The sequence below is a fragment of the Vulpes vulpes genome, chromosome X (genome assembly GCF_048418805.1).
Source record: "Vulpes vulpes isolate BD-2025 chromosome X, VulVul3, whole genome shotgun sequence".
Classification (NCBI taxonomy): domain Eukaryota; kingdom Metazoa; phylum Chordata; class Mammalia; order Carnivora; family Canidae; genus Vulpes; species Vulpes vulpes.
The window spans coordinates 19639815-19770148 of record NC_132796.1 but is presented as its reverse complement, the minus strand read 5'-3'; the positions used below and the strand labels follow the sequence as shown (position 1 = coordinate 19770148).

Here is a 130334-nt window from a genome sequence, read left to right as displayed (position 1 = left end):
TATTTCCAGGGCAGATCAGCTGTATTATTTGTACCATGCATCCCACTGAAAACAACTAAAACTATGAATAAAATGTTTAAAATCTTAACAGCATTAAAAAAACTAATGAAAAAGTAAGGAACTACCAGGCCAAAATCCAAGAGAAAGCAGAAGCCTATAGAGAGAAATCAGAGTTTCAAAGCACAGAATCACTTTTACCCCAAGGGATTTGCTAATAAGTAACACTTGTGCTTTGATTTTAGCGGCTTAATGAGAAATTTTGGGCATAAAACAATGCCAGGGCCAGCCCAAGGTAGAGAAAGTAACAGGAGGCCTTTCCCACGTTCAGCTGAGACCCCATTGGCTTGGGGATATTTCGAGCAGCAGAAAAAGAAAAAAAAAAATCGTTCCCTGTGAAGTTGTGACCATGAACTTGCAGCTCAGGTTCACGCTGCCTGAGTAGTTCTGGGAAATTAGAGCTATGTACCTGATTTAAAGTGGTTCCAGATTGGGACTAATCCAAGAAGAAAAAGCAAATGCAGAACTTTTTGTAAAGAAAAGCAACTTCGTCCTGGGCTTCACTGAATCTCCAACAAGACAATTTTTCAAGTATATAGTAATCAGCATCAAGTAAAAAACCAAACATATAGAAGAACTAGTCACCACGAGTGGGAACCAGAGAAAACAACAGACTGCAGAATCAAACTTAGCAAAATGTCAGACAGATATCAAACAAAGAAAAATTCCTTACTGCATTTAAAGAAATAAAATACGTGATTGAAAATATCCGCAAGAAGAAAAAACTATAAAAAGTGATCCTTCTTGGTTTCTAATGTTATTGTCCAATAAAAAGAATCAGGGCTCCTTGGAGAAATGATTGTTTCTAGAACTGGGGCGGGAAAAATACATGATGAGCCCGGAGTGTCCTTGAAGTGCCAGGAAGTAAGGAAGTGCTCAAAAAACAAAATGATAGGAACATCTCAAAGGAGCACAGGACACATACAACCTGAAGGAGCTAAAAATGGCCAAAGCTGAAACAGTTTGAGCAAGAGAAACAAAATACATCAAGTATTGAACTATCACCTAAAGTTTTGTTTATAAAGTAAACTTCCATGAGTCCATAATGAAATAAACAATTGAGGAAAAACTAATGAGAGAGAATAGACAAATCTCCTCTACAGAATAATTCCAAATAATTTCCATACATACTCCCCTCGAGGAGGTGAAGCTTAACTCCCTACCCCTTACTTGTGGGCGGTGCTTTGAGTCTTGCTTCCAAAGAGGACACTATGGAAAGGAAGGAAAATCACATGACCATGGAAAATGCTAGTAAGCACTTCCTCAGCCAGGTGACCAAGGTCGACATGGCAGAGAAATTGCAGAAAGATCTATTGCCTGCAAAGAAGAAAGAGGCCAATGGTGGACTCTACTGCAAAGAGAACGGAGGCCAGAAGAAAATAGAGAATTTCAGTGAGTGAGCTGAAAGAGAATAACAGCCAACTCAACAAACCCCACTCCTTGAAAATAACCTTCAAGAATAAATGTGAAATAACAGAGAAAGAGAAGCAGAACTACAGCAATCCAGATAATGAAGTTTTTAGATTCTGATTCAAAAATAATTGGTTATGCAAAAGCTTCTTATCTTGATGAAGTCCCAATAGTTCATTTTTGCTTTTGGGACTTCATCAAGATAAGAAGCTTTTGCACAGCAAAAGATACAGTCAACAAAACTAAAAGACAACCTACACAATGGGAGAAGATATTTGCAAATGATGTATCAGATAAAGGGCTAGTTTCCAAGATCTATAAAGAACTCATTAAACTCAACACCAAAGAAACAATCCAATCATGAAATGGGCGAAAGACATGAAGAGAAATCTCACAGAGGAAGACATGGACATGGCCAACATGCACATGAGAAAATGCTCTGCATCACTTGCCATCAGGGAAATACAAATCAAAACCACAATGAGATACCACCTCACACCAGTGAGAATGGGGAAAATTAACAAGGCAGGAAACCACAAATGTTGGAGAGGATGCGGAGAAAAGGGAACCCTCTTACACTGTTGGTGGGAATGTGAACTGGTGCAGCCCCTCTGGAAAACTGTGTGGAGGTTCCTCAAAGAGTTAAAAATAGACCTGCCCTACGACCCAGCAATTGCACTGTTGGGGATTTACCCCAAAGATACAGATGCAATGAAACGCCGAGACACCTGCACCCCGATGTTTATAGCAGCAATGTCCACAATAGCCAAACTGTGGAAGGAGCCTCGGTGTCCACCGAAAGATGAATGGATAAAGAAGATGTGGTCTATGTATACAATGGAATATTCCTCAGCCATTAGAAACGACAAATACCCACCATTTGCTTCAACGTGGATGGAACTGGAGGGTATTATGCTGAGTGCAGTAAGTCAATCGGAGAAGGACAAACATTATATGGTTTCATTCATTTGGGGAATATAAATAATAGTGAAAGGGAATATAAGGGAAGGGAGAAGAAATGTGTGGGAAATATCAGAAAGGGAGACAGAACATAAAGACTCCTAACTCTGGGAAACGAACTAGGGGTGGTGGAAGGGGAGGAGGGTGGGGGGTGGGGGTGAATGGGTGATGGGGACTGAGGGGGGCACTTGACGGGATGAGCACTGGGTTTTATTCTGTATGTTGGCAAATTGAACACCAATAAAAAATAAATTTATCATAAAAAATAATAATAATAATTGGTTAATGGGGTGTCTGGGTGGCTCAGTTGGTTGAGCGTCTACCTTCGGTTCAGGTCATGATGTCAGAGTCCTGGGATCAAGCCCCAATCGGGCTCCCTGCTCAGTGGGAGCTTTTCCTTTGCCCTCTGCCCCTTCCCTGGCTCATGCTCACTTTCTATCTCTAATTAAATTAAATTAAATAACTATTTAATATGCTAAAAAAATTAAGAGAAGACTTAAAATTTTAGCAACAAAATTAGAAATGGTAAATAAAATCAAATGGGAATCCAGAACAAAAAAATACAGTAATTGAAATTAATAACTTGATCCATGAGCTTAACAGCATCATTATACACAACTAAAGAGATAATTGATAAACTAGAAGATAAGCAGGAGAAAAAATTTCCATGACAGGGCAGCCCGGGGGGCTCAGCGGTTTAGCGCTTCCTTCAGCCCAGGGCGTGATCCTGGAGACCTGGGATCCAGTCCCACGTCAGGCTCCCTGTGTGGAGCTTGCTTCTCCTTCTGCCTGTAGTCTCTGCCTCCCTCTCTCTGTGTCTCTCATGAATAAATAAATTATCTTTAAAAAAAAAAAAGCAAAATGAAGGAGAAAAAGAATAGTTTCAGACAGTAGGCTGATGGAATTCCTCACCAGCAGAATTTCCTTAAAGGAAATAGTAAGGAATGTCATTCAAAGCCAAAGGCAAATGATCCCAGATGGAAGTTTGGATTGGCAGGAAGGAAGGATGTATAAGCGAAAGGCTAAAGATGTGGGTAGGTCCAATATTGACTGCTCGACAGAGTAATAATACTTTGGGGAGGCCTAACATACACAACTACGATGACATACAGGTCAGGAGGGGGTACAAATGGAATGTTCTGAGGTCCTCGGTGGTCCTGGAGGTAGGCAAAAATACCATTTAACATTAGATCTTAATAAAGACGCCTATTTAATCTCTATTTACAACTACCACCCAGCAATTGTACTCTTGGGTTTAGGCCCAAGAGAAATGTGCAAACGTGTACACCAAAAGAGAAGGGCAAGAGTATTCACAGAAGCAGTATTTGAGGGCAGCCCCGGTGGGTGGCGCAGTGGTTTAGCGCCGCCTGCAGCCCGGGGTGTGATCCTGGACACCCGGGATCGAGTCCCACATCGGGCTTCCTGCATGGAGCCTGCTTCTCCCTCTGCCTGTGTCTCTGCCTCTCTCTCGCTCTCTCTGAATGAATAAATAAATAAATCTTTAAAAAAAAAAAAAAGCAGTATTTGAGATAGCCCGATATGTGGATGGAGAATGGATCAGTACAGTGAAGTATATTCATCCAGTAGAACAAACAGAACCAGGGAGTTCCAGAGAGTCTCTAACTGGAGTAGCTTGATGATCTTTCCCAGCACAGCCCCTGGAATGAATTAATTGATTTGCTTCACCCCCGTTTAGGATTAAAGGATTAAAAGTTCCAGGAGAATGAGTCACCCTCACATACTTTAGGCAACACGCTGACACTTTGGCTCGGCTGCAGACTTGAGAGGAAGAATCTGGCAGATGGAGCCTTCAGGGGCCTCTTTAGTTTCTGTAGCAGGACTTCAGCCAACATCTCAATTTATCATTCCACCAAGATTTTATACACCTAGAGTATTGCCCAGAAGTAATCGTGCTGCTGTTATAGGAAGGATGGGTCAATGTGCGGTGGTGCCCCTCTCCCCTCACAAATCAATCCATCCTTTTGGTCACTCATCAGTCACATAACCCATCTGCCCGTGTATACACTCCCCAAAATGTTGTCGTCTGAAATAATGTGATTTTATCCCTCACAACATAAGATGTGCTCACACTTCCCAAAGAGAGACGCACTGAAGTCTCCTCGGTTTCTGTATCCAGCTGCAAGATCAAGACCTTTGGGTCAAGTCTGTTCCTCTTCTAATTCCAGCGACATTCTGTAACCCACGGTCTAAAGAGCAGGTTTATCCGTCTTCATCTATGTTGAGAACGGGGTCAGTCAAAGATACAAGAAATTCTTTCAAATTCATAAATACACATATTTGGCAAGGAAGACAATTTGAGAATCAGAAACAGTCTTGTTTTTGCAACTAGATCTGAGGTTTCCCTCCTCCATCATAGAACCCTAATTCCTCCTGCCTTGCTGTCATGAGGTGTTCCAACCTCTAATTTCTGACAGTCTATGCCCTGGTCAATCCTGCCTGTTTAGGCTTCTAGTAGTCTTCCATTAACTTTCACCCAGGGGAGCCCCGTGTTGCATCCATCCCCTACCCTACCCCCATAGTGTGGCAGCAACCAATTTCGTCTTGATCAGAAGCAGTTAATCAAGCCAGTATCATAAGCCCCTTATTTTGCCTTCACACAGTAATATCAAGAAGAGACAAGCAGTTCGTGTACCAGATAAGCCCAGTGGCTCTCTAGATTAATGTCCCAGCTAAAACCAGTGGCTTTTCCTCCCCATAAAGGGAGAGGCTCCACGTGATCTCCGTTTCTCACAGGCTCTCCCAGTGCTATCAGCAATGGGCAGCTGATGTTCTCAGAACTGGAGTGCAACTCCCCTCCGTAGTTGGCAACAAAGTTCAAATCTACACCCTCCTCACCCCCCCCCACACACAACTGCTCTCATAGAAGCCCTATGAAAAAGGGGAAAAACTGCCAATAAATATATGAAAGGATTTTCAACCTCACTAATAACCAGGGGAATGCAACTGAAACAAGAAATCATTTTTCACCCACCAGACTGGAAAATATGACATTTTGGCAAAGTTTAGGACAAAGAGGCACTTTCATTACTGCAGGAAGTATAAATTGGCACAGCCATTTTGTCAAGCAATTTGGTGGAGTAGCTAAGACTAAATTTGTACATATTATATGATTCAGTATCTGCTCTAGAAAACACATTGGAATAGATAGGTGGGAGATGTTCGTCTTGGCATTGTGTGTAAGAGTGAAATTCTGGGTACAACCTAATGGTCATCAGTACAAGATAAGTAAAATGTGGTGTTTTCATCATTTCATGGCTAAGAATGAACTAGATGCATATGTACTCACAGGGAATTCAGAACCGGATGAGATGGTTGAATAAAAATAAACAAGGAGGATTGGAAACAGTGAATGATGCTGCAGGAGAATATTATTTTTGTAAAAACAGGCACATGCATGTTTATATACATATCTTTTAAGTTCTCAAAAGATTTACTTCAAAGTCATAATAAAGAGTGAGGAGGTAGGGAGGAGAGGAACCTAGACTAGGTTGCTGTCAAAGAGGACTTTATTTATAAGGTATTTATGTTCACCAGGAGGATGTTTTCCTCTTACAAATGAAAATTTATAATAAAAATAACACATAGTGCTCTGGAAAGTATACTTACCTTAAAATATTCACTCGCCTGGTGTATGATAAAGATTTGCCTTTGGTGACACCCTTTTTTGCAGGACCATAGACCAAGTGGCCCCAGAAGCTTCCGGGAGTACTCCCTTGGAAACGTAAGGTCTAAACGGCTAACCAAGTAGGCACAGCAGAACTTCTTTATGAGGCTTAGGCCAAATTTAAATAGAAAGCTTCTAAAGCTTTTGAAAATCTACCAAAATTAGTGAGCCAGCTTTGGCTCTTGAATGACTTATCTACCTAACAAATTATCCCAAAACTTAATGGCTCAAAATATTTATTTCCTCACAGTTTCTGTGGGTCAGGAACCAGGGTCTCCCACAGTGCTGCAAGCAAGGTGTTGACCAGGGCTGCAGTCTCATCTGAAGGCTCTATGGGAGAAGGCTCTGCTTCCAAGCTCACTCAGGGGGCTGTTGGCCGGACTGTGTTCCTCACAAGCTGTTAGACTAAGAATCTTGGTTCCAGTGAGGGCCTCAGTTTCTCACTGGCTGTTGGCCAGAGACTGCCCTCAGTTCCTTGCCATGTGGACCTCCCCATGGTGTAGATCACAACATGGCAGCTGGCTTCATCAGAACAAGCAAGCAAGAGGCACCAGACAGAACTGGGTCAACTGTGACCCAGACAGAAGTCATAGTCTTTTGTGACCCAATTTTAAAAGGGACAACCCATTGCTTTTGTCATATTATATTCATTAGAAGCAAGTGATGAGTGCGGCACACTCAAGGAGAGACAAGCATCATTAGGATCCAGATTAGAAGCTGCTATAATCGTCCCATGTGAATTTGGGGTTGTGTTTATGCTGTATTAGAATGGGGTCTGTAAGGGGAAGGGGCAAGCATGAAGGCAATACTAGTATCCCAGAGTCCTGAAAGACAATTCCTGGTGTTAGAATATTAGTAAATCCAGTAGATGGCAGCCTTCACTATGAGCTGGTACCGACTCCCCTGAGAATAGCATCTTCTGACACAGCCTACCCTGGGAATAAAGAGATTTAAGCAGCCAATTAAATAATCTTGTTAATAGGGATTTATGATATATAACTATTGATCAATTTTCAAAGAAAAATAATACAATTCTGCTATAATTCAAAGGGATTTCTGTGACTGTCTTTTTAAAATTTTGTTGTAGATTTTGACACATATGGTGACAAATTACATCATAAGAGCACGTAAAGTTTTTGCCTGTAAGCCAGGATCTGACTAGTACTAAGCAAGCAGTCATTTTAAACTAAAAGTACCTCAGTTCAGCATCACAACTGATAAATTCAGCAATATGTGGCCATTTGTGCCTAACAAAATATTGTACCCCCGGAAAAGTGGCCCTTTTTAAAATACTGATATGCACTCAAAGTCTCTCTCAATCTAGGGACTTGTGTTTAAGTTCAATTCTGGAAATTTCTTGACTATTATTACAATTTTTTTGAACGTTGCTTTATCTCCTTTTGGAAATAACTTTAAGAGGAACCTTGTAACTACTGAATCTTTCCTCCCTGTGCATTTACAATCCTCTGTTCTGTTCCTTTATCTTTTGGTGCCATGTTCTGGGAAAGTTTCTCAATGTAGCCTTCTTGCGCCCTCATTTCTCCTTCAGCTGTGTACTCTAAAAATCTCTGGGTAATTATAAATACTAAAAGTTATCCAGCAGTGTTTTTCAATCTATAGGACGTAACTTACTAGTGTATCAGAAGGGACATTCCCATGGGGGCTGAGCAGTCTTCTAGGTGGTTGATTTGAAGACTACATGGGGAGTTCTCACTTTCTCTCTCTGTCTCTGTCTTTGTCTCTGTTTCTCTCATCCTGTGTCCTCCAGGGGCTTGTGCTGAGCAGTGAACAGCTGCAACATGTACTCTCTGCCCAAAACTACCCCATGATGCCAGCAATCACCAACGGACACAGAGGCAGCAAAGCATCCCTCACTCCACTCCGGCCCTATAATCCTCAAAACAAACTCCATAATCAGAACAATTACCACCGCCATACAACAGGAATTCTCAAACACAAATATGAACACACAAAACTCAGAGAACATTTGAGGGAATCCACTGCCATGAAAGACAGGCACCAAGCTCAACCAACATAAGAAATATCAGAGTTGCTTCTGGTATTTATGGAGGGACGGTTTTGTGTATGTGTGTGTGTGTATGTGTGTGTCTTCTTTTCACTCCACCTGGAGGAGTCTGAAACATCTCAAAGCTGGGATAATAGGAGTAGACTTTTTAAAAAATGTAAATAAAAGCTAGGAAGGAGCCACGAGCTCTTTCAGCATAATTAGCACCAAAATATACACCAACAGGAAGTTATCCTCCACAGAAATGTCTGACTGCTTTGTAACTATTTCTCCTGAGGGTCACCTCACCACAATGAACTCTTCCACCATCCTCTTCCACCTGCAGGACCTAAAGCTCCTCCTCCTCCATCCAAGAGGAGAGCTAGATGGAGAGCAGTATAACCGACAGCTATTGGCAAAGGTAATAAAAAGATCAAGGGATATGGGGAAGAAACGATGTTGAAAATGGTTCAAGGATGTTGCTCTCTAGCAGTGCAACAAGTGGACACACATGCCCAGGATGGGTTGAATGGCTAACGACAACATGCCAAGTTCTTCTTTAGATTCCATATAGCTTGGATTATGAAGTAAAGAACCAATTTTGTGTGTCTGCTTGGCTGAGGTGTGGATATGCTACATCTTTTACCTCTCCAGTTACTCACAAAGGTTTGCTTTCTCTCAAATGGAAGATAAAGAGGAAAAGGTCATGTGTGGGGTAGTTATCAACCATCCCATCTCTTCCCTAATAAGGCAAAAGTCATTAATCCCAGACTGCTTTCTGAGGTACCATAAGCCATCTTTGTGTTTAAAGGTGTAATATTCAGCTGGACTTCAGATGATAACTTGTGTTAAACCTGAACATATTCACCATAAATGTCAGACTATCAGAACAACGATGTTAAAGAACAAGAGTTGGGGTGCCTGGGTGGCTCAGTCAGTTAAACATCCAACTCAGTTCATGATCTCATGGGTTGCGAGAGAGCCCCGGGGGCTTGGTGCTCAGAGGGGAGTCTGCTTGAGATTCTCTCCCTCTGTCCCTCCCCCCACTCTGTCTGTCTGTCTCTCAAATAAATAAATAAGTCGTTTTTTGTTTTTTTTTTTAAAAGGAGTTGCCCAGACACAAACATTAATAACTTTGACACTCACCCCAGGTAGCCCCCCAAAAAGGGACATTGTGAGGTATGAAGTCAAGGTGGAAAATTTTGGGGAGAATATGCTGTTGGAACTACATATATTAGAGCAAAACCAAACATATGCAGCATTATGTATGTCTACCAAATTGAGTAAGTCTGAAGTTAAAATCAGATGTCACTTAAAACATAACCTCTGCAGATATCTAGACTCTGAAGAAATTAAAGTTGTTCCTGGATGGAGACAGAGGTCTTGTGACCAACATGCTTGCATTCACTGAGGACCCTCCTAAACTCCACCGGTGCCACTAGCCCCCTGGCACTTAGCAGCCTCTGTGAGGCTGGTGAATGTGGGCTTTCAGAGTCATTGATATAGAATACTTGCTACCAAAAAAAAAAAAAAAAGAATACTTGCTACCAGAAACATGATCAATTTGTGGGAAGTATTTTTTTTTGATGAGTATATAATTTATTCTGGACCATAAAAGATCCTTCTATTCCAGTAATGAACAGAACTGCCCTATCACTGTTAGGCCACTGTTATCACAGATAATTTTATTGCTAAAACGTGGGAAGTATTTCTTGAGGTACCAGATAAAAGACTTTGATCTGTGACTAGAGATGCCAAAGAAATGGGACAAGAATTGAAGCCACAAGAACAGAGCAACTACAAGTGACTCCCATGTTAGGGCTGTTCATGGACTCTAGGTCACCGAAATGGTTTTTTGTTTGTCTTTGAGAGCCACCTCACAGCCCTTGAGAGAATAACAGAATGGACAATGGCTGCAATTCATAGGCCCAATTCATTAGCACATGTTGGTGAGAAAGGGGACAGAGCACTGCCTACTTCTCTAGACTGTTACAGCAGGCATCTCGTGGGGGAGAAGACAACAAGTCTGGAAGGGCCAGAAGCACCAGGAGCAGAGTTTTTCAACCTTGGCTACATATTCAGTCATCTAGGGAGCTTTTTAAAAATACCAATGTCTTGACTCCTCTCTCAGAGATTCACATTCTACTTGCCAGGGGTGAGTCCTGTGCAGAGGACTTTTTTCAAATGATCCCAGGTGAGTCTCATGTGCAACTAGAATTGAGAACCTCTGATCCAGATTAAAAGCCTGTCATCCTAATTTATAGTCAAGATTTATTGCACCATTTTAGACTTCAGCACAATCTTCAGAATTCTCACTGTTGGCGAAGCTAATCTGAGGACGAGAAAAAGGTCATCATATCTATTCTCCCAAAGCAAGAATCAATAATCAAGCTCAGTCTGAAGATTCTGGTGTAGATCTAGGGGAGAGAAGTGATCCAAAATACAAAATTGAACCCAAGATAAGCAAGATCCCAGTGGTTTAGATAAAGCAGGGTCTGAAACCTGAGTAGGGCCCCTCCCTCCCAAAAGTTCAGTTGGGAGACTATACACATTAATTTGCTTTCAGTTGAACAGGATGAATCATAACAGGGCTGGCAGTGAGTTTTCAGCCCCTCATACCCTAGCATTTTGGAAACACAGACAAATGTAGATAAATGAGACCTAAAATGCTACCTCCAAACACTGGGATCTTCTATATGGCCTGGGTTTATGTCAAGTTGTTAAGGAAGACTGCCATCCAGCAAGTGGCCTGCAAACAGAAAGATATCTACTTGGTGAACATCCTCATTTTCGCATTACATAGGGCAGAAACTGTGGAGTGTGCCTCTCTCTGGCTCTAAGGTATGTGAGAAGAAATCATGATGAACTCAGGCAGGCACAGTCTGGTCTGGCCTCCACAATGCCAAAAAAGTAGTTAAACTCGTGTCAACAGGAGAAGGATGGAGATTGAACTGGAGAAGTATTCTTTGGGTGCCACTATCAAACACTGGGACTCTCCTTACAGAAACTTTCAAATACTTCCTCAGGAAAGGTGTAACAGGGACAACAATTTTATAATATGAACATTCATAATCTTCCCTCACTATGTTCAGTTTCTAAGGGGGAAAGAGTCTTTTTCATGTTGCAGCTCTTGGATTTTCCTTCATTGTGGAGAATCCACAGGTAATGCACAAAGAGATAAGAAAAAGAAAATAAAGAACATAGAGATTCCAAGTTGGAAGAAGAAGAGCTGAGTGGGGAAAAATAAGAAGCTATAAGGGCTAGATATTTGAGGGGATTTGAGGAGGTTGGAAAGTGATAGTGGAAGAGATTTTCAGAGATCTGAAACCAGCAGGGTAAATTTTATTGGAGAAGCAGCAGGGAGAAGGAATATTTAAGATGTTAGATAGGCATTAAAAATACATTTTCTCTTTGGTTTTTCTCAGGGGACCAAGTAAAGCTGTAAATTACTCATCATGAATGAATGTTGGCTGCTGACCTAGATTTCTTTGGATAGATGCCTTGCAATAAATGGATCACATGAAGTCCTGACAAATTAAAATTATTAAGAGTAGATATAGCACACAGAAAATGACTTAGAATTCAATCGGAGAAGGACAAACATTATATGGTCTCATTCATACGGGGAATATAAAAAGCAGTGAAAGGGATTAAAGGGGAAAGGAGAGAAAATGAGTGGGAAATATCAGTGAGGGAGACAGAACATGAGAGACTCCTAACTCTGGGAAACGAACAAGGAGTAGTGGAAGGGGAGGCGGGCAGGGGGGATGGGGTGACTGGGTGATGGGCACTGAAGGGGGCACTTGACAGGATGAGCACTGGGTGTTATGCTATATGTTGGCAAATCGAACTCCAATAAAAAGTATACCAAAAAAAAGAAAGAAAATGACTTAGAATTAATTATTAATATCAGGAGAAAGATTAGAGAGGCTATCACACTCATAAAACAAGAATTGGCTGTTAAGAAATAAACCAATTAAAATTGGAAAATAAAAATTTGAATATCAAAAAACGCTCTAGCTGAAGAGCAAGTTTTTCTTTTCTTTTTTAAAGATTTTATTTATTTATTTGACAGAGAGAGAAAGAGAGCACAAGCAGGGGGAGTGGCCTGCAGAAGAAGAGGGAGAAGCAGGCTCAGTCCCAGGACCCCGGGATCATGACCTGAGCTGAAGGCAGATGCTTAACTGACTGAGCCACCCAGGTGCCCCAAGAACAAGTTTTTCTGAGTGATCTGCTCAAGACACAGTGCAAAAAGGGGAACAAAAGAGGTAAAAATGTGAAAGAAAAGTTAAGAGACCAAGGACAAATTTAGAAGTAGCAGCACTGATCTAATGAAAATTCCAAAGTAGCTACAGGGAAGAGAGGGAGAATATAATAAAAGAAATGAGATGAAAATTCCCCAGCTGTGAAAAAGAGACACTAGCTCTCATATTTCAAAAGTCAATCAAATGCCAAGGAGGATAATTTTTAAAATATTTATCTGGATCATCTATTATGATGAAGTATCAGAACACCGAGAATAAAGAAAAAGAGTCCTTTAAATTCCCAAAGAGGAAAAACATATTGCCTTCAAAAGAACTAGAATAACATTATTGTCAGATTCTCATCACAGCCTCTAAATACTTTAAAAAGGAAATAATATAGCTTCAACTATCAAGAGTGAGAACAGAATAGACATATCCAGACATGCAAGGACTAAAAGTTTATCTTCCCAAACCCTTTTCAGGAATTTAGAGGATGTGTTCCAATATGTGATTGTGTAAGCCTAGAAAGAGAAAGACAGAATATTAAAGAAACGGTAAATATAACCAGGAAAATAAGTAGAAATAATTCAAGGGTAGCAGCTACACAAATAGACCTGGAGAGAAATCAAGCCAGTTGAAACAGGGGAAGGAGGATCCCAGAGAAAAAAATTGTGAATAAACGCAACCACCCAAATGCTGAATCAAAATAAAGAGCCCAAAGATGGCATTGCAGTGGTAAAATGATGGGTGAGGAGTATTAACTGTAAATTTAGAATTAACACTAAACTAGAAATTATGTTTATAGAATAGAATGCAAATGTCAAACACCTTGATGAAGTGGAAGAAAAAAGTAACCCATAAAAAATGGAATATATATTTTCTATTTTGGGCAATAGTAATTAACTTGTATATAAATTCTTTCACAAAGTACAACAAGAAACAGCAAGTAAGACATTTTTCTTTTCTTTTCTTTTTTTTTTTTTTTTTTGACATTTTTCAAAATCAGTTTGAAGGTATCAGGGCCAATGCTACGAAGACCAAGATAAAACAGAGATGAGAAACATACAAAGATGAGACCAGCATTCACTGCTGACTTCTTTTCCCTCGGAGGCATTTACTGATTCTAAAAAAGCAGCTGAAAGGCTGAGAAGCTCAGCAAAAGCGATGACTCATAAGCTGTGGAACTGAGCAGTGCTTCCAAAGGTCTCAAAGGGATAGGGGGGAAGTTAAAGAGTTTAGGGTCCACTAAGGAAAAGGGACACTGATAAACACTGCATGTTTTCAGCTGAAATCTCTGTAGGGCCATATATTAGGGATAAGAATGAATCAGAAACGAATAAGCCCTCAAAAAGACTGAACTCTCAGCTTCAAATCAGTTTAATCCCTGATTATATTAAGGAGAATTGCTTCTCTTTCAGCTTCTAGCCTGAAGCTAAAAAAAAAAAAAAAAAAAAAAACTATTCTCTAAGAAAATAACAATTCACAGTGAATTGAGTTATCTCTATAATTTTTCATACACAATGTCAAACATACCATCCAAAATTATTTGAAGGATTCTGGCCAAGATGGAGTAAGAGGACCGAATTTACCTTCTCATCTGAAACAACCAAAAGATAGTGGGGTGGGAGTGGGAGGGAAAAACTAGGTTACACAACACAGATCTTTAAGCAACAAATGACAGTGATGAGGAGAACTGAGAATCAAACAAGGTGATCCCTGGGACTGCCCCACGTTACTACCTTGAGTTTTGAGCTCATTGTGCAGGAAAGAATTCAGGAATAGCCTGGCAACCTCCCCAAATTGAAGAGAAAAAGCCGAAAATCTAGGGAGATCAAAATGGCGAGAATCTGCAGGAATGAGTTCCAGAGAGGAAAAAACTGCAAAGACACAGAGAGAACTCCAACTATCTACAGAGGGCCCCCCTGAGTATTCAGCAGAGTGCTAATCAGCACAAGCATGTTAGCAAGCTGTCCAAGGCCAAGGGAAAAACTAAATGAAGAGGGAACAGTACTCAAGCTTACACAAGGCCAACAATACTGCCTGTTCCCACTAACCAGACTGGACAACTTCAAAATTCACAGGCAATTTGGCAGAGTACTCAGAAGAATCTTGGGTCAGTTGGGGAGATAATTAACCCTAGACTAAACAGTGTTCTGGTCCTGTCTAACAAATCTTAAAAGCAAGACCTGAAAGAATAAAATTGTTTCCAAGTGACTTAACTGTATCACAGAATAAAACTCAAGAGTGTTTATAGGAACACAAAATTATCCAGTACTCAACAAGGTAAAATTCACAATGTCTGGTGTCCAATTAAAAAATTACTAGGCATGCAAAGAAGCAGGAAAATACAGCCTAAAATGAGGTGGGGAGGGGGGTGATAAATCAACCAAACCAACCTAAAATGACACAGATGTGAGAATTAGTAGACAAGAACATTAGAAGAGTTCTAACAGTATTTCATACGCTCAAAAAGTTAAGACGTGGAAGATGTATTTTTTAAAAGACCCAATCAAGCTTCGAGAGATAAAAATTACAATGTCTGACATGAAATTACACTGGATAAGATTAATAACAGATTAATAATAGACAAACTTTTCCCGAATATGATAAAAACTATAAATTCACAGATCCAGGAAACTCAGTGACTCCTAGGCACAAAAAACATGAAGGAAACCATTACAAGGCACATCATAATCATATTGCTCAAAACCAAGGATAAAGGGAAAATCTAAAAGCAGCCAGATAATACAGCATATTTTTCTTTGGAACAACACAAGCAAAAGAGCAGTGAAGAAACATCTTCAGTGTATTAAAAGAATAAAGGTCTATCTAGAATTCTATGCCAAGTGAAAATCTTTAAAAAATGAAGGGAAATAAAGACTTTTTCAAACTCACAAAAGCTAAAAGAAGTCATCACACAATGGGGAAAGGACAGTCTCTTCATAAATGATGTTGAGAAAACTGGATCTCAAAGACATACCTGTATTCCCACTTTCACTACAGCATTAGTCACAACAGTCAAGATACGGAAGCATCTAATGTGCCTGTAATGAATTAATGACTAAAGAAAATGTAGCACATACATGTACACGCAGACATACACACACACGCACACAATGGAACATTATTCAACCTTTAAAAAAAAAGGAATCTTGCTATTTGCAACAACACAGATGAACCTGGAGGACATTATGCTAAGTGAAATAAGCCAGACACAGAAAAACAGATACTGCATGATCTCACTTATGTGTGTAATCTAAAAAAGTTGAACTCATTAAAGCAGAGAGTAAATGGTGATTTTCAGGGACTGAGAGGTAGAGGAAATAGGAAGATTTTGGTCATAGGGTACAAAGTGTCAGTTACATAGGGTGAATAAGTTCTGAAGATTTAATGTACAACATAGTGACTACAGTTAATAATACTGCATCGAGGGCAGCCCTGGTGGCGCAGCGGTTTGGCACCGCCCGCAGCCTGGGGTTTGATCCTGGAGACCCGGGATCAAGTCCCACATCGGGCTCCCTGCGTGGAGCCTGCTTCTCCCTCTCCCTGTGTCTCTGCCTCTCTCTCTGTGTCTATGAATAAATAAATAAATAAATAATTTTAAAAAATAATAATAATACTGCATCGAATACTTGAAATTTGCTAAGATAGTATAGATCTTAAGTGTTTTCACCACACACAAATAAAAAGGTTAACTATGTGAGGCAATGAATATGTAAATTAGCCTGATTGTGGTAACACAATGTACATGTAAATCAAAACAATACATGTACAATTTTTATTTGTCAGCTACACCTCAATAAAACTGGGGGTAGAGAACGAAGGGAACAAAGAACAGATGGGACAGACAGAAAACTAGCAAAAGATGATAGACTTAAACCTAATAACATCAATACTCACGTTAAATGTAAATGGTCTAAACACCTCATTAAAAAGGAAGAGATTGTCAGTTTAAATTACCAACAAGGAAGACTTAACTATATGTTGCCTATAAGAAAGGAACTTTAAATATAAAGATACCTGGTTAAAAATAAAAGGATGGAAAAGATACCATTCTAATACTAATAAGAAAGCTGGAGTGGCTACATTAATTTCAGACAAAGCCTATTTCACAGCAAAGGCTATTATGAGGAATAAAGAAGAGCATTTCATAATGATAAAGGGATGAGCTAATCAAGTGGCAGAAAGATCCTAAACATTTATGCATCTAATAATAGGACTCCAAAATACGTAAAGCAAAAACTAATAGAACTGAAAGGAGAAAAAGACAAATCCACACTGTGATCAGAGACTTCAATATCCCCCTCAATAATATATAGAATAGGCAGAAAATCAGGACAGTTATAAAAAATTTGTGGTTTTTTTTTTTTTAAAGGTTTTATTTATTTATTCATGAGAGATACAGGCTGAGGGAGAAACAGGGTCCATGCAGGGAGCCTGACGTGGGACTTGATCCCAGGTCTCCAGGATCATGCCCTGGGCTAAAGGCGGCGCTAAACTGCTGAGCCACCAGGGCTGCCCTGGGAGCAGGGGCAAATATAAAATTTGAAAAGCTTTATATTTTTCAAATAAAAAATTTGAATAAAACTACCAACCACCTAGACCTAATTAATTGACATTTACAGAACACTCCCCCAACTAGGGCAGAGTACATTTTCTTTTCAAATATTTGGTAACTAAATAACACACTTCTATATAACTCATGGGTCAAAAAGGAAATTAGAAAGCAAACTGAACTAAATGAAAAAGAAAACACAGCATCTCAAAATTTGTAAGATGACAATAAAGTAGTACCGAGAGGGGAAATACTTAGGACCAAATAACTAAATTAGAAAATAAGAAGGACTCAAATCAATTACTTCAGCTTCCATCTTTAAAAAAACTAGAAAAAGGGGCAGCCCGGATGGCTCAGCAGTCTAGCACCTGCCTTCTGCCCAGGGTGTGATCCTGGAGACCGGGGATCGAGTCCCACGTCGGGCTCCCTGCATGGAGCCTGCTTCTCCCTCTGCCTCTCTCTCTCTCTCTCTCTCTCTCTCTCTCATGAATGAATAAATGAAATCTTAAAAAAAAAAAAAACTAGAAAAAGAAGATTAAGTCCAAATTGATCAGAAGAAAGATAATGCAAAGATCAGAGCAGAAATCAATGAAACAACAACAACAACAAAAAAAAAACACCCAAGAAAACAAATGAAACCAAATACTGCCCCTTGGAGAATTTTAATAAATCTGATGAACCTCTAGCCAGACTGATTAGGGAAAAAGAGAAAGAAAAGAAATCATCACAAGATATGAAAACCACAAACCAACATCTGTCATGAACATAGATACAAAAGTTCTCACCATCGCTCAGACCAGCTTCTCTTTCCCGTATCTCTGCCAATGTTCACGCATCACCATTCGAGTCATCCTCAAAATCCATTTTCTACTTCTCTTTTTCTCTTCTCCCACATGCAATCAATCAACTTGTCTTCAGCTTTCCTTCCCCACAGACTGGTTTCAAGGCTGCTCCTGCTTTCCCTCCCTCTCATCCCTGCTGTAGCTCAGGTCCTTCCTAACCCACAGCTAGGCGCTTGCAGTAGCCCTTGAATGGCATCCCCATCTGGGTCCAGTCCATCCAGAACACCTGTACACTGGTACAAACCAGTTCGACCTTCCAACAGCACCATTTTTGGTACCACCTTAAACGAAGTGCCTTGTGTCAACAAGCACTAACCACAGTGTATTATACATAATCAGCACTCAACCATTATTTACTGAATGGAATGAGCAGTAGGTCCTCAGGGCAGGGATCATGCTGTTGTTTACCACTGGATACTCACGATCCAGCACAGTGTACATGGTAGCACTCAATAAATGTTTGAGTGACTGAATAAATAAAAGGATGCCCCTTGTCTGTTCAAAAATTTCCAAGGGTTCCCTCTCCCTAGTGAATATTGATGTACACTGCTTAGTCTGGCATTCAATACACTTGATATAATATTTCTGTATTAGGGCTCTTTATGTTCTTGAGAAATTAGAAGTCCAATTCTAAAGAATTTATGCATAAAAAGGGAATTTATTGGCTTGTGTAACTAGAAGGGCTAAATATCAAGAACATGATCAATTGAGCCAGTGGGTTCACAGTGGGCCTTGGCATCCCAAGGTGTCTGAGGCCAGATCTCAGGGGGAAATATGCACAAAGTTAAGTTAAGCTGAAGAATCAGAGATGATGGGGAGCGGTGGGGGAGTAATTGATAGGTGCTTGAGGCAAATCCTGGAGTCTGCAATCCCGGGGCCGGGGCCTGGTGTGTGTGAAGAGAGCAGCTCTATCTAAAGCAGCTTCAATGGCTAATCCCCTGGTGCATGATAAGGACTAAAGGGCAGAACTGCTCAACCTGAGGTGCAGGTGGAGGGAGGTGCTCAATAATGCCACACAGCAATTTCTACCCAGTAAGAAAGACATTTTTACCTGACAATACCTCCCTTCCCACGCAAGTGAAAATTATTTCCTTCCTGTCAAAGAAGAACATCAGAGTTGCTGATGGCCAGAGATAACTTGCGCATTCGTGTGCTGAATATCAGGGACCTGCACCAGAGGACTGCTTCCTGAGCCTTTCACTGCTATGACTTCCTCTTTGTTTCCCTTTGTCATTAACATAGGATTTCCCCAAATTGCAGAGAAAGGTAGTAATCCAGGGTTGATGCAAGTCATATTTTTTGGAAATGTTTGTGTCCCCAGGACCCAAAGCTAGACTCTGGCGTTAGAAAGCCAAGGCAACAGAAGCGCCACAAGATTGATGTTAACTGTAAATACTCCAGGAGTTTTTTTATGCATATGAAGGGGTACCGTAGTTCAAAAGAATATTCAGGAGTTTGGGTGGCTCAGTCAGTAAAGCTCCCGTCAGGATCCCAGGGTCTGGGGATGGAGCTTTGCATTGGGCTCCCTGCTCAGTGGGGAGTCTGCTTCTCTTTCTGCCCTTCCCCATGCTCATGCTTTCTTGCTCTCCCTCAAAATAATAAATAAAATCTTTAAAAAAATTCTAAACAAAAATTTGGTAAATTGAATCCAACAATATGTAAAAAGGAAAGGGCATCTACAAAAAAACTCCATAGCTAAAATAATACTTATTACTGAAAGACTGAATGCTTTATTTCAAAGAGCAGAAAAAGGCAAAAATTTCCAATAAGGCCAGGAAAAGAAATTTCCTAAGATGAGAATGTAACAAGTAAAAACATATCACAATGACATGATTGTCTATGTAGAAAATCCCAATGAATCAACAACCAAAACTCATAGAACTAATAAGCAAATTTATAAAGGTAGCAAGTTTCAAGGCTAATATACAAAAATTAACTCAAAATTGATCATAAATCTAAATCTAAATTGCAAAACTATAAATAAAGTAGGTGAAAAATCTTCTTGACCTAGGGTTAGACAGGTATGATATGATATCAAAAGCATAATCTATAAAAAGAAGAAAGTTGAAATACTGGACTCTAAAAAAAAGTTATTTATTTATTTATAAAAAATTATTTATTTATTCACGAGAGACACAGAGAGAAGGCAGAGACATAGGCAGAGGGAGAAGCAGACTCCTCGCAGGAGCTTGATGTGGGACTCGATCCCAGAACTCCAGGATCACACCCTGGGCCAAAGGCAGATGCTCAACCACTGAGCCACTCAGGCATCCCAAAATTTAAAACTTCTGATCTGCAGAACATGATGTTAATATGTCAACTAAAAAGGTAAGTTACAGACCAGAAGAAAATATTTGAAACTTATATGCCCAACAAAGGTCTTGTGTCCAGAGAATATATAAAGAAACTCAGAACTCGACAGTAAGTAAACAACAATTCCATTAAAAATGGACAAAATGCATTAACTGACACTAAAACCAAGAAGATATAGGGATAGAAGACATATGGTAAAATTCCATTTCTTTGAAATGACCAGAATAGCAAACTTATGGAGATTGAAAAGAGATTACTGGTTGCCAGAGGCTGGAAGGAGGGCAGAGACTCTGAAGTGACTACTAATGGGTATGAGATTTCTTTTGAAGTGATGAAATATTCTAAATTTAGATCTTGGTGATGGTTGCACAACTCTGATGATACTGAAAGTATTGAATTGTATTCTTTAAATGGTAGATTTTATGGCATGTGAATTATATCCCAATAAAGATGTTTTTTAAAACAAACAAACAAACAGTGTGGTATGTTTACATAAAAAGACAAGTGACAAATGGAACAAAACAGAGAAAAAGACTCACATATGTAGAAATATACATATTACAGAGCTGACTCAGCTGACTCTGCAAATCAGTGGGGAGCGTATTGGTTTTTTGATGAAGTTCAAATTGTACCAGTTTGAAATTGAAAAAACCTAAATTGGATGCCTAACTCATATATTTCCTAAAAACCAAATGTGAATTAAGGAATTCAGTAAGGAAAGTCAAACTATAGAGCTTTTAGAAGATGATATTAGAGGGTATCTTCTTTATTATAGGGAAGGGAAGCCTTTCCTAAGACACATAAAGCACTAATCATAATGAAAATATCTCAATTTTACTACTTTATTTTTTAAATATTTTATTTTTAAGTAATCTCTATACCCAACGTGGGGCTCAAATTCAACCCGGAGATCAAGAGTCATGTGCCTCACTGACTGAGCCAGCCAGGTGCCCTTCAATTTTACTATTTTTTTTTTAAATTATTTATTTATTTATTCATGAGAGACACACAGAGAGAGGCAGAGACACAGGCAGAGGGAGAAGCAGGCTCCTCGCAGGAAGCCCGATGCGGGACTCCATCCCAGGACCGGGATCACGTCCTGAGCCAAAGGCAGACCCTCAATTGCTGTGCTACCCAGGTGTCCCAATTTTACTACTTTAAATAAAGAACTGTTGGGCAGCCCTGGTGGCGCAGCGGTTTAGCGCCGCCTGCAGCCCAGGGCGTGATCCTAGAGACCTGGGATCGAATCCCACGTCGGGCTCCCTGCATGGAGTCTGCTTCTCCCTCTGCCTGAGTCTCTGCCTCTCTCTCTCTCTGAATAAATAAATAAATCTTTTAAAAAAATAAATAAAATAAAGAACTGTTCATCAAGAAACACAATAGAAGAGTGGCAAGCTACAGATCCCAGAGAAAATATTTGCTGGGATTGTTAAATATCAAGGACTAATAATAAAAAAAAAAAGATCAATACTAAAAATATACAAAGGATGTTTATAAATCAACAAGAAAAAGGCAAACAATCTAACAGCAAATGGACGAACAAACCCCTCTACAGGCATGTCACAAAAGAGGAAAGAGATAATCAATAAACATGTGAGAAGATACTCAATGTTATTCATTGTTGGGATATGCTAATTAAAGCCTCAATGAAATTTTTTTAACATGCACAAAATTGGCAAACCTAAATAGTCTGAAAATATCATTCTTTGGTGAGAGTGCATAGCAATGAGAATTCTCAAACAATGCTGCACATCTTCACCAAAACCATGTTTTCAGATTTTGCTGGTGGGAGTGTAAATTGGTCTGTTTTGAAACAAAGCCTGGTGTTCGTTCAGCCTGGCATGTTCAATTTGAGTAAGGTGAGATAAAATAACCAGAGACGATGGTGCTGCCTGCTATCATAATGCTCTCATTCTTGCCAGCTTAACAAGACTTAGAGCATTCCGGGAGAGAAAGATGTGGGGAACTCTGATCCAGTACTAACTATATGCTAAGCATTAAGTTAAGTCTTTTTCACATGCCTCTTTAAAGTTGAGGCTCAAGGGGTGCCCAGGAAGCTGTTATTCTACAACAGGAAGCTTCCGGCTGAAATTCCTTCTCCTAAAGAAAAATATCTCAGGAGCACTCTTACTCCACCAGGACAAGCTACACATTTACAAATATTACCGTTCTCTGGCGTCTTCCTTCAAGAGATGTTGATTTCAAACATTTCAATTTTTCGGTACAATAACGATCACACACTGGGATGTGGGAATAAAGGGATTTTTCTCGTCGGTGCCATTTTATGATGATGAGACAAATCCCAGGGATCTTATACGTGAATTATAGGAAGGCCCAAAGAAGCAAGTACCAATCAGAGAATAAATACAAACATAAGCAAATTTCCCTCAGCTGAGTAGGGACTTGACTCATCAGGAAGAAAGGGTTCGACAAATAAATCCCAGACATGATTAGAACACACACACACACACACACACACACACACACACAGGATAGATCCTGGTGAACTTTCTGAATTCCAAAGATAAGGAAAAAAATCATATAACCTTCAGGCAACAAAGGAACAGGCAATACATTAAAAAAAAAAAAAAAACCCAAACCATCACACTAGCATCTAATCTCTCAGAATACTGACGTTTGGGAAACAGTGAGACATCTATGAACTGTAAAAGAAAAGGGTCTATGACCTGAAGTGGTGACCTCCCCACTAAGATACTGTTTGTCAAGGCAAAGGAGATATTTTGGGGCAGTCAGGGCCTCAGGAATATACGCCCACACAGCAGAGATGAGGGAACAAACATGAAGTATACATCAGTCAAATGACAATTTCTTCAGCGCACAGATGTCAAATGGGGAAAGAGATAAAATGACTAAGAAACAGCAGTAACAATAAATCCTGTGGTGTACACTTACATCTAACTAGATCATGATAACATGACTGAGATTTGTAATACAGGAGATAAGAAAAGATTGTTGAAATAGAAAACATATCAAACAAAGCAGAATTCAAGATCAAATATGTTGAAGAGGACAAAAATGATGCTCTGGAAAAGACACAATCATGAAGATGTCACACATCTATATAACAAAAATCTATATAGACACCAAATATATAAAGCAAAACTTGAAATACAAGAAAATCACATAAAACATCCTTATGGGGAGAGATTTTTTTTTTAAGATTTTATTTATTCATTCATGATAGTCACAGAGAGAGAGAGAGAGAGGCAGAGACATAGGCAGAGGGAGAAGCAGGCTCCATGCAGGGAGCTCGACATGGGATTCAATTCTGGGTCTCCAGGATCGCGCCCTGGGCCAAAGGCAGGCGCTAAACCGCTGCGCCACCCAGGGATCCCTGGGGAGAGATTTTTATATATATTTAAAAATTCAAAAAGTAGTAAAAAATTAACAAGGATATAAAGGATTTGAAAATATAAACAAGCTCAATTTTATTTATAAATTTATAGCAGATATGGAAGAGTTAACATTATACTAATATGTCTGTTATATTTCCAAAACATTCTGTGCTTCTCCCAAAAGTAAAACTTCAAACATTCCTCAAAAATGTAGAAGTTATACAGGCCGTACTTTGAGCTCAAACCAATAAAACTAGAGATCAACACTGGAGAAATTAATAAAAGCTTTCACTATTTAGAAGTTAAACACTATCTACTGTAAAGAGGAAATAAAAACTGATGTGTAGAACTATTTAGAAAACTACAAAAAAGAACAATTACTATTCAGTGGGGCACAACTAAAGTTGTATACCAAATAAAATGCACAGCTTTCAAGGAGTTCATTTAATAAGAAATGAAAATAAATGAAATATGAAACATAAGACATTTCAACTAGATAACAAAATAAACCAGAATAGGAAAACTAATAAAGATGCAAGAGGAAATTAAATAGAAAACCAAAACATACAAGGAATAAACAAAATTAAGAAATTACAAGTTCTTTGATAATATCTACAAATAGCTAAACCTCTGAAAGCCTGCTTAAAGAAAATCAGAGAGGGGGAGCCAGGCTGGCTCAGTCAGTGGAGCATGCGACTCCTGATCTTGGGGTTGTGGGTTTGAACCCCACATTGGGTGTAGACATTACTTAAAATCTTTTTAAAAATAGAGAAAACAAAATATACAATATTCAGGATGCAAAAGGAGATAAAACCCTTAATGAAAGAGAATAAAATCATTATCAGAATACTGTGTACGTCTTTTGGGCAATAAATTGAAAATCTAGAAGACTAGCTTCCAACCTTAGCTATGCATTATAATCACCTGATGAGCTTGCAAAGTTACTGATGCCTGAGCCCCACTCCCAGAGGTTCTAATTTAATTGGTCTGGGTATGAGGAAGACAAAGGGTAGGTCACATGAGTCTGATGTCCAACCAAAATCTAGAAGCACTAAATCCTTACAGGGCTTCAGCCATGTGGTCCATGAACCAGCAGCATCAACATCTCCACGGAGCTTGTAAGAAATGCAGAATCTTGGGCCCCAGACCTACAGAATCAGGATGAGCATTTGCATGGCAACCTCCAGGTTGATGTGTATGCACATTAACATATGAGCTGTACTGATCTAGAGAAAATGGACAATTTCCAAGGGAAATATAGACACTAAAATGTATTTAAGAAGAAAACCTGATGGATTAATTAACACAGAAGATATCAGAAAAGTAAAGACCTACCATTTATAAAGAGGCATTAGACCCAGGGCACCTGGGTGGCTCAGTTGAGTGTCCAACTCTTCATTTTAGCTCAGGTTATGATCTCAGGGTCATGAAATGGAGTCCAGTTTCAGGCACCATGCTCAGTGGGGATTCTGCTTCAGACTCTCTCTCCCTCTCCCTCCCCTTCTCCCCCTCCACCTGCTTGCTCACTGTCATAAATAAATAAATAAATAAATAAATAAATAAGATCTTTTTAAAAAATGGTGAACACTAAAATAAAAAAAGAGGCATCAGATCCAAATGCTTTCACAATTGATTTTTTTCACAATTGATTTCTACCTAATCCTTAAAAATCAGATAATGCCTCCAGTTTTTTAAATTTTTTTTTATTTATTATTTATGATGGTCACACAGAGAGAGAGAGAGAGGCAGAGACATAGGCAGAGGGAGAAGCAGGCTCCATGCACCGGGAGCCTGATGTGGGATTCGATCCCGGGTCTCCAGGATCGCGCCCTGGGCCAAAGACAGGCGCCAAATCGCTGCGCCACCCAGGGATCCCATGCCTCCAGTTTTTAAACCATTCTCGACTATAGAAAAGTTTCCATGTTTATCTTTTTTTTTTTTCAGTTTCCATGTTTATCTTATGCAGCTAGTGCTACATTAACATTCAAACCTGATGACAATAGTATAAAACAAGAAAATGCCACAATTACGAACACAGATACAAAAACTCTAAATACTAGCCAATGTAAGCAAAGAACAATAAATATTGCCTACGTAGGGTACTTTCACTCTAGAAATTCGAGAATGGTTTAACTTTAAAAAATCTATCAGTGTAATTCAGTATCCTTCATGACATTAACAAATACAAAGAGAAAAATCAAGTAATTATATCAATAGGTGGCTAAAAGGTATGTGATATTATTAGACATTCCTAATAAAATCTCTAAGTCAAATAATAATGGAGAGAAACTATCTAACCTTGGTAAATACTACTTTCCAAAACCAACATTATATTAAGTAGTTAACTACTGAAGTATTGCCATCCACTGAGCCACCCAGGCATCCCCCCCACCTTTTTTTTTTTTTTTTAAAGATTTTTATTTATTTATTCCTGAGAGACACAGAGAGAGGCAGAGACATAGGCAGAGGAAGAAGCAGGCTCCTTGCATGGAGGAGGGACTCGATCCCAGGACCCTGGGATCACGACCTAAGCCAAAGGCAGATGCTCAACCACTGAGCTACCCAGGCGTCCCTGAAGTATTGCCATCCAAAGGAGTAACACAGAAATGCCTGCTATAATATATATTATTCAGCATCGTTTTAGAAGTTCTAGCTAAGACGCAAAAGGGAAATAATTGACATCTTTTTGTGCTGACCACACACACAGAAATTCAAGAGACTACAAAAGCACAATTGGAATTGGGAAGACAATCTGGTAAATTAGCTGGGTATGTAAAAAATATATATAAACCAATAGCTTTTCTCTATACTCTAGCAGCATCTAGGTAGCTAAATAATTATAATGTACTTATGACAAATATGACCTATATGAAGGAAGCAGTAATATTTTATTAAAGAATGTAAAACAAAACCAGAATAAAGGAGGAACATGGATGTGAAGACAGTATGATACAAGTATCAGGCTCAATTTAATATTAAAAATTCATGCAATTTGGAATAAAAAAGTCCCAATGGCTTTTTAAGGGAAACCAGGTTAAAATGCTCTTACTGTTCCTATGGAAGAATAAATGTCGAGAAAACAGTGAAAAAGGAAAAGACTTGTCTTTTGATATTCAAGTTCAGCATAAAGTACTGTGAGTAAAACAATATGCCATTGGCACAAGAATAACAAGTAGAGCAGTAAAACAGAATGCACTTCATATATAAATCCAAGGTTAAGTTATGAAATTAGTATTTATTTATTTGAATGAGAGAGAGAGAGTGTGAGCAAGCAAGCAAGCGTGCGCACACAGAGTCAGAGGGAGAAGGAGACTCTCTGCTGAGTAGGGGGCCCAGTGCAGGGCTCAATCCCTGGACTCCGGGATCATGACCTGAGCTGAAGAAGGCAGATGCCTAACCGACTGAGCCATCCAGGTGCTCCAAATTATAATCCTAGTACATAAAGTGTAATTTCAGTTCATCAGGGTCAAGGATGGCTTACTATAACTGGCTCTCTATCCAAGAGAAAAGGGAAATTAGAGCCCCTGCCAAATAACATACACCAAAACAACTTGAACTGTATATAAATCCAAACAAAATCAAAACATCATTAGAAAATCTATGTGTGTATTTGTAGAACCTTGGGGGGGAGAAAAGACCTTTTTAAGTAGGACAAGACACCCTAGGAATCATAAAGGGGAAAATAAATATAACTGATTATACCAATATGAGATTTTTATGTATGCAAAGATAACGTAAGCAATAACAAGGTAAACCATAGACTGAAAAACTGTGCAGCAAGTGTATTAAAAAGCTAATCGGCCAGATGTTCAAAGGACTAAATAGGAAATGGGGCACAGCATTTGTACAGGTGATTCATAAGAGAAAACTCAAATGGCTATTAGCCACGTTAAAGTATTACTTAACTCCACCAGCAGTCAGGTCAAGGCAGATTGAAACAATGATGGATATATATATATATATATATATATATATATATATATATATATATATATTATCTGTGATACTGGCCTAAACCGTCACTATTTATAAGACTGAGGGGAGTGGCTATAACCCAGAAAACCTCAACATCCAACAAGTGTTTCTTTAGTATCTGCTATACACCATGTTGTTACAGGTGAACTGCAATGAATAAAACAGACAAAAATCCCTGCCCTCCTGGAATTTACATTCTAACAAAAAATAATTTGCTAACATCTAGTGACATTTAAAAAATAGCACATACCCTCTCATTTAGCAATCATGTCATAAGGGAATCCATCCTACAGAAATCGAAGCCCAAGTATGTAAGGATTATATGCACAAGGACACTGATTTCAACATTCTTATAGTGGCAGAAAACCAGAAACCTAAATGTCCACTAAAGGGGGAATGGTTGGGGATCCCTGGGTGGCTCAGTGGTTTGGTGCCTGCCTTCGGTCCGGGGCCTGATCCTGGGGTCCTGGGATTGAGTCCCACGTCGGGCTCCTTGCGTGAAGCCTGCTTCTCCCTCTGCCTGTGTCTCTGCCTCTCTCTCTCTCTCTCTCTCTCTCCTCTCTCTCTCTCTCTCCTCTCTCTCTCTCTCTCATGAATAAATAAAATAAAAATCTTAAAAAAATAAAAGGGGAATGGTTGATCAAATTATGGTGGGTTCAATCTCTGGAAAGTTATTCGGCTATTAAAGAGAATAAATGTGATAGAGCTCGGTCTCCTGTCCCAGAGAGATGGACATAATATATTAAGTGACTTGCAAAGATACGTAATCGGACTTTGGTCAAAAACTGTGAAATCTCTGCCTCCTCTACTCCCCCAACTTCCTCATACTCTTTTTATTATCTATCTTTGTACAGGTCTGTATGAGGATAGAGGGAAAACACAGTCTGTTAAATATGGTGACCACAAGAAAATGGCTTGCAGGAAGCATGAGGGTGAGCTCAAGCTTGTCTTTATACTTATTTGTACAACACTTGTTACAAAAACACATATTTTGCAACTAAAAAATCTAAAAAAATTAAAACTCAGTAAAGATTCTTAAAAGGATAGTATATTCATTAGATAGGTCTCCTGAGGGAAGGGAAACAAAGCAAAAATAAACTACTTGGACTTCATCATAATAAAAAGCACAGCGAAGGAAATAATCAACAAAAATAAAAGGCAATCTATGGAATGGGGGAAGATATTTGCAAATAACATATCTGATAAATGGTTAGTCCAAAATCTATAAAGAACTTACCAAATTCAACACACAGAAATCAAATAATCCAATAAAAAATGGGCAGATGGGGCACCGAAGTGGTTCAGTCAGTTAAGTGTCTACCTTCAGCTCAGGTCATGATCCCAGGGTCCCGGGATGGAGCCCAGTCGGCTCCCTGCTCAGCGGGGAGTCTGCTTCTCCCTCTTCCCTCTGACCCTCCCCACTCCACTCGTGTGCACTCTCTGAAATAAATTTTTAAAGTTAAAAAAAAAATAAAAATGGGCAGAAGATATAAACATTTTTCCAAAGAAGACATGCAGATGGCCAAAAGATACATGAAAAGATGCTTGCTATCAATTACCATCAGGGAAATGCAAATCAAAACCACAATGAGATACCACCTCACACCTGTTACAATGGCCAAAATCAACAATACAAGAAACAATAGGTGTTGGTGAGGATGAGGAGAAAGGGGAACCCTCACACACCTATTGGTGGGAATGCAAGCTGGGGCAGCCACTGTGGAAAACAGTATGGAGGTTCCTCAAAAAGTTAAAAACAAAACTACCCTATGATCCAGCAATTGCACTACTAGGTATTTACTCAAAGAATACAAAAAATACTAATTCAAAGGGATAACGCACCCTAATGTTTATAGCAGCATTATTTACAATAGCCAAGATATGGAAGCAACCCAAGTGTCCATCAATTGATAATGAATAGAAAAGATGGTGTGTGTGTGTGTGTGTGTGTGTGTGTGTGTACACACAATGGAAAATTACTCAGCCATAAAAAGGATGAAATCTTGCCATTTGCAACGACTGGATAGAGCTAGAGAGTATTATGCTAAGGGAAATAGAGAAAGATAAATACCATATGATTTCACCCATATGTTGAATTTAAGAAACAAACGAGCAAACGGGGGAAAAAAAAGACAAACCAAGAAACAGATTCTGAACTCTAGAAAACACACTGTTGGTTACCAGAGAGGAGGTGGCTTGAGGAATGGGCTTAAATAGTTGATGGGGATTGGGGAGGCACTTCTTATGATGAGCACTGAGTATTGTATGGAAGTGTTGAATCACTATGTTGTACACCTGAAGCTAATATAATACTGTATGTTAACTGGAATTTAAGTAAAAACTAGAAGAAAAAAAGAAAAAAGATAGTATGTTCTAGGTAATGGGATTGAAAACAGAAAGCATTTTACTTTCTTCTCAGTACCATTCTGAATTTTCTATATTCTCTCCAAAAAAAATGTGCATTAAAACAGTTTAAAGACAACCAATCGATATGGAAATAGTTGATGTTTGAAATGAAAACTCCTGAACACAGAATTGATGCTGTGGTAACAAGACAGATAAAAGATTTATGTGTATGGGCTAAGACTGGAAGATGAACAAAGATGAATCCCTTGAATAAAGCAACTGGCATTGTGGGTGACAATTTTTCTAAATATTGTTACAAAAATATGTAATAAAAATAACTTGCAAAGTTATCAGCTTTGGATAGTAAGTTAATTTCCCTTGAAAAGTTACTTTTCTGAAGAAAAACTAAAGCATACCGCCCTAAAAGAAACAGGAACTAAATAAACCTTTATTTTTTTTAAATCATTTTTTAAAGATTTATCCAAGAGAGGGGAAGAGCACAGGGAGGGGGAGATAGTCTTAAGCTGACTCTGCACTTAATGCAGAGCCTGATGCCAGGCTCAATCCCACGACCTCGAGATCACGACCTGAGCCGAAACCAAGAGTCAGCCGCTTAACTGACTGCACCACCCCGGTGCCCCAGGAACTGAACCTTTAAGTCAGCCACACAACAACCACTCCAAGAGGGGAGAAACAGAAGTCAGCTAGGGGGAAACCTCCAGTATTGAAAGCTGAAAGTAAGAACCTCACAGTTTGCTAGCGGGCGAATGCCAGAGGGCAGCCCAGAAGTGGACTAATCCTTACTATTTTACGAACCTGGCACGAGGAACTCTTCTCTGCCTTCCGGGAGTCCGGGCCTGGGAGGGCTGGTGAGGATGCTGCAGCCATTCTCTCCCACTGGCTCCACTCCTCTGGTGGAGGACACAGCGGTCTCGGCTCCAAGTGCCTTCGGGCGCCTGGCCACACAGGTCAAGGCCTCGACTGAGGGGAGAGAGATTTGGCTTCTTGCTTTCCCAATTCAGCTTTATTAGAAGTTCACACGTTCAACTGGTGGCTTATGTCTATTTCCAATGTGGTTAGAACCCAAAGAGGAGAATGGATGTAACAGAACCTCCCAAACCACCAAAGATGGCTCTCTGCAATCTCTCTCCTTATTTTGAAGTTGCTTGGGCAAAAGGAAATGGCTGCTGAATTTAAAGCCAAATACAATCATTAAGGAAAAGCAGAAACTTGCCTCTCTTGGAAAGCAAAATAACATGGGTCTCGTTAACTATCCTATTTTCATCAATGGGTTTAGCTATTTGTGTGGTAATTCACATCACGGAAGAATAAACACGGAAGAATAAAAACCTCAGCAGGGTTTCTGTAGCAAAGTACCACAGTGGCTTTACAGCAGCAGGTCACAGCGCCAGAGCCTTTGTGTTCACCAGTACCAGCAATACAAGTAACACGAGACCAAAAGATCAGGAAAAACCAAGTAAAAGAAAATGATTCTTTTTTTTTTTTTAAGATTTTATTTATCTATTCATGAGAGAGAGAGGCAGAGACACAGGCAGAGGGAGCAGGCTCCATGCAGGGAGCCCGATGTGGGACTCGATCCCGGGACTCCAGGATCATGCCCTGCCCTGAAGGCAGGCGCTAAACCGCTGTGCCGCCCAGGGATCCCCCAAGAAAATAATTCTTGATGTTGACCTCAAACTTGGCAAACTTAAGAATTTCCCTCAGAAGTCATGAAAATGATTTTAAAATCAGTTAGGTGCAGTTGCTACAGTGATATTTTCACTGATGCTAGAAGTGCTGAAGGGGAGGGGGTCATATCACTTCCAGTTTATATGATGTTGGAGATTTATTAATTTTGTGATTTCAGTCTCATCGTAACCGTGTGTGTGTATGCCTTGTCTATAGCCAACACTCCACTAGAATAACTTAAAACAAAATAGGAATTTATTTACAATAGCAAAGATGTCAAAAATAACAGCAACAATATATAACAAACCCAAGAATTATTTTATGAAAAAGGCAAACAATATATACACGATAAAACAAAATCCAAAAGGGCAAAACTTAATTTTGACTTGCTCTAAAACAGCTGCAGAATGTGGCAAAATCACTTTTCATATATGAATTATTTAAGTAATGTTGGGCCAATTAAACACACACTTCTCAGCTTTTCTCTTCTATTTGCTGAATCTTCCTCGGATTAACCTTCCTTGGAATCTCAGAAGGAATCTTCCTTCTATTAACCTTTGAGAAAATGGAACTTAAGGGAGACTATACAAGATTTATGAAGTATAGGCTACTTAGGTGTGTACTGAAAAGGATACATACACACTGTCTGGTGGACTCACACTTCAAAAAGGTAAACCAAAGGTGTCAACTAAGTCCCCTTTAAACCTCACTGCTAAAAAAAAGAAAAAAAATAAATAAACCTCACTGCTTATTTCTTGGATTGTGTGTGTCTGTGTGTTTTCTCATCTACCACACAAAATTTGCACCAGTGATTTTTTTCATTCCTTGGGTGCTCTAAAAGTTTCCCAAACTTGAGCATGCATCAGAATCACTTGGAGGATGTTAGGACACAGATCACTGGGTCTCATGCCCAGTTTTCTGATTCAGTGGGTGGGACATGCAGCCAAGAATTTTTATCTTTAACAAAGTCCCAGGTGATTATGATGCTGTCACTGTTGCCAGACCACACTTTGAAAACCATTGCTCTAAAATATCACCCCTTTAAGATTTTGGCCAGTCCAGGCTTTTCCTTCATGGAGCCTAGAATTTGTGGGCAACAAAATTGTTAACACTGAGATTCCCAGAGAATAGAGCAATACATTATGTGACTGCCTGGGATCAGACCGGTAAAATGCTGTCTACCAGGCACTGTACTACAACTAAATTTTTCACATGCTATGGTTTTACGTGATTCATGGCTCTGGGCAGTGACACCATGTTCTCTTGACCAATGACCCCAAGTTTTAATTATTTACTATTTCAGGCCAACACCTGTTCCTACATAAAGATCTGAAGGATCTCATCTTTAAAAATGAAAGATGTCTCAAACCCATCTGTTACTCTCTTTGGACTCCTGGTAACTTTTATCTAACTTCTCATTTTTGTAACGATGCCCATTCTCTATCTAGCATGTTATTGTCTACAAATCAAAGCCCTCCAAACGTGATACAAAGGTGTCACACTAAGGCAAGGCTTCTGCTGTGGAGGTGGGGACAACACCCAGTGATTAAGTATGCTGTGGACTGATACTGAAATGAACATTAAGTGCTCTCAAAAACCACTTTATGCGTGGCAGATTCATCTCAGGGGAACTGGAGATGCTAATAAAACAAATCCCTTATGAAGATAAAAGAAAAAAATGAACTTCAAGGACACGCTCATCAAAGGACTCACCAATCATCTCTTAAGTTCTCTGATATATTACTTGCAAATTCGCACGGCTCAACTATTATGAGTATTTGCATCGAGTCACAAAATTCAAAGCAATCAAGCATTTTGCAATCCAATGCTGCATAAAAGGAATTAAGAAATGGGGAAATGAAAATAATCCACTGCTTTTGATGTTTATTAGGTTTACAAAAACTGTACATTTTTTTCCTTAAGAAAAAGCATTAACTTAGTACTGGTATCAAATAGACTAAACATCCATTAACAGGAAAATATTCTGATTTTTATTTTTGCACGTTATTCTCAAGTACACAATTACAATAATGTCACACATCCCTATATGATTTTCTTTTTATGTATTTTACTTTTTTTACAAAGTGTACAGAGGGAGGGACATACAATATTTAATAGGATATTTCTACAGAACAATAACTTATATTATGTCCTTGTAAAAATCTGTACCTCTTTAAAACATTTAACTGAAACATCCATTTTTTTTAGCTTTGCTAATCAAAATCGTTTTAAGAATTAAAACTAGGTTGTAACTAATGTCAGTACATAACAGTGACTACAATTTCATTTTCTCTTTATACAGACACATTTTATCATATTCACTTGACCAAACCCTTAAATACCTTTTAAAGGTTTCAATATTGTGCTTTAAAAAGAAAATAACTGTGTATGATTCCAGACTATGTAAGAGAAATATAAAGTGTGTAGAGTGTTGTGTTCTTTATCTTTCAGTTTATTTAAAAAAATATAGTTAAATGACCAATTATTTATATTTTCTGTACTAATTTTACAGCATGTTTTAAAGTCAATAAATTTCCGCTTTCATTTAAGTGTCTTTTACGTGATTTCTGGGGAAAAAAAAAATTAAGGGAGATTTTAAAGGTTCTCACAAAAAAACAGACAGAGCTTTCAAGGATAGTACTGCAGGGCAATGAATCACACAACTGTAAGTTACTTTAAAAAAAAAAAAAAAAAAAAAGCATGTTATGAGAGCCAAGAGGGCACAGAAGCTCCCACTGGGACAGGCCCATGCCTTGGCTTTAACTGGCATTCAGGTTGGAGTCCATACCAGCCTAAAGCACTTGATTTACAACTGGACAAAATCAATCTAGCACTTCAGAGGCTTGCCAACCACCAAATATTTAGATTTCTAACCCTATAAATATAATTCTTGAATACAAATATCAATGGCACAGAGAAAGAGGAGAGGAAAAAACCTAACAGCACGAAAGGGATGGAGCACCATAATGAAGTGGCAAGGCAGCTATCAAGTGGGAAGAAAGTTCCTAAATCTCCTATAATGTGCCAGATACTCATATGCTGACAGCCAATTCAAAGGACCCCAAAAACTGTTTTCCCATTTCCCAAAATCCATCTTAACATAACCAAATTCTAATTAACCAAGTATATTTTATCCATCTCTGACTCTGATTCCAAACTGTTTGTTTAAAAAATGTCAGCTCTCAAAGAAAAACAAGACTGTAAAAGACTTGGTGACGTTCCAAATAAGGCCTCAGATTTTCCTCATGCACTTAAACACACCTTTATCTTCTAACCGAAGCCAATTTAAGCGTTCAGTTTTTTTAAAGTTTGCTAACTGCAGCTAAGAAAGAACAGAGCAGGCTGGACCTGCCAGGTGTAGTCATAATTAGCACCCAATCCCTGGTACATGGCGCTGTGGCTTCCTTGATCCCCCTCGCTGGGTGACGCACAGCTCCCTCGTGGGCTTCTCAGAGAGAACTGAGGGAGTTAAGTCCAGATATTCATTAGCTTTTCAGAAAAATATAAAGGCATGGAGCTGAAGTTGTATGAAAACATTCTATCTAGAAACATCTTAATGTCTATTTTTCAATTACCAAAGATATTTAAAAGAAAATACCTTTACTCTTTAAAAATACTAGTGTCCTTATTTTCCTTCTAATTCTTCACCTGAGTAGTCTCTCTGAAGAGCATGATTTATAAAATGCTCTCTCATGCATCCCTGCATCTTTCATGTTATTGTAAATTTAATACTTTTCATTATAGATCTTAACTACTACTGGGGTTGTGTGTATAAATATGTAAAATAAGCAATACACACAGATACATGTTCTCTATATATGTGCATATATATAATTCAGGGTACATTTACATATATAAAGTCGCAAAAGATCCTACGAGCCACGAATTACCTCTAGGAGATTCCAAAATGCAGTCCTCAATAATCTCATTTGTAGCACACAACCATTCCAAGACAAAGCAGCACAGACGGAATAATCAAAATACAACAGCATCAAGCAAAATTTGTCAAGAAAGTTTTCTAAGTTTGCTATGCTGACAAAAGATGTAAATACATCAAAGAAAGCCCCCAAAGAAGTACAGTTTGTCTGCTAAACAAAATGAAAAGTAAACACGAACCCAGCCACTGTTCTTTCCTCAGCGATGCCAGGGACGCAAAAGCTCAAATGGAAACTTTCATTGTCAATATGGTCTGAAAATAGTAAGCAAGACAAGTAAATGACTCCCATATTAGGATAATTAGATCTGACTGTAAAATCTCCCATTTATGTTAGTCGATGTCTCTGACAATTTTATTGTGAGAAATTTATGGGAAAAAAAAATGAGTCAACATGAATACTTTCCAAGTTACCAATCTAAAGTTACCTTAACTTTAAGTTAAATGGTCTTAGAAGAGTACCATCAAGGTAAGCAAGGTAAATATTTAAATAAATATAAAACTTCTAAGATAGAAAAATTCAGTATAGAATCAGGGATTACTTTATTAAAAGCAACTTGTTGCTGCTTTCCCCCATTTATTAAACAAACTGAATAGAATTCAGAACACACTATTCAACAAAATGTAAAAAAAAAAAACCAACCAACTCAACTAGAAGCAATAATTCTATTTGTACACAGCATAAATCAATATACAGTATTGTATGTGAACGAGACTGATTGGCTTCAAATGAAATTTCTGTTTCAAGGCCAACATCTCTACAAATGTCTATAGAAGTACTGTTAGGGCAGGCCAACTTCTTTATGATGTCGCATTATGTGCTGGTTCTTTTCTGAAGGTCTACGGAACCCTTTCTTGCAGTACTCACAACGGTGAGGATAGTCTTTTGTATGAATGGAGATAACGTGCCGTTTAAAGCCTGAGGCATCTGTAGTGCTATACTCACAGTACTCACACTGATACACTTTCCTGCCACTGTGTGTCTTCATATGCTTTTTAAGCTCATTCTGTTGCCTAAATCCCTTTCTACATCTCTTACACCTAAATGGAAGATCTTTTGTGTGAACTGAGAGAATATGGCGACTTAGAACAAATGGATCTGCAATCTTAAAGTCACAATGTCTACACTGGTGCATTTTTTTACCCTTGTGGGCAGCCACGTGTTTCTTGAGTTCAGAAGGCCTGTGAAAGCCTTTATCACACATGTCACACTTATGGGGGTAGTCCTTCGTGTGAACCGAAATTATGTGTCGTTTCAAATCACTTGAGTTCGAACTCTTGTGGTCGCAGTGCAAACACTGGTGTGTTTTGCTTTCTTGGTGGATAAGAGCATGTTGCTGCACCTCTTTGGTATCTGAGAAAGTCAGAAGACAGATGTCACACTTGAATGGCATCTCTTTACTATGCTTAGTTTTTACATGTGTTTTCAAGTTAGAAGAGTCTGCAGACCTATATTCGCAGTACTGGCACTGGTACGGCTTCTCCCCAGTGTGGATTCGCATGTGCTTTTTGAGCTCTGATGGGTGACGAAAACCTTTGCCGCACTCCACACAAATATGAGGAAAGTTCTTGCTGTGGACCGCCAAAAGGTGGCGATTCAATAACCCTTGTTCAGCTGTCTCGTATTCACAGAATTTACACTTGTGCATTTTGTTGGCTCCTTTCTCCTTATGCACCATTTTGTGCGTAAACAAAGCCCCAGCATGAGAGAAATGCTTCCCACACTCGTCGCATTCAATGGCCTTCTCTGCTTTGCTGGTCAGCTTGTGGCTCTCCAGGTGGTTGTGTAAACTTATCTTCTTGTTGGTAGTGTAATCACAGTCAGTACAGCGGTACTTCTTCTTGGTAAGGTGTTCAGGATGGTTTTTCATGTGCCTTTTCAAAAAACCTCTTGACTTAAATTTTTTCCCACAAATCATGCAAGGATAGACAGTCAAGGGATGTCCATCAGGGCCAATAATTATTGCTAAGAAAGGAAAAAAAAAGGAGCATGAGTGATCAAACCAAGTTCCACTTTGGTTTCTTCAAGCAGTTAAAGTGTGTGTTCTGAACGTTATTAGGGAAGTATGCCTATGTTAAGCTATTTGCTACTTAACATTCCTTTTGCCATTTTTTGGTATAAGAGATATAGCAACCCTGTCATAAAAAGAACCCTGGTCTGAAAACTTCATTCAGTATGACTGTACCAACCTCAGTCCCTCCAGTTTAAAAACTAAATCAATAAATATGTAACTTCTACCAACTAGTGATCAAAGCTATGTCAATTTAGAAAATCACTCATAAAAATAGTTTTATAATCACAATTCCTGCTTTGGTTATTCCAAAAAACATAATTTTGTGTCAATTTACAGTAAAGCTTAAATCCACCTATGGAAATTTTAATATGCAAATTGCCATCCATGAATAGACAGGGTCACACGAACTGAAGTACTTGTCCTGCTGCTCTGTAAATTATGCCTGCCTTAAGGGAACATAATCAGATTCTTTGTATTAATTTTGTTTTTAAAACAGTTAATGCTTACAATAATTTGAGGGATTTCTTTTTATTTCCACATAAAAACCACCCGAGTTTTGAATTTTTTTTCCTCATCCACAATGGATCCGTTCCCTGTTTCTTTTTATCCCAGGAAATCATTCATGAATATCACTGAATTCTTAAAATTATATTTTCAAATTCAATACACAAAAGCTACATGTGGTCTAGCAGCTAAAATGCCATTACAACACCTCCGTGGATACATACTAGAGTTTCATCTGAGAGCTCGCAAAGCACGCTGCGCTGTGGAACTCTTGTGCCCTCACCTGTTTGGTACTGCCTGGAATCAGGTCTTCTCCTTTTCTTTGGTTTTTGTTTAGCCAGTCTGCCGAGCCCAGCAGACTCATCTATGTGCAAGAGGGCACTTGCAGTGCCATTCCGGGTTTCAATTCCATCAGAATTATTACCTAACAATGCGTATTAAAAAACAAAATTATACAGTATTATAAATTATAAAAAATTAGGGATTCTTTATTTACTACAACAACAAAAAGTAAGCCATGATACTCATGAATGACAGAGCCCCCATTCTAGGTAATGGGCTTTATGACCACATTTATTATAGTGAGACAGTAGGAAATGCCTAGCTTCCAAATCTAAAAAACACGTCATCATTGTGCCCCATGAACTCCCTTGTCTCCCAAAATTGTAAAGTCATGGGCCAGATACAATCAAGATGAAAAGTTTCAGCTTGAGAGCCTGTGTACTTCTTGCAGTACTTCCTGCTACGTAATATACACATGAAGGAAATTCCTGTTAAAAATAAAGACAAAAGGTAGACTTTATAATCTTCCTCTACTCTTGTTCATATCAAGTAACCCATACAGGGTAGTGGTGTTTCCTATTTTGGAAACCTAAGACCATAGACACCGCTCTCAATCATGAATTCATGTTCGCAAGCCAACTCCATCCAAAGAGCTGTCAAGTGACTTACCGTAAGCTGCCGCCCAAGCGATTGGCATGAAGGTTTTTATTTCATTGTCATCAATCTGTTGCTCGTGTGCTGCAGCGGCCGCTGCAGCCGCTGCAGCATCCTCCTCCCCTACGATCACCTCCATATAAACTTCGTCGGCGATTTCCGCAACATCTAAGTAGGAAATTATATCAACTTTTGTGACCAGGTTTACAGAGATCACAAGAAAGACGTTTTTATTTGAATTCAGTTAACAGACAAGTAGAAAGAAGGTTCATTATACATCTAGAACACAGCTTTCACATAGTCCTAAGCAGGTAATGCATATTTGTTGAACGAATCATTGATTTCTTGGCTTTCACCTTAAACTTTTTTTTAAGATTATTTATTTATTTATTTATTTATGAGAGAGAGAGAGAGAGAGAGAGAGAGAGAGAGAGAGAGGCAGAGGCACAGGAGGAGGGAGAAGCAGGCTCCATGCTGGGAGCCCTACGTGGGACTCGATCCCGAGACTCCAGGATCGCGCCCTGGGCCAAAGGCAGGCATTAAACCGCTGAGCCACCCAGGGATCCCCTTAAACTCGTTTTGTTTTTTTTTTTTTTTTAAACTCGTTTTTGAAGCAACATTTTACACATCCGTCAAAAGTCACTGAGACTTCCCTTGGGATATGGCAGCAATATAATCTCTACAATAATGCTAGTTGTTTTCCTTTAAACACTGACCATATTTAAAAACATAGAGCTACAAAAACATAAAATTTTCTCCCACAAAAAGGCCACCTACTTACTTAAATCTTCATCTTCTTGCTGAGAGTCGTTGACAGTCATATAAACCATCTTTTCCCTTGGCACACGAATACTGCTACTCTGATCAAGTAATTCAACTCCGTGATCATTCTCAGGCTCACTTTCCACAATGTCTACGGTGCCACCTATCAGGGGAGAGGACAGCTCCGAGAATTTATCTGAAAACTCCATTTCTCCCCATCTGACTTATACATTCCATATACTTTTCTACTGCTACATGGAAATCCTTGTTTAAAAGTTATCTTCAGAAAAGATTTCAAATGTTCTCAATCTAAACCACCCAAAAGAAATCAGGGTGAAGGGTCAGATCAGGATGTATAATATGCAGAAGTTTTCCTCTTACCTAAGTCATCCTCTCCAGGGTCAGCTTTAAAAATGTACACCTTGATGACTTCTGGGCAAGTGCCATCCACCTTACAAGGGTCAATTTCCGACTCTGCATCCATGGTCATTCCAGAGGAACCATCGTGTTCTATTTTGCCAGCATCATCCACTGAAAAGGCAGGAAATACATTACAAATAACAATAGCAGACCCTTAAATAAAATGTTAGTTTCTAAAAGTCCTTTTTACAAATATAATCTCTAACAGGCTTCATATAAAATCGGAGGATTTTTCCCTAGACATGTAGACACGTGGGGCACAGTGGGAAATGTGGCTGACTGCTACGTCAAAGCAGGGGTCATGGAGGGCCTTGTGCAACCCGGCAGAGGGGTTCAGATTTGACAATGGTAGGTCAGAGGTTTCTCAATCTGGTCAGGTGTCATTATCTCTTAGGGAATGTAAGAACACAGTTTCCAGCCCAGCAGCACTAACAGAGTCAGAATCTGTAGGGGGAAGCCAGCTGTGTGGAGAGATTTAGAGATTCTGCGCAGAGACTATTCAGCAGAGCAGCGGTAACAGCAGATCACCGTTTCCCGAACACCATACTGGCCTTTAGGAAAGTGGATGCAAAGGGATCGAGGCATAAAGTAAGGATAGCACTTGTGAGTCTACTGCAAAAATGTGGGCAGCAGATGCCAAGGCCTCACATCAAGACAGAAGTAGGATGGATGGGGAAGGACGCTAGACTGGAGCCCTGTCTTAGGACTGAAATGGCAGGACCTAAGAATGAAAACTGAACAGGCAGGACAAAGGAGCCAAGGATAACTTTGGTGTTTCTGATTTAGGTGACTGAGTATCTAGGGGAAGAAATGCTAAGAAGAGAAATGAGGAAAAGGATCTCTTCCTGCATGGTGAATAAACTTAAGGTCTGGGAGGTAACATCCCTGAAAGCTCTCACACTGGTGCCTGTCCCTATCCTTTTATTTATATATTTACTTATTTATTTAATTTTATTTATTCATGAAAGACACACACAGAGAGGCAGAGACATAGGCAGAGAGAGAAGCGGGCTCCATGCAGGGAGCCCAAAGTGGGACTCGATCCCTGGACTCCAGGATCACGCCCTGGGCTGAAGGCAGACGCTTAACTGCTGAGCTACCCAGGTGTCCCTGTCCTTATCCTTTTATATTCACAGCACCCTCTGCTTGTTTCTGTCCGAGTGTACTAGTCACTGTATTGTCACTATCAGGGATTTCCCTCCATCTTTCTCATTGATAGAGGAGAGAGAACCTGTCATTTTATAAGTCATTCTCTTAGGGCAAGCGTCCGGTGATGGCAGACGCTTGGAATACTGATGAGCCAATGATTCAGTGAATGAGATGTGAAGTCAGTGGCTGGATATTTGAGTCTGAAAGCTGAAGGCTGACACACAGATCTGGGAGCCATCAGATCTGTGTTAACTAGCCCTGAGATCACAGTGAGGACCTACAGCATGAGGAAAGAGTGGGGTAAGGCTATCCTGCGGACTGTCACAGTTTAAGGGAGGGACAAAAAGAATTCACAAAGGAACCCAAGAGAGGAAAGCCAGAGAGGCTGGTGGGAGATCCGGAAGGAGGCTAGCTAGGGAGTTATAAATCCCAAGAAGCCCATTAAGGCCCACGGCAATAATGCAGTGCACATCCAAGTCAAGGAGGAATGTCTGTACTGACTGTAATGTCTCTACTGGAAGTTGCTGATGCTCCTGGTGAAAAGCAGCATAGTGAAGGCTACACAGGGTCAGATTAAAATGGGGTGAGGATTCACTGGAAGGTGTGTGTTTCTTCAAGAAGTCTAACTTTAAACTGGACAACAAAGGGGCAGTAACTAGAATGAGGTGCAGAGTCAAGGACTTTTCTGTTTAGCTGATAAGAATACTCAAGCATATTCAGTCTGTGGGAGCAAATACAACAGACGGGAAGAAGCTGAAGCCAGAGGACATGGTGGACACTTCTGGATTGAGATGTCAGAGGAAAAGAGGAAGATGACATGAGAGGCAAAGATGAAGAAATTTTCCTTAGACAGGGGAAGCAATATGCTATCCTTCTGAGACCTGAGGTGGTAAACCTGGATGCGAACAAAGCTACAGTGTGTAAAGGGGGAAGACTGTAATGCTAGAAGCTGGAGAAGTTTGTGGCTGGTGGCTTCAACATCCAGCCTGACGTATATTTACCCCCTTCTCAAAGCTCAATATTTTTATGACATAGCCGGCTGACTGAGCCAAGGCCATTTTGTTAAAAGCAGCCCTGGAATTTCAAAGTGAGGTAGCAGTTACAAGGATGAAGATCTCACCAAATGAGTCAGAGAGTTCTGAATAAATCTGTTACATCTTCAGAAAACTCATCTCTGAACAGTTTGATATTATTGATGAAGCTTGCCCTTTTTTGGGCAAGGCTTGTCAAACTGATTGTAACAGATACTAGAAAATCAAGTGTCCTTGTGTGCACAAAGAACAGGGTCAGGCTAGCTGTTTTAGCATATGTTAGTTTGTTGGTACCCATAAGATAAAACCTTTGATGACTGAAAAACCTCATCATTTTGGAGCTTGCCAAATGTCATGTATTTATCTATAATTCGGAGTAAAAGACCTTTTTCTCTTTGCTTTCATTATTGTCTAGGAAAACACATTTCAAGTATACAGGTTCACCAGAGCCAAGCAAAGCCATTCTATTGTTAGACAAAAGTAGAATTCACCTTCAGGTTTTTGCCTTGAAAATTTGCCCCACTAACTCAACTTATGAAATTATTCTGAATATGAAGTATTACAGAAGTGATTTTTTTAAAACCACTTTGATGGTCCTGTTAAGTACTCAAAATTTCTCTGATTTTAAAGCTACCATTAAAAATGAATTTCTAAAAATAGACAAAGAAATCTTGCATAAAACTGAGTCATCATATGTATGATTTCCATCTAAGTGCCTTCTTCTAATGTAGTGATGAAGAACTAGAGGTCTGGAACAAGGCCTCTCCAAAATAGAAGAGCATAATTTCTGTAAATTAAGACTACTTCTAATAATAACTACCATTTGCATGGCATTTTGCTATTTCCTTATCATTTCTATGTACTTTTATTTGATCCTTACCTTTTCCAGATAAAGAAACAAAGGCTCTGAGACGGTATGTGATTTGCCCAAAGTCAATGAACTAATAAATAAGAGATGGGAGAGAAAAGAGGTGCCTGTCTTTAGAACCCAGATCTTAGGGCACCTGGGTGGCTCAGTGGTTGAGCATCTGCCTTTGGCTCAGGTCATAATCCCAGTATCCTGGGATCGAGTCCCACATCAGGCTCCCCACAGGGAGCCTGCTTCTCCCTCTGCCTATGTCTCTGCCTCTCTCTCTGGGTCTCTCATGAATAAATAAAATCTTAAAAAAAAAAAAAAAAACTTAAAAAAATAGAACCAAGATCTTTATTTTCATCTTCTGATTTTTTAATTTACTGTATAAGACTTATTATTTAAAAAAACACCAATAGTCCCACCAACCAGAGACTCCATCATGTTAGTAAATTTTCTTCCCAGTTTTTCTATTTTTGTTAAATCGGCATCAGTGTCCTCAAGCCTTATATAATAACCTTTACAACTCAGCCAGCATTTTAAACTTCAAAACTGAGAAACACTGGACTTATCAATGATCTCATTAGTAAGAGCAAAACTATAGCAAAATATAGGCAATACTTTATACTGCTTGAAGGAAGCTTCAGTAAACTCTCCTAAAGACCAAAAATTGAGGGATACTTATTTGCAATGGTAATAGATACCACTGTGCCTAAAAAACATAGCTCATTAAGATCTCAAAAAATCCAGTAGTTTCTGGAAAAGAAAAATTACTGGAGTGGAGGCAGGAAATAAACCACTTCAAGTAAATTGTTTTTCTTTTTGGTTTTGGGGTTAGAGAGAAAAAGAGCACTTATGGGGGGGAGGGGCAGAAGGAGGGGGGAGGGAAAGAGGGAGAGAGAGAGAATATAAATCTTAAGCAGGTTCCAGGTCCAGCGCAGAGCCCAACACAAGGCTCAATCTCATGATCCTGAGAGCAGGACCTGAACCCAAAACACAAGTCAGTCACTTAACTGTCTGAGCCACACAGCGCTCGTTTTGTTTTTTTTTTTTCTTCTTCTTCTTTATGAAGTCTCCACATGCCAGGCTTGAATCATGACCCTGACATCAAGACCTGAGCTGAAATCCAGAGTTGAATGATTAACCAACTGAGCCCCCCCAGGTGCCCCTCAAGTAAACTGTTAAATGCTGATCTAATTAGAAGATCAGTGAAACTAAGCTGATGGAGAATCTATGTAACAAGGAAGGACGGTGGTCATGATGGATAATGTAACATTTACTGACCACATACCTTGCACCAAGCATGATGATAAGCCCTTAAAATGTAACCATTTACTCCTCATAAAAACCTTATGGGGGATCCCTGGGTGGCGCAGCGGTTTAGCGCCTGCCTTTGGCCCAGGGCGCGATCCTGGAGACCCGGGATCGAATCCCACGTCAGGCTCCCGGTGCATGGAGCCTGCTTCTTCCTCTGCCTGTGTCTCTGCCTCTCTCTCTCTCTGTGACTATCATAAATAAATAAAAATTAAAAAAAAAAAAAAAAAAAACCTTATGAAATAGGTAATACACTACTGGGTACTTACCCCCAAGGTACAAATGTAGTGACCCAAAGGGGCACCTGCACCTCCATGTTCACAGCAGCAATGTCCACAATAGCCAAACTATGGAAAGAACCCAGATGTCCCCTGACAGATGAATGGATATCTATACAATGGACTATTACTCAGCCGTGAAAAAAAATTAAATCTTGCCACTTGTAATGACATGGATGGAACTAAAGAATATTATGCTAAGCAAAATAAGTCAATCAGAGAAAGATAATATAATCTCACTCATGTGGAATTTAAGAAGCAAAACAGGATCAAGGGGAAGAGAGGAAAGAAAAAAAAAGATGAAATCAGAGAGATTGACAAGCTATAAGAGACTCTTAATCATAGGAAGTAAACTGAAGGTTGCTGAAGGGGGGGTGTGGGTAGGGGGATGGGGTAACTGGGTGATGAACAGTACTGAGGGCACATGATGGAATGAGCATTGGGTGTTTTTTTTGTTTTTTGTTTTTTTTTTTTATTTATGATAGTCACACAGAGAGAGAGAGAGAGAGAGAGGCAGAGACACAGGCAGAGGGAGAAGCAGACTCCATGCACCAGGAGCCCAACATGGGATTCAATCCCGGGTCTCCAGGATCGCACCCTGGGCCAAAGGCAGGCGCCAAACCGCTGCGCCACCTAGGGATCCCGAGCATTGGGTGTTATATAAGACTGGTGAATCACTGACCTCTACCTCTGAAACCAATAATACATTTTATGTTTATTTTATTTTATTTTATTTTATTTTATTTTATTTATTCATAAGAGACAGAGACAGAGAGAGAGAGAGAGAGAGAGAGGCAGAGACACAGGCAGAGGGAGAAGCAGGCTCCATGCAGGGAGCCTGACGTGGGACTTGATCCCGGGTCCCCAGGATCAGGCCCTGGGCCGAAGGCGGTGCTAAACCGCTGAGCCACAAACCCAGAAGGCTTAAAAAAAAAAAAAAAAAAAAAAAAGAATAGGTAATACTGTTTTGTTATTCTCACTTAATCTCACTTAAATTTCTAGACAAATTTCTTGCAACTTTTACCAAGATAGAAAAATACATATTGGATTGCAGTGGAATTGTATTGTGAACAAATTAACATCATAAAAAGAAAGAAGAGATCTTTACCATTTGATCTCTTTCTTCCTAGGTCTCCTACCAAATACTCCTAGACACAGCCCTCAGTCAGCTTTCCTAAAACAAAGACCCAGTTGCATTACTCTCTGGCCCAGAATGGTACCCTATTTCCTACCAAATAAAATACAAACTGCATAGTCTAGCATCCAACCTCTGACCAAGGTGCCTTGTGCCTTCGGCCTTGCCTCCCCCATCAGGCCCTAGACAACCCCATGTGCCCTGAGCTTAAACAATACATTTTTATTTCCATGCCTTTATGCTTATTGTACTTGTATATAATTCATTGTAGGAATTGTACATCTTACTGTTTGAAAAAAAGTATTTTTAAAGTATAAAAGTAAATTAAAATGTGATCAAAATCCTACCACCCAGAACTACCAATTTACAGATTATTCAGACATTTGCCTATGCATATTTATAAATTAAAGAGTGAACAGATATTTTAATGAAAACTAGATACTGTAATATGTCATTTTTAAACAAAAATTATTACATTATAATTTACTTGAACTCAACTTTAATTCCACAGTCAATCTCATTCCCTTGCTCTCCAATCCCCTGCCCTCCCCCGCCTCCTCTCATTCCATCATACTGGCTTGGTAGAACCATAAACTTGCCTAATTTCAACTTTCCTCTCTGCCTCTGTACCAGCATCTATGTCACTAATCTGATAGGAAACACACATGCACACTGATGGCTTCACTTTAAATTCATGACCCTGAACCTGAAGCAAAGCTTTTCTGCTACTTTCCCTCTCTCTTATTTACTAGTATCCTCTCTCCTCAAATCTCTAATTTCACCTCCCCATCCTCATTCTCAGTTGATGATCTTATTTCACGGAGAACAAGTGAAATGATTGGAAGATTCACTGACAGCCAGATCTACACACCTACCAGCAACCAAACCCAGCCTGTTACCAAAGACAAATCACCTGCATTCCTAGCTAAAGCCTGCCCCCTCTTTATTGCTCCAACATTCTCTCCCCGCTACTGGATTGCTTTTATCAGTATATAAACAAACTATTCTCTTTCCCCCTTTAAAACAAAAACTCTTGACCTCATTTCTCCAATTCTTGTCATTTCATATCCTCTAAACTCACTTCAATCGAGCCCATGACCTCACCAAAACTGCTCATCACTTGACTCTAATTCACTTTCCTCACTTGGCTTCCAGGATGCAAGTTCTTGCTTTCCTCCTCTCTCACTGGCCATGCCTCCTCAGTCCTTTGCAGGAGCTGCCTCTTACTTAGCCTCTTAAGGTTGCAAACCTCAGGGCTTAGTCTTTGGTCTTGGTTTATTTACAATCACTCCTTTGACAATGTCATTCTGTTTTATAGCTTAAATTTTATCTGTATGCCAACAACTCCCAATTTTGCATCTCCGTTCTAGTCCTATTTCCCCAACTCAGATTTGTACATGTCTTTGATGTCCATCAGGTATCTCAAAATTAAATCTGTGCTCAAATGTCATCTCAGCAAACCCTGACCACATCTGTAACCCAAAATTCTCCTTATACTCTTGTCTTCTACCCAAGAAGGTATCACTCATACTACATCACTTATTTGTCTGTGTAACTCTTTAGAACATAACATAAGGGAGGGAAAAGCACTGGCATGTATGTTCCATTGTATGTATCATTGTTCACTGATGTATCCCAAATGTCTACAATACACTGACATAAAGATACAACATTCATTTCTTAAATGCTGATCTTCAAGTAAATGTCTAGTCATTATCTTACTAGTTCTTAACCCTCTAAAGTAAATATATTACAAAAACATTTAGTCATAGTTTGCTCATAACACATGAATTAATCTTTTTTTTTAAAGAGAACATCTGTGCAAGAGAGGGACACAAAGAATCTTGACCAGGCTCCATGCCCAGGTGCAAAGCCTGATGCAGGGCTCAATCTCATGACCCTGAGATCATGACCTGAGCCAAATCCAAGAATCGGACACTTAACCGACTGAGCCACCCAGGTGCCCCATGAATCAATTTTAAACCCAATATCTGGGGCACCTGGGTGGCTCAGTGGTTGAGCGTCTGCCTTCGGCTTGGGTCCTGGGATCAGGCTTCCCATGAGGAGCCTGCTTCTCCCTCTGCCTATGTCTCTGCCTCTCAATCTGTATCTCTCATGAATAAATAAAATCTTAAAAAAAAAGTCTGTATCTACTGTCATCCTACTATGAAAGATACGGAAATGAACACATCAACAGACCTTCCCTTCCACCTTTCATTTTTTTTTTTTTTTTGAGAGTGCACACACATGGGGAATGGGGGTCAGCAGAGGGAGAGGGAGAATCTTAAATAGGCTTCACGATTAGCCCAGAGCCCAATGATGGGTTCAATCTCAAGACCCTGAGACCATGACCTGAGCCAAAATCAACAGTAGGGCCCTCAACCCACTGACAACCCAGGTGCCCCTCCCTGTCCCAAATATTTTATAGTTACTTTGATATTAAATGAATGCCAATGCTCACTACCAACCCTTTTACCATGGTTTCTCCAGTCTATACCTCTCTATACTGACTGATCCTTTGGTTTGCTAGATTCCTTACCAAATAGGGCTGTCAAGAGGGCAAATGGATGTTACAGTTCCTGAGTTCTTGAATATTTGAAAATGTCAGTCTGTGGCCTTCATTTCCAAAACAATTTGGCTGGGAATAAAATTTTTAAGTTACATTTTCTCAGAACTTTGAAGAGTTGTTCCACTATCTTCAAACACTGAGTATCTCTGTGTTGATGTCCTTATAACTCTTTACTAAGATTAAATTAAATTTCACTAAACATCACTAGGATTATGACTTGCTGTTTTTATCATCCTGTCAATTTCTTGAAACAAGAAAGATTTTATATTTCAGGAAAATTCCCTGAAAGATTCCAATTTTTATCTTAGGACAGGTTCTTCCATTATAAATATTTTTATAGTTCATTCATTGTTCCCTTCTTTTAGAATTCCCCTTATGTGTTTGTCTCCTTTATCTGTCTCCTGTATCTAGCCATCTCCTCCATAATTATTTTTGTACTTTTTTCCTTAATCATTTCATTTTTGTGATTTCCTAAAGCTGGATCCTCTGCCTGTGCTTATTTACTGAGGCATATTTATTCTTACCGTTGCTTCTAGGCTGGCTTTTATCTTGATAGTTTTATTTTTCTCTTCAATTTCTTTCTGAATTCTGTTTCTATCTGCTTCTATTGTCTTATATTCTTTGAACTTCTGCATCTCCTTTTTGACTTTTAAAAAAGAGAGCATGGGCAGCCCAGGTGGCTCAGCGATTTAGCGCCACCTTTGGCCCAGGGCATGATCCTGGAGACCCGGGATCAAGTTCCATGTCGGGCTTCCTGCGTGGAGTCTGCTTGTCTCTCTGCCTGTGTCTCTGCCTCTCTCTCTCTGTTTCTCTCATGAGTAAATAAAATCGTTAAAAATAATAAAAATAAAAAAGATGTTGGAAATGTTCTATATCTGCACTAGACATATGTGGTTATTGAGCACTTGAAATATGGTTGGTGCAATTCAGAAACTATAGATTTAATTTTATTTTTCATTTAACTAAATTTAATTAGCCACATGTAGCTAATAACTACCATATTGGAATACACAGGCTCAGACAATTGTTGGGATACACTTACTCTGTTTCTTTCAGAGATTCTTCTTGCAATTAATATATTGTATTAATAAATAAAAATATTTTAGAGAGCTGAAGAACATGAATCCTTAGATTCAAAGAGCTCATCATGCATGAAAATATAATGCATGACAAAGACCTACACCTAACTAAACACAATTGTATATTTCAGACCAGCAGGGTAAAGGAAGATCTTAAAAGCTTTCAGAAGAAAAAGAAACACCTACAAAGGAATGAAAGTCAAAATGACATCAGGCTCCTAAACTATAATATTAGATGCTAGGTGACAGTGAAACATGGCATCACAAGTTCTCAGGGAAAGTTCTCTTTAACCTAGAATTCTGTACCTCACCAAATTATCAATCATGCTTAAGGATAGAATAAAAATGTTTTTAGTATACAATCTATACTCCTTAGGAAGTTATGTCAATATGTGGTCCAGTACAATAAGAGTAAATCAAGAAAGAAGGTGGCATGGGAATCCAAAAAACAGTAGATAAATCTCAGGAAATGAGAAAAGGAAAATTTCAGAAAAAGGTCTGTATGACATTAAGCCTAGAAAGCAACTACTTCAGAATGGAGCAGAAACATAAAAAGCTTCAAGAGGGGAGTCACTGGGAAAAGGAGGATTCAAAGAAAAACCTAAGTGGACGGAGAAGTCAGTCAAACTTAAGGACAGATTTCTCAGAAAGCACAGACACTTAAGAAGGAAAATCCATGCTATGAGGATGGAATCAGTCTCAAAGACAAAGTTTAATTAAGCTTGAAGTCTATAAACTATGACCAGTACTCACAAGGAGGACATAGATTCAGTCACTAAATTCCAGCCTTCCAGAATCAGAAGCTAGTTATCTGAAAGATCTTAAAAAACAGGCTAATTTTGAAAGAAAAATAAAGATGATTTTACATCCTAAATAATTTATTTCAAGGACAGTCTAAATACACAAATCTTTTCTAAAGTTTAACAAGAGCCCCAGGTTTGAATGTTAGGATTGACATCAGGGAGGGAAATCAGGCCTTTCCAGAAGACCATAGTCAGTATAGCATTCAAGAAAGAATTTGGTTCCCTGAACCAAGAGCCTGTTCTAACTTACTCTGACAAGTCCAATAGTCTTACTACTTACTCACTTCACATTTTTTAAACTTCTAAACACAAAATCCAATCAAAAGAAAAACTACAGAGTAAAAACTTGGTATTATTCAATGTCTTAAGATTTCCTGTGTGGGCAGGTGGTTACTTAATAGTAAAATATACCATAGATGGGCAGTTCCCCTTAAAAGGATACCTGAGCTCATGAACAATTGTTATGTCCTAGACATTGTGGTAAGTGGTGTCCGTCTCTATTTTATCATGAAATCAATGACAACAGCTCCATGACCTAGGTGTTTTATCTCCACTTTACAGATGTGAAACCGGAGCACCTAAAAAACTAAGTAACTTACAAGAAGCATTCTGCTGAGTAAGCAGATGTTCCAGTAGATAAATACATTTTATAGTTCACTTCTGGACCTCCCTTTCTTAGCTTCCTCCTTAGGAATCCCCTTTCTTTTTTTTTTTTAATTTTTTTAAATTTTTTATTTATTTATGATAGTCACAGAGAGAGAGAGAGAGGCAGAGACACAGGCGGAGGGAGAAGCAGGCTCCATGCACCGGGAGCCTGATGTGGGATTCGATCCCGGGTCTCCAGGATCGCGCCCTGGGCCAAAGGCAGGCGCCAAACCGCTGCGCCACCCAGGGATCCCAGGAATCCCCTTTCTGTAGTTAAAATTCCATCTTATTTTTATTATATAGCCTATAAAAAAATCTCAGAGAATTAGTTATACTCTGATCTCCTTTACTTCTTGGAACTTTCCTGGAGAGCTTCAAAGATTTAATGAAAATAGCCTTATTTTGTACAAAGGGTCATTCAAGTGCCTAAGTTACAGTGATATCCAGCATAATGTTAAGAGAGAGAATATACAAAAAATATTTGCCAAATTGCACTGAATTGGTCTAAAACATAACTAAACCTAGTTAACCAACAAAGGATTTCTTAATACTATAAATTCAAGAGGAAAAGAAAGGAGTGACTATTACAATCCCAACTTGTGCCTGCCTTTACCCAAAAATTCTCCAGACAACAGCAAGGTCTTAAGTGAAGCCAGTCCAGAGCTAGTCCTACTGGTCCAGATGATGCCACCAGAGAAACTCTAGTGGACGACTAGCTAGCTGTTACTGACAGGCAGGCTCTGAGCTGGGCGCCTGCTGCATGTGATCTCTAATTATCCCAAACCAGCTCACAAGACAGGTAGTAGGCCTGCCATCTTACAAATAAAAAAACGAAAGCCAAAAAGAAGTCAATAATTTGCTCAAAATCATACAGCTAGTAGGCAGCTGGGCTGGCATCCAAATGGAACGCTGGCTGACTAAACCGCAGGCACTGTTTCCATACACCAAACAGCTTCTCAAAGATCCTGAAAGGAGACGTGTTTTCTCTCTCCCCATCTCTCCTCCTCTCAATTTTCCCTGCCCAACTCCCATTATCCCACAAAGTAATCATGGATCTGTTCAAAGGCCAAGCTGTTGGACAATTTTGTCTAGGTCACAAGCAGATAAACAGCAAATATGAGTCACAAGGCTAATGTGAAGCTCCAACTGCTTCTAAGGCTTTTGAGATACAGACTTTTTATCCAATCTTATTTTTGGTGGGGAGAGGGGAAGACAACAATAAATGTGCCTTGAGTGCTTTATTCTTGCTACAAATCTGACATACAGGCTAAACATTAAACCGAAAACTCTTAATTCACTGATTTTAGTGTTTTTTTTTTTTTAAAGATTTTATTTACTTATTTGAAAGAGAGAGAACACAGTGGGGAAGAGCAGAGGGAGAGGGAGAAGCAGGCTCCCTGCTGAGCAGGAAGCCCAACATGAACCTGGGATCATGACCTGAGCTGAAGGCAGAAGCTTAACCGACAGAACCGCTCAGGCGCCCCAATTTTAGAGTTGATTTCTAAATAAGTTTTGGAGTGCCCACAGTAAAGACAATAACTTCAGATGGATTAACAGGAAACTTTTTGAATTTTATCAAAACAAGCTCAAAGCTTCTTCAATGTCTTCTCTAAGACTTTTCTCACATTTCAGTAACATTCCCACGAGGATATATATTTTTAAAATTCTATAATTTTATTCTGTGGTTTACCAAATGGTTAAGAAACAAAACTGATAGAGTACATGTATAAAAATAATGGTAAGATGCATAAACATTCAACAATCTACCCACAGAACAAAATAAACAAATATTTTACCATGTCTCCTGTGCTAATAGCCCTGAGAATCAATAAACCATTAGATTGTATTAACCCTCAGAGTTTATGCATTAAACATAGAAGTTTGGATTTATTTATTCATTCATTCCCGGAACCACTTTTGAGTGGGAAGCAGAGGGCAGAGGGAGAGACTCTTAAGCCCTGACATGGTGCTTGATCTCACAACCCTGAGATCATAACCTGAGCAGAAATCTAGTAGGATGCTTAACTGACTGAGCCACCCAGGCCCACCCTTCTCCGCCCCACACCCCCTTACACCAAACCATTTTTTATTAGATGTCTACTATGACCAAACATTGTGCTAAACTAGGAACTAACATCAGACCAACTGGTCAGGATATCTCACCTAGGAGGCCAGGGGCATCATGTGGACAGCGGTAGGCAGCAACCCTGTGGACAGATCTTCAGCATGTCCAAATGTGCTCCTCATCTGGTAATGGTTTTGTCATCTGCCCAGCTCCACAAGCCATAAATCAGGAAGAGAGCTTTGAACTCTCCTTCTTCCTCAGGTCTAAATTTAATCCAAATCCTACTTCCTAAATATGTCATGAAGCCGTTTCTGCCAAACTCTACTGATAAAACCTTTTTTCAAACTGTCATCATCTGTTTCTTACCTGAACTACTAAAATCTCTCATAGTGTACTTTTTGTTTGATTTTACTCTTACCTTGTCTGCTCTCAACATTGCCATGAGGATGATCTTTCCAAACTACCAATCTGTGTTATTTTTTTTTTAAGATTTTATTTATTTATTCATGAGAAACACAGAGAAAGAGGCAGAGACACAACACAGGCAGAGGGAGAAGCAGGCTCCACGCAGGGAGCCCGATGTGGGACTTGATCCCGGGACCCCAGGATCATACCCCGAGCCAAAGACAGACGCTCAACCGCTAAGCCACCCAGGCGTCCCTAACTGTGTTATTATTAATCGGCTTACAACCCTTTAACAACTCCCCTACTTTACAAGGTAAAATAGGCTTCTTAGTGCATTCAAGGGCCTTTAAGATTTGGGCCCTGCCTATTTTGTCCTATTTCTCACCATTTCCTCCATTTTCTTCACCAAAGATGTTATTTGCAATCTGAACACTCCAAGATCTTTCACATCTCCTTGCCTTTAAACAGGCCCTTTTCCCTCCTCTCTGCCATTCCTCCTGCCTTAGCTGTGCACTCATCCTTCAAACTGAGTTCACCTCAAATTGTTTTTTTTTAAAGATGTGACCATGAGATTGTTTCACTTTTTAAAAAATCCTGGTCTTTCAGAGATATATATACTGAAATACCTATATATGAAGTATGTGTGGAATTTGCTTCAAAACAATATGGGAGGGAAGGAAATGGAGTAGAGATAAAATATAGAGATGAAATATAGAAATGAAATATAGGAGTAGAGATGAAATATTCAGTTTCCATTGAACTCTGGTTTGTAATGCTTTCACGGCATGTAGCTTACTCAAGTATACCAAAAATTCCCCCACCATTTCCTCCCTTAGTGCTTCCAAAATACTTTGTATTTCCAGTTATCTATCTTTTGCTTCCAAAATACTTTGTATTTCCAGTTATCTATCTTTTCATAATCAACTATAATGATCTGCTTGTCTTCCCTCCAGGACTGTGGACTCTAAAAAGCCAGAGACTTTCACTGTTTACCTTTAACAGCTACCAAGGTTCCTAACTTATCGTGGTGGCCAATAAATGTTTTTGAATGAATGAAGACACAAGGAAAGTAAATACAGGCAAAAGTAAAAATAATAGTTTATGTGTGATTTCTTCTTCTCATTTAACCATAAATTTGGGGAAAAAAACCTATTCCTTAGGTAGCAAAACAATGGAATAGGGTTTGGAAGCTGTCTGGGTAGCTTCTGCTATGAATTAACTATGAAAATGTTTAAGCCCTTAAATTATTTCCTAATACTGCTGAAATTGGGTATTCAGTAACATTGTAAATTTTTTTAAAAGTTTAAAATAATATTGTAAATTTTAATAATCACTGAATTCTATTTGCTTTCTTCATTCACCACTAAGCACTATTTAAGCCAAACTCTACTACTTTGTAGTATGAGTTTTATACACCTACGTATATAAATACACACACACACACACACACACGAAGAAAGACAGTATGAGAGAGGAAGATAAACACTTTGGAATAAAACACACTTGATTTCATATCCTCAACCTAATGCTAGCTGGATGTGTAACTTTGGTCATGTTATTACTTAAACTGGTCATGTTACCTAGTATGTAAAGAACAGTGATAACACCAACATTATAAGGTTGCATCAAGAAAATAATATATACAAAGTTCTGGCCCACAGATACTATTTATTGAAGGTTTACTATTACCTATTTTTATTGTTACCAACTTGCTACAAATCTCCAATAAAATAATCTTTCCTGGGATAACAAAGTTAAAAAAAAATGTTTTTTGACATTGTCCATATTGATTTAACAATCAAACTACAAATGTAGTCATAAACATTTTCCCCCTGAAAAATAAGCTTTACTAACAACAAAGTTCACCAAACTTAATTCCATCTTCTGATGGAAATGCAAACTGACTCATTAGAAAATAGGTCTGATGAGTGTGAAAGCATTTTGCATGCATTAGCACCTGAGCTCTTCCTTGAAATACTAATTCAAATGGACTTAAATTCTCTAAATGCCACCCGACCAAAAGAGCTTAAATAATCTTAGCTAAGAACCAATCTAATGATTTATTAACATTCAGCTTTTATACAAGCAGTTGCATATTACAGAAAATAGTATTTTGAAATCAACTTTATCTTAGTGAAAATATCCTTAGCCTTAGAATATAAAAACAACTAAATGGATAGAACATAGCTATATTATTACTCCACACTCACTGTCATAAAATACTTTTATTAAAGTTATGGTTCGCACAAAGTAAAATTTCCAATTTTATTTATTTATTTATTTATTTTTAAATTTCCAATTTTATAATCAATGTGTTAAAATCTGTCATACTTTTATTTAACCAAACTAGTTTAAAGAGTTCTAAGTTTAAATTCTTTGCTATAATTTTTCTTAATTCATGTATTTTAAAACTGCTTAACATAACTGACAGCACATATTTTATTCAAATGTATATTAGAAATGAAGCATCATATAGGTTTACATTAGAAAAGAGACTCTATGGCTAAGTGTTCAGTTTTTGACAGGAAGGATCCCATGTTCCAGAGGCATATTAGTTGTTTCCTTTGATGTTACTATAAAAGATAGACAAACATACCCAAGTATCCTTTTTTCCATAAGAACATTTTATGTTGCCATCACTTATTGTGTTATACCTTTTAAAACTGAATTATGCATTTTCGCCTAGGCTTAAAAATTTAGACTTTAATATTTAGGGTTGTAAATTTTGCAAATTCACTAAGTACTCTGATAGCACAGAACTAGTGTAAGGATAATCAATGAAACGGAGTTAAGAGTCCAAAAAAAATAAACTTCTCACATTTATAGTCAATTATTTTCAACAAGAGTGCCAAGAACATCCAATGGGTATAGTTTTTTTTCAACAAATGGTGCTGGGACAACTGAATATCCACATGCCAAAGAATGAAGCTCGCTCCTTATCTACCTCACACCCTATATAAAAATAAACTCAAAATGGATCAAAGGCCTAAATATAAGAACCAAAGCTTTATATAAAACTTTAAAAGGAAACACAGGTGTAAATCTTTGTAACCTTGCATGAAGCAACAGTTTCTTCAATAGGACACCAAAGCCACAGCAACAACAAAATATATAAACTGGACTCCAAGATTTAAAACTTTTGAGCATCAAAGGACACTCAGAGAAGTGGAGACTAACTGACAGAATGGGGGAAAATATCTGTAAATCATGTATCTGCTAAGGGATTTATATCTAGAATATATAAAGAATTCTTTCAACTCAATAATAAAAAGGTAAGTAACTCAATTTAAAAATGGGCAAGGCATCCGAAGAAACATTTCTCCAAAGATCATGTACAAATGGTCAGTAAGCACACGAAAAACCACTTCACATCATTAACCATCAGGGAAATGTAAATCAAAACCACAACAGGATATTGCTTCACATCCACTAGGATAGCTATGATTAAGAAAAAAAAAAAAAAAAAAAAAAAGACAGTATTAACAAGTACTACAAAAGGGTATGGAGACACTGGAACTCTCATACACTGCTGGTGGCAATGTAAAATGGTGCAGGCCCTCTAGAAAACAGTCTGGCATTCCTTAAAACATTAAACATAGGAGTTACCATATGACCCAGCAATGCCACATATAAAACATATGTCCACAAAAACTTGAACACAGCCATTAATATCATAGATATATAATAGCTAAAAAGTAGAAACAACTTACAAATGGACTAAAATATATGCCCTGAACACCCAGAAAATGGAATATTCTTCAGGAATAAAAAGGAATGAAGCAATGAAACATGTTGAAAACATTCTCTAAGTGAAAAAAGCCAGTCACAGAGATTATGTATTATAGGATTCCACTGATAGGAAATATCCCTAATAGGCAAAGCTATCTAGGCAGAAAGTAGATTAGGGGTTGCTTAGATCTGCAAGGGACAGGGATGGTTGATGGGGGTGATAGCTAAAGGGTATGAAGTTTCTCCTTGAGGTAACTAAAATTTTCTAAAACTTGATGGTTGCACAAGTTAGTCAATACACTAAAAACCTCTGGACTGCACACTTTAAATGAACAAACGGTATGACAAATGTCACATGCTGTTATGTTATGTTAAAGCTGTTACCAAAAAGACTAACACTTAAATTGAATCTAGGATTAGAGAGGAATACGTAGCTCCTGCTCATCTTCTAACTGTTCTAATTAAAAGACATGGAGATGTCAATAAGATCTAAAGAGTAACTTCTTGTTGACCATGTTAATATCAGAGGCACCCGGAGAGTATTTTGCTTCCTGCAGCTGTTGTAAGACAGTGCCTGACTCATCATCATCAGAGCTTCTCCAACTTTCCCTATTGTACAAACTGATGTTTGACAAAACAGCATCTTGACTCTACAGCTGCAAAGTGAAACTCCAGGAGGCTGAAGACCACTGCAAAGAAATTAGGGATGTCTGGCAGCTGTCTTGGATTAAAGGAGAACTAAAAAACAACTTAGTTAACAAATGGATGACTCAAACATTCCACTTCTCAGAGACTTAGAAAACTCAAGTGCCATAAAGCAGTACCACCATATCTAGCCTAATCAGAACCAAGTGAGAACCAATAGGTTTCGGTAGGGAATAAATGTATTATTAATACATTCGATGTGGCACAACATCAAAGACTTGTAGCTATAGCCTTCATATATCCAACAAATATTTACTTCACACTTAATAGGCATAAGGTTTGATGGAGAAGATACATCAATGGCTAAGATGTAGTGGATAGTTCCTATTCTCAAGAAACCAACCATCAAATTTAGAAGCAATCTTAACATCTAGACTGCAAAGATGAGATAAAGAGGTCATCCTGGCCTCAAAGGCAGCTCTACTGTGACAAAGAACATTTGTGTCTATATACATTATCAGAACACTATAAAGAATGAAGATTGCTACTTCATCATTTTATTTTATTTTATTTTATTTTATTTTTCCATCATCATTTTAAACAAAACCTTCAGAGGGAAGAAATCTGCCAAGACACTAAGACTTTATAAAAGCTGTTTATTAGGCTCTTAGTTCCAATGACTTACTAAAATTTTTGACAAGTATTTCGATGTGTGTTCACGTTCTTTGATGAGGTGATGAATAAATATCACAGGAATTCAGAGATACTACTACCATCTCTCATTATGCTATGTTAAAGTTAAGTGCTAATAATGGCATCTTTGCATTCTCAATCATGGAGAAAATCAGGCCATAGTTCCTCTATACACTTATCACAAAGTCTTTGTCAATTCTAAACTTCTGAAATCAATTCAGGTTTTAAGTTGAAATGTAGCACTGGGAGGCAGAAACAAGAGAAATGGTAATTAATTCTAAAGTATTCAACTGGTGTGATTCCAAACCAGAAGTAAAGTAAATTTTTTAACATGACCATACTTTGAAGGGAAAAGGGATGATGGTGTGGAAGGTAGGAAAATGAATGAAGCAGTACCTGCAAAAGGACAAAAGATACTACCAAAACTCACCATCCCTAAACCCAATTTAAAAGCAATCAGGGGCACCTAGGTACACAGTCGGTTAAACATTCTACTCTTGGTTTCGGCTCAGGTCTTGATCTCAAGATCGTGAGATTGAGCCCTGTGTTGTGCTCTGTGCTTGCCATGAAGTTGGCTTTGGGATTCTCTCTTCCTCTCCCTCTGGCCCTCCCATTATGCTCTCTCTCTCAAAAATAAATAAAGCTTTAAAATTTTTTTTTAAAAAGCAATCAAACCATTTCATCATAGTAAAATAGGGAGATTAGGTAACACGTCTGCGTTCTTTGTATTCTTTGAGCTTGGATGTGACATTCTATTTTAAAAGGAAAGGAATGACGCACCTGGGTGGCTCAGTCAGCTTAAGCATCTGCCTTTGGCTCGGGTCCTGATCCCAGGGTCCTGGGCCCTGAGGCCAGCTTCCTGCTCAGCAGGGAGTCTGCTTCTCCCTCTACCCCTACCCCTGCTCTTGTGTTCTCTCTCTCAAATAATAAATAAAATCTTAATTTAAAAAAAAATCTAGTATATTATGTCAACCGTTACTAAATCAACTTACAGTGTTTTTTTAATGACATTCTTGGAGGGCTAGACTTCCTAAGAGAGTAATAAAGGCAAGAGACAGTATGCAGCTAAAGGTCAAACCAAAGCTATGTATGCATTTTACTCCTCAGCAAACAAGTTTAAGTGAAAAGAGAAGTCAAGGAGAACCAACAGTGCTTTCTCCTAAATATTTCTCCAGATCCTCTTGCTCTCATAAAGCATGATGAACACAACTTCTTGCTTTCTCCAGCCTTGCCTCTAGGTTGCCTGGTTTTGCAAGAGAAAATCTGGCAGTCTTATTTTAAAATGGTATTTTCATACTGAATGGTGCATCTTACATATAAACTTCAGACTCCAAATCTCAACCAGCCCCTCAATGCAGCTAAATAATCTATCCTGTAAGTTCTTAAGCTTCCTGCCCTGGTTCCTCCCTTTAAGAATAAGGCTTTTCACCTTTTCACCTGTATTCTTCAGCTTTCCACCCAACCTCTGCAGTTCCTTCTATATTGGCAGGTGAATTTGCTGCACAAAGAAAATCACTCTCAACATTTAAAAAAAATTTAAGATTTTATTTTTAAGTAATCTCTATACCCAATGTGGGGCTCGAATTCACAACCCCACGATCAAGAGTCGCATGTTCTATCAACTGACTACACACCAGGCACCCTGCTCCCATCATTCTAAAGCTCCTTTTACTGCCTGTCTTGGACAGGGTACTCACTCTTCCTCTCTAGGCCTCATTGGACAGTCCCCCTCTGCTGCCCTGGACCTCATTCTCTGCCCCCTTCTCTGGAACTGCTCCATCTGGTAACCTTTCCCTTGTCTTTAGTCTCCATCCAACGGTTTGTGCCTGCACCAATAAGACTATAAATATGCTCAACACACTTTCACTATCCAACCAAACATCAAAAGCTGTACTCTTGCCTCTTTTGTCCCTTCACTGACCAAAATGGCCACTTATAAAAACTGCTTCACCTACTTCACTTGCACGAAACTTCTCAATCCATTATGGTTCATCTCTTCTATTTCTTCTCCATTGGCCCATGCTTTTTTTTTCTTTTTCTTTTTTTTTTTTTTTTTTTTGGCCCATGCTTTATTCAAACTATTTTAATTAAGATACCAATGATCTCCTAATTGCTCAATTAAACAGTTCCACTCTCTCTACTCAGTGATGACACTTCCAGGAATTCTTTTCATCTTTAGCAGTGTTAAAAACACTTCTTTAAAGATCTTTCTCAGGGGCGCCTGGGTGGTTCAGTGGTTGAGCATTTGCCTTTGGCTCAGGGCACGATCCCGGGGTCCTGGGATGGAGTCCTGCATCTGGCTCCCTGCAGGGAGCCTGCTTTTCCCTCTGCCTATGTCTCTGCCTCTCTGTGTCTCTCATGAATAAATAAAATCTTTTAAAAAATAAAGATCTTTCTCCTCCTTCTCTTCCTCAACCCCCCTGATTTTCATGGGCTCTTCTACTCCACATACTTATTAAATACCCAAAGGATGCATACTTGACACTCTTATTCTACAAGCACTCTCTGAGGAACCACCACCCACTTCCACATAGGATACTATCTATATTCTGTTGTCCCAAATTTCTTCCTCGAGCCACAACTCTTTCAAAAGCACTGAATTTGTATTATCAACTGCCGAGAAAAAATATCCATCAACTGTCCCCAGCAAGCAACTCAAACTTCTAACAGGTTCTAAATTATATTCTTTCCACCAAATCTCCTCCACTTCTTAGGTAATAGCATGACCAGGCACCCAATCCTCCAGGTAGAAAGATTAGGGTTGGTCCTCCATGAATTCTTTCTCCCTCAGATCCCCACTCCTATTCTGTTATGAAATCTCATCCATTTTACTTCCTAAAAACTCTCTTGAATCTAGTTCCCCGTTTCTGTCCCCATTCCCATGAAAGTAGGATCTTCTTTATCTCATAAATGAACCATTTCAACTACTCTCTACTACTAGTCTCTTCTTTATCTCATAAATGAACCATTTCAACTACTCTCTACTACTAGTCCTCTCCATCTCTTCTTATTCTGTATTACTACCGAAATTATCTTGCTAAAATAAATTCAAACTTCAAATGGCTACCCTATTTTTCCCTGTCAGATTGGCAAAAACCAAAAAGGAAAGTTAATATCCTGTGTTGGGGGACTCCTGGGTGGCACAGCGGTTTGAGCGTCTGCCTTTGGCTCAGGGATTGATCCCGGGGTTTAGAGATCGAGTCCTGCATCGGGCTCCCTGCATGGAGACTGCTTCTCCCTCTGCCTGTGTCTCTGCCTCTCTATGTCTCTTATGAATAAATAAATAAAATCTTAAAAAAAAAAAAACAACCCTGTGTTGGTCAGTTGTGGACGGAAATGGATCTTCTCATAAACTTGGTGGGGGAGTTATCATTAGGCAAAATATTGAGGCAATATCACCGGAGTTATAAATGTGTATACCCTTTGATCCAGCAATTCTATTTCAAGAAATTTGTTCTAATCAATTAACCAGAAAGTACACAAAGATATACAAGTACATCCTAAAGTTCCCATCATTCCCAGCAAAGGCCAGGACTTTTTTTAACATACTAATACAATTTGCCTGGAATGCTCCCTCCCAACTCATGCCCCTCTTCACCTGGTAAAACTAGTACTCATTCTTCAGTACAAAGGTCAGCAACTCCATCTTGTCTCCACAGCAACTTGATCACACCTCGGTATTTCAGTGCAACCTATCTTTATCTCCTGCAGTGAACTGTAAGCTCTCTACAGACAATGGGTTTTCTGTATTCTGTATCTTTTTATCACTTATCCATATCTGCACTACTTAGAACAATGTCTAACAAAGAGTAGGGAGCCCAAACACATGCGTTGAACGAAGGCGTTTTCTTCCTCTTCACATAAAGAATTCTTGGATTTCCAAAATCTGGAACTTTTAAAAGGTATTTCCTAAAATGCTGGTGGACTCCAATATATGCTATGTGAAATTCCTGTTTTATAATAGATATTCAAGCAAACCAAATAGTCTTGTGGTTTTAGGTAAGCAAATAGTCTGAGTCTTTGTTTGAAGTTTAGTTCTTAAAGGCACAAGAATCCCCATACTGGGTCAGCACTGTGGTCTATCCAATTGAGGATTTTATCTCTGAAAGTGGCATCAAGAAATATGTTGTAAGAAGACACAGCTATCCTTCCAGACGTTAAGTTAAAAATGTACAAGTGTGTTCCAAAACATCTTACTTTTCTTCCATACCCTACTATGAGTCCATCATACTTGAAATCATGTTTTGGAATCAATCATTCAATGTTTCAACACTATGCCAGAGCTCTTTTCCATGCTATCTGATATATAAATGGCATTTTACATGTAAGTAGAGTACACAGGTAGTAAATAAGTTAGCATTGTACATCCATTTACGAGAACATAAGTAGTTTGGTTATACATTTTTTTCTAGGTTGAACTCCTTTTTAAGAGGATTCCTAATTCTAATAGAGGCTCGTAACAGCCTAATCACATCCTTTATGATTTCAGAAAGTTCAGTTCTACTCTTTTACATCTTTGTCTTTCTAGACTGAAGAAATCTCATCTTTCTATTGTGTCCTTATAGAGAAACGACTCTTTACTCTGCACCATTTCACTTCTCTTAATTTTGAGTAATCTTACAGGCTCCAAACTGAAACAACAATGCAGGTAGGTATATGAAATTTAGTTTAATTTTATAGAAGTCAAGAAAATTTCACCCCTGATGTAAGTTAGGAAATACAGCCTTCAAAAATACCTTTGACAATCACTGTACCCCAAGACTTACAGGAAATCATAAGGTAGTCCTCACAGTTGCTTTTGTCATCATCTTGCTGGTCCACAGGGATTCCATTGGCATCTATGACTGCTTCAGAGGCACAATCTGCTACCAATACTTCTTCTGAAACGACATCTGTTGTGAGAGGATCGGTGACGATTTCTGCTTCTACTACACTGTCATGAACCACGTGTTCGACATGTCCAACATCAGACACATGTATAGATTCACTCGTCAAGACGTGTTCTGGCATAGACATTGAGGCTGAAGTAATGTCGGAAGCTAAAACATCATCTGGGACTGTGCAATGTGCTAAAGAAACTTCTTCGGTTACATCTGAGTCCAGCACTTGCTCAGGAATGATGACCGTTTCAGATACATCTGCTTCTTCCATGATATCGGGGCACTGAACATCTTCTATAACAACATCCTCAATTACATCCTGGATTACAACTGAGTCTGGGTCATCAGGAACAAAGTTATGCACAGTTATGTCTGAATCCACAACATCTGAAACAAAAACAGTTTCTTGTACTTCCACAACAATTTGATCACCGTCCATGTGTGTAGCATCAGCTCCTTAAAAGAAAAAAAAATTAAAATCACAAATTTCGGTTAGATGTGCATGACTACCTCGAATAATATAAATGTTATTTAATTCCTACCAGTAAAACAGGCTAGCTCCTCAGTTTTCTTAAACATTAAGACAGATTAAAGAAGAGGGAATCTATTTTTGAATCATATCAGAAACAAAAATTTTTACTACAAGAACTTTTATTCTCATTCCAAATCAAGTGATAGGTATGGAAATACAGAAAAACAAAGCAACTGAGCCAGTCTCTCTCTCTCTCTCTCACACACACACACACACACACACACACACACACACCATGAAAGTAAAATTTCAGGCTCACTAAAGTTAAACCTATATGCATAGGGATGATCAAAAAAATACGTAACTCAAGTTCAGGTGACAAATATGCCATTTTTCTTCATTATATGTGTTTTCATTTGTTTCCTTCTTGCTCCATCTCTTTCTCAACTCATACTTTTTCTTCTTTCCAGCTCTCACATTTATCTCTTTTACTTCCCTTCCATTTTTACCCCTTTTTTCCCCTTTGTTCTAGAACAGTATCTCACCAATATCCTCCATTTATGACTATGGAAATTTAGAAATTATCCTCTGAATGTAGGATATAAAACGATCGAGGCATAAATGAAAAGAGGGCCACAGTTACAGAGAAAAGACAACCGGCTAAGGAGTCTCTGTGGATAGATGAGATGCCTAAAGTGCAGCTGCTCCGGGGCGGTAGAGGCCAAGGTTAGCTGGAATGGGGCCTGCCCTGACTTCACCAGGGTATTCCATCTCCATCCAGCCTCCTCCTGTCCCCCCATATCCCAATTCCCCAGGCAGCTCTTCAGAATATAAGAAACCTTACTTTAGTGCACTCTGCAGTTAAGGAATAAAGGTAGAGGGTTGAATCAATTGAAGCCCCATTGAGATTAAATGACTTCACCAAGATCACACAATTTGCACAGATTATGGTGCTCTGTAAATATTAATCTGAATGAATGTCACAAATAGGAATCAAAATCAAATACCCTTGCCAAAAATAGAAGATAAAAGAAAACAAATCCAGTATCTTGGATCTTGATCTAGAAAAAAGAAAGTTTTATAGAAGTCTTAACCGAAAACGCTATTCGGTTGATTAGTGCTTCTGGACATAACTCAAATCAGGCTGAGTCCAAGCAGCTGCCTAACTCAATGACTGTGTCACTGGCCAGGTCCTCAGAGACATATGGCTTTGTTTAACAAACACAAATGACCAGCAAGGGCCAAAATATCATTTAAAGTACAGGAATTCTTATAGCCAGTTAATATCCATTTTAATTACATCTAGAAATAATAAAGAATATGTTTGCTTTAATTTCTAGGGAACTTCCACAAAATGCTTTATACTCCTTTGTTTTCCATATTCTCAATATTAACATCAGCAACAGATCATTATAATCTCCATTTTGTAGACATAAAGATGAAAGCATTTGGTGGCAAGAAGACTAGTTACAAAATCTAAGAGAGTACCATTCAGACACTTATTCGTTTTGTGACCTTGGGCAAGTCATTTAACCTCTGAGTTTCGGTTTCCTCATCAGTAAAATGAGGACAGTAGTATCTGCCATGCGTACCTCACAGGACTGTTGTGATGATCAAATGGGAATGTATGGGAAGTGTTCTGAAAAACTGTAATGAGAGGTTTCATTATTATTAGGACAAGAAAATGGAGGCCCTGACAGATTAAGTGACTTGCTCAAAGATAAACAAACACCATAAGTGTTAACAATCAGGGCTAAAATCCAGTAAACCTTCAATCCACCACTTAGTCCATAACCCAGGCTCACTTGTGGAAAGATTAAGCTAGTAAATAGTGTGCGTTCTTCTCCAAAGAGCTTAGTCTTTCAATCACGTTAATTATACTCCATGTTGTAATGAAGAGAGAATTATACCTTTCTTTGCATTTATCACTATCAAACTGAAGTTACCAAATGTAAACTAAAAGACTATTCCAAGTTGTTAAGAAAAATACATATACCCCGCTGGATTTAGAGATTGAAGAAAAAGTTAAAATTTTAAATCATCAATATTTTATTTCCTGATAAAGCTAATCATTATTTCTTTAATATACTGCAAGATCATTTCAAGTCCAATGGAAAATAGTCAAAGTTTTATTTGTAAGGGTAGCTAGCTAATGTGACAAAAAAACATTTTACATTATTAAGCCTAGCATAATCACTTTATAATGTTAGACAACTGGAATCATAAATAATCTGAAATTATGAATACATTTTTTTCTATTTTTAGAATTTCATGAATTTAATAGTCTTGGTAGTTTGGAGAGTGAGGTCAGACTCCATCTTCCTGAAGCAGAGGGCTCCTTTTATCACCTTGTGAGAGACAGGGTTTTAAAAGTAGGATGGGGTCAGAATGTGGAGGGCCTGAGTTTATACTTTACCTGTTGGGTAATGGAAATCAGAGACATGACACGATCCACATGAGAGTTTACAATCAGTATTCTAACTGGCGGGCTGGACAAAAGAGACTAAGGGTAAGGAAAAGAATTTAAAAGTAACCACAGACTAAGAATGAGATGACAGAGCCTGTCTATGGGAGAGGCAGTAGAATGAAGTTATAAGCAAGAACATTTTCAAAGGGAGAAGTAACAGGACTTAGTGCTATAAGTGGGTAAGATGAGAAGAACTGGAGAACACTGGTGTTTTGATACTGCTGCTGTTAAGGAGAAAAATGTGAATGTTGGCTGTGAGGGTAACACATTTTTGAGGATGGGAATAATAATATGCCCCTTTAACAAATGTAGGCTTGACAGGATAAAAGATACCTAAGTGTGAGTATCAACATGAGAGTCTAGCAATTCGTCCACTTGATAGCCAACTCCAAGTTTGGTAGTTGGGAAGCAGAACGACCCAAGTTATACCTGTTGCATCAAAAAATGAGTTTGGCTCTTGTGGTTGTAATTCAAGTCCATCTTCATCCATGGCCTTTAATTCTCATCAGTCACAGCTCCTAAATCAGAAAAACACATAAACCAAACATTACTTTCATATCATGTACTAAAAATCTCATCATATTTACATTTCTGAAACACTCAAAATTATGTGACAGATGAACACCTATCAAAAATTTATCTAAAATGAAAGAGAACTTAACTGATGTCCAGTGATATATGGGCATCTGTATAACAAGGCAAGGCGGATAAATATGTCAGCTGTGCCTAGCTTTTTAATTAAGATACTGCTTTCACACACTAGGTATACACATATTGATGAATTTTTTAAAGATTTATTTATTTCAGAGAGAGAGAATGCAGATCAAGGGTGGGCAGAGAGAGAATCTCAAGCAGACTCCCCACTGAGCATGGAGCCCAAGGTCAATCTTACAACCTGAGATCATGACCTGAGCTGAAATCAGGAGTTGGACACTCCCATCAACTGTGTCACTTAGGTGCCCCACACCTTGAATTTTGACACAGGTATAAACCCATATAATCACTACACTACCCAGATCAGGATCTAGAACATTTCCAGCACCCTAGCACTCTTGTCTCCTTTCAGTCTGTGTAACACATATTCCCAGAAGGGTAGCCAGTTTTATTAAAGTTCAATTTAAACACACTCTATAGCTTACTAGGGGGAAATTTCTGCATGATTTTCCTATCACTTCTCTAAATTTAGATAGTCTGCTATCTTTCAACCAATACATTGAACAACTGTAAAAATTCAAAATGCATAACTGTAGTAAACACCCTTTGGGAATTCTGCCTAACTTATATTGACTTCCCTTAACTGACCCTCTAATCTAGAGAAGTCAGTTCCCTCCGTGTATGTATGCTCTCCTGGCCGCAGCTGACTGGCAGTAGGTATAAAGTAAAAATAAGTTCATCTGTGAGCATAACAAAATCAAAGTCCTATCCCTGAGAATCAGAAACCAGGAGCAAGGATCACTCTTCTCTCCACCACTACCGCCCTTGGTTTTAACACAGGAGATGAGGATGGCCATTTTCCAACTTCAGGTTAGACTAGGGAGATAAAGTTTACAAATAAAAAATAAAAAAGAATCCAGTGAATGTCCAGAGAAACAAAGTAGAGGGAACAGGGAGGGGAAGGTTTACTAATAGCTTTTTAGCTCCTGGCTCCAGACCTTTCTGAAGTCCAGCTCCAGAACCTTGTTGCCCTGGATTTTTTTCAAGACATCCCAATGACCTTAAAGTTCCCTTTTCTACTTAAGCCCAAACTTACGAAAACAAAAAAAAAAACCTTGGAGGCTAGGTTGCTCAGTGGGTTAGGCGGCTGACTGTTGGTTTCTGCTCAGGTCATGATCTTGGGGTCCTGGCATCGAGCCCCACATTGAACTCCTCTGCACTCAGCAGACAGTCTGCTTGAGGATTCTCTCTCTCTCTCTCCCTTTGTTCCTCCCCTTGCTTGCACGCATGAGCTCTCTCTAAAATAAATAAATCTTTAAAAAACAAACCAACAAAAAACTTAACCAACTAAATAATACACTAATACTAATCAGGGATTGTGGTTTACTTTTGTTCTAAATACTGCATAAGCCATTTCCCTCTTTGGTTTCCTTATCTCTCTCACTTTCTAATCCAGCCTAAATGGTACAATTAGATGCATCTCTCTTTAACTTTTATCATTTTTCATTGATGATGTAAGTGCTGAATGCTTACTAAAATTTCAAATAATAGAAAGCGTCACTTTTTTTTTTTAAGTGTATTATTTTAGTAATCTCTACCAACATGGAGCTCAAACTCAGTCCCAAGCTCCACTGACTGAGCCAGCCAGGTGCCCCAAGAGTCATTTTTCTAAAGCATCAGCTAGATGATATCATTCTTCTGTTAAAAAATATCTAATGGCTCCCTGCTGCTTCCAAATAAAGTTCACACTCCTGCCATCTTCTAAATTCCGGCCCCAAACTATCTTTCCATCATTCTCTCCCCTAACTTCCCTTCAAGAATCTTCCCCAACCACCACATGTACACACTTCAGCCAAACAAAAACATCCCATGTCCCCTGATAAGACCCCAGCTTTACACTGAGCTCAGGATTTCTTCTACCTGGAACACCTTTCCTTTATCATTTCTGCTTGGACCTTTTCCTCAAGTCCCCTTCCCTACAAAAAAAGAAAAAGCTGCAAATAGTTTCTCCTTCCTCTGAATTTCTACAGCACTTTTATCCTTTTTCTGATTTTACTTGTTTGCAATATTTATTTATATAGGTCTTATTTTTAGATACTAAACTTACATACAAATACTTCTTAGATACCCATGAAAAACTTGAACATTAATGTAATAAATAGATTTTCAACATGTCATCTCTGAGACATATTCTTTTCATGTTTCATGTTATTTATTCAAACTGCTTCAAATTAAAAGAAACAACAAAAAGATTTTCAGCTATGGAAAATGGAAAGCATACATGCTCTAACTTGTCAACTGTTCTCTCCCTATTAAAATCACCTCTGGCCAGGGGTACCTGGGTGGTTCAGTCAGTTAAGTGTCTGTCTTTGGCTCAGGTCATGATCCCAGGGTCCTGAGACTGGGGCTCCTTGATCCTCTCCCTCTGCCTGCAGTTCCCTCTGCCTGTGCTCTCTCTCAATGATTGATAGATAGATAGATAGATAGATAGATAGATAGATAGATAGATAGATAGATTCTTTTTAAAAATAAGTAAAATAAAATCACCTTTGGCCATGATTCTTTCTTGTCTCACCTCTTTAAAAGTGTAATTACAAAATGATAATAGTAAATGAAGTTTCTAAGCATAATGCCACAGCACTATTTGAAATCAAGCCAATTAAGAGGGCAATAAATAGGATTAGTTAATGTATCAAGGCTCTCTCTCTCCAATTTCCCTACATAACCCCAATCCCATCAGCTCTAAGAATTCTCAACCTGCACACTAAACTCCTTTGCTAGGTATTCTTCCTCCTTGGCTTTTCTACTAGAGTTTGACAATCAATCCCCTGGATCCTAAAACTCTCTCCTTCCCTCATTTCTCTTCTCACCTTCCCAACTGTGGGTTACTCTGTCTTCCCACTCCTACTGCAGCCCAGGGAGGTACACTCAGCCCTCTTCTCTTCTGCTTTTTATTCCATAGTTTCAACTACCATTTACACAAAGATGAGTCCCCAAATCCACATACTCAGGGGTAGCACCTAACGCTTCCATCAGACTGCCTGTGGAATATTTTCATCAGAATAGAACCCTGCTTTCTCCTGACATGACCACTATGGCCTTTTTCCTTCTTCCCTGCTTAAATTCACTCAGGTTGTCAGACCTTCTTCATTTCTTCTCCACAACCTCTCAGGAATCTGTCCCTCTCTTCATATTTCCACTGTCACCACTCACTCTCAGCTTCCTCTTTCCTGATCTCCCCCCTGCCGCCCAGGGGATGAAAACAGCCTCTCCACTGGCTCTTCTGCTCCTTGCTGCCATTCCCACAACAAATGACAAGGAAGCCTGTTACTAGTGAGGGCTGGGGCCAAGCACTGAGGAGGCATTCCTGTAATCTGCCACACACTGATCCCTTGAAGCACCACTTTGATCATGGCCCAACTCCCTTGCTCAGAAAGTTTGTAGTTCCCCAATATGCAAGGTGCTCTAAAATATTAACCCCAGCTACCACAACAGACTTATTTGCTGTTATTCCCACCATTTTACATCCTATCCATTTATTTTCTAACAGATATTCTGGCCCAAATGGAGAGTATCCACTCTTATTATTTTGACTTGGGTGAGCAGTAGTTATTAAACAGTTTTGACTGATTATTTTTAATTCTATCCTGTCCCCATAAAAACTTAAATCAGGAAAAAACATACATTGTACTTGCAAGCAGAGATGACCATCCTTCAACTTTGTAACCCTTGTGGGGTTAGAAGTAATTCTGACAAGCAGAATGAAACCAATGTTCTTAAAACAAAAGCTACTTAGAAGAGTTCTCTGGATTGCCATTAAGTAAGAGTGGGGAATGCACACTAATAACTAACTGCAATTGCCCCTGTCTTTGCTGCAAGAACCAAGCACAGAGATCAGCTGAATGTGGAGACAAATAAGCAGAATGGTTCAGAGAACCGAGACTCTAATAGTGTGGATGAACACATCCTAACGTTTTGTCCGATTACCAAATGTCCTCAAAAATACTTCTGGGACCCGACTCTCACCTCAAGGTCAGTAAAACAGTTCCTTCCCAGTTGCAGAAGTCATGATCTTAAACACAGTGTAGAAGAATTCACAAGAAGAACATACAGTTTTAAGGGAAATAATGGTTTGAGAGAAACTCAAAAAATTCACAAAAATTTTCTTCCATTCTTTGAAATGCAGCAATAAAAATACCACACGAAATTAATAGGTATATCAAGGGCATTTATCTATCTAAAATTAGGGCTAACGAATATATTTCCGTTTTGGATCTCTTGATACCTAGACATTTTGATGATCTTTCTTTTGAGCAAGTTAACAGGGTGCTTACACATTCACTTTGCTTTTTGCAGCTATTACGTATGCAAGAATTACTTCAAGAATTACTTTCTGATTTTGGTTTCCCAAAAACTCACTGCCTTTTGATTTTATGACTCAAGTCTAGTTCTTCTCCCTAAGTCAAACTCACAGAACTAAATTGTACTATTCACAGTAAATCGAATTGCTCAAGCTTCAGGAAAGGCAGATGTGTCTCTAACAGAATTCTTTTTTTGTTAGGTAAATTCTACCCTCAACGTGGGGCTTGAACTCACAACCCTGAGATCAAGAGTTGCATGCTCTACTGAGTCAGCCAAATGCCCCAATGAATCTTTCCTTCTTTTTAAGACTTAATTTATTTGAAAATGAGCGCACACACACAAGCAGGGCAGAGGGGCAGTGAGAGAGCGAGAAGTAGATGCCCCAATGAGCAGGGAGCCCGAAGCAGGACTGGATCCCAGGAGCCTGGGATCATGAGCTGAGCTGAAGGTAGATGTTTAACCAACTGAGCCACCCAGGTGCCCCAGAATTTTTCTTAGAGCAAAAGTGGAACAGGTGAAAATTTACATTTAAAGTGTAATTAACATCTTCCCTCCTAAGCTATATTTCTTTCCAATTTTTCCCCCATGTTCAATGTTGGCCATTATTTCTTCAGATACCCGATTTTCAAGTATGGAATTATGCTTCACTTCTCTTACCAATTCAGCCCTTAAATTAGTCTCTAAAGCTACCCACTCTAGAATTTATCAAGTCCTTTTTATTTTCACTGTTATTTCTAAAAAGCTATGGTTGTCTTACATCCAGAACCCAATGGGACCTTTCCAATTAAAAAACTTGAGCCCCTCTAGGGGGCACTGAGCTGGCTAAGTCCTAAGAGCATGCAACTCTTGATCTCAGGGTCATGAGTTCGAGCCCTATGTTGGGCATAAAGCTACAAATAAATAAATGAATAAAAGACCCAAGCCCTTCTTGACCTCAAGAAATTTTCTTCTATTGTTTCTATACTTCCATTTTCTCTGTTCATTCATATTAGAATTTCTATTAAATGATATAAAGACTCCTAAATCTAGCCTTCATGTTGCTTTAATTTTTCTTTCATATTTTCTTTCTACTCCATTTTCAAAACCCCTAAACATTTTTTTCTAAACTAGCTAATTTGATCTTCACTCCAGCTCCTGAATTTTTATCTAAAAGGTCATATTTTAATATCAAAATAAACTTAGTTTCTTTTTCACAGCCATCTTTTCTCCTTTTTTGGGTGGATACAGGATCTTCCCAACTATCTCTAAAGATATGAAGTTAACTCTGTATTCTAAATTAAACTGCCTCCTCTGTTGTCTCAATCAGTTGGATTTGGTGCCTCTTTCGGGCTGTTGATTTTCCTCACAAGCATGATTCTTCTAGATTGTCAATTCATATCTGTAGATGAAGGTCTAGACCAGAGTTACATTCTGATAGCTGGGCTGTCACCTCAGTTCAAGTGAGAATCCCTGTTTGCCTAGCAAAGAACCTAAATTATGACCACATTTAGAGGTCTAGAGTCTAGAAGAATGAAGTCAGGGAGAGAAAAGAACCATGTAACCAGCTAGGCTTTCTTTTAATGGTGGATAAGCATTCCATTCTCCAGGTACTGGGGTCCAATAACCCTCAGGTTAGCTACAAGCCACCTAAAGCACTGCCTCTTTCTCCACACAGTATACCCACTTTGGAATTTCCTACGGACAAATATGTAAATCAGAGAGCTGAATTTCTAGCATTATCTCAGGAGGAAAGTCACACTAGAAGATATCTATACTGACAAACAAATGACTTAGCTTTTCATACCTTAAATTGCTTGGCTATGCCCATGGCTTGCTCTCTCTCCTGGGACACCCCTGCTTTTGACATTAGGGATAATGCAAAATGAAATTTTGGATGGTCCTTCCAACTTTCTAAATAAGGCCACAGGTTCACTAAGCTTTCTAGGGTTCTGCCATTAAATAATTTCCAAGTACTTTATTCAACCAAAAATTCATCATATTCTGGTTTACAAGTGACATACCTCTCAGGGTTTTTTTTCTCTGGATTTATTTTTCTATTTCTTCCTCAATCTTGAAAATAAAAAAAAATGTAAATGTGTGTGTTCTCTAGTCTATCTTCAATTTGAAGTCATTATGAATTTGCATGTGTCAAAACATGGAAATATATAAAAACAAAACCTAGAAGACAGAAATAAAAGAAAATCAGTAGTAGTGACAAGTTATAATTCTTATCAACATTTAACAGATCAAATACTCAAAAACTAAGGAAAGAGGGGCATCTGGGTGGCTCAAACATCTGACTCCCGGTTTTGGCTCAGGTCATAATCTCAGGATCATGACATCTAGCCCCACCTCAGGCTCCACACTTAGCTTGGAGTCTGCTTGGGATTCTCTCTCTCCCTCTCCCTGCCTCTCACCCTGCTCTCATGCACACACTCTCTCTCTTAATAAATAACATCTTAAAAAGAAAGAAAGAAAGAAAGAAACCTAAGGAAAGAGATGCATATAATTAGCAATATTAATCTAATAGCTCTATTTCAAATTCCATTCCTATTGAATATTTTGTTCTCAAACAGCCTTGCCTTCTGTAACAATAAGAAGAGAAAATGCTTGCTGTTGTAAACGTCAGAGCCCTGTCCTTCCTTGCCCTGTTCTACTTGGAACTTCTGTACACTTGCTCAAAATTTCAATGCCAAGTTTTTGTTACAGATTAGTTTTTTCCATAAAAACCATCCTGAGCCAATCAAGAATTTAACAGTTTTGTTTGAAGTCTAAGAGTTTGAACTTTCAAAACCTGTTAAAATTTGGTCCTAATATGGTAAGTCTTCTCAAAGCCTTATTTTTCCAAAACCTGGAGATTAAACTACATTGTACATGGAATAGTTAAACAAAACTGTGTGTGGGGAGGCATTTTTAAAAGGTAAATTTCTGTCAAATACAGTACATGATGAAGAAAGATTGGTATTATCAGACACTGTTTCCTCCCCTTTTCCTTTTTCTTGCACTTGCCATCTTTCCCAAAACTGGGCTTTTAATTCATCTCTGAACTGATTATTCCTGTAGTTGTTAATTGACTGTTTTACCTATCAAATTCCTTCTTAATGAGTAATGTCTCCTTATATTAGAAAATCTTTCTGCTGGTGTATTATATTTTGTTTTTTTTTTCTTTTAGATTAAAGCATTCTGTCATGTTACTTCATTCAAGCTAGTAAGTTACTCTCCTTAGTTTTATAAATCTAGTTTTCTAAATCTGTAATACATGTTACAGCTTTAGAATTTTTAAACTATTTTAAATATTCTTAAACTATGAAACTTCTTAAAATTAGTCTTGTCAGATCACCAACACAATAACTTAACTAATACTGATCCTATTTTTCCCTTCATCTGCATTGAACACATGCTTATTATGGTTTTACCTAAATACATTACTTTGGGTCTGCAAGGTTCTGTAAACTCAGTGCTGACACTAACAATATTCTCTGTATGTGTTAAATACTGGCAAGAATATAACACTAGGCTTTTCAAAAACTACAACAAAATTTTTAAATTCACAGTTGCAGAATTATGGACTGTTTTTATTTGATTTTTTACTAATACAATTAGTAGTATGTTTTGCACCTATAACTTATTAAATTCTTTAATAATTAAAAAAAAGGCACTTGGGTGGCTCAGTGGTTGAGCGTCTGCCTTCAGCTCAGGCTGTGATCCCAGGGTCCTAGGATCAAGTCCCGCATAAAGTTCCTGGCAGGGAGCCTGCTTCTCCCTCTACCTATGTCTCTGCCCCCCCCCCCTCTCTCTCTCTCACTGTCGAGGGGAGGGGAGAAAAGGGGAGGGGAGGGGAGGGGAAAGATGTGATGAGGAACACCTGCTTCTTATATGAGTAATAATGGCATGCTCCACTGAGTATCAGCTCCAGGTTAAGTATCCATGATCATTATCTGGAGCAAAGTTAGGGAGCCAGCTAATTTATACCCCACCAAAAGAATCCAAACCTGGCTCTTTTCAGAAGTTTGGGGAGACAGTAAAATACTATTAGATAATAATCTGAAGGGGGGGTGGGGACTGAGAGAAAGCACAAACATACATAATTTGAAATGATAAAGAAAAAAATTAAAAATCTTGTAAGAAAATAGCCTATAATTCTATGCTAGCACATTGAGGGGAAATGTAAGTTACCATTATTAACTCAATAAAGGAAAACCCAATCACCATGAAATTGGGGGAAAAAATTCTTTAAATAAAGGAAAATTTTATCCTTTCAGAAAGCTCTAAGTTTTCCCCAAAGCTATCTGAACTATGCCAGAACAGAAAAGCTTTTTCTCTTACAAAATTTTGGCTTAAAAAAAAAAATGTAATCGAACAACAAACTTCATTAATTATGAATCCCAAGTGAAATGTTTGCAAATGTGATCCATCCATCATGTAAACACACACACACACACACACACACACACCCCTGGACAGACTATGGTCATTCTGGAATTCAAAGATGGAGTCAAATAATGGCCTAAATTAACAGGTCAAAAAAGAAAATCCCAATATTCTCAATAGATGCCAAAAAGTTGAAATTCAACATTAATTTCTGTTGTTGTTATTTTAGTTTTGGTAGTATTCTCTCCAGGTTTGGGCAGGGATATAATTTAATAATGAATTAGAATGTCTCCTTTTTTGTCCCATTTTGATTTCCCATACTCTGAGAATATCTACTTTATATTCAAAACAAACTACTCAGTTAAATTGTAATAGATATTTTTTTAAAGGTTGTAAGTAATCTCTACACCCAACATGGGGCTCAAATTCACAATCCCGAGATCAAGAAGAGTCACATGTTATTGACTGGGCCAGCCAGGCTCCCCAGAAAGATATTTTCTTAAGAGTTAAAAAACACAATAGGAATGGAGGGTGGCCTGTGTGGCTCAGTCAGTTAAGCAACCGACTCTTGATTTTGGCTCATATCATTATCTCAGGGTTGTGAGATTGAGCCCCGCATTGGGCTCCATTGTGGGTGTGGAGCCTGTGTAAGATTCTCTCCCTCTGCACTCCCCACTTGTTCTCACTCTCTCAAAAAAAAAAAAAAAAAAAAAAAGACAAGGACACCACACCCATTAACACTACTATTAAGATTACATGGAAATTTATAGCCAATGCAATTAGGTAAGATAATAAAATACAAGATATAATTATTATTTAAAATAAATTTTACTGATTTATATATGATCTACCTAGAAAATCTAAAAGAATCAACTGAAAAACTACAATCAGTATAACTTTATAAAGTGTGCTAGTGTAAAATAGACTTGAAGACAAAAGCTTTCTTATGTAATACATTTAAATTCCACTGATAAAAATACCTGAAAACTCTAAGTGTGATTAAAAAACACAAATGTATAGATAAATCAATTTTGCTCTTCAAACCCACAACTATATTTTTTGACAAATAGGGACAAAGCAGGAAAGAATATCTAATGGGAAAAAGATAGTCTCTTCAACAAATGGTGTTGGGAAAACTGGGCAGTTATATGTAAAAGAATGAAACCGGACCACTTTCTTACACCATACACAAAAATAAATTCAAAATCGATAAAAGACCTTAATGCGAGACCTGAAACCATAAAAATCCTAGAAGAGAACACAGGCAGTAACTGGTTGACATAGGCTATAGCAACTTCTTTCTAGATGTATCCTCAGAGCAGAGAAACAAAAGCAAAAATAAACTGTTGGGATATGATCATAATAAAAAGCTCCTGGACAGCAAAGGAAACAATCAACAAAGCTAAAAGGCAACCTACAGAATGGGAGAAGATATTTGCAAATAACGTATTTGATAAACGATTAATATCCAAAATATATAAAGAACTTACACATCTCAACACCTAAAATATAAATAATCCAATCAAAAATGGGCAGAAGACATGAAGAGACATTTTTCCAAAGAAAACATACAGATGGCCAATAGACACATGAAAAGATGTTTAACATCACTGATCATTATGGAAAATACAAATGAAAACTACAATGAAAGGGGTGCCTGGATGGTTCAGCCTGTTAAGTGTCTGCCTTTGGCTCAGGTCATGATTTCAGGATCCTGGGATCCAGCCCTGCATCTGGCTCCCTGCTTGGCAGGGAGTCTGCTTCTCTCTCTGCCCCTCCCCCACACTTGTGCTCTTGCTCTCTCTCAAATAAATACACAAAATCTTAGAAAAAAAAAAAAAAACTACAATGAGGTATCACCTGACAGCTGTCAGAATGGCTAAAATCAACAGAAGAAACACCAGGTATTGATGAGGATGTGGATAAAGGGGACCCCTCTTTGCACTGTTGGTGGGAATATAAACTGGTACAGTCATGGTGGAAAACACTATGGAGGTTCCCCAAAAAGTTCAAAATAGAACTACTCTATGACCCAGCAGTTGCACTACTAGGTATTTACCCAAATACAAAAATACTAATTCAAAGGATTACATGCATTCCAATGTTTACAGCAGCATTACCTACAATAGCCAAATTATGGAAATAGCCCAAGTGTCCATCAACTGATGAATAAAGACCATGTAGGGAATCCCTGGGTGGCTCAGTGGTTAGGTGCCTGCCTTCGGCCCAGGGCGTGATCCTGGAGACCCGGAATCAAGTCCCACGTCAGGCTCCCTGCATGGAGCCTGCTTCTCCCTCTGCCTGTGTCTCTGCCTCTCTCTCTCTCTCTCTCTCTCTCTCTCTCTCTTTGTAGGTCTCTCATGAATAAATAAATAAAACCTTTAAAAAAAAAAGATGTAGCATATATACACAATGGAATATTACTCAGCCATAAAAAAGTATGACATCTTGCCATTTGCAATGACATGGATGGAGCTAGAGTATTATGCTAAGCGAAATAAGTCAGAGAAAGACAAATGCCATATGATCTAACTCATATGTGGAATATAAGAAATAAACAAAGGAGGGGGTAAGAGAGGCAAACAAACAGACTCTAAAAAAAAATTTTTTTTTTTGAGAAGTGCAAATAAACATGAGCACAGAGGGTGGGGTAGGGTGCAGAGGGAGAAGGAGAGAATCTCAAGCAGACTCCCTGCTGAGTGTGGAACCCAATTCGGGGCTCAATCTAACAATCCTAAAATCATGACCTGAGCTGAAACCAAGAGTCAGACATCCAACCCACTGAGCCACTCAGGCACCCCAAGAAACAGACTCAACTACAGAGAACAAACTGATGGTTACCAGAGGGGAGGTAGGTGAGGGAATGGGTTAAATAGGTGTTTGGGAATAATACACTATATGTTAACTAACTGGAATTTAAATAAAAACCTTAAAAAAATTTTGTTCTTCAATGTTGAATAGTTTCAATTCTCCCTGAATTAGCCTCTACATTCAATTGAAATCCCAATACGCTTTTGTTGTAAATCAGTTGACCTTATATATGTAGGTCTGCTTTCAGACTATTCCATTGATCAATCTGGCTTTGTGTTCACTGTTTTAATCACTATAACTTTATAATAAGCTTTGATATATAGTAGTGTAAGTCTTCCAACTTTTTTTTCAAGATTGCCTTTGCTATTCCTGGCCCTTTGCATTTCCATATAAATTTGAGAATTGGTCTATCCAAAAAAAAAAAAAAAAGAAGTCCTGTTGGGGTTTTCTTTGGTATTGCATTGAATCTCTGTATATCATAACTGATGTCTCTATAATATTGAGACTTTTCATCCATGGACATTGTAACTCTCCCCACTAACTTAGTTGTTTTACTTCTTAGTAAAGCTTTTACTAAAGGTCTTAGTATGTTTGTATTTAAATTCCAGTTAACACATAGTGCAGTATTAGTTTCAGGTACACAATACAATGATTCAACACTGCCATACAACACCCAGTGCGCATCACAAGTGCACTCCTTAATCCCCATCACCTATTTAGCCCATCCCTCCATCCGCTTCTCCTCTGGTAACCACTAGTTCCTTTTCTATAGTTATCTGTTTCTTGGTTTGCTTCTCTCCTTTTCCCCCCTTTGCTTGTTTTGTTTCTTAAATTCCACATATGAGTGAAACCATATGGTATTTGTCTTTCTCTGACTTATTTCACTGAGCTTAATATTCTCTAACTCCAGGACACCTGGGTGGCTCAGCAGTTGAGCATCTGCCTTTGGCTCAGGGCATGATGCCAGAGTCCTGGGATCGAGTCCCGCGCTGGGCTTCCTGCATGGAGCCTGCTCCTCCTTGTCTGTGTCTCTGCCTCTTCTCTCTCTCTCTCTCTCTCTGTGCTCTCATGAACAAATAAAATCCTTAAAAAGAAAAATACTCTCTAACTCCATTCATATCATTGCAAATAACAAGATTTCATTCTTTTTTATGGCTGAGTAATGGGTACTGGTTTTGATTTTCAAATTATTTGTTGTTAGTATAGAGAAATACAATTAATTTTTACATATCAATGCTAACCAATTATAATACACTAATATTAGAAATAAATATCAGAGAAACCAAAAAAGTCCCATAAATTTGAAAATGAAGTTCTAAATAATTCAATGGGCAATAAGAAAATACTGAAAATCACAGTATATTTAGAAACAATAAAAATCAATTAATGTCAAAATCACAGCATCTAGAGATGCCTGGGTGGTTTAGTGGTTGAGCATCTGCCTTTGGCTCAGGGCGTGATCCCAGGGTCTGGGGATTGGGTCCCACAGGGAGCCTGCTTCTCCCTCTGCCTATGTCTCTGCCCCTCTGTCTTTCATGAGTAAATAAATAAAATCTTAAAAAAAAAAAATCACAGCATTATAGTTCAGAGAAAAAATTATAGTTTAAAAGGTATATGAAGGGGGATCCCTGGGTGGCGCAGCGGTTTGGCGCCTGCCTTTGGCCCAGGGCACAGTCCTGGAGACCTGGGATCGAGTCCCACGTCGGGCTCCCGGTGCATGGAGCCTGCTTCTCCCTCTGCCTGCATCTCTGCCTCTCTCTCTCTCTCTGTGTGACTATCATAAATAAAATTAAAATAAAATAAAAGGTATATGAAGAGCAGAGATTAAATATCAATGAGCTAAACTTTCCACTTAAATATTTTAAATATCAGAATAAATTCCAATAAATAGAAGAAAAGAAATATTAATCATATCAGCAGGTACAGAAAGGATCAATGAAAGAACTATTTGAAAAGCCTTAATAATACTGGCAAGTTACTGGTAGTACTGGTCAGAAAAAAAAGAAATTAATGAAATTAATATTTTAAAGTCATTATAAAAGCCTATAATTTATACCAGTATATTTGAAAATTTATAGTTTTCTAAAATATTGTTCCTTTTGTATAAATAACAAGAAAACCTTCAAGATAAGCCAAAAAGACTTATCACCATGATACTATTACTGTATCAAAAACCAAATCACAATAGATACCAGTTTCACAGATAAATTCTAACTTTCAAGAAACAGAGCATCCCTATTAAATATAACTTGTTTGAAAATATAACTCATCTTATGAAGTTACCATAAGCTTGTTATCAAAACAAAACAAAGACTACACCAAAAAAGGAAAAGTATATGGCAATAATGAAGGGATGCAAATATCCAGGGCATCCAAAAACAGTTTAAAATAGAAAATCTGGGATCCCTAGGTGGCGCAGCGGTTTGGCGCCTGCCTTTGGCCCAGGGCGCGATCCTGGAGACCCGGGATCGAATCCCACGTCGGGCTCCCGGTGCATGGAGCCTGCTTCTCCCTCTGCCTGTGTCTCTGCCTCTCTCTCTCTCTCTGTGTGACTATCATAAATAAAAAAAAATTAAAAAATTAAAAAAAAAATTTAAAAAAAAGATAAAAAAATAAAATAGAAAATCTAGGGATGCCTGGGTGGTTTAGTTGGTTAAGGGTCCAACTCTTGATCTCAGCTCAGGTCTTGATCTCCAGTGAGTTCAAGCTCCATGTTGGGCTCCATGCTGGAATGGAGTCTACATTACAAAAAAAAAAAAAAAGCAATCCATCACACCAACATGCAGTAAAAGCACTAGAAAAATCAACTATTTAAGACAAAAACTCTAAAATAATAAATAGAAAATAAACTAATAAATAATATCTACCCTCTCCAAAAAACCCCACTACAGTATTTTTAATAAAATATTAGAAGCACTCCGTTAAAGTACTTACAGAAGGATGCCTGATACCAATGCTTCCATTCAACACTGTTGAATAAAAATAATAAAATACTTTATTCCCACCAAAAATAATAAAAACACTCCAATAAAAATAATAAAAAAGAAACAGGAGGCAAAATCTAATGGAAAATAAAAAATAAAACCTTCATGATTCACACTCAACTACTTAGAAAATGCAAAAGAGGAACACCTGGGTGGCTCAGCAGTTGAGCGCATGTCTTCAAATCAGGGTGTGATCCCGCTGTCCTGGGATCAAGTCCCACATCAGTCTCCCTGCATGGAGCCTGCTTCTCCCTCTGCCTATGTCTCTGCCTCCCTCTCTGTATCTCTCATGAATAAATAAAATATTAAAAAAAAAAAAAGAAAATACAAAAGATTTATTAACTGTTATTACTCACACATTTCATTCAATCTAAAGATATTACCAACTCTAAGATGCACCCTTGTTTACATACAACTAAGAAAAAGCAATGCCAATTAAACTGATGCCATACTTTATCCAGAATTTTCATTTTAGATTGAGGCCATTCTTTTAGACTTATACACAGTTTATCATATCTTGTAAATATATAGACAAAAAAACAGAAGCAAAAGGAAATTGGTTGGAAATTCCTAAAACTTCACATTCAGGGTCCTATCTTGGACTGCTTTTTTCCCTCAAAGCTATTCATTCAATCTTTCTTAACAATATTGTCCTCTGCCAAGAGGATTGTTGGTGACACAGCTTTTCTTAAAATGCTCCATTATCTACAGGATTTTCTTTCCAGTCAGATATCCACTTCACAATTTCTTCTGCCCTCAGTTGTACTGTTTGGCATGAAGTAAACAGCACAACAATGCACATACTCATTTAAAATTTAGGTGATGACAAAGTGAAGAGTCTTGACCAACTGTGTGCATGTGTATGCAATGTAATACACATCATGACTACTGCCTGAACAACAATGATTATAAAGCAACCTATTGAAAACCTATTTTGATTTTATAAATGCTAAAATGTACAGGGGAAAAGTGCATCTCAGAGTCTATGAACTACAATAAGAACAAAAATCAGCAAGGTTACATGATGAATATACCTTAAGTCGGTAGTGTTCCTTATACATTAGCAATAACTAAATAATAACAAAATCCTATTTACAACAAATATTGCATAGTATCCAGCAAAAAAACATCTAACAAAAGTTGTGCAAGAACTTTATGTAAAGCAGCAGTGCATGCTAAGATTCAAATCCCAGCTCCACTGTTTAGCATGCATCTATATGTCTATATATTTATTCTATAAATATGACACAAATACAATAAAAATCTGACAGTTTTTCATAGACATTGACAAACTGATCCAAAAACAAAGAAAACAGCTTTAAAAGTCCTGAAAAAAAGAACATATTATAAAGAAAAAAAAAAAGATTTGGTTATAAAGCAATCAGTATTCAATCAGAGTGGTACAGATATAGACTCAAACAGATCAATGAAATCAGAAGAGAAACTAGAAACAGATGTGTATATATGAGACTACAATAAACCTCAGGAGTTTCGTTATAAATCAGTGGGGAGAAAAACTGCATTACTCAATGAATCCATATTTAAAAAAATAAAACTAGATCCCTACATCACATGAGAGAAAAAAAAATCCCAGATGAATTAATGACCTAATATGAAAAAGCACAGTATCAGTATGACCTTGGGGTAAGGGAAGAATTTCTTACAGATAAAAAAAAAACACATAAGCCATCAAGGAAAAAAAAGACTGAGAAAACGGACTACCTTCACATGAAGAAATCCTACACAAACTAAAAGATAAGCCACAAACTAGGAAATGGTATTTTCAGTATGTAAAATTACAAACCATTAGTACTGAGAATATAAAAAGAATATCCATCTACCAATGAGAAAAAGGAACAAGCCAATAGAAAAATAGACCCAAGGATAGGCACAAGCAAGTCATAGAAAATTCAAATAGCCAATAAATACATGGAGGAAAAAGCTCAACCTCAATAGTAATCTAAGAAATGCAAAGTGAAAATAGCAATGAGATACAATTTATACTCAACAGATCGGAAAAAATTGCAAAGGCTAATCTTTTGGCAGTAGTCTCCAGAAATAGAGGCTCATACGCAGCTGGTGGGAGTGTCGGATAGAACATGATTTGATGATTCGGCAATTCCCAGTAAAGTTGACAAATGTACTCTTGAATGTAGCAACTCTACATCTATAATCTCAAGAGAGAACCCTGTATAAGATGTTCACAGCAGCATTGTTTGAAACTGCCCAAAACTATAAACAACATAATGGCCCCTCCATAAGAATAGATAAATAAACCACAGTATATTTATACACTGAAATACAAGTAAAATGAGCTAGATCAGTTTTCAAACTTACTGGTTTTAGGACCCCTTTATTACATTCTTAAAAATTGAGAACCTCAAACAATTTTTCTTTATGTGGGTTCTATCTATAGATACTTTTATTACAAATCAGATGAAACATTTTAAAAATATTAGTTCATTAAAAATAACCAACTATACATAAATATAACACTTATTTTAAAATAATTATTTTTCAAAACAAATCAGTGAAAAGAGTAGCATTATTTTACATTTCTGCAATCTCTTTGAAGAGAGGCTTACTAGAGGACAGCTGGATTCCCATGACTGGCTTCTGTGTTCAACCTATTATGACATCATGTATCATGTAGCCTCTGCATAGCACTCATGCAGTGCACATAGGAATGTGGCCAGAAGAATTTTAGAGAACCCTGGGAATTCCTAGAGCACACTTTGAGAACTCCTGAACTAGATCCACATACAAAATGGATAAATCTCAAATACACAATGTTAAGTGAAAAAAATACGAGATGACATATGCAGTATGATGCCATTTATGTAAAGTTAAAACACCAAAACCAATACCTGATAATAGTTTTGGTACATACATGTTAACATGTATGTTAAAACACGTTACTTCTTGCACAAAAAAGAGGAATGGGATGGGGGGGCACTCTAAATCAATCTGTAAGATTTTATTTCTTCAAAAAAAAGTTATGAAATACTTAATAAGCTATTAAGTTGTTAAATCTGGGTGATACTTGCTCTTCAGTTCTGAAATATTTCACAATTTAAAAATGTTAAATGTGTTTTAAAAAATCCTATACCTACTTCTCATTGAGATTTCCTTAAAGTGTGCTTCCTCTAAATAAAGTACAGTTATGAGATACCCGGATTTATTTTTAAAGATTTATTTATTTTAGAGACAGCATGCCCTAGTGGAAAGGGCAGAGGAAGAAGAGAGAATCTCAACCTGACTCTGCACTGAATTCAAGAGCCTTGTGCAGGGATCGGTCCCAGGATCCTGAGATCATAACCAGTCGTTCCCAGGATACTGATATCATGACTGGAGCCAAAACCAAAAGCCAGACACTTAACCAACTGCACCATTCAGGTGCCCGAGATACCTGGACATTTAAAAAGTTGTTTGGGAAAATAATTTGACAGGAATAAAAACAGATTGATCACATAACCCCAAAAAGTTAAGCAGTGGGGGAAGGGGTTACCGAGCTCATGTAGTGTGCCTTAAAATGTACACTCCTTGGTCAAAGGACACACAGACTAGATGCTTTAATACTTGAAAACTAATCAAACTACAAGAAGTTTTATCACCAACAACTGACATAATTGTTTTTAGAGATAATGATCACGTGCCAGCTACTGCTCGAGGATAAGAATAAAGAAGACCCTGTCTCTACATTCACAGTTTTGTTTGTTTTTTTTCTTTTTAAGATTTTATTTATTTATTCATGAGAGACACAGAGAGAGAGAGAGAGAGAGAGAGAGAGAGGCAGAGACACAGGCAGAGGGAGAAGCAGGCTCCACGCAGGGAGCCCGACATGGGACTCGATCCCAGGATTCCAGGATCACGCCCTGGGCCAAAGGCAGGCGCCAAACCACTGAGCCACCCAGGGATCCCCTACATTCAGAGTTTAGAAAAGATGACAAAAAATATAAATATACAGTTAAAACATCATAGGTCAAATGCTTAATTAAAGTTGTCCACACTGATACGAGACAAAGAAGAATGAGCCTGGAAAAACAATAGTGCCAATAACAAGAAAAAAAGCTAGACAGCGAGACTTGAGGGTTAAAAAAATAAGAAAAAAGACTCTCTACAAATAGTACTGGACATCTCCAATATGCCACATAAATTTGGTTTCAGCCATGTTGAGACAGTAACACACCTGGATCGAGATGGTCAGTAGGCAACTGGAAATACTACAGAAGCTAGAAAAGAGGGTGGGCATGGTAAAGGACACTAAAACCAAGGGTGAAAATTCAAGAAAAAGGACAGAGGACTGACCTTGAGGGAAATTCCATGATAGAAAACAGAGACAATGCACAGAGAGTTTCTGAAACAAAGAACACTTTTATTTGATACATGTTGTGGAGGTTTCCCAATTTCTGAAATAGTGGATTCAGGAGTAAGTGCAATGAAAAGAAATAAAAGTAATGGTGAAGGGACTGAGAAGACAAGTGAGGGTTTTTTGTAAGATGAGCAAAGAAAGCTAGGAATGTTTCTAAGGAGCGCGGGAAAGGCACTAGCAGAGTTAGAGGGCAATGATGCAACAGCAAAATCACTGAGAGCCCTGTCCCAGGCAGGGGGGGGGGGGGGGGGGCAACAGGCAGAGCAATTGTGGGCATGAAGGAGGCCAATTCTTCCTGCAGGGAAAGAACAGGAGGAAAGCCTAGGTAGAGACAGAGGAAGAATGTGCAGTGGAAAGGAAGGAAACTCAAATGCTTAGATCAGATTGTTGTGTATCTTTCTGGTTTAAGCAAAAGATTAGGTAATCTTTGTGAGGCTGAGGGGTTTCAAGGACGGGTGGAGGAGTTTGAGTAAAAAAATCAAGTCTGGAATGGCCAGTGTGCACAAACACAAATACACAAGCAAGGTCATCCATGACAATTATTTGTCCAGATGGGGTTAGAGAGGAAGCATTTACAAAGAGCAATGTGGAAAAGAAAAAATTTTTAATACCCTGTGGCATGTTTTTTAAAAAGGAAACTTGCATCTATCGGAAATATACACACAAATTAAGAACCAACACTTCATTTATCCAAAATGATTGGGTAATAAGGTGTTACACCAGTCAGTTTTCCAGATCAAGGTCTACCCTTTCAGGCAATAACATTTCATATTTAATGGTTTTCAACAGTAATCCTTCTAACCCATTCATTTATCAGTCTTAACTATACAACCTGTGTCTCAATCTTAACCATCTACTCTTCCTATAACGGAACATCTACTGCTGCTGCACTGTGTGTGCAGCTATTCTTTTTTTTTTTTTTTTTTTTTTAGAGCTCTACGTCCTTCCCAGCTGTCAAGATATAAAGCAACTGGTTCTTCTAAGTTTATGTTTATCCTTAACCATCTCAACAACCACTGCCCACTAGCTTAGCAACTTGCTTCTAGTCAGCATCCTAAAATGCAAGTGTTTTTCCAACTTTTCTAAACCATGGCCCCTTACGATAAACATAAGAATCTTCAGATCCCTCCTGTCCTCTCATGGAGCATCAGTCCTCTGACCTCTTGCAGTCCAGGAAAATGGAAAAACAAACACCTTTCTAGTGAATACTTATACTACCTATAGATTTAGTTCATAAAATTCTAAGAAACACATTCCCCACATGTGAATCTAGGACAGTCAAATATTAACCAAAACATGAGAAGGTCTGGCTTAGCTAACATCCTGAGTCCCCTCTCAAACAAAAGGGTAGTCACTCTCACCAGAGTAAAGAACTGAGATTGCAAAAAACCATTTGAAGGCTACTACCTTTTTAGTAATCTTTCTTCTAACTTTTCAAACTGACTTCTTAAAAAATTACCATGAGAATACTTACAGGTTCATTGCTCATCTTCGTAAAGTAATCCGAAACACACTACTGCTGCAATTTTCAACCATGGTAAATGAAAAGTTAGAACCCTCTCACTCTTTGTTTACTAGTGAAATTATAACTCAGAGCTAAAGGTTATTTGGAGTGAAAAGTTAAGATAGAAAAGAGGAGCAGCTCTTTAGTACAAACCGGTCGTTGAAAAGGTAACAAAACTGGCTGAACTTCTGGAACAGTTTTGATAATCACTCAGGTAGTGAAAACACTGATCCACTTGCTACTCTATTTCTCAACTTCGAAACTTTTCCTAGTCCGATGGAACTGCTAAGTGAATATAAAGCCCAGCTCAGGTGTATTATCATCCTTCTACGCAAGGGCTGCCCTGGCCACCCCCAACGTATAAGCCCCTCCACCTGGCAAGCAAACTCTTGCACCTTCTCTAGCAAGAAATCTCATCACCCCCCTACCTTCACCATCGACTCCTGCCAAACTACAAATACTGGCTGGTTTGTTTTTCTCAAATACTTGCTACTTTGTGAAGAAACTTCACCCTTGAAATGCCCTTTCCTCACCCGCTACCTCTGCTTTAACAAAGCCCCCCTCCCCATCCTGAAGTAACCTCAAAAATGTCACCTACTTCAGGAAACCTTTCCTCACGCTCCAAATGGAAACTCTGCCTTCCTCTGGAACCCCCGTAATTGGCTGTACCTTTTTTCCCCCGCAGCACTTGAGTGCAATTCACCAGGACTCCTCCGCCTCTGAACAACGAACTTCTTGCAGCCACCGTCTGCATCACAAGAACCTTTCTAATCTTTATCAGCGAGCACAGTGCATCGCTAACACTGGGTTCCAAGTTTACAGGGGAGTTCTGCAGTGTGCAATCAAAAGTCCTCTCAGGGACGGAATGCCACCTAAGAATTTTTCAAATCAAATAAACTTAAAAAAACCATGGCAAGCAGTTGAATAAATACACCACTAAGGAAATAAAAAAACTTTTTGACCTCCTTACTCCTCAAAAAAAAAAAAAAAGTTAATACCAACAGATCACTAATAGCTTAAATGGACCTTTTCTAGAAAGTTGCTTTCAAATAAATGAGTTCAAAAGACTCCTTAAAAAATTTATTGCTCTGTTTTCGTGTTGTGCAAATTACACTTTTCCCCCCGTTGGATAAAAGCGTGATGAGAACTGTTCCTATCGAATTTTATTTTTTATTTCTTTATTCGGGTACTAGAGAAAGCAGGGAGTGCTGCAAAACTGCATCGAGGGCACCATAATAGCCACGTACGACGTGGAGTAAAAATAAAATGTCGTGGGGTTCCATTTGCCGTAGCGAGCCCAGATGCCTGGGCTGCCACCCGTCCCGACATCCCTCGGGTTGCTCCAGGAGCGGGAGAAAGGCGCAGGGCCAGGGACGCCCAGGGACGAGATGGCCGCCTGCGGCAGCTCAGTTAAAATGCAGCGGAAGCAGCAGCCAGTCACGGGGCTGCGGGAGGCAGGGCAGCAAGGTGGCGCTGCCGCCGAGCGCCTAGAGCCTGAGCGCCCATCATGGCGGCAAGGGCAATGGCCGCTGTGGGGAGCAAGCACGCCCCCTCCGCGCGCACAGGCTGCCGTGCCGGGCCTCGGGGGCCCGTCACCGGAGCCGCCGCCGCCGCCCGCTCTCCGACCCCCCCTCACGGGCTGTAGCGGAATTTTCTCTTCAGACGCCGCCTTCAAGATGGCGGCTCCCCCTCCCGACAACCCCCTCAATCGTTCCCTGCAGCAGGCGCCGAGCCGCCGCCATCTTGTCCCCCGTCCCTCCCCCCCTCGCCGATATTTACATAGCGAAAATCGGCCCGGCCGGCCTGCGGCCTTCACCTCACGCCTGCAGCCTTCGCCTTCTTGCCAGGCCTCGCCCCCGCGCGGTGCCCCGGGCAGGCCGCGGCGCCGACCCGACGCCCCTCCGCCGCCTCCCGGGCCACCGGGCGACCCTCCCCCAACCCCCGCCCGTTCACGGAGCGCGCCTCCGCCGCCGCTCGGGGCAGCCGGGCTCCTCCCCGGGCCTAACTGCGGCCTCCTCGGGGCCTGCTCGGCGCCACGCGCCGCACCGCCCGGCCTAGCGCGGAAGGGCGCCTCGCGGGCCGCCGACCAGGCCGGGACCAGGCCGCTGCGCGCGCGCTAGGCCCCACGGCCGCGGCGGCGCCCGGAACTCACCGGACGGGCGTGCGGGCGGTCGGCGACGGTGGCGGGTGCTGCAGGCCGGCCTTTCTCTGGAGCACTGGGCCGGGCTCCGGCTGGTGGGGCGGGCGGAGGGAGGGAGGAGGGGCCGAGCTCGGAGCTGACAAAAAGCGGCCCAGCTCCCCGGCACGGGCCCGCCGTCAGCACGTCACGTCACCGCCCGGGAGAGAGACCCAGGAAAATGCGGAAGGGTAGATAGGCCCCCTCCTCCGCCCGGTGTGTCCCCTTGGCGCCCCGGGTCGGCGCCGCTCACGCTCCGCGACCGGGGAGCCCAGTGGCCTTGCTGTGGCGGGGTCTCCGGCGGCCGGAGTCTCCGTGACAGCGCCCCCCTTCTTTCCACCTCCTCCGCGCTCCCGCCCGCCGCCGCAGCCGCCGCCGCTACATACACGCCGCTGCCGCCGCCTCGGCCGTAAAGCCCGCGCGGGGCCGCGGTCCGTCGACCCCGTGGAGAGGCAGGCGGCCGGCACCCGACCCGGCCTGGCCGCCCCCCACCATCTCCCGTGGGCCTCGGCCGCCCCCCGGGCCCTCCCCGGAGACCTACCGCCTCTCCGCGCCTGTCTTGGCCGAGGCGCCTGCTCGAGTTGTTTGCAGGCCCTCAGACCCCCGCCCGCAGTAAATGTGTTTTCTTCATCCCTGTGGCTGGAGAAGATAAATTTAGCAATCCCCGCCGTCCACTGCCTTCGCTTAAAAAAAAAGAAAGAAAAAAAATCTTTGAAATAAATGAAAATAGGCTTGCCAGTCTAAATGGGTGTGTGGGCACAGAGAAGGGGGAGAAGGGTTATCCTACAGCTACTACCAAACCGTTTAATTTTTTTTTAAACAAGCATTCAGTCAGAGAACCTAACTTATTTTATTAGTTTGCAGGATACAAAGATGAGGAAAAGGGTTACCTTTTCAAACTGGTTTCGCACATCGCAATGAACAGGATTTTTTAATGTATATTTTCTATATATCTGTATTTCAGAGTTTGGGAGCCTATGAAATTTAAGTCTTGTGTAATTGTTTCATAAATAATGAATTTTTCACAGTTTGTAATATAGAGAGGTAGCAGAAGTGGGTATGGATTTTTTTTACAAACTAAGCCTTTTAAAGTTTAAAAAGACTTAGGAGAAAAAGAAAAATACGTATTTGATAAACAAGCATCTATCAACTCCAAAAATGTGTAATTGTGTTTCCATTAAATTTTTACACTCTTTCCATACTGAACTTGGGACCCAAACTAAGTTACTAGTTAAACCTTAAACGATGTAATCCTTATATTAGTCCAGAATCTGACATGTTTTCTTTCTTTAATTCACTAAAAAGATTTTTAAACAGTGAAGAACACAAAGGTTATAAAGCAAATAGCATATTGATGTGAAGTCTCTTTAAATACAGAGGCCATGTATTTAGGTTCCTGTCATAACTTTTTAAAACTCCCAGAATGCAAATTGTCCACTCCCTCAGACATTTTACAGTTATAAAATGCTTTCAAGAAGGAAAAACAAAGGTATAATAACAAGAAATCTCAAAGGACGTACTGGATGATAATTTTCCCTTCCAGGCTTTACCTTTAATTTTTTGCAAGAGATTAAATTTCCTTTCATTTTTGAGAAAGAATGACAACATGTCTTTGCCATGTCTAGAAAATTGCATTACATTGTTGTGATACAGACTGTATTCACAGAAAGGTAAATAAAGCTAACTTTTGTCAAGTAAAAAAATGAGAAATAGCTTGTGTGTGCACTAATATAATTTCAAAAAATTGATAACCAGTATTTTAAGTACTTTCCAATGGCCTCCATTTAATGCTATGGTATGTCAAGAATGGGGTCTCATCACCATGCAGCTATAAGCAGCATGAATACAAAAACCTAATGTCAGCATTCTTGTTAGTTCTTCCATCATTACCATCAAATACTTCTAAGTACACCAGTAGAAAGCACTACAAAAGAGTATCAAGGATTATAAATGAAAAAGATGTTTCCTCAATTTAGAAGTCCAGAAGTAGTTTAGGTCTTCAGACTTTTCAAGAGCCCTGTGCCATTACTTTTCATGCAAAAGAGACTGTTAAATTGTTGGGAAACAAGGAAACAATGGCCTAGTTCTGTTAATTACATTAGATAAAACTTCATTGCAGTACAACAAATACCCTACAGATGATTGTACAGATGAGCTCAACTATACTTCTTTTAAGTTGTCAAAAAAGGGAAAGTAACTTGTACTTCAAATCCATTTATAGAAGGCCATAAACAACACTGCATGATAAAAATCATTTTACTAGAAGTACACTGAATATAAAATACTCAAAATGAAGGAGCAAAGAAAGTATAAACAGCAGAGATCAGAAATTGTTCAGTGTTATAATAACATACAAAACATAGTTGATGAAAATGTTCATAGTTGGAGCTAGAGGACACCTAACATCAATGAAAGCATTTGGTGATCAAGCACTGAGTGATTCAGGACCTGACAACGTGGCACTTGAAGAACAGCCTATCTTGCATTGATACTTTTTGTTCACTGTTTTCGTATCTGGGACCTATAGAATTCTGGGCACAGAGAGTCAAAAGATGTGGTGCTTGCCCTTGGGAACTGCGAATAAGGAGGCTGTGTGTGGCAGAATAAAAACATTCTTAAGTGCTTTCATTTTCTTGCTTAAATAAGCACACAATAAAAGGAAATTTTATTTAGGTAGATGGAGAACAGAATATTTCAAAGGTATATGCTGTGAATACAGGATAGATGGTTTCAATGCAGTTAGATGGGTTTGGGTTATGTGCTAAAATTTATTTGTTTCTTCAGAGCTGTTAATGTATATCAGATAGTTAAAAGCATCTACTCAAGGTTTTGACAGTGTTTTAATAACTTAACTAAAATCTCTGACATGTTTATAGGTCCTTGAGCCAGAAATAATACGAGGCTTTTCAATCACTTTTCCAGAGAAAGATTAGTCAGAAAAGAAGCTGTTAAAAAAAAAAGAAGAAGAAAAGAAGCTGTTGATTTTCACTCCACATCACCGACTGATGAAAATCCAAATGGGAAACCATAAATTACTGCCTTAGAAAATAGAGACCTTCTTGAATGAAGTTGTGGTAATTCATTATTTCATATCCCAAAGATTGAAAAATATTCATTTTCCCCTAGAAAGGCCCTAGTTTTATTGAACTAAGCATGCCCTATAAAAATGAACCATTTATCTGATACTTGATACTTAAGTCATACTTATCTTAACATGAGCAAGTTGCATCATGTTGGAATTCAGCTGGCTATAATTAATGTCAAGTAAGAATTTTTAATCTGAGCCTTTAAGCCACACACCCTCCCCAAGGGAAATAATTTTAAAATAAACAGTGACTGACAATTAGGTGATTTTCAAACAGTATTTTTTCACACAAGTCATTAGTTGAATAAGACATTGTTTAGTTCCTGAAAGTCACCAATAGCCAAATTCTCATGGATTATAAATCATAGAACACAGCAAACAAATTAGCTCCACTAAAAAGGTGAAAATCGATATGTGAGGCCTAGAAACAATGACCTGTCGGGTGACCAGACTGAAGCCTCTATATACAATTTTCCACTAATAGAACCAGGGTTTCTGGAAGAAATGACTGATTCCTAGGCTGGAGCAGAAAAGTACATAGTGAACCAGGAATATCTCCTCATAACAGAAAGCAAGAAAGGAAAATGTCAAAATTACTAGGGGTGTGTCAAAAGGTCTCAGGGGTCTTAAAGCCAGTTTAAAGAGGCTCTAGTTGGCTAAAGATGAAAAAATTTGAATGTCAAAAGAATAACTGCTGTGAAATGAAACTCACCAAGTATGTTTGTGAGTTTATAATGACACTTTTAAAAATGATCGATTGCACAGCTTTGTTAATATACTAGAAACTAGTGAATTGTACAATTGAGTGAATTTTATGGTATGTGTATTATATTTTGAATTTTAAAAGTGATCACCTTTGCAAAATGGTAGAGAACCAACTCACTGTTTTGAAAACTAGTGAAGGGAAAGATGAAGCACTGATCCTGTATGACCTGTTCCTCAGACTAAACAAATAGCTGATGAAGGGAATTTTCTTTTAATAATTCCACAAATACATGAAGAAGCCTTGATGGAATTAGAATATCACCATTTTGCAACCCCAGATGAATTAATGGATCTAAGCAACAATCAGCAATGGCTGCTAACCAGAGTGACAACTAGACATATGCCTCATGATGAAAGTACACAAAGCTATCAACTAAAAAAATCAAACTTGAACCTAATCAACTCTTTAGCTCTAACTGCCAATTTACAGGAAATACAGGGAACAGAGAAACATATCAATGAAACTACAGAGAATCAACAAAATTCAGATGATGGGAAACACGATAGGACCTGCTTTCTTCAACAAATAAACTATAGCAAAAAATTTGAGGGGAAACCAATAGATAAGAAAAGACTTAAAAGGGAGCACTGGGTGGCTTAGTCTGGTAAGCATCTGCCTTTGGCTCAGGTCATGATTCCAGGGTCCTGGGATGGAGCCCCATATCAGGCTCTCTGCTCAGTGGGGAGCCTGCTTCTCTCTCTCCCTCAGACTGCCGCTCTGCCTACTTTTGTTCTCTCTTTCTCTGTCAAATATATAAATAAAATCTTTTTTAAAAGATTTAAAAGATATTAATCGAGTACAATGTATGACCTTTATTTCAATCTTGGTTTAAACAAACAAGTATAAAAAAATGAGACAGAGACATGTGAACACTGGATTGTTGTCAATATGAACTGGATATATGCTGACATAAACAATTTATTGTTAAATTGGTTTAAGTGTAATGAAGATGTGATTATTTCTTAAAAAGAATCCTTATCTTTTAGAGATACATTATGAAAATATTTACAGATAAAATGATAGGCCGTTGATGAAAGACCTAAAACTAGAAGACACTGATAAAAGAAACTGAAGATGATACAAACTAATGGAAAGATATATTGTACTTATGGATTGGAAGAATTAATATTAAAATGTTGATACTACCTAAAGCAATCTACAAATTCAGTGCAATCTCTACCAAAAAACCAATAGCATTTTTTACAGAACTAGATCAAATAATCCTAAAATTTGTATTGAACCACAAAAGATCCTAAATAGCCAAACCAATTCTGAGAAAGAACAAAACTGGAGGTATCATAATCCCAGATTTCAAACTGTACTACAAAGCTGTAGTAATCAAAACAGTATGGTACTAGCACCAAAAAAAAGACATACAGATCAATGGAACAGGATAGAGAGCTCAGAAATAAATCCATGCTTATATGGTCAATTAATCTAAGACAAAGGGGGCAAGCATATAAAATGGGGGAAAGACAATCTCTTCAGTAAACAGTGCTGGGAAAACTGGACAGCTACATGCAAAAGAATGAAACTGGACCACTTATTTACACCATGCACAAAAAATAAACTCAAAATGGGCCAAAGACCTAAATGTAAGACCTAAAACAATAAAACTTTTAAAAGAAAATATAGATAACAATCTCTTCAACCTCTGTTTTTCAACCTCAGCTTTAGCAGCATACTTACAGATTTATCTCCTGAAGCGAGGGAAACAAAATAAAAAATAAACTATTGGGACTATAACAAAATAAAAAATTTTTGCACAGCAGACGAAACCTTCAACAAAACAAAAAGGCATCCAAATGAATGAAAGAAGATACTTGCAAATGATATACCTGATAAAGGGTTAATATCCAAAAGATAAAAAAAAAAAAAACTTATACAACTCAACACCAAAAAAAAAATCCTTTTAAAAAATGGACAGAGGAACCAAATAGACATTTTTCCAAAGAAGACATACAGATGGCCAACAGCCACATGAAAAGATGTTCCACATCACTAATCATCAGGGAAATGCAAATCAAAACCACAATGAGATACCTTATATCTATCAGAATGGCTAGTATCAAAAAGACAAGAAATAACAAATGTTGGTAAGGACATGGAGAAAAGGGAACACTTCTGTGCCCTGTTGGTGGGAATGTGAATTAGTGCAACCACTGTGACAAACAGGATGGAGGTTTCTCAAAAAAATAAAAATAGAACTGCCATATGATCCAGTAATTCCACTTCTGGGTATCTACCTAAAGAAAACAAAGACATTATTTGAAAAGATATATGCACCTCTATATTTAATGTAGCATTATTTATTTATTTAAAAATTTTAAAACATTTTACTTATTTGTTTTAAGTAAGCTCTATGCCAATATGGGGCTTGAATTCATGACCACAAGATTAAGAGTCATATGCTCCACTGACTGAGCCAGCCAGGCGCCCCTGCAGCATTATTTATAATAGTCAAGATATGGAAGCAACCTGAGTGTCCATTGATAGATCAAAAGATAAAGAAGATGTAGGAGATAGATAGATCACAGAATATTAGTTGTAAAAAAGTATGAGATCTTGCCATTGCAGCAACATGGATGGACCTAGAGGGTATTGTATTTTTTTTTTAAGATTTTATTTATTTATTCATGAGAGAGAGAGAGAGAGGCAGAGACACAGGCAGAGGGAGAAGCAGGCTCCATGCAGGGAGCCTGATGTGGGACTCGATCCCAGGACTCCAGGATTACGTCCTGGGCCGAAGGGAGGCGCTAAACCACTGAGCAACCCGGGCTGCCCTAGAGGGTATTGTATTAAGTGAAATAAGTGAGACAGAGAAAAATAAATACCACATGATTTAGCTTATAGATATAATCTAAGAACAAAACAAATGAACAAACAAAAACAGAAAGAGACTCATAAATGATAGAGAACAAACTGGTAGTTGCCAGAGAGGAAGTGGGTCAGGGCATGGGCATAATAGGTGAAGGGGATTAAGAGGTAAAACTTCCAGTTATAAAATAAGTCACAGAGATGAAAAGTACAACACAAGGAATACAGTCAATAATACTATAATAATATGGTAAGGTGGTAGGTGTATACCCCTTTTTGTGGTATGTGACAAACTTTTTGTGGTGAGCATTTCATAATGTACAGAATTGTTGAATCACTATGTTTTACAACTAAAACTAATATAATACTGTATGTCAACTTTACTTCAATAAAGAGAATGGTATGCTATCAGAGATGGCCTTCAAAATAATAAGGGAAAAGTTGAGGGAAGTATGGGGTTTGAGGGTGAAGTGGGTGGGGGATATAAATGAAACAAAATTGGCCATAAAGGAACAAACATTGATTCTGGATGATGGGCACATTGGGGTTTGATGCATTATTCTCATTGTGTATATACTTGAAATTTTCCATAGCAAGTTTAAAAAACAAACAAAAATAAACATACAAAGAAAAAATTACCTTTACATTTCACAGAATCTTTGGAGTGGGGCAAGCATTATATTCAATATATTCAATTGCCTCCCTCCTACTTTTCTGTGGACCATATAACAGTACTTATTTTCAAAACAGTTCGCATAATTAAACAATGAAATAAATAAAACTAGACTACTTATAATTAAGAAAACAACAATGGTTTTCAAATTTGCAAGGGAATATCTTGCTAAAGATGTAGATTGCTGGGTCTCAATTCCTAGAAATTCTAATTTTTAGTAGGTATGGGATAGAGCTAAGGAATCTGCAATTTAACCAGGAGCCCACATGATACATAGATAACTGGGCCACACAGCAATATACTTCAAGAAACATTAGTACATCCTGGTAAATACCTCTTTGCCCATATTTATAAGAGTTTCTCTTGGAGTATAAAGAAGTAAAATTGCTGGAGATGGCAGATTTTCAATATAACTCTCCAAAATGACTATCCTAATATATATTCCTTCCAGCAGAAGAAGAGAATTCCCAAATCTCCATTTCTTGGCTAACTCTTGATGTGCTCATACTTTTTAATTTTTGCCAAGAACATAACTACCTTACAGAACGATCTTTCAGTTAGCAACATTTGCTAAAGCAGCTCTTGAAAAATCTGCCACATTTTGAACAAAGACTCCTTTTTAATGATATAATGACTTTTCACCCCAAAATACATTAAATAAATATGCTAAAAGAAGTGATAATTCAACATTACAGTTTAAAGCAAAAATATTCTCACCAATTACAGAATGTAAGAATTCCTCATCAGAGAATCTCATATGGAACAAATTTGAATTGTGTTCTATGTTTATATGAACCACAAATGTTTTTTGCTTGTTTTTGCACACAGACATAAAGCAAATAGAAACAAACACCCCAAATTGAGAACAAAACAGGAAGGAGCAGCTGGCAGAAATGTGGAAAGTTTCGTAATTCTTGAAAAGGTGAAGGAAGCCAAGGACACAGCAGGAATCTGACTGAAATTAAGGTTTCAATCAAGTGTGAATTGTGCCCGTAAGACTCAGGTGGCCAGCAATGGAGTCCCCACTTTATGGTAATGACACTATGTTGAGGGAAAATTCACACGAGAATGAAATGAGAAGTAGAGTCAGAGCATGGATGGCATGGTCTAATCTGGTGAGGAGTCTGGGACAGCCTTCACTGTAAAGAACAACCCTGTGAGTAGCCAGATAAAATGGATCACGAATAAAAGGGTTACAGACCGCCTGTGCTCTGGAGCAGAGCTTCTGGAATTTAATGTGCACACAATCCCCCCCCCCCTCCCCGCCCCAACAACCCAGGATTGCTGTGAACCCACTCCTCTGTGGCAGCAGGGCCAGGACTGCCCATTTCCTACAAGCTCCCAGGCCACGCCTCCGGGCCAGTGGCTCTGAGGCCTTGCCTGGGTCTCCTGTGGCCCAAGAGCAGGGGGGAAGAGCCAGGGGCAACCACTATGGAGATGAATACCATCACCTGTGTCCACGCCCCCCGGGAGCTCAACATTCAGAGGGGGAGGAGAGAGATGGTAGACACGGAGAACAGAGAGCCAACACCAACACACAGGTACTTGCTGCTCCTGGCCAACAGAGGCCATAACGAAAGATCTTCTGGAAAAAGGTTTTCCTCAGCCTGAGACACATCTCTATCTGCAGACTGAAAGAACTCACCCCGCCTCAGGGAAAATCGCCCACCCGCACATCCACACAGTGGGGCAACGATTTTTAAGGACAACTTTTCATTACAAAAACCCCTGCGATCACTAAGACAGGAGAAAAACTCATCATTTATTGAGGGCTCACCTTGTGTTCTGCACGCTCCTTGGTGCTTTCCCTGAGTTCTCTCATCTAAACCTCATGGCATCCCAATAAAGTGGTGATGCGCATCTTCAAGTGGACTGGATTCAGGAAGTCCAACGGTTTGGTCAGGACCCCTCTGCTCTCTGGCTGCCTCAGCTCTCTTCCAGCCCATGCTGGAGGAGACAGGCTTCTTCTAGATGGGCATAGGCAGCTCTGGGCTCAGGTCATCGCAGCCCAGTCCCCCTGGAAGAAAGAGAGAGAGTCTCTCTTCTGGGGATAATGGCCCCTACCCCTCTTGTCCTGCTCCTCTGGATATGGAACCTCTGCCATGTGAGCAAGCTGGAGCAGGAGTGATGACGTCCCAGTACTACAGCCTGCTGCACATGCAGTAGAACTTCTGTCCCACAGTGGAGGCTGGACAGGAATGGGACCTCCAATCCTCTGCCTTGAACCTGCCTGGCTATAGCTTCTGCAACATGGAGTTGAGGTGATGAAAGATGCTGATGGCCTGCCCTTCCTGGAGTGAAACCATAGCCCTAGACTGGGAGCTGAGAGGAAATGGAGTCCCATCTCTTTGGCTGCATCTTACACAAGTAGATTCCATCAGACTGAGCTGAGAAGTAGAAAGCAGTTTGTGGTTCAGATGTCACCAGACTCCCATTTAAGTAACAAGTTCATTGCTCTTATTAAGATTTACTGGTAAATTTTCTTGGATAAATGTTTCTGTGTTTGCTGTATGTTCTTAGGACAATCCCAGAGACTTTAAATGGTTGGGTTTCTAAAATACTTTTCACCAGTTAAATACTTGTTTCTCTGGGGAAAGTGTCTACTAATCTCACCCCACCATTTTGGAAGTCCATACTTCAATCAGTTTTTTTTTTTTTAAGGAGAAAAATAAGTTTGGTAGCATTGTAAACTCATGATTCAAACATACCCCAGGTGTTTCAATCCACTGCAATTATTTTTACTGATGCTCAAATTATGCCAACTGTGACTGGGGGAAATTCTTTAGGTTGGCTCCTAAGTCTTTCTGACATGACCCTAACAGTTGTTGACAGCTTTCTTGCTGTTAAAATACTGTGTACATTCTAGTTGCTTCAGCAGTACAAATACTAAAATTGGAATGATACAGAAATTAGCATGGTCCCTGCGCAAGGATGACACACAAATTCGTGAAGCGTTCCAAACTTTTAAATACCATATGATTTCACTCATTATGTAGAACTTAAGAAAACAAAGGAACAAAGAAAAAAAAAGAGAGACAAGCCAAAAAGCAGACTTTTAACTATAGAGAACAAACTGATGGTTACCAGAGGAGAGGTGGGTGGTGAGATGGGTGAAATAGGTGAAGGGGATTAAGAGTACACCTATCAGGATGCCTGTGTGGCTCAGCGGTTAAGCGTGATCCTGGAGTCCTGGGATCGAGTCCCACATTGGGCTCCCTTGTGCATTGGGCTCCTAGCATGAGCCTGCTTCTCCCTCTGCCTATGTCTCTGCCTCCCTCTCTGTCTCTCATGAATAAATCTTTTTTTTAAAAAAGAGTACACTGGGGATCCCTGGGTGGCGCAGCGGTTCGGCGCCTGCCTTTGGCCCAGGGCGCGATCCTGGAGACCCGGGATCGAATCCCACATCGGGCTCCCGGTGCATGGAGCCTGCTTCTCCCTCTGCCTGTGTCTCTGCCTCTCTCTCTCTCTCTGTGACTATCATAAATAAATAATAAAAAAAAAAATTAAAAAAAAATAAAAATAAAAATAAAAAAGAGTACACTTATCATGATGAGCACTCAGTAATGTACAGAATTGCTGAATCATTATATTGTATATCTGAAACTAATATAACACTATGTTAACTATACTGGAATTAAAATAATACAGACATACATACTGTGTACATTACCTACAGAATGCTTTTGAAAAACTGAAAGGTCATACTTACCAGTATCAAAAGGAGTATATATGGATTCTAAAGAAATGAAGAAGATAAAAGCAATCACTCAAAAGGGAAAAAGAAATTTAAAAAATAAGGAAACATTAAAGATAGAATAAAAAGGAATGCCTGGGTGGCATAGTTGGTTAAGCATCTGACTCTGGGTTTTGGCTTAGCTTGTGATCTCAGGATTGTGAAACTAAAGACCCACATTGGGCTTCGCACTCAGCACAGTCCATTTGAGGTTCTCTCTACCCTTCCTCCTTGTACTCTCTCTCTCAAATAAATGAATCTTTTAAAATAGCATAAAAATATGACATGAATAATAAAAAAATGTATTAGTTATCATGATAAATACATTGGAATCTACTCCCCTATTAAAAATTAAGATTCAAAAAGAAAAAAATTAAGATTCACAGGGGCACCTGGCTAGCTCAGTTGGTAGAGCAAGGGGTGTAAAGATTACTCAAAACTAAAATTTTAAAAAATAAAAAGATAAAAATAAACTAAAATTAGGATTCACAAATTGGACTAAGAATTCCATTTTATGTTATTTAGATGAAACACAAAATGAAACAAAAAGATTAATGTAAAGGAAGGAGAATATATAAAATAAATGCAAATGAAGAGAAATCAAAGATGAAAATACTTACATTAGTACAATTTGACATTTAAAAATGACATTGGAATTTGTAAAACCAAAATATGAAGGAGGATAGAGTATCACTTAATAGTATGATTAATAAGTCTTATTTAATAGCTTCCTGCAAAGAAACATGTATTGAATACTAGATAATATACTGGCTTTTTTCCCTAGTATCATGTAGCATTTACAAAAACTGAGTATATATAGCTGTACGAATAGTGGCATGTAAGTAGGTTCAAATGCTAAAGAAGACTTACAGAACCCAAATGACATGGCTTACAAATATACAGTTTATTATAGGGAAGGTACATGCTACATCAACAGCACAAAAGTCGGAATATACATCACAGCATATGATTCACAGCAGGGGTCTGGAGAGGCCAAGTGCAGGCTCTTATTGTCCTCTTCTAGTCCTAAAAGATGTTCTGCACTCATCCTATATCTTCCTTGCTCCAACCCTAGAATCAGCCATTTCTTTAAGGAACCCTGGTTCCATTTATTGGAGAATAATATTTAGCAACAAAGACCTGGGTGCTAGGTATACTCATTGCTACTGGGGTATCACTGCTTCTAGACCATTTCAGAAGCCAGAGCCAGAAAATATATGTAAGTATACTACCTTATGTATATGTACATATCTATATTTCTGTATATATCTACCAACTAGAGTACACTTATGTATAGTTCTTTTTATTGTTAGCCTTATATTATCTTATCAAAATACCATTTTCTTATTTTAAATTGAGGTATAATTGACATACAACATTATATTAGTTATAGGTGTACAACATAATGATTCAATATTTGTATATCCTGCAAAATGATCACCACAATAAGTCCAGTTAATATCTGCCACCATACACACATTTCTTGTGATGAGAACTTTAGACTTCCTCTCTTAGCAACATTCAAATATGCAATATAGTACTATTAACTGTAGTCACCATGCTGTACATTACATCATCATGACTTATTTATTTTATAACTGGAAGTTTGCATCTTTTGACTCCCTTCACCCATTTTTCCTACACCTCACCCCCTCCTCTGGCAACCACCAATGTAATCTCTGTGTCCATAAACTTAAAAAAAAAAAAAGTTTTTCACAGTTTTTTAACATTCCCCCCTACCCTCTTCAGTGAAGTTATGCCATACAATTTTAATACAATTAGGTTCTTTTGTCACACACTGCACTCCATCCCAAGATCATGGACAATCATATTAATTTTTAAAATTTTGCGAACAGTAAAGTTCATTCTTGGTGGCGTAACATTCTGTGGGTTTTTGACAACTGTGGAGTCATACATATCTACACCACTCTTGTAGAGCCCATTGTATATTTCAACCTTCCTTCTCCCACAATCCCTGGCAATTACTGCTCTACTTTCCGTCTTATGGTAGACCGAATAATGACCTGAAAAAATATCCAAGTTCTAATCCCTCCAACCTGTGAATATTACATCACATGGCAAAAGGGACTTTGCAGATGTGATTAAGAATTTTGTGAAGGGGAGATCATCTTGGGTTATCCAGGTGAGTCCTAAATAATCACAGAGGTCCTTAAAAGAGAGCAGCAAGACAAAGGAGGTAGTAGGAGACATGAAGATGGAAGCACGAGGTTGGAGTGTTGTGAGGCAGGAGTCACAAGCTAAGTAATACAGGCAGCCTCTAGAACCCAGAAAAGTCATGGAAATGAATCCTCCCTTAGAGCCTCCAATAGGAACCAGTCCTACAATACCTTGACTTTAGTCTAATGAAACTGATTTTTTTACTTCTGGCCTCCAGAACTCTAAGAGAATAAATTGGTGCTGTTGTAAGGCACCAAGTTTGTGGTAATTTTTTTACAGCAGCAATAGGAAACTAATACATCTCCCTATAGTTTTGCCTTTTCCACAATGTCTTAAGAATGGCACTATACAATACTTCTGGGTCTTAGAATCTGGCTTCCTTCACTTGGCAAAATACATTTACGATTCATCCATGTTTATGTTATATATATTTTACCACTAAGAAAAACGATTCATTTGTGTTGAGTGAATCAGTCGGTCTTTCCTTCTTATCACTGACTAGTACTCCACTGTACACTTGTGCTAGTTTGTTATCCATTCACCTGTTGAAGGACATTAGATAGTTTCTGATGAATAAAGCTGCTATAAACATTTGCATACAAGTTTTTGTGTGCACATAAATTTTCCATTAACTTGGCTATTAAAGAAAGCTCATAGGTATTCATAGCTTTTAGGACATGGGGATGGCAATTTAAATATCATTACCAGGGAAACACATTATTCGGTAATACAAACAAAAAGAATTACAGGCTTTTTAAGGCCGAAGTTACGTTCACAGAACAAGCCAGAATTTTTGAGTTCCAGATGTCTTACAAGACCCCTTTGTTAGTAATAATATTTTCAAGGACATATTAAGAAACCAGAAAATCGTCTTATTCTGTTGCTGGGATTTCTTATACCAGCAGTTAGGACAGCCTGTGGTTTTCCAGACCAAATGCTGAAATTCCATTATTTAGAACTGAAAGAAATAAAGACAGATCTAGGAAGATTAAAACTTACTATGGAAAGGGAAAGGGCAAAATAGAATTATAAACAATTGGAATGTTAGCATGGAATGTCCTACAGTGCAAACAGAAGAAACTGACAATATCTGAATTTCTGATTTATTATATTGGCAATCCATTTACCTCTAGTCCTTAGTACTGTTGCCATGTAACCTTTTTAAATAATTTCATGAAGTTATTAAAACTTACCTGTTTTTTCCAACAGATGTGCAGGGACACCTCTGGCAGTAGAGTTTTGCCTGAACAAAACAAAAAAATACGTCATTCTAACATAAAAGTGGCAAAAATTTTCCCTAAGGGACCAAAACTACAGAGGAATAATTCTGAGTTATGTTCTTCAATACCAAATCAGGTACAAGTCACATACTATCCAAAAGGCTTATAAAACTAACTGCAAAGTGTATAATAAACATTTGTTGGGGTTTGAGATTTTTCTCCTACTTACAAGCTAACAAATTAGCCTGTTATCATTTCCTGAATGCCAGCAGCATGGTAAGCAGTATGAGCATCATCAGCATATATATGTGGGTTCCCCACTCCCCAAGTCCCACAGGGGCCATGCAGAGGGGCCCAGTGGACACACTGTTTATATCTTGTAGTTTTGCATTGCTGCCGAGGAATATTGGCCTTAGGGAATTCACATCTTTTAGAGAAAACCTCCTATTTGTTCAGAAGGAGACATCACCTCATCCCTCAAGGAAGCTCCCTACGAAGAAAGCCCTGAGAAATGGCTCAGGTAAAGAGCGGTCTGGATCCTGTGTTCCAGGAATGTAAAACAAGAACACGCAGTGATGCTCTGGGCTGTGATGGATAGTATCTTCTAACAAAAGCGTGCCCAGAGAGATAACAGGCTATCTGTCCTTCTGCATGAAGTGGACAATAAGAGGTCTTGCTCAAAGTTTTGCTCCTAGGAATATTTTCTTTCACCACTGCCTTTGAGGGACTAGAATGGATCCATTTTTAAGCTGGTGCCAGCAAACTGTGTGTAAACCAGGCCTGTGCTTTTTCTTGTTAACCAGTCATAGATAACTCTCTGGGAAGTCATAAATGCGGGTTAAAGGGAGAAGTAAATCAATAGAAGCAAGTACCATGGGAGCTTAAAACATAGCTTCATGTACTTTACTTGTGCCTTCTGAGCAGCTTGGATCCAATCATGTATATACAACGTTACCATTTTCTACTGGAATACTGTTGTCACATCCAATTTTATGTTTCCATGGAAACGACATTCACTTCCTGATGGTCATTTCAAGTGGCACACCTCACTCTCCTTTCACCTTCCAGGTTTCCTGCCCATGCTTTCCATTGAGTGAACCTAACCAGAAGCTGGAGGGCAAAGAAACCTATTGATACCACCTCCCATGGCACAGAGCAGGTAGAGAGGGTGGAGTGAATCTGGAAGGGCAAATGGAAGATATCTAGCGCAGCCCATAAATGGCATTGATGTCACTGGCATGATTTTCTAAAACATTAAGCCATTCTTGGGAAAGTTCCAAACAAAACAACACACACTCTTTTCAACTTACACAGTAGTTCCGTTCCTGGAAAATTCCAGGATATTAAAACCATGCAAAAAATACTTTGAGTTATGCTCACTTCAGCAGCAATATACTAAAATTGGAATTATACAGAAAAGATAAGCTTGGCCCCTGCACTAGAATGACATGCAAATTTGTAAAAGCATCTCATATTTAAAAAAATAAATTTTAGAAAGAGAAAAAAGTACATTGAATTTACATGCAAAATGAGGTCAGGTTTAGGTTCAGATAATTACAAATAAGTTTCTCATACATATGAATGGCCAGGGGGATGTTTGAAAATCACATAAGAAAAAAAATAATAAAAAAATTTTAAAAAAGAAAGAAAATCACATAAGACGTAGGAAAATTCATCCTTGTAAGAAAGTCACATGCGCTGCAGGACATATGACATTCTTGGTTTCTGCCCAACTAACTAATCCCTGGCCAGGGGGTTCCTGTCAATCACTGCAACAACCTTACTAGCCACACAGGAGTTTTCAAAGCATACCCTTGGGTGGTACTGCCCCTAGTGATACCTACTCTTCTAAGGCGAAACATTCATCCTTGCAGAATTTGAGTTTGATATCTCATCCACTTAACTGGAGGCAACATTCAATGGAAGAAACCATTCAATTTATGGATTCTTCTCAATTTCTCAATTTATGGATTCTTGTTCAATCCAACATACAAAAGTCTCTGACTCAATTACCAAACACTTGCTGCCATTTCTGGCAATGTATAATTGTGAATTTGAATTTTCTGATTTAGTATAAATACAAAGTAAGAAAATAACTGAACATGAAGCTCAAACTTCACATGGAGCCAGATAAAAGTTTATATATAACCACATTTCATGTAACTTGATATTAAACTATAACATTTTTCTACTTTTAACTAATATAATTTTGGTTTTTAAAAAAGATTTTATTTATTCATTTGAGACAGAGAGGGGGTGGAGAGATAGCGAGTGAGAGCATAAGCAGGGGTGGAGAGGGAGAAGCAGGCTCCCCGCTGAGCAGGGAGCCCCAAATGGAGCTCAATCCCAGGACCCCAGGATCATGACCCGAGCCGAAGGCAGACACCCAGGCGCCCCATACTTTTAACTAATATATTCTAAGTAATAACATCCACATTTTATAAAAATATAAAATACCTAAACAGAAATATAGAATAAAAACATTATATACTATGGCAGACAGAATAATGGCTCCCCTCAAATATGTCCATGACCTGATTTCTTGAAACCTTTGAATGTTACCTTACATGGCAAAAGGGATTTTGCAGATGTGACTAAGTCGAGGATCTTGAAATGGGGAGATTATCCTGGATTATCCAAGCGGGCCCAATGTAATCACGAGAGTCCTTAGGAAAGGGGAGCGGGAGAGTCAGAAGACAGAGAAGGTGATGTGACAATAAGAGTATATATTGGAGTGATGCAACTAGAGCCAAGGAATGCAGGCAGCCTCAAGAAAATGGAAGACACAAGCAATGGATTCTCTCCTAGAACTTCCAAAAGGAACCAACCCTACAGACACCTTAATTTTAGCTCCATAAACTTCTCCATACTTCTGACCTCCAAAACTGTAAGAGAATAAATCCGTGTTGTTTTAGGGCACTAAATTTGTGATAATTTGTTACAACAACAACAGGAAACTCATAAACATTTCTGCCCCTTCTCCCTGCTGAGAGATCCACCATTGTTAACACCTTGGTACCTGTACTTCCAGATCTTTTCCTATACCATTAAATGTGTGTATTTAATGTGTGTATGTACGTGTGTGTGTACTTCTTACAAAAATGGATCACAGTTGGATCACATGCTATTTTGTAACTTGCTTTTTTAAGTCTACAAGCTCCATATGTCCATTTCATCAAATATCTAGACTACATTAAAAATTTCTCAAATGAAACAAAAATGCCCTTAACTCTTGTTTGGTCCATAACAGAATCTGTTTGAGGACCACACATATCATCTGATTATTAGGTCCCTTTGGTTATGTTGTTGACTATTGAGGAGATGGTTCTACAGTTGCTCTGAAGAATGTGCCACCTTTTGGTTCATTTAGTTGCTACCTCTGGTGCTATTTAGTTTATTCTTTTATTTCCTGTATTTGAAATGCTGTAACATTTTTACTAAAATTTTTGGCTAGAATTCTCTATAGGTTATGGGTATTCATGTTGAATCACATCAGAAAACACATAATATATGGTTAATCCATTAAGGATGTTAAGACTGACCACTGGATTAAGGTGATGACTGCCTAATCCCTCAATTTTACAGTTATATTTTTGCCCTGAAACTAGAAAGTGACCATTGTTCCTTTGCATTTTAAAAATATCCAGTTCCAGGATGCCTGGCTGGCTTGCTTGTAGAGCATGTGACTCTAGATGTCAGGGATGTGAGTTCAAGTCCTATGTTGGGTGTAGAGATTACTTAAAAATAAAATCTTTTTAAAAATCCAGTTCTTATTAACCATTTTAACACCTGTTGATATGGTGTTATGACCATTATAATTCATGGCAATTTCATTCAAGATTGTGATGTGTGGGGATCCCTGGGGGGCTCAGTGGTTTTGCGCCTGCCTTCAGCTCAGGGTGTGATCCTGGTGTCCCAGGATCGAGTCCCACATCGGGCTCCATGCATGGAGCCTGCTTCTCTCTCTGCCTATGTCTCTACCTCTCTCTGTGTGTGTCTCTTATGAATAAGTAAATAAAATATTTAAAAAAAGATTGTGATGTTTTTAAAAGTCTATCATCTCTTCTACATTTACTAATTAGTATTCACCTGTGAAGTAAAGCTTTCCCTCATTTCGGGGGGATATTTGGTTACATGAAATACAAATTCTACTGGAAAGGCAGGATAAAATGCTTTATTTTTTGCCATTAATTACCAACTTTCATAGTAAGTAGTTGATTCAATAGCTTTCTCAAAAGGTGAATTTCCATAGATTCCATCTATTTGAATTCATTGCTACTGTTAGCCTTTATAATGCTCGAAATGTCATGACTATGGCCAGTGGAACATAAGCCCAGTGATCTTTAAGAACTTTACTGATTTCTATCACAAAAAAATATCCCTGGCTTTTCTTGTATTTTCTCTGTTCCAGGCTTGGAATGAGCTATTTCTCTAAAAGGTCCAATTGTACTTTAGTGGGGAGTGGTTTTCAGAGACCACAACCTGAGCACTAGAGGTGTTCATTATTACTGGGGTGACACTGCTTTTAGGCCATTTCAATGGACAGAACTAGAAAAATATACATATTGAGGAAGACAGACTCTAGGGTGTCCCCTTGGTGTTCATGTTCCTGTGTGCTTCCCTCCTGAAAGTGGAAGGAATCGTGATTTGCTTCTAGTCAGCAGTGTCTGGCAAAGATGGCAGGATGCACACGATTACATATATATAATTATATGTGTATGATTTATGATTAATGTCAGTCTTGGAAGGAGAATATCCCCCTTGCTAGCTTTAAAGAAGCCAGCTGCCAGGCTGTGAATCACTTAGGGAGAGAACCACTTGACAAAGAACTGAGGGCAGCCTCTAGCTAACATCCAAAAACAAACTGAGACCCTCAGCCCAGAAGCCTGCAAGGAATGAAAAATTGCCAACAACCAAAGAACTTGGGAGCAGATGTGAGCACAGTGTTGACTGACACCTTGATTGAAGCTCTGTGAGTCCCTAAAGCAGAGCATGCAGCTAAGTCATGCTCAGACTCCTAACCCACAGAAAGTGTGAACTAATAAATGTGTCCTGTGTTAAGCCTCTAACTTTGTGGTAATATGTAACAATAGATAACTAACACTATTTAACCAATGGCTTATATGAATTTTTTTAGTTCAGTTTTAACATTACAGTGTTTTTCTTAATTTCTTGGATCCTATCCTAATATTCTTACAAATAGTGGTTTTATCCCCTGGAGGACTGCATACCAAATGGTGAACAAAAAACTGAAAATGAGGGATATCTTCTATTTTTCCATTTTTCCTCTCCTTGAAGGCAAACATTTATTCATTCATATTGTCTCATCTAAGTAAACTAAGTCTACGAAATCATTTTATAATAATTTTGGCCCTAAAATTCCTTTAAATTGTCATTATGAAGTATAATATTTCCTATTAATATAGTACTTCATGGTTTAAAACTAATTTTTTCATGTCAAAGTTTCTCTAATAAATTTTAGAACGGCATTCAATTAACAGAAGTTTAGGCAAAATTATCATACAAATTATTTGCTCCCCACCAACAATGTTTATTTCCCCAAACAAGGCACACTTATGCTTTAAAAATATTTTTTAAAAGAATACATAGTTTCATTTTTCATATATTTTTTAAAGATTTTATTTATTTATTCATGAGAGACAGAGACAGAGAGAGAGAGAGAGAGAGAGAGAGAGAGAGCAGAGACACAGGCAGAGGGAGAAGCAGGCTCCATGCAGGGAGCCCGACATGGGACTCGATCCCGGGACTCCAGGATCAGGCCCTGGGCTGAAGGTGGCACTAAACCGCTGAGCCACCAGGGCTGCCCCATTCTTCATATTTTCAAGAAACATATGAAACAGAAATTCAAAGTACAAGCTCTGGACAACCACTTATGGTAAACAAAGATGTCCCTAATTAAAACAATCACTTTCTTCTTTAAATATTTAGTAACAAATATTTAATTTTTAAAATTATACAAATAAATCTATACTTCTATTATTTATGATAAAAAGTTAAATGTTTTCAAATGTCCACTAGAAGTAATATTATTAATATTGATAAAAGAAAAAATACTCAGATTCACTTTGAATACTTGTCTGTTACTTTCAGGTTTAGCACAAGATATTATAGAACAAATAATTCAGCCTGACAAAAAAACATTTCCCACAAGTACTACTTCCAGTAACAATTTCTCTACTGAATGAGACTTGATAATAAATATCGTGAAATTTCTCACAACCACCCTGCACGTGAGTCAGTAAGTATTACTATAATGTATTATATAGAAGGTAGCAGGCTGGTTTTCAGAAGCTTGAGGAACAATGGGTAGGTTCTCTTGACCAAAAATATCATACCCACTAAGAAATTAAATTATTTAAATCAAAGACTTTTCTGGAACAGCTTCACACATTCTTTAAAACTGTTCCATGTCATGAAACTCTTTTTTCTAGATTAGTAACACATTGAAGAGGTTGAAGGAATCTTGAGAAATGTATCTAGGTTTTATTTATTTCTCTGTCCTTGGGTCTAGTATAAAACCTAGCGTATTAATTCAATTAATGTTAAATAAATGAATGAATAATTGGAGGAAGGAAGGAAGGAAGAAAAGAAAAGAAAGAAAGAAAGAAAGAAAGAAAGAAAGAAAGAAAGAAAGAAAGAAGGAAAGAAAGAAAGAAAGAGGAAGGGGTGCAAAGGATCTAGTAAGATGGTCTTAAGTGCCTTTAAGTTACTGTGAAATATATTTAAATGTCTTTAAATGAACAAAAATATAAAATAATGAAAAACTGAAAGAAGTTAACCAAAATTTTAGTGAAAGCTGCAGATTTCCAAGAATCAATGAAAGAAATAGGTATTAATAGAAAGATCTCAGAAAGATGGTAGAGTAAAAGGATTCTGAGCTCACTTCTTCCCACAGACACAGCAAAGCTATAAATGCATGTAATGCAACTCACTCTGAAAATGGCCTGAAGGCTGGCAGAACAGATCTTCGATAGCTAAAGACATAAAGAGAAGGTGACATCAAGAAGGGGAGGAGAGGCAGAGACACAGCTGAGAACCAGACCTCTGATAGTGATCCACAAGATGGAGAGACATTGCAGACACAGAAGTCATTTCTGAGAAGCGAGGGATCAAGTCCCAGAGATGAACCCCTATAATATCTGACTATGAGAATCAGCAGGGCTTAACTCTGTGAAAGACAGAAGGCTATAGGAAACCGAGTCTCCACTCCTAAAAAGCTGGTACACTGTAACACTTGGTCAAGAGACCCAGCACAGATAGAGCAGTTTGAAAAGCACATGGTTTATACATGAAGATTTATTGACTAACTTTAGGGCATGTGCCCTAAAAAAATCTTTAGGAGCTTTCTCTGGAAATGGAAGCTCTGGGAGGCACTGTTTATCTTGCCCTCCTTCAGTGTAGCTAGCCAAATACTTGTGGGAGCCAGTTCTAACACTATCCACCTACCTTGCAAGCACCTATTGCCCCACCAACGCATTCACCTGCAGACCTGCCATGACAGGTGCCTCCCCAAAGCAACTCCTGCCCCGTCATACCTGGTGGGCAGCCTCAGCTGGGACTGGCATCTCCCTAAAGCAGCTACTGCCCAACTACACCTGGCAGGCAGGCTTGGTGATACTGTACCCCTCCAAAGTGACTCCTGCCCTGGGAAATCAGTCTTGTCCACCAGCACAACCATAGCAGTTGTGGCCTGATTCTGGTAACAAGGAGAGACTGGACTACTGGGCCCCAAAGAATACCTTCTAAATAAGGCCACTACCATCAAGACTAGGAGAAGTAGCTGACCTTCTTAATACATAGAAACAGAGAAAGTCAAACAAAATGAGGAGACAGAGGAGGTATGTTCCAAACAAAAGAACAAGATGAAAATCTCAGAAAAGGAACTAAACAAAATGGAGATAAACAATCTATCTAATAAAGTATTCAAAGTAATGGTCATAAAGATACTAGAATTGACAGAAGAGTGAGAACTTCAAAAAAGAGATAGAAAATATAAAATAGAACCAACCAAAGCTGAAGAACACAGTAACTGAAATAAAAAATACACTAGAGGGAAGCATTAGCAGATTAGTGTATGCAGAGGAACAAATCAGTGATCTGGAAGATGAGGTAATTCAAAGCATTCAAGCTGAATAGCAAAATGAAAAAGTAATTTTTAAAAATGATGATAAGGGCACCTGGGTGACTCAGTAAATTAAGCATCTGACTTTGGCTCAGGTCATGATCTCAGGATCTTGGGATCAAGACCCATGTTGGGCTTTACAATCAGCCGGCAGTCTGCTTGTCCCTCTCCCTCTGTCCCTCACCCCACTCACATAAACTCTCTCTTTCTGTCTCAAATAAATAAATAAAATCTTTAAAGAAACGATGATAGATTAAAGGATCTCTAAAATATTATCAAGTGTACTAACATTCACATTACAGGGGTCCCAGAAGAGAAGAGAGAAAGAAAAAGGGTCAAAAGAGTATTTGAAGAAATAATAGCTGAAAACTTCCCTAATCTGGGAAAGGAAACAGACATCCAGGTCCAGGAAGCACAGAAAACACCAAACAAGATGAACCCAAGGAGGTCCACACCAAGACATATAATTATTATATCAAAAATTAAAGATAAAGAATCTCAAAAGCAGCAAGAGAAAAGCAAGTAGTTATGTACAAGAAAAACCCTATAGGGTTATCAGCTGACTTTCCAGCAGAAACTTTGTAGGCCAAGACAGACGGACATGATATATTCAAAGTTCTAAAAGGAAAAAAACATACAACCAGCAAGATTATCATTCAAATTTGAAAAAGAGGTAAAGAGTTTCCTAGATAAACAAAAATTAAAGGAGTTCATTATCACTCAACTGGCCTTACAAGAAATGTTAAAGCAGCAAAGGAAAGGCCAGAGGCCACTGAGTGACTCAGTTGGTTAAGTGTCTGCCTTTGGCTCTTGGGGTCTTGGGATCGAGCCCTGCATCAGGCTCCCTGTTCAATGGGAAGCCTACTTCTCCCTCTACCGCTCTGCCTGCTTGTGCTCTCTTGCTCACTCTTTCTCTTTCAAATAAATATTAAAAATCTTTTAAAAATATAAACAAAGAAAAGGCCATAACTAGAAGTGATAGACTAATGAAAGGACAAAATTTCACTGGTAAAAGGAAATATGTAGGGCAGCCCCAGTGGCCCAGAAATTTAGCGCCGCCTTCCGCCCGGGCATGATCCTGGAGACCGGGGATCGAGTCCCACGTCAGGCTCCCTGCGAGGAGCCTGCTTCTCCTTCTGCCTGTGTCTCTGCCTCTCTCTCTCTCGGTGTCTCTCATGAATAAATAAATAAAATCTTTTTTAAAAAAAGGAAATATATAGTAAAGGTAGTAGATCAGTCAGTTATAAAGCTAATATAAAAAAAATAAAGCTAATATAAAGGTTAAAACACTGGATGCCTGGATGGCTCAGTCTGTTAAGTGTCTGCCTTCAGCTCAGGTCATGATCTCAGGTCCTGGGATTAAACAACGCATTGGGCTCCCTGCTCAACAGGAAGCTTGCTTCTCCCTCTGCCCCTCCCCCTGCTTGTGCTTTCTCCCTCCTCCTCAAATAAATAAAAATCTTTTTTTTAAAAGGTTAAAAGACAAAATAAATAAAATCACTTCTATCTACAAAAATTAGTTAAGAAAGAGACAAAATATAAAGATGTGAAGTATGACATCATAAAACTAAAACGTGGAGGGAGGAGTAAAAATGCAGTGCTTTTAGAGTGTGGTCAAACTTGGGATGCCTGGGTGGCTCAGTGGTTGAGCGTCTGTCTTTGGCTCAGGGCATGATCCTGGAGTTCTGAGATCAAGTCCCACATCAGGCTTCCCGCAGGGAGCCTCCTTCTCCCTCTGCCTATGTCTCTGCCTCTTTCTGTGTGTCTCTCATGAATAAAAAAATAAATTTTTAAAAAGTCTTAAAAAAAAGAATGTGTTCAAACTTAAGCAATCATCCACTTAATATAGACTGCTATAAAAATAGGATGTTTATATCAAAAACCTATAATACACAAAAAATTAGAGAAAGGAATCTGAGTATAACACTAAAGAAAGTCACATAATCATAAGGAAAGTGAACAAGAGAAGAAAAGAATAGAAAAGAGCTACAAGGGATCCCTGGGTGGCGCAGCGGTTTAGCGCCTGCCTTTGGCCCAGGGCGCGATCCTGGAGATCCGGGATCGAATCCCACGTCGGGCTCCCGGTGCATGGAGCCTGCTTCTCCCTCTGCCTATGTCTCTGCTTCTCTCTCTCACTGTGTGCCTATCATAAATAAATAAAAAATTAAAAAAAAAAAAAAGAAAAGAAAAGAGCTACAAAACAACCAAAAAACAACAAAAGGGCAGTAAGTACATTTCTATCAATAATTACTTTGGGCAGCCTGGGTGGCTCAGCGGTTTAGCGCCACCTTTGGCCCAGGGCGTGATCCTGGAGTCCGGGGATCGAGTCCTGAGTCGAGCTCCCTGCGTGGAGGCTGCTTCTCCCTCTGCCTGCCTGTGTCTCTGCCTTTCTCTCTGTGTCTCTCATGCATAAATAAATAAAATCTTTAAAAATAATAATAATAATAATAATTACTTTACATGTAAGTAAGACTAAATGCTGCAATCAAAAGACAGAGGGTAACTCAATGGATAAAAACAACAATAACAGCAACAAAAACAAGACCCACATATATGCTTCCTACAAGAAACTCACTTTAGACCTAAAGAGATAAACAGACTAAAAGTGAAGAGATGTAAAAAAAATATTCCATGCAAATGAAGGCAAAAAAAAGCTGGGGTAGAAATACTTAGGCAAAATAGACACTAAAACAGACTGTAACAAAGAAGGGCATTACACAGTGATAAAGGGATCAATGCAACAAGTGGATATAACAATTGTAAATATCTATGCACCCAACAGAAGCCTACCTAAATACATAAAGCAAATATTCAGACACAAAGGGCAAAACTGACAATAATACAAAAATAGTGGGTACTTTAACACTCCACTCACATCAATGGAGAGATAATTAGGGAGAAAATCAGTAAGTAAACAGTGGCTTTGAATGACACATTAGACCAGATGTACTTAAAAGATATATTACAGAACATTCCATCTAAAAACAGCAAAATTCACATTCTTTTAAAGTGCACATGGAACATTTTTCAGGATGAGCACATTTTAGGCCACAAAACAAGTTTCAATAAATTTGAGAAAAATGAAATCATATCAAGCATCTTTTCCAACTACAATGCTATGAAAGTAGAAATCAATTACAAGTAGAAAACTGGAAGAAACACAAACATATGGAGGCTAAACAACATGGTACTAAACAACCAATGGGTCAGGAAAGAAATAAAAAAATACCTGGAGACAAATGAAAATAAAAAATACAATGGTCCAAAATCTTTGGGACATAGCAAAAGCAGTTCTAACAGAGTTTAAAGCAATAAGCAAAAAAAAAACAAGAAAAATCTTAAATACACAATCTAACCTTTCACCTAAAGGAACTAGAAAAAGAAGAGCAAACAAAGCTCAAAGTTAGTAGAAAGAAGAAAATAATAAAGATCAGAATGGAAAGAAATGAAATAGATATTTTTAAAAAGCAGATAAAATCAATGAAATTAAGACCTGGTTCTTTGGAAAGATAAACAAAATAGATAAACCCTTCGCCAGACTCCTCAAGAAAAAAAAAGAGAGGGGACTCAAATAAATTAAACCAGGAAAGAAATAGAAGTTACAACTGATACTACAGAAATACAAAGGATTATAACAGGTTACTATGAAAAATTATATATTAACAGACTGAATAATTTAGAAGATATCATGAATTTCTAGAAACGTACAATCTGGGTGTTATACATAATGATAAATCATTATGCACTACATCTAAAACTAAATATATACTTTATGTTGGCTAATTGAATTAAAAAAAAAAGAAATAGGGGCAGCCCCAGTGGTGCAGTGGTTTGGTGCCACCTGCAGCCCAGGGTGTGATCCTGGAGACCCAGGATCGAGTCCCGTGATCAAGTCCCACATCAGGCTCCCTGCGTGGACCTGCTTCTCCCTCTGCCTGTGTCTCTGCCTCTCTCTCTGTGTCTCTCATGAATAAATAAATAAAATATTTTAAAAAAAAGAAACAATCTTCCAAGACTGAATCAGGAAGAAATAGAAAATCTAAACGACTGATTATTAGTAACAAAATTGAATCAATAATCGAAAAACTCTCAACAAACAAAAGTTCAGAACCAGACAGAGTCACAGGTTAATTCTATCAAATGTTTAAGGAAGAGTTAATATCTATCCTTCTCAAACTATTCTAAAAAACAGAAGAGGAAGGAATACTTCCAAATTCACTCTATGAGACCACCATTGCCCTGATAACCTAACCAGACAAAGACAAAACCAAAAAAAAAGAGACAAATATAGACGAATATCCCTGATGAACATAGATGCAAAAAATCCTCAACAAAATATTAGCAAATCAGGACACATGGGTGGCTCAGCAGTTTAGAGTCTGCCTTTGTCTCAGGGTGTGATCTAGAGATCCAGGATCAAGTCCCACATCAGGCTTCCTGCATGGAGCCTGCTTCTCCTTCTGCCTGTATCTCTGCCTCTCTCTCTGTGTGTGTCTCTCATGAATAAATAAATAAAATCTTTTTTTAAAAATTAGCAAATCAAATTCAACAATACATTAAAAGAATCATCCACCATGATCAAGTGGGATTTATGGTGGGATGCAAGGATGGTTCAATATCCACAAATCAATCCATATGATACACCACATTAACAAAATGTAGGATAAAAATCATATAATCATCTCAACAGATGCAGAAAAAGAATTTGACAAAATTTAACATCCATTTACAATAAAAACTCACCAAAGTAGGTATAGAAGGAACATACCTAAACAAAATAAAAGCCACATATGACCCACAGGTAACATCATACTCAATAATGAATGGCCAAAAGCTAAGGGTGCTTGGGTGTCTCAGTTAGTTAAGTGTCTGCCTTTGGCTCAGCTCCTGATTGTAGAGTTCCAGGATTGAGCCCCACATCAGGGTCCTCGCTCAGTGGGGAGTCTGCTTCTCCCTCTGACCCTCTCCCCTCTCGTGTTCTCTCTCTCTCTCACTCTCTCTCTCACTCAAATAATATAATCTTAAAAAAAATAGAAAAGCCAAAAACCTTACCTCTGAAACCAGAAAAAAGATAAGGCTGTCCACTCTCCCTACTTCTATTTAACATAGTACTGGAAATTCTAGCCACAGAACAAAAAGCATGAAAAAGAAATGAAAGGCATCCAAACAGGTAAGGAAGAAGTAAAATTGTCACTATGTGAAGATGACATGATACCATCTATAGAAAACCCTAAAGACTCCACAAAAAAATATTAGAACTAATTAAATGAATTCAGTGAAGTTGCAGGATACAAAATTAACATACAGAAATCTGTTGCATTTCTATACACTGATTAACAAACTAGCAGAAAGAGAAATTTTTTAAAATTCCATTTATAATTGCATTAAAACAATAAAATATCTAGGAATGAATTTAACCAAAGAGGTGGAAGACCACCATTACTATTTAACATAGTACTGGAAGTCTTAGCCTCAGCAATCAGAAAACAAAAAGAAATAAAAGGCATCCAAATCTGCAAGGAAGAAGTCAAACTTTCACTCTTTGCTGACCACATGATACTCTATGTAGTAAACCTAAAAGACTCCACCAAAAAATTGGTATAACTAATACATGAATTCACCAAAGTCGCAGGATATAAAACCAATGTACAGAAATAGGTTCCATTTTTATACACCAATAATGAAGCAACAGAAAAAGAAATCAAGGAATTGGTCCCATTTACAATTGCACCCAAAACCATAAGATACCTAGGAATAAACCTAACCAAATAGATAAATTGACCTGTATTCTGTAAACTATAGAACATTTATGAAAGAAACTGAAGAGGACACAAAGAAATGGAAAAACATTCCATGCTCATCGATTGGAAGAACAAACAATGTTAAAATATCTATACTACCCAAAGCAATCTACATATTTAATGAAATCCCTATCAAAATACCACAAGCATTTTTCAAAGAGCTTGAACAAACAAACCTAAAATTTGTATGGAACCACAAAAGACCCTGAATAGCCAAAACAACCCTGGAAAAGAATTCACAATCACAATTCCAAACTTCAAGCTATATTACAAAGCTGTAGTCATTAAGACAGTATGGTACTGGCACAAAAACAGGCATATAGGGCAGCTCATATGGCTCAGCAGTTTAGCGCTACCTTCAGCCCAGGGCGTGATCCTGGAGACCCAGGATCAAATCCCACGTTGGGCTCCCTACATGGAGCCTGCTTCTCCCTCTGCCTGTGTCTCTTCCTCTCTCTCTCTGTGTCTCTCATGAATAAATAAATAAATAATCTTTAAAAAATGAATAATTAAAAAACAGGCATATAGTTAGATCAATGGCAGAATAGAAAATCCAGAAATCGGGCAGCCCCAGTGGTGCAGCGGTTTGGTGCTGCCTATAGCCTGGGGTGTGATCCTGGAGACCTGGGATCGAGTCCCACATCGGGCTCCCTGCATGGAGCCTGCTTCTCCCTCTCCCTCTGCCTGTGTCTCTGCCCTTCTCTCTCTGAGTCTATGAATAAATAAATAAAAATCTTAAAAAAAAAAGAAAATCCAGAAATGCACCCAACTATATGGTCAACTAATCTTCAACAAAGCAGGGAGAAATATCCAATGGAAAAAAGACAGTATCTTCAACAAATGGTGTTAGGAAAACTAGACAGCAACATGCAGAAGAATGAAACTGGATGACTTTCTTACACCATACACAAAAATAAATTCAAAATGGATGAAAGATCTAAATATAAGACAGGAAACCATAAAAATCCTAGAGGAGAGCAGAGGCAGCAACCTCTTTGACATCAGCCATAACAACTTCTTACTCTGGAGACAAGGTAAACAAAAGCAAAAATGAACTATTGGGACTTTATAAAGATAAAAAGCTTCTGCATAGCAAAGGAAACAGTCAACAAAATTAAAAGGCAGCCTTCTGAATGGGAGAAGATATTTGCAAATGGCATAAAGGATTAGTATCCAAAATTTATAAAGAACTTATCAAACTCAATACCCCCCCAAAAAAACAAATAACCTAGTTTAAAAATGAGCAGAAGACATGAATAGACATTTTTCCAAAGAAGACATCGAGATGGCTAACAGACACATGAAAAGATGCTCAACATCACTTATCATCAGGGAAATACAAATCAAAACCACGATAAGATACCACCTCACGGGTGTCAGAACAGCTAAAATTAACAACATAAGAAATAACACATGTTGGTAAGAATGTGGAGAAAGGGGAAGGCAAACAGGGGCAGCCACTCTGAAGAACAGTATGAAGGTTCCTCAAAAAGTTAAAAATAGAAATAACCTATGACCCAACAACTGCACTAGTAGGTATTTACCCAAAGGATACAAAAATACAGATTCGAAGATGTACATGCACTCCAATGTTTACAGCAGCATTATCAACAAAAGCCAAACTATGGAAAGAGCTCAAGTGTCCACCAACTGATGAATGGATAAAGAAGATGTGGTATATATATATATATATACAATGGAATAGTACTCAGCCACCAAAAAGAATGAAATCTTGCCATTTGCAATGATGTGGATGGAGCTAGAGTGTATTATGGTAAGTGAAATAAGTCAGAGAAAGACAAATACTATATGATTTCATTTATGTATGGAATTTAAGAAACAAAACAGATGAACATGGGAGGGGGCAAAAAGAGAGGGAAACTAACCAAGAGACTCTTAAAGATAGATAACTGAGAGTTGATGGAAGAAAGAGAGTGAGGGATGGGCTAAATGAATAATGGTATTAAGGAGGGCACTTGTTATGATAAGCACCGGGATGTCATATGTAAGTGATGAACCACTGAATTCTACTCCTGAAACCAATATTGCGCTGTATGGAAACCAACTAGAATTTAAATAAAAATTTGAAAAAACAAAAACAAAGAGGTAGAAGACCTGTACAATGAAAACTATAAGATATTGCTGAAAGAAACTGAAGATGACACAAATGGAAAGATCATCATGCTCATGCGTTAGAAGAATTAATATTATTAACATGTCCATATTACCCAAAGCAATCTACAGATTCAATGCAATCCCTATCAAAATACCACAGAACTAGAACAAATAATCCTAAAATTTGTATAGAACCACAAAAGACTATCGATAGCCAAAGAAATCTTGAGAAAGAAGAACAAAGCTGGAATATCACAATCTCAGGATCAAACTATACTACAAAACTATAGTAATCAAAATGGTATGGTACTGGCACAAAAACGGACACATAGATCAATAGAATAGGATATAGAGCCCACAAATAAACCCACACTCATATGGTTAATGATTTACGACAAGGGAAACAAGCATATAAAATGGGGAAAAGATAAAAAAAATGGGGAAAAGATAATTTCTTTAATAAACAGTGCAGAAAACCATATAGCTACTTGCAAAAGAATGAAAGTGAACCACTAGTTTATACCATATACAAAATAAACTCAAAATGGATTAAAGACCTAAATTTCAGCCCTGAAACCATAAAACTCCTAAAGAAAATACAGGCAGTAAACTCTTGGATATCTGCCTTAGCATTAATGTTTTTTTTTAATCTATCTCTGCAAGCAAGTGAAACAAAAGCAAAAATAAACCACTGGGATTACATCAAACTAAAAAACTTTTTTTTTAAAGATTAAAAAAGAATTTTAAAGTAATTTCTACATTCAATGTGGAGCTCAAACTTAAACCCCAAGATCAAGAGTCACATGCTTTACCAACTGAGCCAGTCAGGTATCCCAAACTAAAAAACTTTTGCACAGCGAAGGAAACCCTCAACAAAATGAAAAGGCCACCTATTGAATGGGAGAAGATATTTGTAAATGATATATCTGATAAGGAGTTAATATCCAAAATATATAAAGAACTTTTCAACTCAACACCAGAAAATCTAACTAAAAAATGGGCAGACCACATGAATAGACACTTTCCCAAAGAAGACATACAGAGAGCCAAAAGACAGGTGAAAACATGCTCAACATCGCTAATCATCAGGGAAATGCAAAACAAAACCAAAATGAGATATCACCTCACATTACTCAGAATGGCTAGAATGAAAAAAAAAAGAAATAATAATTATTGGTGAAATGTGGAGAAAAGGGAAGACTCACGCACTGTTGGTGGGAATGTAAATTGCTGCAACCACTGTAGCAAACAATGTGGAGGTTCCTCAAAAAATTAAAAATAGAAATACCATACAATTCAGTAATTCCACTTCTGGGTATTTACCCAAAGGAAAAGAAAACACTAACTTGAAAAGATATATGTACCTCTGTGTTTACTGCAGCATTATTTATAATAGCCAATATATGGAAGCAGCTTTAGTGTCCATCAATAGACAAACAGATCAAGAAGATGTAGTATATATATGCAATGGAATATTACCCAGCCATAAAAAGGAATGAAAACTTGCCATTCATCACAACATGAGCGGACCTAGAAGGTGTTTATGCTAAGTAAAATAAGTCAGAGAAAGACAAATACTATGATTTCATCTATATCTGAAATCTACAAAACAAAACCAGAAAGAGATTCATAATTACAGAGAACAAACTGGCAGTTGCCAAAGGGGAGAGCTGGGAGGATGGATGAATTAGTGTAGGGGATTAAGAGGTACAAACTTCTAATTATGAAATAAATAAGTTATGGAGATAAAAAATATAGCATGTGAAATATAGTCAATAATAGTGTCATAACTTAGTATGGCAACACATGGTAACCATAGTCATTGTGGTGAGCACTTTGTAATGTATATAATTATTAAATCAGGATGTGGTACACTTGAAACATTAATATAATATTGTATTCAACTGTACTTCTATTAAAATAATAGTAATAATTTTTAAAAATCCAATAAATGGCTATTAATAGGCTATAAACCCAGAAATGAGGATTATGTTGACTGCAGGTACAACCTCTACTTTAAATTTTGGAGTCCATTGCATTTTGTCTATAAGATGGGGATTAAGGGCATCTGGGTGGCTCAGTGGGTTAAGTGTCTGCCTTCAGCTCAGATCATGATCTTAGGGTCCTTGGATCCTTGGATCATGCCCCACTCAGGCTCCCTGCTCAGTGGGGAGTCTGCTTCTCCTTCTCCCTCTGCCCCTCACTCATGCATGTGCATGTGCATGCGAGCTGTCTCTTTCTAATAGATAAAATCTTTAAAGGGGGGGAGGGGAATTAGTCTACTCTTAGAGAGCTATAGGACAGATCTCACAACCGCCAGGCTTTGGCCAAGCAGCAATCTCAGTCATAATAGACAGCAATTGTATCTGAAGTAACAAGGACAATACTGCCCTCTAGGGAGCACTTTGGAAGTTTGTGCGTACTTTTTTGGACACACTTGGAGTGAAACTGCAAAACATCAATTATAAAAGGAATCTTAAACGCCACAAGAGAAAAAAGGCATTACCCCTAAAAAATGAAAATTAGACTGTCACCAGAATTTTTGCATGGGTCAACAACTGACACCAGAAGATAATGGAATGATATTTTCAAAGTGAAAAAGAGATTATTAGCAACATAGGATTTTATACCTAGGTTAAATTACCATTCTAGAGTAAAACAAAATAGATACAGTCACAGAAAGAGAAGTAGTTTACCACTTAGACTCTTACTAAAAGAAATACTGTGTTTTTAAATTTTTAATTCCAGTACAGTTAACATATGGTGTTATATTAGTTTCAGGTGTACGTTATAGTGATTCTACAATTCTATACATTGCATAGTGCTCATCATGATAAGTGTACTCTTAATCCTCATCACCTATTTCACTCATCCCCCAACCACCAGCCCTCTGGTAACCATCAGTTTGTTCTCTATAGTTAAGAGTCTGCTTTATGGTTTGTCTTTTCTCTCTCTCTTTTTAAAAATATTTTCCCATTTTACACACTGTACAGTTTTTTAAAATATTTATTCATTCATGAGAAATACAGAGGGAGAAGCAAGAGACACAGGGAGAAGCAGGCTCCCCACGGGGAGCCCAATGTGGGACTTGATCCCAGAACTCTGGGATCACACCTTGAGCTGAAGGCAGACACTCAACTGCTGAGCCACCCAGGCGTCCCTGTCTCTTTTTATTTTGTTCCTTTGTTTTTCTTCTGAAATTCTATACACAGGTGAAATCATATAGTATTTGTCTTTCTCTGACTGACTTATTTCACTTAGTGTTATACTCTCTAGAAATGTAATTATCAAGAAAGATAGCATCCCTATTTCCCAGCCTTGGTGAAAGAGTTGAAGCCTAACTTTGATAAGCACCAATTAGCAAGTATAGCTGGCCTAATTACATAGACCAACCTTCTCCTAACATTCTCCAGTACTTTTCCACTAGCTCACCTCAATGCTTAAATTTTAGAGGGGAGTTCTCTCCCTCATTCCAATAGGTTTTTGTTTTTTTTTTTAAGATTTATTTGGGGGCAGCCCCGGTGGTGCAGCAGTTTAGCGCCACCTGCAGCCCAGGGCGTGATCCTGGAGACCCTGAATCGAGTCCCACATCAGGCTCCCTGCATGGAGCCTGTTCTCCCTCTGCCTGTGTCTCTGCGCCTCTCTCTCTCTGTCTCTATGAATAAATAAATAAAATCTTAAAAAAAAGATTTGAGCCTGATGCAGGGCTCGATTTCATAACCCTGAGTTCGTGACCTGAGCCAAAACAAAGAGGTCTCAACTTACTGAGCCACCCACGTGCCCTGTAATAGGTTTGAATAAAGTCTTCCTTGATTTTTCAACTGGTCAGGTTCAATTTTTCTTTTACAAAAATCTTTAAAACATTGCTGTTAGAATAAGTATATTTGAAAAAGAGGAGGAAGCTGGAGAAGACTATCCTTTAATTCTCTATATGAACCCACAGAGGCTCACCTCTGAACCGAGTATGCAATGAGACAGCTCCAAAGCAATATAGCAAACAAAGACTTTGAGAACTGAACAATGATATAAAACGCCACTCAAACTAGCCCCTGTGTAGCTAATATGTAGGATAACCCCAAAGTATCAGAGCAAAGGCTTTGAAAACTCAACTGATATTGAGACCAATGCATACTGAAGGTGAGCTAAAAATCTGTAGTCTGAACCCAACCAGGTTGATCGCCTGCCTGCTTTAAAAAAATCACATCCATCAGAAGACTTTATAACAGGATCCAGATTCTTACAACATAAGATACAAAATATCCAGTATACAATCCAAAATTACTTGACATACAAAGAATCAAGAAAATGTGCTTAATTCCCAAGGGAAAAGACATTCAACAGATGCCAAACCCAAGATGACTCAGCTACTTAAATTTATAGACAAAGACTTCAAGGCTGTTATAATTATGCTCTGTGAGGTAAACACACCCTTTAAATAAGTGAAAAGAGTGTTCTCAACAGAGTAAAAAGAAACTATAAAAAATAACCAAATGGAAATTTTGGAGGATAACACTATAATATATGAAATTAACGATTCACTAGATGAGCTCAATAGCAGAATTATATGTGTGACATGTATGCATAATATACAGAAAACCATCATTTTATAGGATATATAATTATATATGATATGTAAATATGAGGATTATGAGGACTGTAGGCACAACTCCTACTTTAACATTTTGGAATCTGTGTCATTTTGTCTCTAAAAAGGGATATAGTCTAGTCTTGACGATCATGAGAAGCTGGAGATGTACACCCCAGATCTCACAACCCAGTCTCTGGTCAAACAGCAACTTTAATCAAGAGATGGCAATAGTCGCTGAAGTGCTATGGGTGTAAAAGAAACAACACTGCCCTCTAGGGAGCATTGTGGAAGTTTGTGTGTACTTTTTTGGGACACATTGGAATGAAACTGCAAAACATGGATGATAAAGAAAATATATATATGCAGAGGGAGGCAGGGAAAATGGGAGAGATTCTAAGGATTTGGCTAATATGATTGTAGGGGCTAGAAAGTTCAAAATCCTCAGGGCAGGTCAGCAGGCTGGAAACCCAGGGAAAAACTGATGTTGCAGTCTTGAGTTGAAAGGCAGTCTAGAAGCAGAATTCTTCTCTTCTCTCGGCAGGTCAATAGTTTTTCCTAAGCCCTACGACTTATTGGATAAGGCATACTCATTTTATAGAGGATAATCTGCTTTACTCAAAGTCTACTGATTTAAATGTTATAATCACATCTAAAAAATACCTTCACAGCAATATAGAGACCACTGTTTGATCAAACACTAGGTATCCTAACCTAGCCAAGTTGACACATAAAATTAACCCATCACAGATGACAGAGGAAAACAGATTATGAGCTTGAAGACAGATCAATGGAAATTATCCAAACTAAAGAAGAAAAAGAAAGAAGAGTAAATTTAACAGAACATCAGGCCTGTGAAAAAATATCGAATGGTCAACCATTGGTACCACTAGAGTCCCAGGAAAGCAGAAAAAGATTAGTGCAGAAAAAAATATTTGAAGACATAATGGCTGAAAATTTCCCAAATTTGGAGAAAGACATGTCTCTATAGTCAAGATCAGCAAATCCAAAACAAGATGAACTCACCAACAAGAAAAATTTATTCACTCTTCTCAATTATATATGATGCAATAATAAAAAGTGACCAGATATAAGCGACAGTCTCAACAAACATAAAAAAAAATCAGTATTAAACAGACCTCAGTTTCTGATAGAAAGGAATGAAAAGATGTTTTAAAAAATAAATGTTTAGTCAATTATACCTCAGTAAAGCTAAAAAATGTTTAGAATAATAAAATGTGGGGCACCTGGTGGCCCAGTCGGTTAAGCATCTGCCTTCAGCTCGGGTCATGATCTTGCGGTCCTGGGATCAAGCCCCACATTGGGCTCCCTGCTCATTGGGGAGCCTGCTTCTCCCTCCCCCTCTGCTACTCCTCCTGTTTGTGTTCTCTCTCTCTCAAATAAGTAAATCTTTTTTAAAAAGAACAACAAAAAGCTACTAAATAACTTATGGGTTTACGAGAAAATCATAATTTTTCAAAGGATTCTTAGTTATAATACCAAAAGCACCAGCAACAAAGGAAAACAGACATACTGAACTTTATCAAAATGAAAAACTCTTGGGCTTCAAAAGACATCATCAAGAAAGTGCACAGAAAACCCAGAGAATGGGAGAACACATTTGCCAACCATAAATCTGAGATTTGTATCCAGAATATACAAAGAATTCTTACAACACAGTAATAGAAAGACAATTCAATTGTAAAAATGAGTCAAGGATCTGAATACACATTTCTCCAAGGAAGATGTATAAATAGCCAATAAGCACACAAAAAGATGTTTGGCACCATTAGCCATCAGGGAAATGCAAATCAAAACAATAATGAGATACCACTTCACACACACCAGGATGCCTAGAATCAAAAAGTCATAATAAGCAAGCAGAACTGTCATTCATTACTGGTGAAAATGCAAAATGTACAGCCACTTTGGAAGACAGTTTGGCCATTTCATACAAAATTAAACATACTCTTACCGTATGATCCTGCAATCACTGTCCTTAGTGTTTACTCAAATGAATTGAAAACTTATGTCCACACAAAGTCTGCCCACAGATATTTATTACAGCTTTAATCCTAACTGCTGGAATTGGAAACAATTAAGCTGTTTTATCAGACAAACAAACAGTGGTACATTCATACAATGGAATATTATTCAGTGATAAAAAGAAATGAGATATCAAGCCAGGAAGACACTGAAACATTTTAAATGCATATTGCTGAGTTAAAGAAGCCAACCTGAAAAAGCTACATACTGTATAATTCCACCCATATAACATTCTGGAAAAGGCAAAACTATGGAGACAATAAAAAAGAACAGTGGTTGTTAGGAGTTTAACAGCAGGAAGAAAGGGAGGTATGAGTAGGTAGAGCAAGGCAATTTTTAGGGCACTGAAACGATTTCGTATGATAGTGTAATGGTGAATATATGTAATTATACAACTATCAAAACCCAGAGAATATACAATACAAAAGTGAATCCTAATATAAATCATGAACTTTAAGTTTTTTTTAAACCTGTTGTAAACAATGTTAACTAAAAAAGAATATAGCCAAAGGAGAAAAAAGGCCATAGCAACAGGTTTTGGTGAGATGTGGAGAAACAGGAACACTAACATACTGCTAGTGGGAATTAAAATGATGCAGCCACTTTGAAATACAGTCTGGCAGTTTTTCAAATGATTAAATAGAAAGTTACCATATGACCCAATAATTCTCTTCCTAGGTTTATACTGAAGAGAAATGAAAACGTATGTCCATGCAAAAACTTACACACATACTGCTGTGTGTCTCTCATGAATAAATAAAAATCTTTAAAAAAAATGGTGTTCTCTGACAAAACTACTAAAACAGAAAAAACTCCAGCAAGTCTGACTGTCAGAAAACTAGGAGAAAAAGAGAGACAATGAGAGACAGAGGTAGAGAATATTTGGAACAGAAAATTATATATATAATAAAAAAATAAGAGCAGAAAAATTTTTAAAGATTTTATTTATTCATGAGAGAGACATAGGCAGAGGGAGAAGCAGGCTCCATGCAGGAGCCCGATGTGGGACTCGATCCCAGGACTCCAGCATCATGCCCTGAGCCACTCAGCTGTCCCCAAGAGCAGAAATTTTTAATAACATATGAGAATACAATGGACAACTTCATTCCAGTCCATCTGAAATCTAAGAACATATGGAAAGATTTCAAGAGAAATATAAGAAATATAGGAACTGATAATCAAATGTTGCTCATATGAAAAATATTAATCCCATGGTTTTACTGAAAAATTTATCAAATCTTCCAAAGAAAGTTAATCTTTCTATATTAAACAATATATTTCAAGAAATAGAAGTGTAAAAGTTACTCAGCTCAAACTTCATAACAAACTCACTAAATAGTAAAAGAAAGTAACATTTTAATCAATCTCACTTATTTGTATGCAAATCTTCTAAATAAAATAACAACCATTAACTTAAGCACTGTATTAAAAAAAATAACGTGACACAATCAAGTAGAACGTTTTGAAGAATGCATCGAGTTCAACATCAGAAAATCTAGCAATGCAATATTTTATAGATTAAAGGAAAAATATAATCATCACACAAGATACAGAAAAGATGATGAGCATTTATTCATTGTTTAAAACGAAACAAAATTAAAACCCCTAAGATAATTAGAATGGGGAACTTCCCAACCTTGAAAAAAAATCTATTAAAATAAAAACTACATAGAGGAGGCAAAATTTTCAGGGAAGATGGAAGGAAAATTATGTCCCTGAAAAGTAACAATAAAGTTGGATAAAACTGACAAAAACAACCATTTCAATGTTTTAGAAATCACCTGAGATGGGGAGAGAGAGAACACAAACTACCACTATCAGGAAAGAAACAAGAAGTATCACTATGGATCCTGCAGACATAGAAAGGATACTAAGGGAGTAAGTACTACAAACAATTCTACATATAAAAACTCGACAACTAAGATGAAATGCACCAATCCCTTGAAAAACACAAACTTCCACAATGTATCCAATATGAAATATGTAATTTGAATAACCCTATGATTATTAAGAAAATTAAATTTTTTAATCTTAAAAATCCTCCCAAAAAGAAATCTCCAGGCCCAGATGGCTTCCACTGGAGAATTATGCCAAACTTTTAAAGAATTACCAACAATTACATATAATCTTTTCCAGAAAACAGAAGAGGGAACACTTCCCAATTCATTTTGAAGCTAGCACTTCCCTGACCAAAATCAGAGACAATACAAAATATTAAAACTACAGCCAATATCCCTCATGAAGGTAGATGTAAAATCTTTAGCAAATATTTCAGCAATATATAAAAAGAACTGTATGGGTTCTAGTATCTAGAATATATATATATTTTTTACACCCGCTTGGATGGCCGTAACAACAGCAACAAAATGTATAAGTATTGGGCAGCCCGGGTGGCTCGGTGGTTTAGTGCCGCCTTCGGCCCAGGTCATGATCCCGAGACCCTGGGATGGAGTCTTGCATCAGGCTCCCCACACGGAGCCTGCTCCTCCCTCTGCCTATATCTCTGCCTCTCTCTGTGTGTCTCTCATGAATAAATAAACACATATTTTTTAAAAAGTTAAAACAATGAATTTCCATATGACCCACTAATTTCACTTCTAGGTTTATACCCCAAAGAACTGAAAACAGGTGTTTAAATAAAAACTTGTGTGTTCATAACACCACTATTTGCAAAAGCCAAAAAATGGAAACAACCCAAATGTCCATCAACAAATGAATGCATAAACAAAATGTGGCATATTATTCAGTCACAGAAAGGAAAGAAGTATTGACACATGCTATGACATGGATGAACCTTGAAAACATTATGCTAAGTGAAAGAAACCAGACACAAGAGGCCACACATTGTATAATTCCATTGATATGAAATATGCAGAATTGGCAAATTCAAAGAAACAAAAAACAGATTAATGGTTGACAGGGGCTGAGGGGAATGGGACTGTGGAATGATTGCTTAATGAGTATAAGGTTCCCTTTTGGGGTGATGAAAATGTTCTGGAATTAGATAGTGGTGATGGTTGCACAACACTGTGAATGTACTTAGTGACAATTGTATGTTTTCAAAAGACAAAAATGGTAAATTTTATGCTATGTGTATTTTACAACAATAATTTTTTCTTAAAAGAATCATAACCAAATGAAATTTATTCTCTGAATACAAATCTAGTTAAATATTCAAAACCCACACTGACAAGCTAAAGAAGAAAAAAATATCACATAAGCATATCAACTGACGCAGATAAAGCATTTGACAAAATTCAACACTTATTCCCAACAAAAATTCGCAGAAAACTAGGAGAGGTTACTTCAACTTGATTTTTAAAATCTACAAAAAAAAAAAAAAAAAAACCCTTACAACCAACATTATACTTATTGGTGAAAGACTACTTTCCTCCTAAAAACAAGAACAAGGAAACGATGTCTACTCTCACCACCTAATTCAACATGGTAGTGGAAGTTATAGCTAGGGCAACAAAGCAAAAAAAGGGGGGGAAGCATCTTGATTGGAAAAAAAAAGAAATAAAACTGTCCCTATTTGTGGATGAAATTAATGTGTATGTGAAAAATCTATAAAAGAATTAGTTCAGCAAGGTTGCAGGATACAAAGATAAACATATAAAATCAACTGTATGAACCCAAGGACATCAAATTTTAAAATACAATTTACAATCAGTCAAAAAATGAAACAAATGTAAATCTAACAAAATATGTATAGGACTTACATGCTGAAAACTACAAAACA

General features: G+C 38.3%; 1 protein-coding gene, 1 non-coding gene and 1 pseudogene across 11 annotated transcripts; 2 read left to right on the top strand and 1 right to left on the bottom strand.

Moving 5' to 3' along the window:
* Positions 1-31674: 31674 nt before the first annotated feature.
* Positions 31675-126598, bottom strand: ZFX (zinc finger protein X-linked). Of its 10 annotated transcripts, XM_072744492.1 has the most exons (9): positions 126522-126598; positions 103876-103925; positions 66647-66735; positions 63165-63734; positions 39970-40119; positions 39608-39751; positions 38842-38994; positions 38174-38314; positions 31675-37337 (listed from the first exon to the last, which is right to left on the bottom strand). In XM_072744492.1, exons 3-9 carry the CDS (start codon positions 66705-66707, stop codon positions 36154-36156), a joined length of 2403 nt encoding a protein of 800 aa, XP_072600593.1. In that variant the 5' UTR covers positions 66708-66735; positions 103876-103925; positions 126522-126598; the 3' UTR covers positions 31675-36153. The 10 variants fall into 10 exon arrangements, with proteins under 10 accessions (XP_072600593.1, XP_072600590.1, XP_072600589.1 ...); XM_072744489.1 differs by lacking the exons at positions 103876-103925; positions 126522-126598 and adding an exon at positions 89972-90116; XM_072744488.1 differs by lacking the exons at positions 103876-103925; positions 126522-126598 and adding an exon at positions 89407-89841.
* On the top strand, positions 99638-99737 carry LOC112919159 (U6 spliceosomal RNA; annotated as a pseudogene).
* On the top strand, positions 105276-105381 carry LOC112919163 (U6 spliceosomal RNA). The gene has a single exon (XR_003234830.1). It is a non-coding gene; the product is annotated as a U6 spliceosomal RNA (small nuclear RNA).
* Positions 126599-130334: the final 3736 nt, after the last annotated feature.

Bases quoted from the DNA above. Each gene is read 5' to 3' on its own strand.
- ZFX (XM_072744492.1), bottom strand. From the start codon at position 66,707: ATGGATGAAGATGGACTTGAATTACAACCACAAGAGCCAAACTCATTT. The intron at 63,735-66,646 runs GTATAACTTGGG...TTTTCTTTTAAG, and splicing joins CTCATTTTTTGATGCAACAG to GAGCTGATGCTACACACATG. The intron at 37,338-38,173 runs GTGAGGGCACAA...TTCCTTTCTTAG, and splicing joins TTCCAGGCAGTACCAAACAG to CAATAATTATTGGCCCTGAT.